Source organism: Calonectris borealis, chromosome 3, assembly GCF_964195595.1.
Source record: "Calonectris borealis chromosome 3, bCalBor7.hap1.2, whole genome shotgun sequence".
Taxonomy (NCBI): domain Eukaryota; kingdom Metazoa; phylum Chordata; class Aves; order Procellariiformes; family Procellariidae; genus Calonectris; species Calonectris borealis.
In genome coordinates this window covers 75,225,301-75,369,479 of record NC_134314.1, presented here as the reverse complement: position 1 = coordinate 75,369,479, position 144,179 = coordinate 75,225,301, and the positions used below count along the sequence as shown (strand labels likewise).

The window sequence follows — 144,179 nt, the reverse complement described above, 5'->3', positions numbered from 1 at the left end:
TGCATTTCTAAATTGGTTGCTGATTACTAAAATGGATGATAGCTGTAAATATGACCCTAGTTAAATCTTGCTTAGACATGAAAATTAATTCAATTAATAGAATCCATTATGAAAACAATTTAGCTGCACTCCAAATGCAGACATCTTGCTGCTCTTGATGATTGACTAAGCTCCATTAATACAGGTTTCTTATCTCACTTGTACTAATGTTGAATAAGTTCCCTCAATGGAGTTCCTCTGATGTAAAATCAAGTAAAAACATGTCAGACCAAGACATGCCTCATGCTAGTTCATCTGGAATTGCTGGTGTCTGCTGTCAAGTGCACAGTGCAAGCAATTTCCAAAACTGGGTTTGCTAAACTGAAATTAAAAATGTTTCCTTGCACTTTGTTTTCCATGGAAAACAAAATACTCTCTCTCTATCTTCCACGGTGAGAGGACAGCATTATAAAAGCACTTAGAAAATTGGGAGAAATGCAATATTCATTAAAATTCACAATGTATTTACCAATAGTGTGATTTGTTGGAAACTGGGAAAGTATTGCTCTGATCTCTTCTTAACCTCATGCCTGTCAGCTATTTGATAGATTGAGATTAGAGAAGGTTTCATTTATATCTGTTAGTTTTATTAGGTTCAAAACTGAGTAGGGGTACTAAGGTTATTCCAAGAAGTCACATGCTTACTTAAGCAGAAATCAAGAGCCAGAGTTAATGTTCTTGGTTAATTCAAAGAAGTGTTTGTAAAAAGAAAAAATTGCCAGCAACTTGTTATCCTTTTCATGTTTGTACTTTATTTGTCTTGGCAGAAGATGGCCAACAGATGTAAAATGCTCCTTGAGAGAGGATGCATGACAGTAGCCATGAATCCTTCAGGAACTTTATTGCTGATGCACAGAAGCATAAACAGAAGATCAAAGAAGGGAAAAACTTTTAAGTTATACCTGGGTTGATAAGCTCCAACTCTGTCTCCTCTCTGAGTGAAATATTAATTTTAAACAGTAGGAGAGGAACTCTGATTGTTCCCTGGCCTGTTCTTTTTTAGAGGTGTGAGGGTTTTTTCTTCTCCATTTTGAAAGTTTGTCAGTTATTTCCCAGTGAAAAAGAGGGATTTTGAGAGCTGTGAGTGGCATGATCCCGTCACAAGGCAGGTAAGTAGGGCATGAAGGTTGCCACTGCATATGCCAGTCACAGTAGTATGCTACGAACTTGCAAGCATCTGCTTTTTCAGTGCTTCAGCTCACTGGAGTGTCATTACCTACAAATGCTATTTACAAAATGGGAAAATCCAACACATTCTCCCCTGTACTTTTGCAAACAAATGACTTGAGTCTTGGGAGAAGTTGATGTCTGATCTTCTCCTGTGTACAGTTTGCTTTTTCAGCTTTTTTTTTAGCTAGTCTCAATTCTCTTACATTTCAGTCCTTCAAAATATGTGATCCATAAATAAAACCAAACAAGTAAGAGTTTTTAAAGCTTCACATATTAAGCATTTATGCCTACCTAGAATCTGCTAATGAGGGACAGATTACTGGGGCTTCTTGGAACCAAGTAGAAGGACACAATCTGCAAAAATACAAGCATCCTATTCCAACTTTTCCAAAGATTGCAGTGTTCTAATTTCAGCAACTCCAGTGAGGAGTCAGTGACAGAGTCACCCAGAAAAAAATCCCATTTTTATGTGATATTCAACTCTGGAGCTTTTGGGACTGATTCTAATTTTGAATTATAGATAAAGTATTTCTTTGGTAAATGCATAAAAAGTCATAAAGGCATAAAAAAGGAAGTATAGTGAACTCCAGGTCTCCTTAAATACTTCCTCCAGAAGTATATTCACTTCTGTGCATGAATATATATGAGTGTTTGTTTTGGATAAAATTGATAACATGGTGAGAGCAATGAAGGAGAAAATTGAATACAATGACCGATCAGTTCAAAGACAGTGTTTTCTGATGTCTTCATTTTTCCATAAGAGGATGAGCTTGAGGCAGGCTTGCGCGTGGGAGCTGTATATTTCAGAGAACGTACTGCAGTCACCTCCGTGCTGTGGAAGCAGATCCCAGTAGCTTGTTCAGAATCTTCTCCTCTCTGGAAGCTCTTCAGAGCTCTTCAGAGCTTCTCCTCTCTGGAAGACCATCTGAGAAGGGAACCAGTGTAAAAACAAACTGTCAGCAAACAAAAGCCAGTAACCATCCATAAGAATGACAGGAAACACTTTATTCAATGATTAGAAGATTAAAGCAAACTCATGGTGGTAACTTACTACTTAAAATGCTGAAAAGCAACTCAAGACTTTATTCAATGCTCAGGCTCTTAAGAGAGAACTAATTTTAACTCTTAGACAACCAGCTTCTTCTGGAGATTTGGGCCCTGTTACCCAGATCTGCAAGGTGTGAATTCCTCTGAGGGTGAGACTGGGGCCAGGTCAGGACTTTAAAAGAGAGCAAAGACTGGTTTCTGCCTGGAACTACTTTTTGGACCAATGGTTAAGAGACAACATGTTTTGCCCAGCAGAGCCTTCCAGATGTGTAACTGCTTGAATATGTATGCCTGAAAAAACAGCATGAAAGGCACATCCGATGCAATACTATTGATGCACAACCCCAACTAGCAGAAGCTGCTGGGCAGCCATGAAACACATTCTGTATATATAATTTTTGAAGCCCTCTTCTTAATTTTCTATATTGTCTGTGCTTCTTAATTGTCAGTGTAGTCTACAAAACAAACCGGGCTGGTCAGAGTGGTCTCAGTGTCTGTAGAGTGTTACGAATGTACAACTGGACCTTACAGATGGCTATTTTTAAAACACAAAAGAAATAAACAAAAGGTAACTTTTGAAATGACTGCAGAATGTCATTCAAGCTTTATAAAAAGAAAAATGCATTCCACTGACCAGAGACTAAGCTTGACCAGAGTAAATCCTGAAGCATTTGAAAATATTGAAAGGGGAAAACCTGTGTTAACTTTGGCTGCTACTAATATTCGTGTTGCAATGGAAACACAGCCACGTACGGGAGCATATGTTGTTGTGAACTCCAGCTAGCACAGTTAAAACATTGATTGTGTTCTGTAGAAACAATAATAAAAAGCAGACTAAGTAGCTTATTTAATGTAAGTAGTGTCTGTGAGTTCATATGCTCTCGTATAGAGTTTGTTGTTAGTTTCTGTGTTGCCTTTAACAAAAAGAATCAATAAAGAAAAGCAAGTGGGAATGAAAGTTTCTAACACTATTCCTGCAAAAAGACTTTGTGCAATGCATTGAGGGAGTAACTTCAGGTGTTAAAGGTGTAGGCTAAGTAGCTGAAGCTTTCAATGGAAAATACTGTGATAACTTTGATCTGTGGCCGTGCCGATGGTGGCAGCTCCAACCAGAGCAGCCTCTGGTGGGAAGTTACAGATTCCTGTGTGAGAGCTTAGAAACTGATATCTCAGTTACTTTTGGTCAAGAGGCTTAAGTAGCTGCTTAACATTTCCTTGAATTACTCTAGTAAATTGAAGTTCTAAATTCTGAAGAGTGAAATAAACCTGAAGACACACAGATCCACTGGACAAAAAGGCAAGGGACACACACGTGTTTTTCATAGGGAATGATGGGATGCATGTGCAAACAACCTGTTCCCAGAGTCTGTTGCACCAATCTCGTTTTTGCTTGGAACTGGAATCAGGAACAGCTGAGTGCTCTGGGGCATTGCCTAGAGAGAAGAAATTTAGGCATTTTAATTACTGCAACTTTGGCTGAAGCTGCTGAAAAAAATTTCATTGATTACGGTGATTTTTTTAAGGCTTTTAGGAGCTACAGAGCTTAATACTTCTGCACAGGACTGTTTGCAACGCACCCAAAAATGACTTTTTAATGGATTGCAATCTCAATGTTACCTTTTCTTTATGGCCATTTTGCTCACCCCTCCCCCAGCATAAATATTGGATCTGTGTGTGAAAGCAGTTGCAAACAAACTGGTGCAATTCACAAAGTTATGACTTACTTTCCCAGTGTCTGTCTGTCTTTCGCTCACTCGCTTGCTCACTTTTTTGCTGTCTCACCCTTTCCTTCTTCATGGCTGCCTTGTTAATGTGGCCTTTTGTTGCTCAGTAAACTTGAACACAAAATGAGAAATGGCATCAAAAGCATCTATAATGTTCTGCATGTTAATAATGGTGAGCTTTTTCAGGCACTTCAGAAACAGCAGTTTGTTAGTCTTGATTGTTAATGGCTTAAAGGCAAATAAATCAGCTTACTGGGGAAAAAACCAAAAGCTACAGAAACATTAATTTTGCAGCTAAGTATACTTGTATTTTTTTATGTTAATCCTCTTGCCAGAGGCAGTAAGTCTGAACATCAACAGACAGATATGTCAAACACAGAAATTGTATTGCAGTCTGAGTCTCAATATTTTCCCAATAGAATATTCAATTCCTTTTTCTTATGTTCTGACATTCAATGTTGTTTTCATAGTCATCTTTGCTTCTGTAAAGTACAGGGGTGGATAATAGCAGAGGGAGGAGACCCCCTTTTCCTCCCACCCTAAGTAGCAGCATCCAAAATGGCAGATCTTCCCAGATGTTTGACAGGGCAGTGCCACAGCCCCTTTCTTCCCTCTCCTCCACGAGCTACAACAGGTACAAAGGTGGGCAAAAAACTGCCAAATTATAATCCTACATTCATTCATGGTGTTTTTAGTATTTTCTAGCCAGACTGCACAGACATAAATGGGTATTAAAGTGCAAGGCAGCAGTGAATTAGACAGTAGCTGTTTGGTGGAAGAGAGTAGCACAGCAGAAGCCACCCAAGAATGTCTGCCCAGGGATGCAGGTGTTGCCTATCATGACAGCAGTTTTGCTCTAGTGTGGAAAATAGACAATGGAGAAAAACTGGAAAAACATTTCTTAGCAGAACTGTGGGCTTTCTGTCTTCTCAGATCTTTTTTTTTTTCCTTTAACAGTGCTCTGAATTCACCTAATTTCAAGGAAACACACATCTGACCTTATCTGCAGATTAGAAGTTTCAGATGTACAACAAAGTTAATGTAGTTAGTACATTCTATACCATAACAGATGACCTATGCCTCAAGCAGTTATTCTTTTCCTGTCTTTGATTTCTTATCCTCTAACCATTTTATGCTAAAAGAGACTGTGTTATCACCTTGCAATTTCCAATAATTGTATTATGCTGCAGAGGAAAAAAATCAATTAGTCACTCAACTCAATGAGGAATATATCTTCACTGGAAAATGAACTTTCTTTTCATATTTTTCCCATATTTTAGCATGCAGCTATTTCTATGCACAGATAGATAAAGCAGAGTTCATGAATGCAAATGTCATTTCCTCCTTTCAATCAAGTACGCTTATATTTATCTGATTATGTTTATACCAGACCCATGAGAGAAACCGAGATATATTTTCTGCATCTTACACTACAAGCAAGAACAAAGTGGTGTAAGTCGTATTTGCCCTCCTGGGTTCTTGATTTAGCCTGTGGTCATCTGGAAGCACGCTGGGGTTGCTTTACATTACAGTTGGCTCTACCATCTTCTGTTGGGGCACTCATCAGCTGTGAATGGCCCATACAGTGAAGTTCCCTTTCCTCAGTGGCACTGCTGCCTCTGCAGCCAGTGATGGGACTGTGTAGGAGATAGTGAAGAGCTATTGCTGACTCTGTCCACCAGTTACAGCATATTCTTCGTTATTACTGTAAATTACTGCTAGCAATTTCTGTTAGTGACTGACACATAAAAGATCATTCGGCAACCGTTTCACACATCTTCTAATAGCAACTTTCTTTAGATCATACATTGTTTTAAACTGAACTTCATTTACTTCTGTGGGTATTAGAAAGACAGGATAATAGGAGGCGGCACTAGACATAATAATTTACAAACAATTTGAGGGAAATCATATTAAATTCTAGCAGTTATTTACAGATATGCATGAAACTCCAAATTTAGAAAGATGACTACTTCCTTATATATTTATTTTTAGGGTGGCACTTTCAAGCAACATCACCCATTTCCTGGGAATGAACTCTTAATGTTGCCTCACAAGGCAACTATGTTTCTCTTCAGCTTTTCTTGACAGTTTTTATTTTCTTCTTCTAAGACAATTATTTAATGGGGAAGAGCCTCAAGCCAACAGGAAAAAGTTTAGATGAACTTGCTAAAAGAAAAGACATGATTGATGCTCTTTTAGTCCTACCATTGACTAAAGTACTTGGCCACCCCTAAGTATTTGCTCTTCTCTCTCTCCACTTTCAAGCTTCCTAGGGTGCAAGCGTGGAGTCCCCCAGCGGGGCTGTTAAGAAAACCCTGCACTGGAAGCTTTCTGTCATTTGCTTTGAGAAGCAACGTGTTACATTTTACTTTGGATGAAGAAGGTTTGCAAGGCATCACTTTTGACTGCTTGCAGCCTGCTCCAGATGTGAAGGGGCAGTTCCTGCTGTGGGGTGGTTCCCAGGATCTGGGCATCGTTATGGGGTTGGTAGCTGTCAAAGAGGACGTTGCCTGTGAGCAGTCTGCAGAGTGCACATCAGGCTCCACTCAAGTGGGAACTGGGGTTTTGTGTAACTGACTTTAGAGGCTACAAAACCTCTAAATTCTGCCACTAGTAAAAGGGGCAACATTTGTGTGTGGAGCAATGAAGGACCACAGTCTGTTTAGAAAGCCTCAACTTGCAGAATTGGATGTGGAGAGCTATCTATGCAAGTATGAATGATCACAAGTGATCTCAGAGCTGACCTTGAAAATCTGTCAAGTGAGTGTTCATAAATGTTCATAAATCAGCCTTTCTGTGTACTGTTTTGCCATGGCAACACCATATAAATATTTTCCCTAGAAAGTCTCCCTAATGTTATGCTTGTTTTCCCCACCTGGGGTGTTTCTGAGTTGGCAGGGACCATGAAGACAGTATCCTGCATTTTGGACCCATTCATGTTGATTTCCACCAAATCCAAGGCTGCCATCTGAAGAATGATGGCTGACCAATACAGTGTTTACTTGAATTTTTATTTCTTATTCAGGACCTGAAAACAACACAAATATTGACACTCAGTGGGAGGGATTTCATGTATCAGCTTTCATTGCTGATGGTTTTTAGGGCTATTAGTGCTTATTTTCAGCCAGTTTTAAAAAGCATTATTTTCGTAATAATATTGAGTAGCAGTTTTGTCCTTTAACTGTTCCTTTTCTCCTCTCTTCTCAGTTTTTTATGGTCACTGATAAATGTATTGGGAAAAATGGCATTTGCTTTAAAAAGCAGACATTAGTCTAAGAACATTAACTTGAAAACAGGAAGTTTTGGAGCTCTTAATGGAAATTTCACTTTAAAATTTTCATATTCATTTTTAAGTCAGCCTTTTAAAACAAAATCCATGGAGCTTGAATGATCTTACAGAAACTGAATGAAACAATTTGATGGTAAAACTGTAAAGGCATAGTATTCAGAGTAATTTGTTCTTGAAGTGAAGGTGAAAATTTCTTTCTTAACAGTAGTATATTCATCCTGCATAGCCAACTGAAAATGCTGATGAAGACACAAACCAAGACGATAGCTAGTATCCAAATTAGACAAAACCCAAGAAGGTATGTCCTCCATTTGAGACACTTTTCTGAAAGAGAAGTTTTTAAAGAGATTCCTTTTTCTGAGATGTGATGAAAGAAGTTGCTTTTTTATGATTGCCTTTCAGAAGGAAAATTGTGAAGCTGTGGTATCTCATGGCCTTGGAGGTTTACTAGATTCTCATTCTCCATTGTCTTTCATTTTTTAAAAGACATCCACACCTATAAATGCTGCCAGTTCAGGAGGATTGTGTCTTATATTGCTTGTGCATAGGGGTAAGCATCTTCCCAAAGTTCAGTGGGTGGAGATCCAAACCACCCTAAAAACAAATGCAGGAACATCACTTTGGCAAGTAATGGTCTACCTGATACTATTGCACAAGAAGGATGACATCAGTCATCTGGATGAAATCAGAAGCCATGGAAGAGCTGGAAGAGCTAAGATCACTCCTAGTGATATGGGTTTTAAAAGGAAATATGCAGATATAATTTTCCTTTGTTTACGAGTTTTCATGTTAATACTTGAAACCCTGCACATCCCATCCCTGAAGACAGGGCCCAAGGCATGGAACAGTTCTCTTTTCTTTTCACTTGGGTGCTCATGCTTTTGTAGATTTTGTAACTTTTTTACCCAATTCATGTGAGTCTCAGATTATGGAAAATGGATGTAGGTAAAAATTCCTGATTTCTTTATATGTCCTGGTGTGGTACACTGAGTGGTCAAGCTGAGAAGTTTCTGTTTCAAAAAGAACAGAAGTATTGTGCTGGTTTTAAATCGAATTTGACTCCCAATTTCTGCTGATCAACCTCTCGCATACTAAACTTTAAGCAATTGTATGGGTTCAAGATATTGATTGCATAACATGTGGTTATTATTATGTGAATATGTGAATATTAAGCTTTCCCCTTAATAAGACTGAAGTCCTTTTTCATTCATATGATACATTCATACTAATATGAATGGTATGATAACTGGAAATCACATGGGTGTGATATGTTATCTGAATTGTGCAAGGTGAGACCACGACCTGGCTGATTATCGACACTACAGAATGAAGCATAAACGTAAAGGATGATCCTCATATAAGGGCAATGTGTTGCCTGTGAGACCTTCTAATTCTGCTTGCAGCCAACAAAAGTTAAAACTGGTGATGCGCCAGTAGGCCAAGTCAATGGAGGGTTTCTTTTTTCCGCGTGTCTGAACCAATACTTCTTAAACTGTGACCTGTTTCCTGTACATAAAGGTGTCATAGCTCTTCAGGTCATGGGTCAAAGATTATTCCAAGCAAAATAAAAAGCAACATTATACACAATCCCCTGCTTGCAAATATGCTAACAAAATGGGGGGAAATAAAATTAGTAAACAGATATGAAAATTTCACTGAACTGTTACTAGATTGTAACTGAAAACTGTTATGACAATTCCCTACAGGATGGCCTTTGGTATTTTCTAAAAAGTTTTGGAGGTTCCTGGATCGTTTAGAAAAATGCAAGGGAACCAGGCGTTAAAAAGGCTGAGCAGGGCAGACTTAGAAAGTGATTTATGCTTTCATAGAAAAAGTAACTCCTCTTGCAGTTCTCTGCTAGAGAGACAGCGTTTGTAATTAGAGTGAATTACCATCCTAGTTGTTTTTTTTTGTTCTAATTCATTCTTTTTTGTTGCCCATTGACATTTCTTGATCTAGTTGTGGAGTAAAAATACTTCCGCATGCAGATAAGCATGCTGGAATCCAGACCCCAAGTCACTAGTTTGCCTTCTGAGTCATAGGATTTCTTGAGTTAAGCAGCACCCTTTTGTGACAGAGCACCGAATGTAAACCACAGGAAACAACTCTTAGTACTATGGCTTACAGAGACCTTTATTCCTTCATGCATCTTATTTAGTCACTTAAAGATAACATTATGTGGCATTTCAAAACCTTTCTGTATTTATAGCCTTCCTCTTTCCCTTTGTGTCTCTGTGTGTTAATTAAATGTACATTAACTCAAAGAGAATTTTTTTTCACATTGCTATTGCAACGTATTTGCTTGAACCAGCTCCAACCAGTAAAATAATAAGAACTTGAAAATCTTTTTCTGAGGTCTAAATTGATTTCTGGTTTTAATTGTCTATGCTGCTAAAGCTGAGCAGAAAAATTCCAAAGGGAAAATCAGGAAGATGACACACTATAGAAGGAGAAGCAAGTCTCTGTTAGGGTAGGTAAAATCTGTTATCCTCCTCATCTGCTTTCCAAGTGCTGAAAACCTTGTCCACCTTCCCAAATTATTCCATCTGTTTCTATAAAAGATACTTCCTACTACTTCTCCGTACAAGCCTGACTTGTTTTATACATAGGAAGAGCACTGTTACAATTGTAAAATTCAAAGGACAATTTGGCATCATTAGCTAAAATGATCATTTACTTTTACTTGGGATATACTGGAGGAGAAAGTAAAGATATTTTGCAGCAAGTTTGCAGGTTACTACAAATATTTCCATGTTATGACTCCTTTCTAGTTTCAATTGAGAGATTACCTTTGTGAGAAATAGCTTCTTCCTTTCCTTTGCCTCTATTTCTTTTGAAAGATTTTTTGTGCAATTCTCATCTAATAGGTAGGATATACTGTATAATAGAAAGCAAGCTTCAGGTTTTACTGCAATGAAACCAAAGACTTCTAAGTGCTCTGTCATTGAGGAAAGAAAAGAATTTGTTGGAAAAGAGATATCCTCTGGTTAAATACCTAAACATAATAAAACATTTTTAAGGTCCTCTAGTGACTCCAGAAACACAGAAGACAGAATAACGGACAGATTTTTTTTTTAAATTAGAAAAAACTCTCTCCTGAAAAAAAGTACCTACATGTATTTGATTTTCTGTAGAAGCCCATAAGGAGAATGACATACTGGCAAATTGCAAGACTAGTCTTGATGGTCAGATTGCACTAAATTATATAAATTCTAAAAAATAGCACAATGATAGAGACAGGAAATTTCCTGTACTCTGTATATGAAAATATATACTCTATGATGTTATGATAAGTCATCCCAAATTTCTATAAATCAGAGTATCTTAAATGATGTGTGCCTTGTGAATGCCAAATTAAATGGTATTATCTTCTACCAACTGGGGCTGGCGGAATTCCCTTTTTTCTGTTTGCAAATGGTTTGTGTAGCATTTTGCATTCTGCAAGTGTTTTTATTTCTAGGTATCCATTGGGCAGCGTGGGTACGTTACTCATAGGCTGTTTATTTTAACTGTTTAGTAAGCATTACATACAACAGGCATCTGGTCATGAAAATCATATGATGTATTTTCTCTCCCATCATTTGATGACTGAAACCTTAAAATAAAATAAATCAAAATAAACAAAAAAAAGGCATTAAAAATATGACAAGAATTTTATGTTTTTCTTTGTTGAAATTGGTTTGGATTTTTGGAAAATATTCATTCATTTTTTTAATAAAATTCAGTGTCAGCATTAAACAAGTGTATTAGTGAGAACTTAAGTCAGATTGTGGTGCGGAAATTTAACAAAGGTTTTACTAAATGTAAAGATGTACAATTAAGGAATAAAGATAAGAACACATCTCTTTGGTTGCCTTTGTTCTGCTGGACTTCTGTATTATGTTATCAAGTTGCAATGTGACAACCTGCTGGGAAGAACTAGAAGAAAATAGGAGAATTATGTAAATACATAGTAAACTGATTTAAATTTAGGTGCTCTCTTAACATGTTCACCTAGATTACTAGAATATAAGCCCAAATATTTCTGTGTCCATTGGCTCAAGGATGCCAAGTGCAATGTTCCATGTTACTGAATAACTTGAGTATTTTTCCTTTCACCAGTCAGGTCAAATTTGGGGGAAGAAATAGCAACAAACATAACCATGAAACAGACCAGTTCTTCCTTTCCTCCGGTTCTTTAAACTTCAGGAAGCGTTCTGTTTACCTAAAACTTGACCACAGTGTGTCTTTTTAAATTAGTGCTCATTTAATAAGTGACTACAGTGCCACTCGTGGTATGAGAAGTATTAGTATCAAACTGCTGACATCTATTATCATAACAATAATGGTGGAAACCATTACATCTTCAACTTGTCCCAAACAGTTGATCATCACTAAGACAACATGGTAATTAACCACAGCCCTTATCTGAAATGGAAAAAAATGAAGTAACTGTAATCTTTTGTTAGTAAGGCCCTTTACCACAACCTGAAGGGAAAAATAACTAATGGAAGGCATTTAAAGTACACACCAATAAATTACTTGGGACTTGCCACTCTTTGTGTGTGGAAATATAGAGAAATGTTTAGATGTATTATGTGAATTATACTAATTCCAGGCCTGTTTCTTAATGCATTCTGTTCTATTGGTGGATTTCCAAAGGTAAGCCCTGTGCTTTACTTTTTCATTTTTTTGGTTGGTGTGTACAAGAAGAACTTTGCTCAAATGGTAACTCTGTTACTAGATATTTTTTCCCTTCCCTGAATATGTGGTATAGAGGGAGAAGAACTAAAGGTTTTTGAAATGCAGCTGATATAGAAGTAATTTTATCCTGAGAGAAATAAGAGAAATACAAAGATAGTGAAAATGCTGGAGAAGGAAAGAAGGGTTTATAGGAAGAAGCTAAACACTTGCTAGCAATATTGTGTTTTCCTAAGGCGGGGGAGAGACTAGCTGAGGAACTGATTCAGATCACTGGTATCCTGTGGCTACCCTATGTACTAGACATGTGGTTGTTATACCATCATCTCAGTCTTAATGGTGCTCCATCTGTTAAATCCTTGATTGTGTGCTTCTGGAATGATTAGCCCAACATCAAGCAGAACTGAGCAGCAGGCTATGAGTTCCAAACCATCCTAAATTGCAATTTGAAGTGGATTGAGTAGGACAGCATTGGTGACTGTAAGAGTAGAAGAGTCATGTGGAGGGTTATGGTACTGTTCTCGGACAAAAGTCAGTGATGCTAAAGAACAGCAATGCTATAAGAAGGCATTAACCAAGCAGAAAGCACATGCGTAGGTAAAAGCACGTGACTGGTCTCTATTGCTTTGTTCAGTATGTACAGCTGTGGTATGCTAAGAGTAAATAAATAAGAACAGTTTCTAAAATATTTGTGTAAAAAAAGATAAAGTGCAAACAGGAAGGCTTACATTCTTATCGCTCTATGAATTCTGTATTTGATGCTATTTTACTTTCTTTACATATAGTATTCACACCAGTTTCAATTAACTTTCTTTTGCAGTTCTTCCTTCCTTTTTTAACTGTTTATTATCCATGAGCAATAAACTGTCCCCCTTCTTGATCTCTCTTTTTATGACTTTATGTTTTTTTCACTCTGCTCTTTCATTTCTAGCCATGATACTGAGGCTCTGGTAGCTCTGCAATTTAAACAGCAACGTATGCCCCCACTATGTTTCAAGTATTGTTTTACTTCACTTCCGTTAATGAGATCAAGTCAAAGAAAATGTCCCTGGCTCTCGAATGAATAAAATTGCAGCTTATGGGAAGTCTTGAAAAAGGCTAAACTTGTAGCAGGCCACGTAGTACTGAAGCTTTTAGAATTGCTTGTATTCTATCATTCTGCTTAGTAAAACTAAACTCAATTCAAATTTCCAAAACCCTCATTAAACAGGTTTGAGTTCCAAATGAAGCTCAAAAATTCACCTCTTCATCTGCCACTGATAATTAATGACAGCCCTTTAGGAACAGAATCAGATACGTCCCACCTCTCCTAGATATATCCCAACTAGCTTGAAGAAGTAGCATAAACATCAGAGATAGAATTAGTGACAGACAAGGCATCTGCACACTGAGCATTGATACAGTATCATTCATATTGCTAAAAACTTGTTTGTCTCCCTGTTATTCAAGCAACAAATTTTAGCCAGGAAGGGTGAGAACTCCACAAAGCAAAACCCCTGTAATGTGCTTGAAGCCTTGACATTTCCGCTGAATGGTATTCAGCACTGAGAGAGCAGGTCAGGTGGATCCTCACTGTAAAAAGCTGCAGTGGCAGGCACTGGATAAGAATTAATAGCTCTCAGGGTACTTTACTGAAGCTTCTGCTAACAACCATCTTAGACAAGAGACTGACAGATCTCCTTAGCTCTGCCGTTGTGCACAGGTAGTGGTTCTGAGTATCAGCATGTGCTTCACAATCTGCACTAGAATGGATTACCAAGAAGCTCTCAGAACCTGTCCTCAGGCATTTATGTTATCATTTATTGCTGGATATAAGATTTTTTTGTGCAGTTGTCTTGTTAATGCCATGGTTGATGTTAGTGCTGTGAGAGCCAGCATTATTGCCTGAGGTATGCTCTGTGACCTTCACACTGTGAGCTCTATCCCCACCAATGTCAACATTTTTCAGCGGATTTACAATGTTCCTATTTGTCATTGTTTGAACATTTCCAGTCACTTAACAGGAAGAGGTCAAAGAACAGAGTGAGTGAGGCTGTTGCTTGGACACAAATGGCTGTTGCTTGGACACTGATAGCTCCCCTAAGGACAGCTTTTCTTACTGCAGAAGAGTACCAACCCTATGACTCTCACCTTTTCTGATCTGTTAAAGAAAAAAAACCCAACAGTTAAAGTCCAGAAATCATCCAAAGACTAAGTTTGAGAGAAACCAGGCAAATAGTACTGCCATTTCTTATATCTCCAGTTTGGATAAGTCGGCAATGAATAGGACCACTTTTGAGGTTAACTGAAAAATAGTCCTGAGAATGCCACTTATCAACTCTCTTGTCTTCAGGACAACAAAGCAAGAGGAAATCAAATTGGAGCAAAGTGTGATCACACCAACAGGAGCCTGCATTTTGGATTTATGCGAATTAAGGATTTTTCCACCCACAGCTACAAAAGATGGGGAACCATTTGACTATGACCCCTAAAAACGTCTCTACATATTGGGGGTCTACATAGCAAGGTAGCTATCTAAGCTCCCACTATAGTCAATGGAGATCTTGCACTCAAGATAGTTGCTCTGACAGAGGTGCTTTGTGCCTTTAGAGTTATCCTTGAGTTTCTGAGACATTCACACAGTCAGAAATGAAGTGGGACCTATGAAAGACCAGAGCCCCTCTGCATAGGTGACTGAAGGACAACAGGGGTAACCTAGGTCTTCTTAAATGGCACTTTGTGTCTTTGTTTAAACAACTAACCTAGTCCTAGGTGTATCCTTTAGAGAAAGCCAAATTGCTTGCTAGACTCCATTGACTATATTCATATCTGCAACCCTTGAGTGGGTGTTTTAGATATCCTAAGGTAACTGAAAGAGCATTAGAGGTCCACATTTAGGCATCTGAACTGACCCCTAGATCTCTATTAATTGTAATGGGAGCTTGAATGTGAGCATGAATTTCGGTGTCTTATTCTTGAAACAAATGCCATCCAAGGGCCCAGCCATTTTCAGTTGCTGAGCTTTAATTGTTGAGAACCAGATGTTTTTCTATAAAAGACAAAAAGAAAAAAACCTACTTCAGCAACCTCAATTCTTCATGAAAAATATCAAGCAAATAAAATGCAAAACCAAAGGACATATTTTGGCACTAGTTGCAGACCTATTTGGCCAAGTTTTAAAAGTGATAGTGCTGCAGTGGTCAAGGCCTTCCAGATCCTTTTGTTAAAAAGTTCCAATACTAAGAAAATACCCTCAAAGTATACACACCATAATTGTACTCAACAGCTTTTACTGAGATGGGGGTAAATATCCCGTCCCACAATTATATTAGGAAAGGGAATTTCTCCAGAGTGGTTTGGCAGTAGCTGCTTTGCTTGTATCTCAAAGTGGTTTGGCAGTACCTCACAAAACAAATAGTGACTTTTGGATATGTTTCATCCTTTTCCTTCAGCACAGCCATTGCCAATGATTTTCAAGATACTTAATCGATCGCTTATACTTCACTACCTCTTTTCTCTGAGACTTTGTCTTTCTCCATCATCTTTTGCTACTGCTAATTGCCTGAACTGAATGGTGGGCAACTTGAAGTGGAAAAATTTTAAGAAATCAGCAAGACTAATTGTTTTCTCATTGACAGGTTGCCCTGCTGTTATTGTATGTTCTGGTGGTTATGGGGATCCATCACTTGGGCATCTCATTTTATCTCCATCTTGAACTTGAAATAGCAAAAAATAGGCAATTTCTTTGTTCCCATCCACAGGATTTTTGCTTAATTCTAACTTCATGTCAGAGCAAGTCAGGTATTTGTGGTACTTGTGTTTTTAAAGGCCCACAAGTGATGCCCTTGTGCTTCGTGCTGTCTTTACATGCATGCCAGCAGTTTTGCCTGCTGAAGGGCCTTTTGGGGAGACAAAATGATATTTCATATGTAGAGGTAGCACGCAACCACATACACAGCTGCATGTCAAACAGTTGTGTGAGTCTAAAAAGGAACAGCAAAACATAAAATTCTTTAGCTCTATTGATTATTTTACTCTTCAGTGTATTACTTCATTACCTCTTAATGTTTCAAATGATTTAGCAGCTTTGTCTGTGACCTTCACTGGAATTTGATCTTTCGTCTTACGTATTCTTAGCCAATAGCTCATCAGTATTACAGACCTGAAGGATTAGGCTTGGTGAAAAGGATGATTTAAAAAATCTTTTTTTGGAAAACACAAAGCTCCAAACTATTTCTTTCACCTTGATATAGTGCCGAAGTAATTTGCTGAAAGTTATATGTACATAATGGCCTGAGATATTGGGTGCCATGCTGGACTGAGAAGATCAGGCGACATTTTTATGGCAGATGGCTCCAGTACCATTAACAAAGGAAGTGCGTCATTACTGACGTAACTGTTCCATACTTGAACAGAAAGGGTCAATATGTTGTTTCCCCCAGTCTGCAGAATAATTATAATACTCTGAATTGTTTTTTACTGTTTTAGTACACAGCTGGAAGAGAGAAAAGTGACAGGAATCCAAGCTCTTTCTTTCTTTCTCATTCTCTATTGGAGTAAATATCATGAGAAAAAATTCTGCATACGACTGGCATAAATCTGAAAGAATTTTACTAAAGAGACTGGATTGTACAATCAAAATAGCTGTTTCAGAAACCTCTCTGGTTTTGTACTTCACATTGTAGGATAATGGAGTATATAGTGTAGCCAGCTCTAAAATAACCTATATAATATAGGAGGATATATGCAATATAGTTCTTGTTAGCCTGGGATGTTATATACTTTATAACAGCAAATAGAAAAAAGGCCACATATAAGAGTAACTCAGGTGCTTCACATAACACTGTAATGGTACACAGTAATCATGCAGCATTGCCTGTGTTACTTTATGTAAATAAACACGTATTACCCTAGTTACTTCCATACCATAGGCAACTTTAGCAACAGGCATTTTCTGAGGATTTAAAAAAGCAATCTTTATGAAGACACATAATTCCATACTCTCTTCAGTTTGTCTCTATCTTCACTACATGGTGGCCATCTGAGAGTGCTGTATTCCAAGCAAGCGATTGTGTTTAAACAGAAGCTTTCCTTCATGTTAACATTTAATTTCCTTCCCCTCCACCAAGCCTCAGGCAAGGCAGTAGCTGCTCTCTCTGTACCATGGTGAAGTATAGTCATTCATGTGACACAATATAGTAATCAGAAGAAAATTATACCCTTTAAAATTACCATCCCCAATCACAATACATAAAACAATGTGATTAATTGCTGTCATAGGAACGTGGGAAAAAATAGAAGATTAGTCATTAAACAAATACTATAATCATTAATAACAAGTGCCATGTGAAATAACAATTTTCTACTAATCACTATCCTAGAGCTGTAGTGCAAACTGCAGATTCTCTTTCATAAAGTAAGCTGGCCGCATACAGCTAGAAAAAAGCATAAACTTGCCAAAATATTTTGTCCATTAACGGGTTTTGTGTTGTCTTTTGTACACTGTACGTTTCCCCACCTAAATGTGGTTTTCTATATGCAGCAGTTATAAAACCATGCTTGAATTTCTCCTTTGGCTTCTGGCCTCAAGTAAACTCAAGCTGCTGGGCTTTATAATACCATTCCTCCTACATCTCTGTTTGTTTGTGGCAAGTTTTGGACTTCACCTCTTACCACCTCTCATGACCTCCTTACCACTTGCATCACTCCTTGCTTTGTTTTACCCTGTGGAGTAAGTGTCTTCAAAGCTGATATCCTTTCCCCTGCTAGCAGTTTCTCCTTTTTCTCATCATGTAAGCCCACATGTTCTTCTCCAAAGGCAATAATCACCGCATTGTCTCTCTGTAGAAACCTTCTTTTCTGTCCTTGAGTTTTTCGGTAAGTTGTTTGGGCTGGAGAATACATCTCAGCTCATTTATATTTCCCTTCTGTGAGAGGGCCAAAGAGCATCCATGAGTAAGGAAAACTGCATGAATGTGTGGGTTCATTGGACCTTGGTAGATGGTGTACTTTCTTTTCTGAATGTTCAGCATTGCAATTAGTCATTCACTTAGCATTTCATATGAACTGTCTTTTTTTTTAAAAAAAAGGTGGTTTTTTCAATTTTATAATATATTACTTAGCTATTAGCACAGAGCTCTATTTAAACTAGTCTTTAAATTCATCTATTTTTATGAGAATCCAATATGATTCTCATATCTAAGTTGATTCTCCTACAATAAATTGTCACTTTTGTGTGCGTTCATTTTACAGAAGTAGAATAACCACAGGCCAAGAATTAATTCAATCCCATCACAGTGAATCCCTTCCAAATTTTGAGGAAAAAACCCACATTCAGATGTTAGTCACGTGCATTGTCAAGCCTTTCATTTTGAAAAAGGAAATTCACACAGGGAAACAGTATCATATTAGAAACCAAAGATGTTAGAGCCACCTTTTTTCATATTGCTCACACATTGTTTAGGCAGAGAGGAGGAGGTGAAGGAGGGCAGTGGACAGAGAAGGGAAAAAAAGAGGACATACTGGTTAATTTGGCTTGAGCTTAGAAGGGCTTTCTCTGCTGGATAAGGCTGGGCTATAAAGAAACATGGGAGCTTTGGTGCCTACTTCTTCTGTGTTAGAGATGCTCAGCCAGAACTTCAGGAAGCTGAATATCTGAAGTCTTGTCATCAGCGCAGATAAGGAGAGAGCAAGGCAGCCGAGTGCATCTTCTAGATGTCAACAGATGTTTAGAGCCTTAAATCCCACAGTTACCAGAAAATGATACTTCCTTGCATAGGTAGTGAGGAGACTTTTCCTGTCTGTCTAGCTGTCTACGTTTTCTGAAGTAAGGGGATGTGGTTCTTCATTCATATTAGAGCACAAGCTTAAAAATAAAAGACACCTCTCCTCCCCCTAACAAATAACCAAGTCAACTAGTTAAGGTAACAAATATAAATGTCCAACTATAAATCTCTCCTGCTCAGGAGAAGGTGAACTAGATACTTTGTAGCATTCATGAGAAGCATTGCTGTGACTTCTAATTCTACATGGACTACGAGCCTAAGTATCACTTTGTGCCTCTAAAAAATAGAAAATAGCCTTCAGATATTTCCTTTGTGTTTGTTTCCTCATTGAGAAAGAAGGTTTACACCAGAAAAGTAGTCAGCAATGTGTTTTAGACATTGCCAGAGTATTCTTTGAAGGAGGGTAGTAGGGCCACTACAGTGTAATTAAACTGGGAAATGAGTATTTTTATTTTTGGGAGCCTATGCCAACGGTGTTTTTTAAATAGAAGAGGCTGGAGCTTTCTCACCACGGCCTCTTCATAGGCGTGAGCTCACATGAAACTGTGGGAAAAAGGGTTAAAAAGTCAGAAAGTGGGGTTTGTCATCCAGCCCACTATTTGCAGCTTGGTTATTATCTTCAAATGTGTAAAGAAACAAAATTAACTATCTGCACTTTAATTTCCATCTGAGGGTAAGCAGTGGGGATGAATTTTACCCCCTTATTTGTCTCTCTACAGCTCTTTGCATTTTTCTGACAAGATTTGTTTCCTTGGAAAACAATCCAGTTGCAAACCAAGCAAAAATTTTCCTCCTTGCCTCTGCTCCAACACATATGGATCTTGCTCTCTGTGTCAGTGCTGCCTAGGCAGCAAACCCACTCAAAAGCAGTAGGTCTGCTGGGCAGGTAAGGTGCATCTCCCACAGCTACCTGCCCAGTTCGGGCTGTAGGGTCAGGTTGTGGGAGGCTGTGATGCCTCTGCCGGGAGGACCAGTGCCTCCTGCAGATTCCTGACCTGCTCTTACCTGTGCCTTGATTGAGAGGAAGATGAAGGAGGCAGCGATGCCTTTTTTTTGGTGCTTTTTCCAAGCTTCTACAAGCAGGTGATGCTCACTAGTCAAAGCTGTCCCAAGGAGGGCTGAAGCAATTCAGCTCTCCAGAATTTTTTGGAGATGGATACCATTAGCTTGTTGGGAACTCATCCAGGTGGGCAGGCTTGGGCAGGTGAACAACCATGGGAAGGTTTATGACTTGCGTGAATATTTCTGTTATTTTCACAAGTTAATTATGACACTGTGCGGAATAAAGCTGTGACCGAGGTACCTACCTCCCAGTCTTCCTCATTGATTGACTTCACCAGGACAAATGGATTTTTGTTCAAGTATGCCAAAAAGTAACTCCTCTTGTTTTCCATTTATATCTATCAAAAAAACCCAAATAAAAAAGCAAGTAAAAAAAAGCATACAAAATGTTTATTAACCTGTTATACAAACGACCCGTGTAAGTTATATGCCTCCGACTAATCTTTCATGCACTATAAACAAGTCCTCATTTGCTTCCAGTTATTTCTATTTCTTTTTTTTAATGGTGATTTCCTAAGTTAAAAACAAGCCTGACAGATACCTCTAATCTTTATAGCAATGGCTTTTAAAATATTCAAACCGAGTAATTTATTTTTAATGATCTGTAGCTCTGAAACAGTTCAGGCAATGTGCTTTATACTCTGCAGAAAAATTCTTCTTGTTGCTAAGGGCAAACATGCATTTTTTTTCAGGCCAAGCCAATCTTGACAACCAAAATGTTTATTAAAAAAAGAGAGAGAGAGAGAGAGAGAGAGAGCACAGGGGAACTAGTGTTAAAAGCAGTGACTGAAAAGGTCCCTGGTGACATTTTAAAACAAATACTATTGAGACTGATTTTTAATTGCTTTGAAACCTCTCTGATCATTTGTACTTGGGAAAGGTTGGTATGAAATGTTCTTAAACAAGAATTTCCTTCATCTTTTACACAAACGGGAACTTAACACGCTGTGTTCACATATAAATGAAGTACTCAAAATGAAAGGTGTTTGAGAACTAGACCTCTAAGATAGAGACTATTGTCAAGTGCACTTTCTGCCATACAGAAACTCCTGTTCTAAAATGTTACATCCCACGACACCTTTGATAAAGATTTTGCAGTGAGAGGTAAGTTAAATGAAAGACTCAAGTGTTAAAACAATTTTTGAAGGCTCAATAAGATGTAAGTAACACCACCCAGGAAAGGCATTTATTGATTATTGAGCTCCTGAGTGGAGGCCTGTTTAGCTCGTCCCCAAAAGATGCCCCAAACTCCCCTTCAGTTTTCCAGTTTATGTTGCTTATCTATCATTTACTTTACCCACTGAGATGAATCATTGGACTTCAGCCTTGGTACCTCTACCTAGTTTCAATTAAGTGCAAGCACTGCCTTATACACTTATGGTTTGCATACCGGACCAGCATGTTTTTCACACTGTTTCTGTGCTTGAACATCGTCAAGCTCTCCCTTAGCTGCTTGATTACAGATCTTTGACCTCATCATGGTTTTGGGAGCAGAGACACTCTGCAGCTGGGGGCTGGTACACAGCACTGCTCTGTTCCTGTCTTTGCAGAAGGATTATACTTGCTGATGCTAAAAATGTCCCTCCTTACCTGCAGCCTAGGTTTATTAAGACTTTTTCAATATTCCCAACATTAATTAGATAATCTGAGTTGATTGTGAGATGAGAGGTCACATTTAACTCGGTACATTACTAACTCTAGATCCTTCTTTTTCCTGCTCGCCACTGATTCAAACCTCGGAAGGGATTGCTAAACTGGCCTTCTGTAGCAGGCAAATTTAATTCCATGCAGCCGTTTGTGGTGAACTTCCCTTCTTTCTTTAGTCTGGAAGAGGTTTTCAAAAGAAAGAACCTATATTTCTGCACTCTTTGGAAAATGAGGGCTATTTTTTTCAGTCAGACTGAGAAACACCTAACTGCCTGTGGCACAGAAACTTCAAACTGGACTCAGGGAAGCTGTGTCCCCCTTTTTGCTTTACAGCAGGCTTCTGTGCCAGAGCAAACGTCCAAGATTACCAAGCCCAGGCACAGGGGTGACAGGGTAGGATTACACAGGCAAATGCACTTTCCAACCATTCCAAACAATCCAGACTTGCAGTGCAAGATTTCTGAAGGATATACGCAGAAATCTTCAAAATATAAAACTCTGGAAGCCATCTCAGAAGCATGACAAATAATAAAGTTTTTTTCATTCTATTCCTCTCCTACCAGGTTCTTATGCAACCCTCATCACTTTACTGTCTCTAGCAGTTTTGGTACGTACATCCTGTACATTATGAATAGAAATGCTGTGTTGTGAGATTATATTTTCTTGAAGTTATAAGAAGTGAATCATGCCAATTTCTTACACAGAAAATAAAACAGGGCTTGGGATATTTAGATAAATTCAAATAGAATAAAAGAGTTACAGTATCTCACCACCTGTTTGGCTTTTCAAAATCTTTTCATTTCAAGATTGACAGAGATAGTAATGGATACCATTCATCAACTGAATAAAGAATTAAGCACCAGCGGTGCAAAACGTATTTACATAAATATTATAAAAAGTAAGCTGATTATTTTAATGTTGAGATCACAGTAATAATAGATGTGAAAAACAAGTGGGAAGTGACTCAGGAAATCTCCATATAAGTTTTTATTTGGGATGATGTTAATATTTTCACTAAATGGATAGAAAAAAACCACAGTAAGAATCCAAACATTAAAAAAAAAATTTCTAAATTCCTATTAATTTATTTAAACAATATTATAATTAAAATTGCTCAACAATTTCAAGACAAAGCATTTTTCTTTAGGAGAAAAAAAAATTCTATGAAAATTGGAATTTTAAAACTTTAAATTTCTAAAAACGAATCTTCTCAAATTTCTTTTTTATTTTTTTCTGTTGAAGACAGGATTTCACTTTCAGGACAATTTTATGCACACCAAAAAATCAGTTAATATTATTTTCAGTTTGTTACAGTTTATGGCTTTTTAGAGTTTATTTTTGACTAAAGCAAATGCATAATTGCCCTCCCCTCCCTTGCTACTTCTCTCCAACTTGTCTAAAACTAATTTTGAACATCATTGTTTATAGAGGTATAAATTTCTTATCTTAAAATAAAAGTTTACAGTTGTCAATGGCTGCTCCCTGATGACAACTGCAAAATGCCATAGAGCACCTGATGTTCTTAAATTAGCTAGTCAGACCATTTTAAGCTCACAAAGAATTGTTTGTTCCTTGGCTGAAGAACATAGAGAATTTTTGAATTATTAGAATGAAAAACATGCAACTGTGGTCTCTTGGGTGTGAGAGAATGTTTTTATTTTCTTGGAGCAGAGGGAAAACAATGAATTGATCATCTGGCTTTGTGTCATGCAAACCTAGGGGGAATAGGGAAAACATGAATAGCCCATCAGAACTGTCAAAACATGAATGGCATTAGTTACAATCAAGAACCAGCAACAGATAAATTTTACCAACAGTAAGGCATAGAATGGGATATGTAAAAATAGCATAATTATACACTGAGAGAGAAAGCTGGCATAAATGGATAGACATCCCTCTCCACTGTAGGAGACACGTTGACTCTTTCCTCTTTACAGTGTGTGTTCATGTGTTCCACTGATTATGTTCTCTGCTTTGGCTTCTGTCATTTTGCCCAGCAGCAACATCAAACTTACTGGTCTGTAATCCTGGGCCCCTTTTTAAAGACTGGTGTCAAATTTGTCACATTCCATTCTTCCAGCACCGAGGTTAGCTGAAGTGATATATTGCAAACAGCAATTGGTTTAGCAATCATATATTCCAATTTCTTCAGACTTTTGGTAAAAAAAAGTCTAGTTAGATGTTAGCACAGATGCAAGCCATTTTCCCTGTATTAATGTCGCTTTACATTTACCTTACTTTTTCTACAAACTGGTTATCTATCACCCCATCATTTTTTTGGTAGACCTCTGGCCACTGCCTTTAGTTTTCTTTTTTTCAGCTTCAATAAGCTGGTCTTCAAAATATTTCAGTCAGCCAAATCGTGGGACATATGACTGACTTTCAGCTTTCCCTGTTTGGACATTGCTTTTTTTTTCCTCTAGTAAGTCTCACTGATTCTTCTGTTTAACCACACTGATGTAGGGGAACAGAGGAAGGGAATCCTTTCTGTAGTCGTCTTTTTTATAGTTGGAATATGTTTGTTGTAAAACTCAACATAAAATAAAATGCCTTGTGGGTATTTTACCCATTTAGCTACTCCTTTTTAATATCCTTCTAACCAGTTTCCTCAACTTTCTCTAGCTCCAGTTTCTGAAGTTGAGCATTTCCATGGTGGATATTTTTGGTGTAGCTGTTCTTGTCAGGACACTGACTGTGGATCCCTTATGGTCACTTCTGTGTCACTGCAAGCAGGTGTTGGAAAAGATTGATCTCCAACATCACGTCAGTACTTTTTGCACAAAAATGTGATGTTGCCGAGGGCAGAAGACCAACAGTAGTATGATCTTCTCTGTGATAAAGGGGACAGTCAGAGCATAGAGCTAAGTAAATATACTTCCAGATTGCTTTAGCAGTGGAGGAAAAACATATTGTATGACAGCAGCATAACGGGACACTTGCTGATCATATGCCAGTGTCCCATAGTTGTATATGAAAAATGTGCTTTTTTGCAGATAGTTATGTGTTGCAGTACACAGATGTTGTACGTAGACATAAACTGCAGTTCCATTTTACATCAGTATGTTAATGTTTTACCAAACATAATAATACAGTACATACTTTTATCATAATAATTAATCACTGAATAATTATACAAATTTAAAAGCTTATAGTACTAAAATGGACATTGTTTTAAATGGGATAGTTGCTCTGAGAAATTACAAAATTTAGCACATAATATTTACCCAGGCAAAGAGGAGTCAAGTGGTAAAAAAATTTTTATCAGTGAATAAAAAATCACGGGAGTGAAAGTAACGGGAGCCTCAGATGACCACTTCAGATGTTTGTATCCACATGGCAGACACCTAATATTGTGTGATATGAGGGTTTACTATAGGCAAACTGATCCAGCTGGCATCAAGCTACGGTCCTGAGCAGTTATGAGGACTTGTGTGCATGCCAGTGACAGCAGGTTAATGATAAAATAATTTTATGGGTTTAATCTTCAATAGTGCTTACAGGTGAAATTTTTTATTATTATCAAATTTCCTCTCTGGGGTTAATTCTCAGAACACTCTAGTGCTACATGTGATAGCAGTCTGTATATGAGTTTTTAGGTTATGTTAGAACTAATGTAAAAATTCCATTAATTTCAAACTTTGACATAAAGTGGTTTCCTTTGATTGAGAAAAATCATAGAAAAAAGTATCTCTTCACAGCAGCCTTTATTTCATAAAAACGACTTCAGATTGCGTTTTCCCAGGAGCCAGTATAATCTTCACCTTATAAACATAAGCAATCCCTCCTGGGAAAAATATAGTGAGGAGGCAACTCACTCTGTAAAGGAAAATGATGGCTTTGAGGACCCAGAGTAGATGTCTTCAGGGGACCACAATCATATTTCAGGCTTTTACTCATATATTTTGTCATTCCCATTTTTTTGAGATTTCCCTCATATCCGAGTTTTTTGTTGGACACTGGAAAGCAAAAATACAAATGTAGTTCATGTATTTTATGATGTCTCTGTAGAAAGCTGTATCATATTCCTGGTTCAGTTCTTGGCATATTTTCACCTGAGTTGAAGAACTGGGGCCCTCTGTTCACCAGCTAAGACTTACTATACTAAGATGAGTGAGCCACCTCTTATTTACCTGTGTAAACAAGAACATACTTGTGTTGCCATCCACTTGGTCTGGCTGAACACCAACCAAGTGCTTTAATGCATTTGAAAAAGTGTGATCAATTTTTGTTCCTTCTAGTTATTTTCTTTCTGCAAAGTTCTCTGGTTCTACTGAGGTCATGGGACAAAAATGAGTGACCATCAGGAGGGTAGCTATTTCTATGTATGTGAGAAGGATGTGATAGAAATTATCCGAAAAAATATTTTCATCTGAGTCTCCTAGGCCAGTTTTGCAGACCTAGAAGATTTGGAAAAGAGATGCGTTCAAACCTTGTATGTTAAACAAAATTTTTCATTGAGATTTCCTAAGGTGTTAGTGTGAGAATATTTCAGATATTCTGTGCTTAATTGAGAGTGATATTACCACTCATGGTGATAAAATGTGATTAAATAATTTTGAAGCCAGGTACTCATGTTAGTTAAAATATGCAGAATACAAAGAATGATAAATGCTATTTGCTAGACAGGATTAAAGGAATAGCTAAGTTTGTAAAAATGATCCCTAAGGGCTTGAGATGTGTCTAACCTATTTATAACCCTTTCTTCTCCTCTTAAAAAGCAAATCTTTACTGGAAAAATAATATAATGAAATTCACCCTGCTGTGGAGAGGTCAGTTTCAGGGACTCAGATGCCAGTCCCTACTGGCAAGTGACTCAGATAATAAACTGCCAGTACAAATCATCAGACTGATGCCTGGCAAGAACTGGAGCTGGCCTTTTTAATTAAAAGAACAAATAAATATTTTTTTTATTTCTAATGGAAGAGTGCTGCAAAAGGAAGTAGGCAGAGGGCACAAGGAAAAGGGGAAAATGCTCTAAAAAGCTCCTCTGCATCTCAGCCAAAACCAGGAGTCTTAATGGTAATGAGGCTGGGGATGGGAGGGGAGGGAAGAGAATGACCCTGCTCAGTCACCAGCCTGATCATTTTAACGCAAGCTTCCAGGTAGCTTTCATACGGCATTTCCCAGATCTTTGTGCAGTTGTTGTAACAACGATAAGGATAGACTGCACTGCCTCCTATTAGAGAAGGGTGAGGGGCACAATCTGAGGTAACTTGAAAAAGGCACATGTTTAGTTCAGAGATATGAATTTAATTCAGGCTAGTAAGTGCACAAACTTCTTGGGACTGAGCCAAGGGTTTAGATCCAGCAAAATGGCATCCATATCAAAGGAAACTGGAAACCCTCCAGAGCTACAGGGAAATTCTACAGTCTGTTAAAACACAAATGTTTTGTAAACATCTCGGCTTTGAGAAACTCTGGTGATGACACAGCCAAAGATCTCTGCCGGCTTTTCTAGAGGGCTGCTCTGCTGAGGGGGCCTCTAGAGTCTACAGCCACAGGTCCTCCTGCACAGAGGCACAAGCTTGAAGATCCCAGGGACTCCAGGCAGGAAAAGTAAAAAAAAAAAAAAGGACACAACACAAACAATAGTGTTCCCTGTAGCTATGAAAAATTTCAGGTTGCACTTTTGAGAATATCTTCTGCTTGTAAGGGGAGCAAAATGTCCGATTCCCCAAATCAGCATTTAGACAGAACTAGTCCTGTCCTAGTCAATAACAGAGAAGCAAAAGAGGTTTAACTGGGCAAAATAATTGCAAGAAGGGTCCTGACTTTTGCCCCTAATAAATAAAGAATATCCTAAACAGTTCCACCAATAAAGGAAAGTGGTCTTACCTAGGCTCTGTAAAACTGAAGAAAACAAACTATCTAGGTGAAATAAGAAATTCAGGCAGCTCTCTTGAGACAAGCAAATCAATAAATATTCAAGAAGGTTAAAGTCCCAGTAAAGTGCATATTTAATTCCACTGCTTCCCTGTTTATGCAGACCGTCTTATGTGCTGGAGTACATAACCCATTACATAGCAAGCCAAACCATTAATGTTTGAAGCTACAATAGCCTGTCAGTCGCTCATTAGAATGATAAAAATGAAAATAAAAATGCAAATCTTTGATAGTGTTTTGGCCAATTTCTTCAGGCAGTGGGTGATTAAAGAGCAGTGCTGGGTGGGATGGTTGCTTATTTCTGCTGCTGTTTTTGTTCTCTGTCCGATGGCTGCTGTTGTGGGCAGAGATGAACAGGAAGAGCTATGATGAATGTTGGCTGGTTGAGGGAGTGAGCTGCGTATGCTTTTGCTTTCTCTAATTAGGCTGAGGCAACTCATTTTTTCATGACTTCATTGTTTGATGGTGTGGTTAGATTCAAATCTATTTAGTATCATTAATTTTATTTTTATTTACTTATTTTAATGAATTATTTTATTATATGCTATTCATTCAAGCTTATACACAGGAAGATAGTCTTTCTCTCTCTTTTTGGTGACTATATTACTTAACTTTTTTTGCTGGAAGATCTCAGAAGATCTTCAATGTTAAATTTCTAACTTTTTCTTTTGTTCTGTCCTTTTCCCAGTACGTCCTTTGAGCTCCATCAGTATTTAAAAAGAGTGAGAAGTCTGCCTCAAATGTGTCCATTAAGAAAGTCTTTCAGATTTAATATGATTTATTTAAAATATATAATTAATCCTTAAAGAGAAATTTCAACCCTGATTTGTCATTGTTCTTTTTAAAATATTGTGAAAATCAATCTTGCATCCTTTCAAAGTCAGAACTGAAAAGTTATACCAAAGATTATATTATATTTTTAAAGTAAAAGATTCTATCCACACCAAACTGCTACTTCATCCTATAATGAACTTTTAAACTTTTGTCAAAAGCAGGATGTGAGATATTTGTAAATGGGGAAGATATACCTGGTCTAAATGCTGGGAGGGGGGGAGAGGTGGGAGGGAGAGACTGAAAGAAGAAACATCTTCAGGACAGCCTGCTACTGCTAGCAAGCAGAATATGTCTGATAACAGAAATCATCTGAGAGTCCTTTGGGAGATGTCAGGAGCTAGAGTGCTTGACTTCATGGCTTGACCATGAAGACTGCAACATGACCAAGTGCTAGCTGATGCTGGATAGAGATTCACAGCTACTGTCTTCTTTGAGGATCTTCAAAACTACGAAGTGTTCCCTCTTACAGAATCTCTGTGGTAAATAGTATTTCAGCACTGGCTGGCAACTTCTATCAGCTTTCACTGTTTAATAATATCCAAGGGAAGATCAGTGACTGACACCACACACTAAAGAACATGAAGAAATATGTTTGAAATGAGTAGATAAAAATTCCTGCAGTGCCAAAGGAATATAAACCCTCCATGAGTGAACTGAATAATTAAATTGTCTCTCTGTATGTATGCCTATGCAAATGTGCCTTTTGCACCTGCCCTTCTGAAAGGTTTCAAAGGTTTCATCCAATCTCCACTGGCTGTTGGAGGAAAGAAGACACTATTCCCATAGTATTTACTTGCAATGTAATGATATTGTATTGCATGATATTACTTTATATGGTATTAATATTACTTTATATGGTATTAAATGCCAGTAAAACTATAGTGAGGCTCCTCTTCACAATTCCTCCTACTTCTGCTCCCAGCAGCCCTAGCATGTTCATGGTAGGTCCATGCTGGGCCACTTCTGCTTATATCCAACCCCACCCAGGGACTACCAGGATAAAAGGCAGCATCTTGCTGCAGCCTAACATCAGGCATCCAACTTGGGTGTGTCTGTGAGGAGACTGGAGTTTGTGGGTTCTCCATAATCTCCGTAACCTTCCGCCAGGGCTAATGCTGTCTCTGCCTAGCCTGAGAGGGAGAGCGTGGGATCCTCTTTTCCGGGCAGGGGTCCTGGCTGGGATGTACTGTGGCTCACTTTTGTCTTGTAAAAGGAAGCTGCAATAGACAGTAGGCAGTGGGTGCTGGTACAGGTGCATCTCTCCTCCAGCTAGCGTCCACTTGAACACTAACACTAGTGTTGGCTTGAACACTAATGTTCAGAAGCACAGAAGTGCTCCCAGACCAGCAATTTCACATTATTCTCAGAGCATCCAAGCTAGATTCCTATTGTCACTGGCTGGTGTAGCAGGTGAAACAAATATCTATGGTGGGGGCAAAGGTTTCTGAAAAAAAAGATACAGCCTCATGACCAAAGTAGTCAAATATCACACCAGAGAGTTGCTTTCTTTCCCATCCTTGGCCATGGAATTCCTATGTGACATAGGTGGTTTCTGATGATGTACCACTCAATTTTTCAAGTGCCCTATGGGAGATCTCTGAGACCAGATTAAGTGGAAGTGCTGATGGCTCACAAACACAATTGACTTCAGTGGGAGTGTCTTTCATACCTAGAAAGAATGAAAAAAAAAAAAAGAAAAATGTTAAATGCTCTGGAAAAATTAAGACTGGGCTTGCAAACTTAAAGGGCACTTTCAATAATTTGGAGAGTTTAAAAGCCGTCTCTCTTCATTTCAGTTCCCTGGCTATGGAATGAGGTGATTCATATGGCCGAGTTTCACAAGACAAACTCATTCATATTTATGAAGCACTTCAGATATCTTCATGAGAGCACCACCTTGCTACCATCAGCAAATATATTACCATCAGTGGAAAGCCCCCATGGTGAAGTTTGCCAGCTGCCTCTAATGTAGGTGCATGCAGAGAAAGATTACTTGCTGTGATTATAAGGTGCTCTGTTAACTCAAGAGGCACAGGTCTGTGAGGCAGATACGAGTCCAACCTTGCTGATGACGTATGCAGGTGTTGGTATGATGCCATGTGATAACAGTTCTGATTTTTTTCTCACAGTTCTTTTATCTGGAAAATTATGCCCAAGAAACATATTGCTAATAGAATTTTAACACTCCAAAAAGAAATATTTGCAAGCTATGAAGAACTAGAATTAAAGTTTCTAATACAAGTAGAGAAAATAATTTGAAGCTGTGATTTGGATGGATTAATATTAAATATGCCGGTAAAGAAAGATGTAGTTGGGCACTAAAAATCAATGGGCACATTGAATCATTTGAGTGTTAATTTCTTTATGGCTCCTTTACCTACCTGTAAAATGGATATGTTGCCTGCTCTTACAAACACAATATTTATTGATGATTGTGATACATTTTAAACAGCCCGTTTAAACTGCAAGAGGCATCCCTACAGAAATTAATCATTTTTCTAGTCAGTCTAGACTTAGCTGATGTGTGGAGAATAAGACCCGAGGCTATACCATGAATAGCAAGGTTACGTACAGATTGAGTAACTCCTTATTCATTGAATGAGACAGGAAACAATAAAATATGATAATTTAATTAAAGCTACATCGCCGTGCAAATGCACAAGGGATGAAAAGTTCTGCATAGCCTTAACTTCTAAAACTTCTCGCTTTTGATTTTGCAAGCTGAATATTCTTCTAACATTATGAGGACTTTTATTGTGCCTTTTTTTGCTCATGTAATTGCTACTTATTGACCCCCAGTTCATGTCTTGTGCTTATCAGATTGTTCTCAACAGCAATCCCTGTGGCTTGCAGCTCCAGGAATTTCACAGCTAAAATAGTGACTCCCGAGAAAGAACCGGTGTGACACTGCCGACAGCATCCCAGCTCTTCATGGGCAGGAGCAAGGTGGTAAATACTTCTGTAGACAATTCAAGACAGTGAGATACAAGATAGTCAATGCAACTGTACTCTAAAAAAGCACTGTAGCAACAGAATCGGGGCACTGTCAATTGTGTGAGTCTACCTTACTTGACAGTAGGTTTCTTTTTAAAAGAAGCTATCAACACTAGCCAGTGATTATGCTCTCCAGTGCTATTTAGTCTTGCCTACTTTGGTGAATTGATGGGCATGATCACTCACAGTAAAAAAGCAAGCAGATGAAAAAACCCCACAAAACCCAAGAACAAGAGTTAGATCACAGCCACAGTTGATGGTAAAACGGAAGACAGGAGTAGCCTCTGTGTCTTTTCATTGGGTCATAAATTTATCCAAACCATGGAAATTACATAATCAGGCCTTATGGGAATTCTTGTTTTCACTAAAGCTTAAATTTATAAAAACAAACTCTTTGAGGATAGTACCTTAATATTTCTTGCCCTGAACAAAAACAGGTTGAGCCAGATTGTATATCTGCCTTAAATATATCAAACGGCTTAATGGGAAGGGGAAACATAGTCCAGTTTATTTGGGGAATAATAAGAAGTGGAACAGTATGAAAGAACTGAAACCATAGGAACTGGAAATAATGTGACAAGAAAACAGTGGCTAGGTAGGCAAAGAATAAGGAAGAGAGCAAGAAAGAGACCAAGCCATCTCCTCTCTATGTTCCTTAGAGATTGCTCTGAGATGTTGGCTTCAGAAAAAGCAGAGAAGGTAGGCGTACGAATGAGCTAACTACACAGCTGAGCTTTTCCTCCATTTTGTAAACAAGTTACTGAGAAACTCTGGTCTGAGGTTCCCAGCTGTTAGAGTCATCTGCTGTAGGGGCAGACTGGCAGAAACTGCCTGCATTCTGCTCTCCGCTCCTGGAGTGACCACTGTGTAAGAAATTATGTCAGTTTGCTCGTGTGTCATCATGCTGATGGCAGAACAACAGCCACTTGACCTTCTTGTCAAAAAAGTATAGCCCTCCCTGATTGCCTTTTCTTTACTTCTTACCGACACTTGAAGTGGGCAATCCTGGAGCATCCCTTAGGCATTAGCTTTTGTTCACAATAGTAATACTCTTGTGGATCAAGGATCTAAGGTTGAAGAGGTTTGCTGAGAAACTTAATCTCTGAGCCTTTAGGTAACGTATTTATTTGTGTTAAAAGGCTATTTCTGTAAGAGGCAGCATTTACGGTCATGGAGATATTTGACATATTATAGGACTCACTGGACTCCATAGGTCTCCCTGCCACCTGCTTTAAATCGAAAACCATACTGTTTTAGAACTTAAGATCAAGAATTTCTGTTTATTTGCAGAGAATCTGTAGTATATTATTTTTGTCACTGGTTAATCACCTGTCACTTTAAATCCTAGTGAAAATAAAAAAATTGACTGCTTGTGATTGAATAGGATTTATCCACAGTGATTAATTATTTTTAACACCTAAAGATGTGAAAGATTAATTTACGTTCGAAACAGAAATTGAAACTTTAAAAATCCCAATAGGTCTTGTAAAAACATGATAGGAATTGAGGCAAGGTTACCAGTACTAACACTGTAGGAAGATGATGTTCTCAAATACCTTAAGGGGACAGACAGAGACAAAAATACATGAATATTAAAATATGTGTATCTCTCAGAAAGCATAGCTCCCTATGAGTAGCACACCGCTGTCCATCCTGGCAACCCGCCAAATACGGAATTCAATTGCAAGTTTTGGTACTCCTACTCCTCAGTGGGACATGCTCTAGCAACCCAGGGAATCAGGCTAGCACAGTGGAAAAGAAATGTGGTTTAGCATCACTGCCACAGCCTCCCCTAAGCTCCTACCTACCTCAGGGACTCAAGCTCAGCTCAATGGTTCTTGTTGAGAAAGTTGCTCATTTTAGCAGTTGTGTCTAACTCATTACCTATAGATTCCACCTCTTGTTTTCTGGTGAGACCACCCAGAGGTGTCTATTTGTTTCTTGTCAGATGCTTGTAGGCAGCTGAGGGACTGTTGTAGCAGCAAAGGATGTCTCATTTGGCAAGTTCTTGGTTATTGGAAACTGCCTCATCCCAAGGTGACAGCTTTTTGTCTTCATTCTCTTTTTACTTGAAATCTAATCCCTGTTCATATTCTGCCCGTGGTTTATCACATCAGAGCCGTGTGAGAGTGAACAGCAGTCCGAATTATTTTTTATACAGTAATCATTCACAGGCGCAAAACTGCCATTAAATTCCCCAAGCATAACAATTCTGACAGCAGTCCTATCAGACTTACACTGGTTCCTAGGTCTGATAGGCAACTGATTATGTTATTTCTAACTTTTTTCTGTTTAGCCATCCTACTGTAAGCAGCCTTTGCAATCCTGCTGGCAGGAATCATGTCTGTCTTGAATTCATTTCTCACTTTGTCATGCTGTTTATCCATATCAACATCCTGTAAGATTGAAGACAGCTTGAGATGCTATTTCAATATTTAATCTTTAGATTTTGGAAAACTTCAGCCCAACACTATCTGAAATGAATCCTCATAGGCATTCAAACTTCTCAGTGTGCTTTTGGTTGATATGAAGTGGGAAAAAATGTCTACTCATGCAGAATATTTGTAGGTTATGAATTCTCCAGAATGTCTTTTCCCTTATGTGTACTCTCCAGGCAGATCCAGGCTTCATCTGGTGTTGGCAAAGAATGTCTACAACTGGATTCCCTTATAATGAAAAACATAACTATTTTTTTTGTTCTTCTTGGAAATATAAATGTTCTTCAAATCTATTTTTTTCCGTGAGTACTGAAGAGAAAGAAATAACCACAGGAAATTTCCTTTAAGGTCACATTCAAAACAATTTAAGAGAGGCTCATTTTCAGAAAACCGTGTCACCTTCAGTTTCATCTCGCACAAAAAACTGAAATGAAATGTAAGGTCTTTTTGCATCACTACCTCAACCTGGCAATTCACTGCTCACTGCTGAATGTTTTAGAATTCATCCCTTTTATCTGTTCCCATACACAGTCCTTTGTACCCGAGTGCCAAGACCATGTGTCAGGACGTTACTGCCCAAAGGGAGCTGTGGAGCTCTGTTGGGAGGGCTGCAGTACCTGCAGGTACAGTCTTTAATGAGTTACAAAGTCGAGCTACTTTATGGAAGCTCACGGCTTAGACAGGTGCACTCTTCGCTGGGTAAAAAACTGGCTGGACGGCCGAGCCCAGAGAGTTGTGGTGAACAGAGTTAAATCCAGCTGGCGGCTGGTCATGGGCAGTGTTCCCCAGGGCTCAGTTTTGGGGAACTCAGTTCAATATCTTTATCAATGACCTGGACGAGGGGATCGAGTGCTCCCTCAGTAAGTTTGCAGACGACACCAAGCTGGGCGGGAGTGTTGATCTGCTGGAGGGTAGGAAGGCTCTGCAGAGGGACCTGGACAGGCTGGATCGATGGGCCGAGGCCAACTGTATGAGGTTCAACAAGACCAAGTGCCGGGTCCTGCACTTCAGCCACAACAACCCTATGCAACGCTACAGGCTTGGGGAAAAGTGGCTGGAAAGCTGCCCAGAGGAAAAGGACCTGGGGGTGCTGGCTGACAGCCGGCTGAACATGAGCCAACAGTGTGCCCAGGTGGCCAAGAAGGCCAATGGCATCCTGGTTTGTATCAGAAATAGTGTGGCCAGCAGGAGCAGGGAGGTGATCATGCCCCTGTACTCGGCACTTGTGAGGCCGCACCTCGAATCCTGTGTTCAGTTTTGGGCCCCTCACTACAAGAAGGACATGGAGGTGCTGGAGCGTGTCCAGAGAAGGGCAACGAAGCTGGTGAAGGGTCTGGAGCACAAGTCTTATGAGGGAACTGGGACTGTTTAGTCTGGAGAAGAGAAGGCTGAGGGGAGACCTTATCACGCTCTACAACTCCCTGAAAGGAGGTTGTAGCGAGGTGGGTGTTGGTCTTTTCTCCCAAGTAACTGGCGATAGGACAAGAGGAAATGGCTTCAAGTTGCACCGAAGGAGGTTTAGATTGGACATTAGGAGAAATTTCTTCACTGAAAGAGTGGTCAGGCCTTGGAACAGGCTGCCCAGGGAAGTGGTTGAGTCACCATCCCTGGAAGTATTTAAAAGACGTGTAGATGAGACGCTTAGGGACATGGTGTAGTGGGCATGGTGATGTGGGGTTGACAGGTGGACTCGATGATCTTAGAGGTCTTTTCCAACCTTAGTGATTCTATGATTCTATGATTAGGTTCTGGAGAAAAGTTTTGCAATGGAGCAGAGAGAGGCAAGGTGTGTAGACTCTTTTAAGAAAACCTTTCTGTGATGCTTTTCCTGTTTTTAAAGATTTTAATTTATGTATATGGGGTCCAACAGTCTTCAGCACTTGCAAGGAGGGCAAATACCTCTAGCTCCAAATGGCTAAAGTATATAAAGTATATAAAGTATATACCTTAGTGAAGGGAGAATTTGCAATAGCAAAAATTTCGATAGCAACTGAAAAATATGTATGTCACTACAGTAACAATGAAGCGGCTGTAAGCACGAATAAATGGCAGTCACACTCTCAAGAAATTATATGCCATTAGCAAGTAAATACATAATTTTTACACTATTGAACAGAGTATTAAGGAAGTAATATGTAAACAGGTATTTAAAATTACAGCAGCGTGTACATATGGGACACAGGGATCCGCTTCTGAATTCAGTCTCTGAATTTTTGTCTTTAACTGTGCAACTGAGAAACTCAAACTCTTCAGTTACAATGTCACTCCCGTGGCATCAGCTAGCACTTTACTCCATGTAATGCCACTCACTGACTGAAACGCTTGTGTACATATTATTAACCCTACTCAAGCTTGTGGAAGGATTCGTGTGCATTAATAGAAATATGATTCATGTGTTGTTTGCATTATAGCATATATATTTTTTCTTTTTCTCTGAAATTAATCTCCCTATCACAAAACCTCCTGTGTGTCCCAGTTTCTTCAGGATGACTTGCCAGAATTTTATCCACATCTGTCTCTGCCAGTGACATTATTCAGCTCTGTGCACACAGGAGGCCATGCTTCCAACCTTGTTTAAGCACACAAGTTATTAGAGCATTCCTTATCATATAAAATAAGTCACTTGAAAAGAGCACTTATTTTCACAAGTGCTGCTGAAGAAGTCCAATGTTCTCATAGTATATATTGTAATGTTCAGTGCAACACAGTTTCCCATGGAGCTTCCCCTTTCACTGGCTTTTAGGTATCACTTTCCATTCTCATTTGCCCTATGGCAACATTTAACAGGTTGTTTCATAACATGTAAGCTGTGCTAATGGGACACCTTCCATGGATTTTTATCCTCCTGTACTGAAAAGAGTAGAAGGCAGAAGCTGAGAGCATAAACAGTCATTGAGACAAAATTTAGGAATTCTGTGTTTATTTGTACCAGACAGGTAGTTATTAGTTCTGTAGGAGTCATCTTTATGAAGGCTGAATAATTACTTCCTCTAGCTGTTTTTTTATTATTTTGCAGTTAATATATTTTCATCCTCATTCCCTCTTTTGTAATACGCAAAGTTTCTTTTCTTACGATATAATTTGTGATTACAGGCTAGCTGACAAATTTTTGATAGATTTTAGATGACTGATGTCTTTCATATTCCATTTCAGAGCTTCCTAATTGACACTCAGGTTTTCATTTCCATCTATGCAACCATAACTTTTTTTTCTACAGATGCGCTGTTTATCACCCAGTAGTTCACTGTGGCTTTGAAAAAGGCCATAACATTTATTTTTATGTGACCAGAGTTGTGTTGTGTCAAAAATACTTTAACAATCCTAAATATATATATAGGTATGAAAAAGGGAAATGTGTTATTCAGGAAGGGCTGTAATGACATCTGATCTAGTATTTCAATACAATGATTGTCTTAAAAAGAAATCTATAGCCTGAGATGCATGCTATATCTTACAGTAGGTTGGGATCATGTACAATGTATAAAATCTAATATGTATGTAAAATGTTTGCAGAATTATCCATCTAATCCAAGCCAAAGCTATTCCAATATTAAACTTCCATTGAAAAGACATTATTAGTCTAACATATTCATTTTCAAAGCATTCCTTACAGTGGCAATTAGAATGGTGGATTTTAGTACTCCCAGTAATTAATCTTTGGTCTAAACACCTTCTCTTGGAAGATGTCTTGTCTCACCTCCCAAATGAGCAGAATTGTGTAAGAGTATGGTAACATCTATCCCAGGCTGCAAACTGCCGAGCATGCCAGGAGGTGATGCACATGATATTGATGTATATGCAGTCTGGGAGACTAACACAGTTGGTTCACCTAGAAGCAGGCTTAGTTTTCATGATGTTTTGAAAGTGCATGGCTATACTTAAAGTATTATGGGCATTTGCTTTCATATAATGATGGTTAACGAAGAGGGCATGCCCCACTGTGCACAGATAAATTTCAACTTTTAGGGCTAGTCATTATTTGCTCCATTTAGTATACAACTCTCTTTTATTACAATTATTTCTTAATTTCAACTTAGGCTACAGCTATAATCCATGAGAAAACAACTCAACCCAATTTTTTGCTGTCTCTCCTGTTGTTGTGTGAGAAGGAGCAATGCAAAGCTATTTTTACAGAGTGCTGCAAAGCCTTTGGAAGCCTTTCCACCACAACAGGATATTTATCTGCCCCTCTACTCTTAAGCCAACGAGCCACAAAATGTTAATCCCTGAGAACTTTGGCTTTGACAGTGTGTAAATATGAGAGACTTCAGTAGGTCCACTAGAGATTTCACCATTACTTTTGAGTGTCTGTGGAAATTGCTTCCATGATATGTGGATGGGATGTTGGAGTTTTTGGGAAAAAAAAAGAAAACAAGACAAGGTTTGTAGAGAGGCAATATCTCTTATTACACCAGATTAGTCTTTAGATCAGAAAGACCTCATTTTTATCTGCCTTTTTCCCTGCTTATTATAAATTTGCCTAATAAAAACTTATTTTTTCTCTATAAATCCCATCTCATTACTTTAGTAGGGGGCAAGACAAAATCATCACATAGCTGGAACAGTGCTTCTCATCTGTTTTTGTCTTAAATCCAGTACTGGTAAAATTTCTTCATAGCCCTGAAGAGTGAAATATCTTTCTTATCAAGGAGAAGCAGTTTATACTCCTATGTACCTCTTCTGGCTAACACATCACAGTACGGAACAGAAGAGTTTGCTTAGTTGGACAGAATGAGAAGACAGGTCTGAGGTTAGTTCCAAGAAAAGCCATTTCTGTTGGTGTGGACACCTGTGCGCTAGGAACTGAATAGGAGAAATAGTTCAGTTCTTACCAGTTCCATGGCAGCATTTTTCTTTTGCTCGGACAACCCTGGTCCTTTGATTGAACTTTTCCTGCCCAGGCTTCGTTCATGGTTTCTGTCAAAATATGGTTGCAGGTAGCCCCAGCAGACATCAACTTTTCACGTAAATTGTGCATAACATTTGATTGCCTCCCTGAGCTTTATTATAAGACTAACAAAATCACTGCAAACCCCCATACAAATGTTACTTTCAGTGACTTGTACCAGATTATTTTACATGATCTTTAGGCACAGGTTTGCCTTTTAAAAAGCTTCCATGCATAGAAATTAAGACCACCAAAAGAGCTTTTAATGAGAGAATGTCTAGATAGAAGGAGTTCTGTAGACTTGACTAATAATTAGTAAACCAGACAATTAAGAGATTGCAGTTGTAATAGAGTGGGGTGGGAAAAAAACCCCACAAAACACAAAACCAACAAAAATCCAACCCATAAACTCTAGGGGAAGACAATCCCCTTGATTTAAAGGTATTCTAACATAAATCACAAGAGGCACAGTTGTCATTGGTTATGCAATACAAAACTACTCTTTTTGTTTCCTTTCACTCACTGTGGAAGTGGAGCGTGAAGCAGTCACTTTGGTTTCTTCATCAGCATTTTGAAATGTCTGATCGAACTGAAGAGATATGGGACACTGTCTTTTATCTACTTGCTGGCACTTGTGGTAGTGCTGTGCTGGTCTATAAGCCTTCTTAGCAATTTCTTTCCAAGTCTGTCTACAAAAATTGTACTCTGCATTTCCAACACTGCAGTATGTACAATTTCAAGGATGGTATGAATATTTGCTGTGAATGTATTATCTACAGACTGCTTTCTGCATGCAGTAGGGAAAATTCATCATTCAAGTACATAAGAAACAATTTTCAAACAGGAGAAGGGGAGAAGGCAAAAAAATGTGAGAGGAAACAAATATTTTTCCTATTCATGTATGATGCAACATAAGAAAAGAAAAACAAAAGAAAAACAGCTTTCTTTGACACCTAATTTTCCATTTCTGCCTTCAATATAACATGAAAATGATTAAAAGCAAGACAAAATATTTCAAAAATGTATATCCAGGCAAGAAATAATTCCCTGTCTCAAATGTATTAAACAACATCTGGGAGAGCGGGACTAATTTTTATACAGGTACACAGGCACAACCATGCTATATGGGAAAGGTAAGCGTGCATCTCTCTTTATAGGAGAAATGCTCATGTTTTCTAAGAAATTTAGGATGCCATCAGTAGAGGAGACCATATCTTGGAAGACAGTTAACCTTGAAAAGGATTTATGCATTATAATGGGGAAGCAATCCAACCTGAGTACTTGTCCAGTGCCATGGAAAAGGTGAATGAGAACCTTGGCCATGTAAAGAGGAGAATAATGAATAGCAGGAGGCAGGCGTTTTTACTTTGGCAAGTATCATTAGCAGGAGTGATACTCTTACACTACCTTCACCTCCTGAGCCCGTACTGGAAGGGGGATTTTGAAAAATCTGAGATGGTAAATATGAAGAAAAAATGAATGATGAGCTGAACAGAGTGCCTTATCTCACAATTGCACAAGCACATGAAGTTGGCATGAAACAGAGCTCTGGCTGAAAAGGGCAAGCCTACCCATTCCAGACCTGTAGTTTCTGATTGTTTCCTCCCTTGATTCTTCTCTGTCTTTTGGACCAGGCTATTTTCAGACTGATTCACCACCCAGCTGTGTACATACCATGTAGACAGAAAAGAGAAGATAGCCAAGGGACAAGAGGTGGCCCAAACAGTCGGTCTGGTTGCTTGTGCTGGCTTTTCACTCTCAGGGGGCTAAGGCAGGAGAGGGAAAGGGCTGGATACTTCAATTTTCTTAGTTGATTAATAAAGCTGAAGTAATTTGACTAAGTATCACCAAGTAGACACTGAGCATCAAAAGGTTCTTCAGTGTCTACAAAGAAACAGCATAACTAAGAGCTGGTCCTTGGCTCCTCTTCAGAAATGAAGAAGGGAATAAAGAATTTAACGGTGAGGATGCTTAGGAATTAGAAAAAAAAGATCAAGAAATTGCTGGATGGTCTCTTTTATGTTTTCAAATCAACAGTAATTTCTTTTCTGGAATACATAAAATACACATTCAATGACACAAAGTGCCAGGCTCAATAGAGGGAGAAATGGGTGAATTGTAGTGGCCTGAGATATATAAGAGGCAATACTAGGTGATCTGAGACCTCCTTCTGGCCTTAAGCTCAGTGAAATAAGACTGTGGCAAGCTATGCAACTCTGTTTAAAAACATATGCAGAGTAGCAAAAATCTTTTACTTTCTTAGTTTACCAATGGCTGAGCATTGGTGCAAAAATAATTCGATTCTTAAAATTGTTTTCAAGCTTTTCTGAGCAAAACTGAAATTAAAAGAATATGAGTAGAGCTGCTGTAAAGATACTGAAGAGATGGTGGATACTGGAGAGTGATGGGAAGGCTTTTCTGTGGATACCACAGTAACTGTGGATGGCATGTTTCAGACTATTTGAAGAAGTTTGATTGGTTAGTGCTCAATGCTCTGGTGATAATTCCCTGGTCTGCTCTTCCTTGAATTCACCCATATTTTTAACATTTATTTTGTTATGTCTTGGGCAGGTAGGTAGTAGAAGACTACACTAGCTCAGCCCTGAAATAGAAGTCATCTATTTGTGGAAAGGAGCAAAGGCCTTGCCACAAATGTCTCCACCTGCTTAATTTTTGTTAATCAGTGTCAATATTGGTGATTTTGTGGCAAAAATACAATATGACTTGTGTACTACTATTTCCCACAGCACAGCAAATTGTGGGTTGTACTCAGTGTCTGATGTTACGATCGTTAAGCCCAGGGCCAGAAGGTCGTTACTATTATGTGAGGCTTTAAGCTACTGCTTTTGCAGCACTGTCTAATGCAGTGGGGTTTGATTTACAGCTGTCAATATATTTCCATTAGACTTGTGGAGAGCATATGGGTCTTGTAAAAGAAGCTCATGGAGCTCCCAGGGGTCCCAAGAACATAGGTTGAAAAACACCAGTCTATGTGATGCTGCAGCCAAGTCAATAAAACTAACTTTGTTACAGTTTTCCTCTCTGCAATGTGAGTACGTAGGCATTTTATTATTTGACATGTAGGAAGTCTTACTAATAAAAGGATTGTCTTAAAATCATTCTCAGTTTTATCTTCTCTTTAATAAAAATAAAGCACTAACAATTTGCCAATGGCAATGATAAAAGTGTTATTAACTACTGCAGTAGTAGGAAAAATAATGGCACCAGATTTAAAGTGTGAGTCAATTACATGAGCTTTATAGCCATTTTACAAAATAAGCTGAGCAATTTTGAAAGGGCAGACTTTATAATCCACTTTAAAAATCCCTCTGTACTTTTAGTGAGGGTCTGCTCTCTGAGCCTGCAGTAAACTGTGGGGCAGCTGTGAGGAGTGCATCAGTCAGCCCCTACCACTGGCATCCACCTGAAAAAGTGTCTGTGTCTGTATCTACATCTGCCATTTGTCCATAAACTGAGGGTGAAGGTCTTTCTCTTAAACATTATATCTTTCTGTTTTCTTGAGTGGCTAGAGAGTTTTGCAACAGGGAGATGGGCATTTTCAAAATGGGCGAACCTGTCTTTTCTGTTATTAAACATTTGTTCCTCAAAAGTAAAAGGTTATCTCTTTTATCACTCAGGTTCGATGGATTTTTGCCACTGACTCAGGTGGAGGCAACATGTAATATAAATGAGAACCATTTATCCACCTGTACGATGTAGAGATACATCATAATAACCCCTTGGGTTTTGCACTGTCATCTGAAGTCCTGGCAGCAGAAAAGAAGGTGAATGCAAGTGTCCACTAAGACTACAATGATGTGACAATGCTCATTCATTCATATACCCTCTCTACCAGCTACAGGCTGTAATGCTGTCTGTGGTTGTACTTGCTTTTCCAACAAGAAGAAATATCTTTGCTATCTAGACTCCATCCCCAATACTAGGCTCTTGTTAATGAAAACACTTTTATTAATGGGAAATAGGAGTAGATGAAATAAAAATTGATTTTTAACTGAGACTGTATGTTAGAATTTCACAACTGGTTTTTATTTGTTAGTAATCAATTTTTCCAATTATTTTTCCATTTCTCTGCATTCTGGTTTTTGTACCTACCTCCAACTTTGCTTCAGTGAGTTTATCTTGAATTCATATTATCAAAACTGGATGAGAATAAGGCTCATATTCTAAGTGAGAACAAAGCTTTGTAAATTACCAGCATAGAGACTGGAAATTAACAAATCAGATTAGCCAATGCAGAAGGAATGCCTACACTTGGAGAAATCTGGTAAAATCCTAGATCAGTGCCCAAACTTTTGGGCTTATTCAAAAGAAATTACAGACATTTTTTAAACCGACTATCCACATAACTTACAAGTCTTGATATTACATGCTCTTCTGAACTGCAGAGTGGATTTGAGTCACAAACCCCAGAGCTAGCACAGGGAGCTTGTGGGACGTGCTCAATACTGCCATGCACAGCATGCTGTTATATTTCCAGGCATTATCACTCCTGTTGGATCTTGACCATTCCTGTGTATCAAAATAGATGAAGATAGCTGGTGGCTGTGCCACCAACCCTACTGCACATGCTCCAGCTGTGAGTAGACATGCAAAAAATCTACCCGTAGGTGGGAGCTGCTGTTGGAGCATTGGAAAGGAAGGTCACACGATGAATGGACCCGCCTCTGATGGAACAGCCTGGACATCAGCTCAAATCTCAGCATGCTAATGAAGCATCTATATATACCACTTACCTAATCCATAGCGATCACGTAACTGCATGCTGTCACTTACACAGGATCGGGGTGCTTTTGAGATAGGCCTTTTGTCTCAGCTGAGCTAAATGCAATGATAGATGGATGCTTGTCTGTGATGTCTGGGATGCACATTTTAAGTTGGTGGAGTCTAAAGTTAATATAAATTATTTGGTTGCCATCTGATTTCCTGCTTCAGTAACTTGATTTATTGTAATAAAGAGTACAAGTATTCAAGCAGTCAGAAGCTGGTAGAGCAGGGATATGAGCCAAGTGGGGGATTTGTATCTGAAGACCATGGTACTATGCATCAGAGGGTTTGCCCATGCATAGAGAATTACCCTTGGGCAAATAAAACTTCATTGAGCCTTGTAGCAGTAGTACAAAATAAGCAAAGTCTCAGTCCAAAATAACCTCTCACTGCTTTCTGTGGGTTCAGCTACTTCTTGTGCTCACTGCTGTGGGCATTCAAGGAAAAAGGTGGTCTTCTGATTTTTTTTCTTTTTCTCAATTTTCAACTAGGAAAAAATCCCTCTTTTTCTCTTTCTCTGTGCTAGACGAGCATTTGGCAAGAAAAAATACTGGAGTTTAGCATACGTAGTTAATGAGAGAGGAAAGTCCCAGCCCAAGAGGACAGGAACACAGCCAGCAGAGAGTCTCTGGTACCTGTTCATTCAAAGAATCCTGACTGTGGCCATACTCCACTGCTATAGTGAGCGAAGGGAACCAAGAAGGGCTGCTTAACGATACACAGCCAGTGACAGATGTGCCCTTCAAGATTAACGTTAAAAACACTATAAATCAAAATGTTTTAGTTCCCCCTTCATTGATTTTGTAATCTTTCTGTGAAATCGCTGGTTCCTCTAATTGGCTGATGAAATAATTAGTTGACTCTGACATTCATTTGGACTTCTTCTAATTAGAAACTCTGTTCCATTAGACGTCATGTCAAAACAGGTTTCTGTCTGAGAATTTTCGGGAGTCATTTTTTCCTGTGTGAACTTTTGGAGTATTGTCTTTCTCTATTCAGAAAGGATTATCTAACTTCTTCTTTTTTAACTTTCTAATGAGCTATTAACTGCTGAAGGTTTGGATTTTGTTGAATACAATTCAATATTATTTTATTTAGAATTGTGCCTAAAATATTGTAAATCAACACTTAAAACATGTTAATCTTGTCCCAAAATAGGCAAAACAACATTTTAAATTAACATCTAAATCACTTTCTGTCATGTTTTAACCTGGCAGGCAGCCAAATACCACGCAGCCGCTCACTCATTGCCCCCCCCCAACGGGACGGGGAGAGAATCGGAAGGGTAAGAGTGAGAAAAACTCGTGGGTTGAGATAAAGACAGTTTAATAAAAGAGAAAAGGGAAAATAATAATAATGATAGAATATACAAAATGAGTGATGCACAATGCAATTGCTCACCACCCGCGCTGACCGATAACCAAGTAGCGATCGCTACTTCCTGGATCACGCCTACCGTTCATATACTGAGCATGATGTCACATGGTATGGAATACCCCGTTGGCCAGCTGGGCTGGCTGTCCTGATTATGTTCCCTCCCATTTTGTGCACCTAGCTTGGTCGGTAGGGCACGGGAGCTGTCCTTGACTAGCAGGGTACTTAGCAACAACTGAAAACACCAGTGTGTTATCAACATTCTTCCCATACTAAATCCAAAACACAGCACTAGGAAGAAATTTAACTCTATCCCAGCCAAAACCAGGACACTTTCAAAGAGCTAAGATTAATCTGTCATAAAACTATTATTTCCTTATTAAAAATATCTCAAAAAAAAAAATCTTAAAATTTCCTCCTATTAACAATAATTTAAAAATCACCTTGGCAATGCAAAAGCCAATAACACCTTTCAGAAATATTCCTCCAAAAGAGAAACAACCTTTTGGTGCTAAACTCTTTAAAGAACATTACCATTAGTATCTGTAAAACTTGTAATACATGTCTAGTAATACTTTTGCACACGAGCACTGAAATGTACTTCACAAAACCCAATTTATTGATGTAAATGGGCTACATTCATTTTAGTTCTGCATAAATGTTTATCCTTCTGCCTATGGGACAGCAGAAAAGTGTCACCAAAAAAGTTATTTTTAGTTATTTTTAGGTAGTTTATGTGAATGAAGTTGCATGCACATGAGTGAGAAGTGAAATGTCCCTGAAATAATTCTTATGTGAGTGATCTACTTCCCAACTGGAGCCCAGAAAGAGTAATGCATTTTACTGTTTTACTGCTCATGGGAAGTTGTTCCTCAGAAGGACTCTGAAGGCAATACTGGTTGCTCATGAACCATAGAGAGTGATAAGTTCATTGTATTACTACAAATATAGGAGTCTAGGCTTTTCAGAGCTTTGTCAACTTCGTATCTGGCTGAAGTTATGCTCCTAAACTAATTTTATCACGCAATATAACACTGATGTTTTTTTTTTAATAATGCATCAGCGAAAGAAAATTACTTCAGGTAGCCTGCCTAACACATTTGGTTAATGGTCATAACAGCAGGAAAAGATGCCTGCTATATTTTAGCACATTTTGCCAAGATGTGTGGCGTGGGTAAATATACCTTGAACAGTATGAACAATATTAGAAAAAATACAGGAAGTCTATATATGTAATTTTCTATATTTTACTGTTTGGAGCTACTAAGAAATAAAAATATGATAACATAGGATGATCCTCTCAAGGGGACAGAGGCTCTCAAACAGCTACTCTTGTGATACCATTTCTTTGAAAACCCATTTCATGCAAGGGAAAATCCCTCATGGAGATTGTTTTTGTCCCCTAGGAAACAGAACTGTATTATAGTGGGGAGAAATAAAAATCCTATATTTTTCACAGGCTTCTGTTCCTACCTGATGTGTGTGTATGCGAGAAGGATAGAGAGAAAGAAATACTACTTGAAATGAAGCTACTGTGGAAAGACTGAAAGATACTTTATGATACTACTTCACTTATTTTTCTAGCCTCCATTTCTAGTTCTTTTGCATTCAGCTCTCCTCCTCCACTTCTGCCCTAATCTGTCTTTTATATCCTGACATTTTAAGGCATTGGTTATATCTTTACTGTGGGCTTACGACCCACGAGTGGTATGAGCCATTACCTGCTTTGTTTGCGTATATTTTGGCTTTGTCTGTCCATGAAAGAGAGCCAGATCTCACCGCTGTGGTGGAGGTTTGCTCTGCAGAATGGCTTTTCTGCTCTTCTGAAGCTCTGGGATGAAGCACTATGAGCCGGGGGGTTCCGTTCTGGGCAGAATGTGAATCTGTAGCTGATCTATTGTTAGTTTTTAGCCCTGGTTATTTTGATACCTGGTGCCAACAGCTGCTGAGTTGGGGCTTTGGGAGGGGGAAATGTTTGTTTGTTTGTTTGTTTGTTGGTTGGTTGGTTGGTTGGTTGTATTAATCTAGTCTGTCAGTACACCCAAGGAATTTTTCCAACTATTACTTTTTTTTTCCAGCCCTCCAGTAGGTACTTGTATAAGTTTGCACTGTAGACCTTGCATGTGCTGGAAAAAAGCTCAAGCTGTTTTTGCTTGATTAAAAGCTTGTGTGGAGCACTGCTGCCTCTTTCTCTCTCTCAGGATACACTTAATACGTGATTTCATCTTTTCTGTTTGTGCATTTATCTTTCTTCATTAACTTTCCTCCCCCCTGGCTGAATCATGCAGTTGTTTGGTGTGTAAGACTGGTACTTAGATTCCTCCTACAATTCGTGTCCTTACTTCAGGTACCTGCAATCATTACATGATTTTTCTTCATTAGAGAGGACTGTGTGTGTATACCTCTCTCTCTCACTTGAGCAGGTATGGTAAGCACACTTGATCTATTTTCATTAATGTCTCTGTCTCAAGGATGACTGTGAAGCAGTTGATCTTTCTTTATTGCTGTCTCTCTTCTCAGTGCCTAGCACCTGAATACTTTAACTTCACTGGACTGCACTTTTTTCTTTTAATTCATCTTCGGTACAAGAGTAATCTCCTGGGCACAGCTGGATTGAACCAGAACAGCTGGAGACGTGACAATTTCAAGCTGTCCAACCTGACCTCCTGGAGGCTGCATCGTATAATATGCAGGTTCTGTACCATTGCTGTCTGCAGCCTGACATATGAAGGTGGCTCCAGATGAGGGCTGGATTGCCTTGGACATGCTGACAAATGTGCTGTAACGATTCCAGAATTGCCCTCTGTGTTGTTCGGCTCTCCTTGTTGTAAGGACAGAAATTGGAAGTCCACATAGAGGGTTGGAAGTCATTGCCATTCCTTCTGTTTAATGCCCCAGTATTCGTGTGCACTGGTGTGCTCTTGGTTTGCTTTTGAACATTGCTTATTTGAAATTCTTTTTTTAAACTGATGATACCTTCGTCTACACTAGCATTTCCTTGATGATACAGCTGAGCCAACAGCAGTACTACTAATAAATTTTAAGAATAAATGTACTATGGACAAAGCCTTATGGGGCCAGATGTCACATTTTGCTTTTAGGGGCTTACTTAGAAGTGTATATATATATAATTCTTTATTTTTCTAAGTTGGAAAGAATGGAGCGTGCTAATAGCACATGCAATGTACTAATAACACATGCATTGACTGTATTCTTTTAGAATTGGATGAGACAAGCATAGGTTAATTAAATCTGACCAGAAAATCAACCATATAATGGCTGTGTATAAATCCTCTTAATGCAATAGTCACCTCTTTGCACAAAAGTGCTAACTCTATAAAATTTGTCATAGGAGGCTTGAATTGGTAGTTTAAGATGTCTATAGTAGTCTTTGATGAAGAACTCACTAGTTACACAAGATGCCCTTCTAGGAGAGCACCAATTAACACCAACACTTTTCAGGGACCTGAAGGATTTGTTTTGTCAGGATTGTAGCTTGACTCATTATGGCACCTGTTCTGAGACATCATTGAGAGCGGTGACTTAGAGAGCACACCGGCAGGTACAACTTAATGAGAAGGTATGGTTATTGGGAGTCATTAATGAACTATATCTTCAAAGTCTTCTTCTGGTTTTAGGGTTCACTTTAATAGTCCCAGATCATCATAGAGAGTTTAAAACATTCCCCCTTTCAAAATAAAGGTTTCTGTTATCAGTGGATTTACATAGTTTAAAAATGCAGATTGCAACCTACTGCTTGTGGATTTGATATTTCATTCTCTGGGTCTCCAGATGTGTTCTTCAACAGTAATGTTAATTATTTACCTTTTAACGGACAGTCACATGCAACACTGTAGCGTAATTACATAGTACCCGACAGGAGATTAAAAAATTATCTAGGGGAATATTAAAAAAACAATAACTGGGGGAATTCAGGTTACCTGAATTCCCAGTCTGGGATGCAAGCATGACATGTAGCTAAACTAGTTGAAATACAACGGCTCTTTGTGATCAGCTGCAGGATAGTTCATAGCTCTCCAACCTGAAATACACCACTCCAAGGTGACTTTGCCAAGCTGCCATCCTGGAACGTTGTATCTGAGCCGATTGGGAGGGAAAGACGGACAGCCACAGGCATCACAGCCTGAAGCATCCCTGCCTACCTGCCTACCATCTCAAGGCAAGCACGGCACTTGATGGATTAGATCCTATAAAAGACAGGCATAGTGGGAAGTGCAAAGCATAGCAAGATTTGAAATTTTAATTTGAAAAAATTGTCCTGCTGTTACCCATCTTCATTGGGAATGAATGAGATTGAAGAATGAGAGTGAGATGTAACAATTTATGTAATATTCTGTAGGAATATCAGTTTATTATATTATCATTTAATTACTTTAAAAATTTTTTTAGCACATCCTCTCTGAAATCTGAGATACTGAACATTTTCAGAGGTTTTTTCCTCTCTTCTTGAGTTGGAGTCATGTTATTGCAGCATGGTACCTATGGCAGTATCAACAGAGTATTTTTTTTAAATTAATAAGTGTAGAAGGGGACAGAGGAGAGAAAGTGAAAGAAGGAGTAAAGTACGTCGTTGATGAACCGGGTAGAATTCCCTTGCTTTTCAGATTGATTCTTAGGAGATTGGTCATAATTATTTGTTTCTTCGTCTCTGTATGTATTGCTCAAATATTTGCAATCTTGCCACAATTCATCTGAAAACCAAGAGAGTTTCAGTCTCTCTGGAGAGGACTGAATAACAACTCGTGGTAGCTGCTTCGTAGGTAATTGCATGAGAAATCACTCAAGCAAAGCCCTGCAGCCATGCTTCCCAAGTTGCACTCAAACTGCTTCATTAGCAAACAAAATGAAAGCTGATGCTTTATGAAATTTGAGTGGGTGACTGTGTTCCCAAAGCAGCTTTGAAACTCCTGGGAGGACTTTAGGCAAACCTTCCACCTTGTTCCAAAAGGGTCCTTGGCGGGGAGGCGAAACAGCCCCCCTTCCCCTTCTAGAGAGCTGGGGCCAGGTGTTTGAATTAGAAACATATGTAGGATGAGTAAAGAAAGCAGCATCTTTTCACAGCTGGCTAGCCTGCGTGTGCGTCCAGGCAAACAAGACCCACAGAGGATCCAGGAAGATTTCCCCAGGAACGGCATATTTTGGGAGGTGCGGATAACAGGAACAGCCAGGCCTGAACATCTTTTCTTGCTTTACTGTAGAAGGATTCCAGTTTCCTCTGCACGTTACCTGTGATTCATGGTCTTACCGAAGAGTGACAAGAAGGTGCAGAGATACTCTTCTCATTCCTTCCCTGCAGTCTTTAGGTTCAGGCGTAGAGCAATTCCCACCAATATGAAAATATCTGACAAAACAAAAGCATTAAAATGAAACTGGTGCAGGGCAATGTGTTAGCCCCATGTACAGGCTTTGATATACGAAAATGTGTGCTTTCTCTCACAGAAGGGATGGCTGGGGCATTTCTCTCACACTGGAAAAGATGTTCTAATTCAGGTTTTCACCAGGGTAAATAATTTTAACCAACTTCAGGCAGAAAAAGTAGGATTCTCATAGAAAGCTAAGCCCAGAATATTTTCTTGCCTGTTAAATTATAAACATAACCGTAACAGTTCGCATTCCGAAATATTTTGACTGCTTTACCATACATTGCTGGCTTACTTAGAATCATAGAATCATTAAAGTTGGAAAAGACCTCTAAGCTCATCGAGTCCAGCTGACGATCCAACTGATGATACTTCCTTGTCCCTGAATAGAAATTACATTATGTAATTAAACGGAAAGAGTCTGCCAGAGAGGGTCTGTGATGTGTCTTGGCGTGCTTTAAATGGTGAACTACCTTTGGGTGAGCAAGCATAGCTTTTCCATTTTCTCACTTTGGATGGGCAAACCCAAAGGCCCCCCTTGTTTAAAACACACTGAAATTACTACCCAAATGTTTGTTTCACTTACAAAGGATCTTATTAATCTGTGAAGGTAGTATACTATTTATTTCTTTGATGGCATTACAGGTGCTAGAAAAATAAATGCAATTTTTGGAAAAAAAGGAAAATTTTCCTGTTAGAATTCCAAGTTTTTCTACATCTAATACTTTACAATGTTATGTTACCATAAAATCTGCTATTTTATGGTATGGTAATACAAGTGCAGCCTGAAAGCAGTTGATGGAAATTAATGAAAAAGTGCTGTAGAATTATTAATGAAAACTTTTATGCAGTATTAATCATATTCTGATTATATACAAGTGAAAAATACTGGAGTCCTGGAGCTGGGAGTGTAGCAGCAGCATTTTTTTACTAATGGTCCTTTCTGAATTATAAAAAGCTGTCACTATTTCACTATTCTTTTCATTAGTCATTGTTACTTAGATAATATGTTTTTCCCACATGCCCTTCTGATCATCTTTTTGGGAAGAAAGCGAGCTAATTATGGTGTCAAAGCTGCAGTGGAGAGGAATTCTCATTTTCATTACCCTTTTTCTCTCAAAAAGGGTTTTTTTCACTATCTTTAAAATAGTTAGTAGATACACAATAGATATCTAAATGAGACAAAAGGCTTTTTTTTGGTCATTAATCATAATTTGTCACATATTCTAATAATTAGCTCTTGGATTATGCAATTTTTTATTTATTTAAATGAGGATTAAAATCATTAAATTCTACAAAACAAACAACATAACTGAAATGGACTAATAAAATCACTGCTATAAAAGTCACTAGTTTTATATGTGTGTGTAACCAATGATAATAGACAGAGAGGGAAATGATGCATTGGAAAATCAGATTAGGGTGACTGCCAGAAAGTAATGGTTTAAAATCACTAAGCATTATAGGAGAAGTTGCTATTGCAACTTGCATTCTTTGCATGGAGTAGTTTTTATAAATTTAAATTGAAGATTTTTCTTCTTAGTCCAGTGATATGTTTCCTTCAGGTTAAACAAAAATACATTTTTTCAATTTGTTTATAATTTTGGTCTTTTACTCTGTTCTTCTTGCAGACATCCTTTTGCTCCTCCATTCCATGTCATCTTTTATTCTGGGTCGAAGGTTGAACATCTTATGGACTTATGGTTATGCAGCTATACAGATTTTTTCTGATACATCTTTCTTTCTAGATACATGTTTCCAGATAACATAAAATATTAAAAAAGAAAAACACCAGATCTGGCATAAGTAGCACACAGTTGATGGTTAGGTTTTTGATTAGAGGTTTCTTTCTCAGCCTGAATAATCCAGTTTCCTTGGTCACTAACTTCTGATCAGAAGTGCATACATGCACACAATAATGATTCCAAGAAGGGTTGTTTTCTGAAGCTGATTTTTTTACTCATCTTAATTCACTGGGATGTGGGTTTCCGGGGTTTTGGGTGCTTGGTGTTTTTTCTTGATTGTATCTGTATCTCAAACTTACATAGGTTGCTTTATTTATTTTCTTATTTCAATAGCATTCTATAATCAAAATGTCCAGGGAATTCCTCCCTCTCACCCCAATAGTGGATAACTAGAGATGACATGGAATGTATTTATTTCACAATGTGTCTCTTTTTCTCCTACCAACTCTGTTCCCTTTTTATTTTTGGGATTATCATAAAGCATGTCTAGTGCTGCACAACTGCTTCTAGTTGTTTCACTTCTGGAGAAAAGCCAGTTCCTGATCTGAGTGTTTGCCTCGGAGATGTTCATCAGTGGATGCTGCAAGATGACTAAAGTCATTCTAGAATTTGGATCCCAGCAGCAGAGAAACAGATGAGCATAAATCACATGGTCAAATATTATATCAGCTTCTTATCATTTACTGGGAAAAACACCGTCACCCCCAATAAACAATGGATGAATAAAAACAAAAAGAAACCCTCCATTATTTTTCACATTTCTAATATGAATTTGCCTCACCCGTGTTTTGGTGTTTCACTTGCTGTCAATATTCTACCAAACAAATTCACTGAGCAGCAGGTCTATGGATTTTAGAAGACTGCAGGCTATCTAGAGGGAATAAAACCCACAGCAACTTGATTAAGGATCTGAAATAACCCACTGTGTTCAATATACATAGCTCATATTTCAGACATTAAATATTCAAAGTGTTGCCAGCTCAAATGTTCGAAACTTAGCACCTCAAAATATATGAAATCTAAAAAAAATGGAACACTGAGTTACTTCTAAATTGTCAAAATGTTCATCTTAGTTTGCAGCCGGAAGGAGCAGAGATACTATGGCTAACCTCCTGGTTTTAGGCACTTACAGCAAATGTTACACTGCTTAATAATGTGGCACTGTCTCTGTGTGATGATCTAGAGCATCCAGGTCAGGCACTTGGATTTCTGCAGAGGAGTGTTGTATGCAGCAGCGTGGTGTTGGGTGCTTCTTGACAGAAACCTAGGCAGTGACATACTGAACAGCTTACCACTGAGAAAGGCTACGTGCCAAGTTATGTCTGAACTCCTTCCCTTTCTGGCATTTAAGGACCTGAAAGAAGATGAAATTCTGGTGCTACGCACCTAGTCATCATTGAAAAGACCTTAATATTTTTCTAGGGGGAAAATTCAGCCCCCCCGGAAGGGGCTGAATGACCGATCACCTGTTGTCCCAACTGGGTGTGCTGACAGAGGGTGGGTACCAGCTACTCCTGCTGCTGAAGTTTGAGCCATTCTGCATGGTGGGCTTCGGGTACCCTAAACCAGAAGGAGAGCTTCCTTTGGTCATCACAATGCAGTGAGACATTAAGACATGCAGGACAATTACATAAAATTGTACAAAACTTCAAAAAATGAAAGAAGATCAGCATAATGGTTGGGTCAGATATTCAGGTTTTGGAAATTGCTGTGGCTCTGTCTGTCTGAGCAGAAAGACAAATGTATTATTACACCTGCTGAAGTTCTGTCCCATAAAGAAGAAAAAGGTTCTTCCATGTAGGAGGCAACATGTCCAGATACATCAGAATGTCACTTTGTCTCACAGTGTGCTACCCCAGCATGGGTGTTAGAGTAACACATACGTTAAATGACACTGACATAACGCTCCAGACAGTACAGACCTACTCGTCTTTTATCCCTGTGTCTTTCACAGCCTTCCAGGAATGCCAATGTGTATGTTTGTCTATAAGAATAAGTCACTGATTCAATTAGAGTGATAAGTAGTGTGTCTGCACTAGGGCAGAGAAAGTACATAGCACCATTTCAAACAAAGTGCCCTTGAAGACTTTCATCACTCATCACCTACTGTTCCCACTGCCCTGTAAAAGGAGCTGCCTTTGTGTATGTCATTATTTTGGCAGGAAGGTCATGCTTTTGTTGGTATGCTACTCAGGCTTTCTGCAAGCAGTAAAACATTTTGGTAATACAAAAGCTGTTGGAATTTTTTCCTTTTTTTTCTTTTAGCTATCTCACAATGAACATGATCAGCTTTCTCTGCCCCTGGGTTAGTAAGAGAGATAGAGAGATTAGCAATAGTGGCTGGCTGCAAAGTTAGTTTTAGGGATGAGCAATCAGGGCAATTGCTTGAGATAACAGGGCCTGGTGGGGATCCCTGAGATAGTTATGCAGTTGTGCAAGTCACGGTAAAGTTGGACAGAAAAAGTGAAGGCTTTTTGCTTTAGCCCATGTATGGGTCCAAAAAGCCTAGTGCCAGCTCTGACTGACAGTGAAGTTTGGGAAAGTGCTTAGCATCTCTTGGCAGTGATTTCCACATTTATGAGCATACAGTTACAGGTAGTCCCAAAATAGTAACCTAGACTCTGTCCTCAAGACACTCAGGTGTAACTGGATTGGCTGAATTTGACCTTGTTCTACTAGAGGTTTATCGTTCCTCAGAAAGTTATGCATCTAATACCCATCACCCCCATGTTTCCATGAATATCTCAGTGGGATGGGACTTCAGGATTAGGAACCTGTTGTTGGCTGTTTGTTGTCAGTGGGGTCATCTCCACTCACACAGAAAAGAAGCTTTAAATATTGTCTTGCTCAGAACGGATCCACGAGATCCATTTTGCACAGCTGTAAGGAACAACAAAAGGTGAATATCAAAGGAGGAGCAGTATGATACTGCTGCTGGGCTGTGTAAGCTCTCAACTAGATATTAGCAGCAAAATAAAGAAAAAGCTAATATAAATGCAGGGAATGTGCTATTCAGTACTTGATGATCAGCTGTAATGGAAGAGAAATTACGCAGTTTTTCCAGGCCTCAGGCCCACCTTTTATGGTGATTATACTAAAAGTCTGAGCTCAAACATAAGCAGACAGACTCAATAATTGGAAAGGACAGACCTACAATAGTTTCTCATATCCCATCACACTTGCCTATAAAAACAAAGTATGTACTCAGATCGCCTTGTAAACCTACTGCATTCGTGAAGGCAATGCAGCTGTGATTTTACCATTAAAACAGACCTCTGTGTCATTCTTGCTCCAGAATTCACAGACCATGCTGTTCTTGGTCTGTCCTCTAGTCTCTGATATAAATGCTTTAGGTAAAGGCGGATTTTTTTGTATTCCCTCCAGATTGTCAGCATTAACAAAATCAAGAATGGTGAGATAATCCCATTATGATCAGAAGAAAAGAAAACTTTATTCTTTTTATGGTCTTCTGACTAGCCTCTGAATACAGACCATCAGTGCAAAGGGTTGCTCTCTCTGTAACTTACTGTTGGCTTTTATTGCAGCTAAGTACTAGGTCATGGTCCAAATAGTTGGCAACAGTAATATGTGTAGAACTGCACTCACAAAGATGCTTTTGTTGCATGCTTCAGGGAGCATGGAGACCTTTTTTTCTTATTAATTTTATATAATTACCCCCTTTAGCTCTACATCTATAGTATTTATATTCCACCCTCTACTGACATCAATGCAGTATATTCTCTGTTCTAAAGGCCTGGAGACCCTGACAGTGTGTGTTGCCCAATGTTGACATTTACATAGTTCATAAAAAACATCAAATAAATGTGCAATCACCTATTGTGGTTGCTCAGCTGTGCAGTAAATCAAATGATGTAACCATAATCTTTCCTTGACCCAGTTTAAAGGAATAACCTATAAAACTGATTTTCATACTTATTTAAAATTGTCACACTGTACACAGAAAGTCTAAATGCACAATCCTGCCAATTCTTTGTTTTGGTAAATTCTAGGATGGGACAGTTTTTCACCAGAGAATTCTCTTACTGCTAACAGTAATCAATCAAACTTGGGGAATCAACAGCCAGAATTACCCAAAGACAACAAATCAGGGTCCCCGACAATAACAGATGATGGAAGAGCGGAAGTACCATTTGTAATAGTAATGTCAAGCCAAGCAAATGTGGATATTTTAAACTATAATTCTAAAATTATTCTTTGGGTTCATAATCTATTAAGTTCTCATTAGCATTTGCTTTTCCTCCCCTCTATTATCTGTTCCCTATGACAGGTGAGTTTTGACTAAAGATGTATTCTTTGTATCATTCTCCAGGGGAAGCTTTCTCAGCAACAGTGCATTAAGCAGGCTCTTAGCGTGGTCAAAGTTTGTCTCTGGCACTGAGGAGCTAATTCTTTGCATTTCCTTAAACAGCCTCAGTCATTTGGCTCAGCAAAGACCCCTTTGAGGCTCTCTTTCCGTTCCTGCCTCTTTCAGGTTGCCAGTAATCACTGCGGGAACTTGGGCACTGGGTTTCTCCGGTATAATTGTATTTAGCTGAATATGAGGAAATATCATGTGGTGCTTTTGGCGGTGCCAGGCCTGTTACCTTTAAATCTTTAGTGAATCAGCAGACTAATGTAGTGAAGTAAAGCAATTTGAGAGCAATGGGAGCCATCTATGATACAAAATGGCATCTTCTGGCAGTTGGGAATTTAACTTAATGGGGATGAATAGTTGTTGATGGAGATCTTAATTGTTATCAGACAAATTTCACTGTATTTCCTTTGTTGGTATTTTTAACCAAGGGGAAAAAAAGATTTAATGGAAGTTCTAGTTCTCATTGATCAGCGCAATGCTGAGAAATAAGTCTCAAACTTCCTTGCAGCGTGGCTCACTTTGTTAGGGAAATTGCTTTGTTGACATTCATCTTTTCTCATTTGCAATACATGGGCCGCTTTTTAAGCTGTTCACAGTTGTGAGGTCAGCTCACTCTACCCTTTGGGACATCCCACGGCAACCGTAGTAGCTGCCTATCTAGAAAAGTAACAAATACTGATATATATTTTGCATGTCTTTTATTAATAACATCCAAACCCAAGAGAAGCTAATCTGTGTGAGGAATAATTTCTTCCTTGTCCCCTAGGAAAACATTTTGTGAAATTACTGTTGTAAAGAGAACTACTGTAGCAATGTCACTGCAGTAAAGGCCATCTCTCTAGACCATCCCACTGAACTGCCTTATAGTCTTTCTTCAGATAGGTAAATACCCACCAGGGCTGGAAGAGTGACCTTGCTCAGTTCCACAGTGACTTTAAATGCATCCGACCTGAAGGGTACGTTCATGCTGTAGTTCCCTAAACAGCCCCTCTCCTTCTCTTGGTATGCTTTTGTTATAGTGTTTGTTGTTCAACTTAATTTGATTAATCTTCCATCTTGCCTTCTTTATATTCTTCAAATGATGACTTATTTCTTCACCTTATTTGCGTTCCTCTATGTCCTCATATATTTCTAACTGACTGCCTCTCTGCTTTATAGACCTTCATAATTTAACTCTATTATACAATTCCTTCTGAGCTGGATGTTTAATTTTTCCTGTATCAAGTTATTTTTAACCTTTCTGCAAGTCTCTGTAATACCTTTGTTTTGATATTTCTCTGGTTTAAATCATAGTACAAAATATTCAAGTCTTTGGCAAACCTTTTAAATTGACTGTAGTTATTTCTGTTCTGTTGATGTTTCATTCCACTGCTAATGCTTTGTTAGAAACAGGAGCGTTGCTGCCACTTCCAAACAGCATACTTTAAAGAGCATGCACTAATTTTGCTCACAAATAAATCCAATTATATTAAATATTTCAGCAATTTTTTGTTTTGCTTTCCAGTATTATTTAATCAGCTCTATTTATAACAGCACATTTTCCTTCTAACCAGGCTGTTCATGACAATGCTTATTTCATCAACACTATTCCAAACTAGAAAAACCAGCCCAACCTTTACAACCTTTTTTTTTCAGTGCATTTATTGTCATCTTTCCACATGTTTCATTACCCTCATTCCTACCATGAAAGAACAGAAAGCAGAGTAAACCTCTAGAAATTAAATCTTTGCCCGTTTTTATCAACAAGAATTTTGCTGTGACCTCTGTAAAGCCAACTTTCGGTGCCGGTGTATGATATGTTAATAAGGCCTACTGTTCAGAGGACACCGAGCCTAAATTCTCTATTACTTTATATAGTTGTCTATGCCTATGTATACAGTGAAACAGAGGCAAGCTTCAGGGTTGGCTCCTCTGGGTAAGAGTAAGCAGAAAACCAGGCCCACATTGCATTGTTATTCCCGAATCATCTTTATCTTGGCTTTTACAAGGTCCAGTTCTGGATCAATATATAAAAATTTCTGAGTGTGAAATTGACCTAAGCCCTATGCCAGGCAAGTATGATTAAAACAAAAGTTAAACAATGGTGGTTGTGACCACTCCGTTTATGATCTCAATGTTCTTACCTCTGGTGAAGCTTAGAAGAGTTGCAGAATTGAAATATGCATATCACAAAGCTCCACGGGGCATGAAATATTTTCGTTGCTTTGGTCTTTAGCAAATCTCTAGTGAGTCTTGCATTGCCTCACCCCTAATGAACAGGTTTTATGACATTATAGAATTACGTAGTTCACATACTGACGTGCCCATAATCAATAATATAGAATAATGCTGGCCACATATCCCTGTCAGTAAATAATTTGTAATCTACAGGCATTTCTGTGTCATTAATAAGTTAGGTGTACCTAGACACCCAGACACATATTGTAATCCACCACTTTCAAACCTGTACAGTTGTCTTACAGGATGCTGAACACCCCTAAACAAATGAGATTATATTATTATTATCTTCCCAGTGTCTTTGGATTATGTCTTTTCTTTCAAAAGTCATGCAGTCTTTTCTGAATGTGAGCAATGTTTGTTGAATGGTTACCCTCTTGTATAACCTGTCAGAGTATCCAAGAAGTCACTCTGATAGTAATGATGGAAACTTAGCAGGACTTCATTTCTACTACTGCATCTTAAGCTGCTGAGTGGATTGATTATTTAATACATTAGGCAGTTTTCATAGACTTGTAGCAACAACATGGAAATAAATGACTTAGTTAACGAATTCGCTTGTATCAGCTCAATCAGCTGATAGTGACTCAGCGTGGGTTTTGACATTGACAGCAAAAGCACTAAGTGGCCAAATTCTATGGCAGCTAATTTGATACTGCTTACACCATCCTTCCATAAGGACTATTTATGTGAAGATGTTGTGGTTTTCCAGCAGAACACTTATGAGAAAGGTTAGAGGACACAGGAAAATCTATTCTAAAAAGAGAAAAGTTACAGATTATGCATTTTCATGGCAATCTTCAGCAGAGGTTTAGATATACTTGCTTCTCTGCATTTACCATTTTAAAACAAGATACATTATGGATTACACAAACACACACTTTTGCTTGAACCAGCTATGAAGTTATGACTTCAATTAAATGTGGGAACGGAGAGTAATTTACTTAACTAGAGGCACAATAATGTAAACACATAGTTGAAAGGTCTTTTGCCTTAAGTAGCCTGTTAGAGCTAAATTTCAAAATATATTTAGGTACCTAAAAGTGACATAGACAGTCATGAAAGAATTCAAAGTACTTATATACCTAAATCACATTGTAATTAACAGGGATTAGACACTGAGGCATCTTTGAATATCACTGCAAGATATCTACCTAAAAAGCCACCTTTACATTTCCTCCCTAATATCCTGACTATATTTTGGAGAACTTGTACTGCACACCCATCAAACACAACCTGTGAGACTATCTTTACTGTTAGCATGGACATTCTGATGAAAAAGAGTAGATTAGCTGACCTCACAGTGCCTTCCTACACTGAAACCCCACACGTGGTCTGAAAACAGCAGCGCTCTAGTGTAAAGAACAAGGGTACAGATTCACCAGGAACATTTCCCAAAGAAAGAAAATGTCTTTTTGTTTCCTTCCTATCCTAGCAAGGTGAGCAGCTACACCAGAGTTCTTCCACAAGTTTGTCTGCTACACTTTCCCTAACTCTGTTTGCCGTAGCATCATACAGTTGAGCAGGATGTGTATTCTCTAAGTTTAGAATAAAAGAAAGGTTGGGTTTTTTTTTCCAAGTAGGCAGCCTTGGATGAAGTCTCAAAGAACGGGATTAAAATGATCTGAGTGCAGAACAAACTTCCTGCACAGATTTCCCTAAGCAACAGTCTTCATCCTTTTTGTACACCTTTGACACGGAATGTTTTATCTTCCCTTTTTACATGCTCCAGCCTGCTTTTTGTGAGCTTGTTTCACAGGAGAGCACCTACCATGCTGAATCATGGACAGGGAAAAGATTGTGGATATAGCTGTTCCTGACCCGTTGATGCCTTCTTATCAATGCCCAGCTGGCAGTACAAAGGGTCTTCAAACGGTGACCCTGTTGAGGAGAGAGATGGGTGGTGAATATCCAGGCAAGCTGAAAAGCCAGCAATTCTACAACAGTCATCTGCAGTCAGAATGGGTTACAGCAAGGGCAAAGGAGGTATTAATAGCCATCTAACAGGTTTCAACTACAACCCTTGGAGCTCAGTTATCAGAAACCTCTGCAACTTATCATTAATCATTGTGTGATGCTTCCTGACCTTCCTGACAAAGATTAATAATCCTGTATGAGCATACAGGATGCCAAAGACTATAGGAATAGGCAGATATTTCAGACCTGTATCTCTGCTGCCTTGCATCTGAAGCGATCATTTATAGCTGTAAAGCATTACCAAATTAGCAGTCAGTAAATGTTTAATCAAGGAGCAATGTAAGGACCCAGCCTTTCTTCCATTTATTTACTTCTCTGAAAACAATTGATGGGCAATGCTTATAAAAGACAGATACAGAAGATTGCAGGAAGCTTTTAAAATTCTCCCTCAGCTTGCTTACGCAAGCGAAGGAAAAGCAGGACCCTGAAAAGGCCAGCTTTCCAGGTAACAAAATGCTTCTTCGTTTACTCAGGAACTTGAAAGAACTTCTTGTGAAGCTGAAAGTTTCTTTTATTTTCACTTACTCATCCTGACAGCTGAAATGAATGATGTCCATCTACCTGGGTTAGTCTCTTCCCCCTCTCCACTTTGCAGTGACATGTTTTATATTATCCACTCTGATTACAGAGGTCCTGCTTTGCTCCACTGAATACCCGATTTCTTGGCTTCATCTATTGACAATAAGTGGTGCAACTTACGATTCATCCTCAGTGTTTTCATTAACATACTCTCTCAGCAAGTGTTGCCTGCTCCTGTCCGGTTTTCTTTTCATATTTGGATATTTTCTTTTACTGCATTTCATGTCTGGTACTGACTGGCATCCTGGCTTAGTTTCTTTACCCTTTGGTTCCCCTACGTGGGACATCTGAAGTACCAAAGGACTATTTTAATCTCTCTTCTAAGGAGATAATACTTGTGCCATCATGCTATCCATCTACATAATATGCCTCTACCCAAAAACTTATAAATCCGTCGGCCAGTTGTACTCAAATTTGTGTGGCAGTTGTCTCAAAAATAACTCTTACAAATTTCATGATACCAGAGAGTGAAAGAGAGGGAGAAGGATCCCAGTGTGCCTTCACTGCTAGAAGGTACCAGCGAATCCAAAGAGGTGATGTGGCTGTAGGAAACCAGGCTTCATTGCTTCAGCTGCTCGGGGACCATGTTTTAAATGTGTCAGCGGGCATTAAACCACTAAACAATAAAGTATTTGCTGAGCTACTATAAGTGACATGGGAGTTTGGCTATAAATATGCTATGTTTCCCTCACTCTCTTCTGTACTGTACAGGGTCCAAGCCAGTGTTTTGCAAATGGAGAGAAAGGACTCAGAAAGGGCCGTGACACCCGTAACCAGCACCAGCCCAAGTACTGCAAAGCTGGAGTAACACAGAGCCTCAGTCAGGGAGGAGGGGAGGGAGCCCGCACGCCTGCAGCCAGCTCCTGAGTCTGCAGCTGTCAGCTCAGGGTGTCCCATGCGTCCCATGAAGAATGGTGAATCAGATGAGGGTAAGACTTTCAGAATTTCTTTAAAGATTGGCCTTGGTATTTCTTTTACATTGTGACAGTCAAAAAGCAAGAGTAGGAAGGTTTAATTTAGCTGAAAATGAGCCTGCAGGAAAGTCATAAGGAAAAGGAAGACAGGCTGCTGAGAATGGTTCGTTAGTGATGCTGTTGCAGAGATGGAAAACTCTTTGAGAGCTTTGTTCTGGATAATCGTTGTTTTGTCTTTTTTTTCTGGAACCAGATGGGGATTTAAAGGTTAGTGTGAAACTGCTGCTGTTTGTTCTTTTGAAACAAAGCTCTGGTATGAAGACTTTGGTTTCCTTCCTTTCGGAACAGAGAATGGATTGGGTTTTCTCTTTGAACTGGCCTGGTTGTTTGCTCTCCGTCTTCTTGGAGGGGGAGGTCTAAAGCTATGGCTGGTCTGAAACTGCAAGGCACACAAAAGTTGTGGGGGAAGAAGAAATAACCTCTTAAGAACTAGATCAGTGAACCAAAGCTGATGTTTGATGCAAGAAAACCTCTGTTTTTCAAGCTCAAAGGAAGACACAAATCTTGCTATCTTCTACTTAAAGCAAGGCAGAACAAGGGAGTATGACTATCAATAAAGAGTACAGATAAGGTGAAGAGAAGACAAGAACAACTTTATTGAGAGTATTCTGACACATCGACTGGCCATGTGCAGAACAAAGAAATTTCAAATGATGAATGATGATTTCTGGGCACTCCCACCTTAAACAGTCAGCTGATTGTCCTGTTTTGGGGTTTGTTTGTTTAGGTTTTTTTTGTATGTAAGGTCAAAGACTAACTGGGATATACATATTGACTTATTCTTTGGATGACTCCCGCAAGTCAAGGTCTGGCACACATGTAATACTCTCATGCAAGGAGTAAGTGAGACACTTCCTACCTATAGTAAACAGACCAACTGACACCCTTAAAAAGAAATATAATAACCAAGGTCCATATCTCATTCTACATGTAAGCTCGTCTGTGGGTAAACTCCACTCTGCTCTGGAGTTTGTGGACGGTGCGTACCCATTAGTACAGTGTCCTGCCTGTAATTCTTCTTGGTAATATCAGCTATGACTGCTGACACTGCCCAGTCTCAGTGGCCAGTTCCTTCATGTTGTCTGTCATCTAAAGTGCAAAGGATGTCAGAAGCCATGGTTCAGGATCCTTTCTGTTTGCTCGTACACACATCATAAAGGAGCTGTTTTCTACTGAAACCACAGTGTCAGAATTCCTTGAAAGATGCTGGATACTGTTGTGCCCTCTGTGGCCTCAAGGATGTTGGTTTCCAAAGTCTCCCATCTCCTTTTAGGAAGATTCAGTTATCAGTCTCCCAAATAAACTGTCTGTTGAGGGTGGGGAATACAAATGAGCTAAGATTTCTTAGCACTGATTCAGAAACTGGTGGTTTTTGTCATGTTTGTTCCCCTATACTTCTCAATCATTCACATTTGGTTTTTGGTCAGATCATATCTAAGGGGGACAATGAAGGAAGTCACGGTACAAATTTTTTATTGCAAGGCCTTGCCAGATAGACCAATGTAGCTGAAAGTTTAGACATAATAAGTAAAGGATAGCAAGAACTATGTGAAATTGGGGTAGTTTGCAAATTGAAGTTATAGTTCATTTTTCAGGCAACACAGCTTGTCGTACACAGTGTGAAAATGCAAATACCAAGGACTCGTGTTACCGAAAGAGGAACGTTTAAAGCTGCCTGTGCTTTGGCCCCCCTCTCTGAAATGGAGAAAACAGTATCTTATCTGGATGGCTAATCCATTACTGTTGGTAAATGCCTGGAGGTTAGTTCATGGAAAAGAGTATCAGAAGTTTTACTGTGTTTACAGTAGCAGTCATTTTCTCACTAGTCATTCAGATGGCTCCCACTCTACAGCAATTTCTCATGGCTGTACATCAATGAATTTCATATATTTACATTCTGTATCCTGCTCAATATAAACTATAAGAGCAGTCATGCTGTGGCAGCACAAAGGCAGTGTTCTGGTAAGCTATGTTGCATGAGTTTGTCCTGTAAATTCTTGATTTGATTTATATTTCTCAAATTCTGTATGCCCAGGCTCCCAATGGCAACATATATATAGCATGCAAGTTTCAACACCTATGCTCAGCAAACAGACAGGTTTATTAATAATGACTTATTTAAAGAGAATGGAGGCATGAATTTGCATGCTTTGATGTCTGAGCCTCGTTCATCTTGTGTGTGTGATTTGTGTTCTGTGAGAGTCAAGGGTAAAATGCCTGTTGTCCCTTTGCTCTTTTTTACTAGCATAAATCACTGATTCCACATATAATACCGGGTATATTTCTCAGAGGAAAAGAGTGTAACTAGCTTTTTTTACTGTTATTTTCTGCCTCTACTGGTAAGTTTCCCATATCATGCCGAGTTGTCAGAAAATGAACAAAACAATCAGAGGTGAATATTTAAAATTCTACTTTGCCCTGAGGTTTGTAAAGTGCCCTGTTTATAAGGAGCAAAAATGCAACAAAAATAACTAGGAAGGTCATCACATATGGAAATTTACAGTTTGGGTTTCTTTTTTATATTTGAATGAAGAACCACAGCAATGAGACACCCCTCCTTTTACAAAGCCCATGAGAAGTACTAATCAATACAGCCTTCTTTTCAGCTCCTTTCTCTGACAAAAATGGCCTGTGTGATCTCTTGGTCTGTGACACTCGGACTAATCTATGTGATTATATGTGCCAAAGTCCCCATGCATATCACTAGTGCACACGGCAGGTCAGCTTGCACATAAACCTTTCAGATCTCCAGGCAAGCTTGTCCCAAGGACTTGTGCATGTTTGCTACACATCATTTATCTTTCTGAATTGCATTTGGTTTATTTTTTTCCATAAAATATTGAGGAACTACTTTGATCTGGAAAAGAAAAACAGCAACCTCAGTAGGTAATATGGTAAAAGATGTGCATTAAAGGTGTTTTGATAGTGTACTGTTCAGATAAAAAAATAAAAGAGAGATTGAAATGAGATAATTGTTGAATTGGGGTGAATGAGAAGTTTTGTACTTATGAAAAGATGTGTTTATTCACTAATAAAGGAGCACCAGGCTGTGGTTTGTAACCAAATACTACATGTTGGCTGTTTATTGCCAAAAGATCTGCTGATAATCTTCCTTGGGCTTCCTAGGGAAAATGGTCACACTTCAAGGAATGAATTAATCTCACATCTATTAATAGTTATGTTACTGATCACTTCTTGCTGAAAGAAGAACAGCCTTAAATCAGTTTAAAAAAAAGGGGGAAAGGTTTTAAAGAAAATATTAATGCACCACTTAGTCTTCTAGAAAAACAAGGAACAAACAGGTCTCTGATTAGTTCATATTTGGTGTATATATTTGCATATTTTTTCTGTGAAAACATTACAACACAGAACAAAACAACACACTTGTCTAGTTTGACTGAATATCACACATACATCCGTCACGCTTCAAATCAGTCATTTCAATCAGTTCGACAACCACTCTAAACAAAACGTCTCTGAAGGAGCTGTAGAGATGCAAACTGAATTATATAATGTCCTAGGAAATAGATTCATTTACTATATTAATGAAGATTACTGTTTGAAAGAAAAAGGTAAGTTCAGTGTTTTAATTAAGTTTTATTTGTGTAATTTAGATGATGGCATTGGCTAAAACTGTTTAAGCTTCCAAAATAGGTACTAGATAGCTATTAGGACAAAAAAAAAAAAAAAGAAAAGAAAAAAGGAAAAATGAATGAAAGCATTAATAAATTGTAATATTGTGTTACAGTAGCACAGCTCACTATAGATTGTGTTTACAGCATTCACACCTATTTTATGCTTTTGGTTTCCCTCAGGAACATTTGGTTTTTCCTAGACATAGCTGAGAAATGGGATATTCCAGGCAGATGGAGTGAAAGACTCCCTCTCTCCTTTTGTATCATCTGGGCCAGTTTGTCACTTCATCTCATGCCTTTCTTTTAAATGAGAAGAGCAAATCATTATAGCATTTTATACAAAGAGTTAATTTACATGAGGAATTCTTCAAATTATTTGACAAAATAATGAATTTTATAGGTTTTCTATCAATGTCTTCCTTTTGGGAAGAAGGTGCAATATCTGATTATCATTTATCAGAGGGATGTCTTTATTGCAGAGACCCACAAACTTACCCCAGTTTTGGGATTTGAACTCTGGATTTGAATTTTCATAGACATAGAGATCACATTGGAGAGTCCCATAGGAGAATGGGATTCATAGAATTGGAAGTTAATGAAATTATTTGCTGCTTAGTCCTGAATATATTTGCAGGATTAGTTTGTTTGGTTCCTTCTTTTTACATTCTGATACTCAGCAATGGCTTGACCATGATTTGTTTTGCATTTCTTGTATTATTGAAAACATTAGTAAAATATTCATGAAAGGAATTAAAAAAAACATCAAAAAGAAGTATGAAATTTTTCCATCTTAGTATTCAGTTATCTTTATTTCTCTCTTTAAAGAAATCTTTCTGAATATATCTAGGCTGTTAACTCTTGTTATCGGTGTGAATTTCATTACTGGTTATCAATATACATTGCTAAATATTATGGGAGATCAATATCCTGTTACACCAAAGTACTTTATTTTTTACAGTCCTATAGTTGATTTCCCACTGACTCCAGCAGAAGCTTTTTATCTTCACCAAGTGCTAGAGATCACCAATGTCCTTTGCAGTTCCTTTTTTTTGTCCTTATAAGTGAATTCCAGTTCATAGGGGAGCCTTAAAAGAAGTTTAAATATTGTAGTTTACCATATAAAATTTGCAAGGACTAGAATGACTTCACTGACAAATAAAAAAAGGTGTGGGGGGCGGTCAGGGAGAAGATTGAATTTCTATTTTATGTCTTGAATAAAGCACTAGAAAACAAAGAGTATACTCTTATAAGCGTAATTCAATACTCCAGAGAGTAGTGGCAATTGCATTTGAATCAAGTAATTTGCAAGACATTAAACGAAACTAGATGTATACAAAAGTGTATAAGATAAGAGGGCCATACTGGATCAGACCAGCCAAGACTTATTTTACGAGGTGTTCACAGGGGAGAGAAAGCTAAGCTAACTACTGCACAAATGGTACCCCAGTTCCTGGGGCTGACGCCGTTTCCCCGCGTCCTGAGCAATTACAGTTGGTAAATGCTGTCTCCCTCTGTCAGGGAATGCAAGGTCACAGGAGCACTTTGGCTACTCCCGATTTTCTGCCATCTCCCCCTAATCCCTGTGCATAAGACACCTTTGCTGTGCCTGGGCTTAAACACGCTAGGCAGGAGAGGCAACAAATACAGCGTTGGTGACTAAACCAGGAAGAGGAGCTGGAACCTAGATTCTCCCAACTTCTCAAATTAGCTGTGAGACAGAGGAAAACCTCTAGACAAAACACTTTCTGCTGTTCCAAATTATGATCCACACTGGTATGAGCTATAGAAGCAAAAAAGCAATAATGTTTTTTCTATTCTTAATTATTAATGCTATACACCCAAGGCTTTATATCACTGTCTTTAGTATTTTGGTGATCCATGGGGTCAGATGGCGCTTAATCCGTACTTTAGGCTGCTTCAAAGCTCTGGATTGCAAAGAAATATCTAGAAGCTCATACGTGACAGCTGGGAATAATTCTAGTTGTTTCTGCCCTTCTTACAAAGGAAGAGGAGGACAAACAGGATCAGTGCTTTGAAAAGGAATGTCAAGGGAAAAAGGAGTAAAGTCCTTTTACTCCTTACAAGGAGTAAAGTCTCCACAGCATCATGCCTTAAGGCACAAGAAGAAGAAAAGGAGCAACATGCTGCAGGAATTGTTCAGGGAGACAGAGCAAGGAGGGCATGAGTTAGAAGACAGGAGTAAAGGGAACATGAAAGACAAACTGACTGATAGAGAAAATTGAAAAGGATGCAGCTATTTTCACAAAAATAAACAGTCTTAAAGACAGCTGCAAATGAAACCCTTCTTTTTCAAGCTATTGATGGAGTTATTATTGTTATTGAATGAAAAAGCCCTACGACAATCCTAGGTAAACATGTGCAATGTGCTATGTAAAGTACTTTGAACTTTTTATGCCTAGAATTCAGATGTCCAAATGGGAGATGTTGGATATAATGCCTTTATTTAACAGCTAACACATCTTGTGAATATGGTGTGATTTCAGTTTCCTGCTGTTAGCTCACAGTACTCCCTCTACAGACTTGGCTTGAACACGTTCTGCTATCACATCGTTTTGTGTTGCAACATCAGCACAGGCTTTGAATAGTTCCGTACTTGGCATTCTCAAAAGTTATCTCTTAATACATTTTATCGAGTACCTCTCCATCAAAATCAGACATAATTAGTTACTGGCATCCTTAGTTTGAGTATAAAAATAAATCTGCCATTTTAAGCAATTGTTTGAATATATAATCTCCACATAGAGCTTCAAGAAAAACATGCAGTGGAAGGTCCCTGCACATATGGTCCAAGCCATGATTTAGGGCAAGAGATTTGTCCTTAGTGGAACCTACCAAAGGCAGCTTTTGAACAAAGGCAAAAAAACCCCCTTAATTCAGAAAGTCTATTTCTAACATTTAAGACTGACCCCTGTAACAAGGGCAGGAATACAATGTTAGCAAGTGCAGAGTGAAGTCTTCTCTCCCCACCATAACTCTTTCTCCAGGTCTTTCCACTGGTAATGTCTAGTTTGAGACAAATTGAGAAGTCTGTAAATGTTGAACTGCAAAGGTAGGAAACTCTATGAGAAATTTAGTGGTGATAAAACAAACAGGATATTTTATCGGATTGCTTACTCATATAAGGACAAAAATGTTTAGCTCATAAAAAGAAGTTGAATAGTATCTGCTAGAGGAAGGAACTTTAAAGTTAAAGCAAAATTCTGTTTCTCTCTGCAACAATGTCTCTGAGAAAAGTTTTCTTCAGTATTTTAAACCTCTAACCTTCAAAGCCTTGCAATATGTACCTATTCCAAACTAAAATAAGAATGGAGTTTCAGAATTTGCTTGGAATTTGTGGGTTGTTTGGGACATGGCTAAATGTTCAAAAATGATTTACATTATTTATTTGGTGGAAAATGGAAGTAGAGAATTGACCAGTAGCTCCTAAATTCAAATTTCACCTCTATTAAAAACTCGTGCTCTGACCTTGTGTGATTCTCTTGCCTTTCACCCGTCTCAGTTCCCCTATAAACAGGAAGAAATGAGATGCTGCATCTCAAATGATAATCACTTGTATACATACTATAGAAGTGTCATGACATGGAGTTAGTTTTTCAATAGAAGTCTATGATTTTTTTTTAAACCGAATGCTTACTTCCTGCATACTGCATACCAGATGTTGCCAAATAAGATGTCACCAAAAGAAACAGTAACTGGTATTTCTGCAAGAAAACCTCCTCGGTTTGTCTGTGCAATAAATAAAAGCAAAGTAGTTATTCTACATTCAACAAATCATTTGTATGATTTTTTCCCCAGGAAAGTTTTCCCGTTTTTTCATTTCCTAATGTTTATGACCTTATTTCATGTAGTACATTTTTATGATTAGATTATAATTTATTCTAATATTAAAGGCCAAATTTCTGCATAGTTTAGGGCTAATACTCAATTAGCATACTGTAATTAATAATGACCTCTGTTACCTTACTGTGAGGTCAACGTTTTTATTTAGCTCATTTTATGTGAGCTTTTCTTGCTAAGGAAATGTGTGTGCATTATTAATCTGTTCAGATAATATCTCTTGTAGTATAGTAATACATGCCAGGAAGTGTCTGTCAAAGAGAGTCAAAAGCTGTTCTTGGATACAAACCAGTATTTAAATATACAGTATATTAATAGCTACATCTGACAACAATTCGCTTGGAATTAGTGTCGCTGTCAGCTGGGTGAGAACAAAATATGAGTGAAGAGAGTGGTTCTGCTTCATCCAAACTGCAACCTGATAATGTTCCAGCAGGACGAGAGGTATCATCAAAGTCAAACTTCACCCTTTTTTGGGAAGTGACCTTCCTTTGGACCTCAGGATTTTACTTCATACACCTTCAGGATTGCAACTGAAGCTGTGCTTGTTGAAATGCAACAGCAGCTCCAGAAGCCTGCTGATAGTGTCTCTGATGAAAGTCTAAGCTCTGCTGAGAGATGTCTATGCTTTACAAATGTGTTAGACTTCACAGATGGTCCAACTACCTGGAATGGTTTCAATCCCAAAGTGAGAGAGGAATGAATCGGAGCAGGCACAATACATCAGGTTCCCCATCTAGCTTAAGCTGGTATTGGGCTACAACGTCATAGGCAAAAGTGTGAGACCCTCAGGTATGCTGCATCTGGAAAAAGACGTTAGTCCCACTATCTGATCAAGGTTTTCATTTCACAATGAAGCAACTCTTCACGTGCCCTACTAAGTGACTGAAATCCAGGTGGTTTTGAGGTGTGTTCTCATCCAGTGCCTGGGGATATTTAGTTACCTGTGTATTTCTACATGTTTACATTTTTTCCAAGCTGGAATGAAACAGGACAACTATGTTTATGTGATTTCATGTATTGCTGGAACATTTTCACAGATTTAATGAGGACCACCTTTCTCTGAGGGCTACATCTTCAGTTGCTTTGTGAGGGGATCTCGGAGGTAAATACAATTTTTATTAAAGGGATGTAGAACACGAAGCGTTTTTATTTCCTGATCACAAAACTGATAGGAATTTGGTATTGAATGTAATAATTTGTAACAATGCCACAGTATGCACAGTTAGATGCCTGAAGGTGAGATAAAAAAAACTTGTGGAGTTCTTTTTGGAAAATAATGGACAATGGAGCAACTTGGGACAAAAAAAATTGGTTAAAACCCTTGGAGAAAGAAAAGACTCCAAAAGGGGTGTTCTGTAAGATCGACTTGAGTGCTTCTCTAATGGGGTATATGTAAAGAGTCATAAGGAACCACCTGCTTCCTATATTTGTCAGTTTGTTGGGGGAAGAAGGTACCATGACAGCTTACCTGCTGAAGCCTTCCTCTTGCCACAAAGGCTAGGGTTTTTTTTGTGGGTGGATCTCCTGGCTGGATTTTGTTCTTTTGTAAAAATGACTGAGCTCCAGATCATATTTCACTTTTGCACTGTTTTCTAAAATGTTAAGGGAAGGATACTATCATTTATTTGTAAAAGAGCAGGAGTTGCATATATGGTCCACCATGGCAAATCTTTCAGAAAATGGTCTTATAAACAAACCTATTGTTTATTCATAGAATCATAGAATCATTAAGGTTGGAAAAGTCCTCTAAGATCATCAAGTCCAACCGTCAACTCAACACCATGACCACTAAACTATGTCACTAAGCACCTCATCTACACGTCTTTTAAATACTTCCAGGGATGGTGACTCAACCACTTCCCTGGGCAGCCTGTTCTAAGGCCTGACCACTCTTTCAGTAAAGAAATTTCTCCTAATATGCAGTCTAAACCTCTCTTGGTGCAACTTGAGGCCATTTCCCCTTGTCCTATTGCTTGTTACTTGGGAGAAGAGACCGACCCCTACCTCTCTACAACCTCCTTTCAGGTAGTTGTAGAGCGTGATAAAGCCTCCCCTCAGCCTCCTCTTCTCCAGACTAAACAATCCCAGTTCCCTCAGCCGCTCCTCCTAAGACTTGTGCTCCAGGCCCTTCACCAGCTTCGTTGCCCTTCTCTGGACACGCTCCAACACCTCCATGTCCTTCTTGTAGTGAGGGGCCCAAAACTGAACACAGTATTCGAGGTGCGGCCTCACCAGTGCCGAGTACAGGGGCACGATCACCTCCCTCCTCCTGCTGGCCACACTGTTTCTGATACAGGCCAGGATGCTGTTGGCCTTCTTGGCCACCTGAGCACACTGCTGGCTCATGTTCAGCCGGCTGTCAGCCAGCACCCCCAGGTCCTTTTCTGACTGGCAACTTTCCAGCCACTCTTCCCCAAGCCTGTAGCGTTCTCAGTTCTCTGTGCAGTAGCGCTGCCTGTGGTCTCACACTGGCAGAATGGTTGCTGTCCTTAAACCATCTTGTGCTGACTTTCATTCCAATACTGAAGCATTATCTGTGAGACCATACTTTGAGCATTACGTGTTTAGGAAAAATTGTCAGCAGCTTGTCCTGCTATAAGACCATGAGTTCTTCCGCAGACTTTTTCAAGGTGACTTTTCTCCTATTAATATACTTACTTCATCAGACCTATGGACTCTTGCCTATCCTATTTCTGAAAGTAGTACATAGCTTGCTGAGTCAGGGAATGGAAAGAGGAGCTTTGCCTCCCTAGAATATTGGCCGCAAATTATGGAACACGAGGCTCTGGTGTAGTCAACCAGCCATGGCATTTGACAATCCTTTTATTTTAAAGCTGTGAGTAGTTTTAAAGCACACTTTTTGCGTGTATCTATGGCCCTGTGTTCCCTGTGCATGTACAGAATATTTGGCTGTGCATATAACTATTGCATTAATGATCAAATGATGGATGTATACCAGATACTAATGTGTATATTTGTAAATGTACAAAGGAAACTTTGAAAACTTAGTTTCTGTTCATTAGATATCTAGACAGTGATGCAGTGAGCAAAGTAGGTTCAGAAACATAGGAACTAACTTGAATCACACACACACCTTATTTTGCAGCCAGATAATACTAACTGCTTTTCATTTTCCATTTTCAGATTCCTGTTACCAGACAGACTCAAAAAAAGTCATGTCAAAATACGGTGTGAAAGGGCTATTCTTGTGGTATTTCTAATCAGGATGGCACCAGACAACATCAGAAATATAAAAATAAAGCTTATATTAATGACATTGACAGCCCTTATGTCAAAGATAAAGCTGTTTGGATAAATTTCAAATAAGCATTTGTGAGTTTCAGTTTTGTTTGAGCTATTAAGTCTAACAAGGTTCATGGACTGCTTTATGATAATTATTGTTTTGTTGTGGCTCTGTATAGTCTTATCAGATATAAGACATAATTGGCCAGTGCAGTTTGTAGCAGCAAAGCTATTAGCTTCTAAACTAAAATTAATATTATGATACTTCCCATATGTTTTAGATTTCATCTTCATCTTTTGTTTTCCTCACCATTGTTTTATTTGCAAATCAATACAGGCAAAAAAAGAGAAGAATCCAGACACCTCACTGCTTAAGGTACGTAGAAGTTACAGGTTTGTGATAAAAGAAGGTCATCTGACATGTATGCTTTTATACATTTAATTTTGTTCTGCAGGTGTTTACTCTTGTAACAGATTCACAATAGTTTTCAAAGTAATGTGTGAATCTTGGAAACTGCTGACTTGACTAGTGTTTTGTCTCCAGTCCACTTAAATCCCTCTTTTAATTGTCTGGACAGAGTTTAGAAATCACTTTGAAGTTTTTCAGCCCTCACAATTCACATTTTCAGTTGCTAACAAACATTTATGCAGCTACAGCTTGGCTCTGAGACTCTTCGGTTTCTTTTAAGCGAGCTGTTTTTCCTCCTCTGCTGTTTCAGCATTTAAATGCTGTGATAGCTCCATGGCGTAGCAAGGGGCTCTGAGTCTGTGGCAGAGCCTAGAAGTGAGTCCTCGTGTAGAGTCTCACACCAGAGTCACGTCCACTCGTCCATCTATGCTTTCACAGCTTTCTGAAAAGTTTGTTTCCTAGGAGTTTTCTCATCAGTTTTAGAGAAACAAGTAAGACCCTGCTGAATAATGTGTTACTGTTTGGAATCAAGTGAAAGATCTATTATTTATAGGCTTGGGGTATTTTTATAAAAACTTCAGAGATGTGCCCAAGATAATTATTTGAAAATACAGTCAATAAAACCAGACTAGAACCAACAACCATCCCTCAAAATATGACTAATTAAATAGATGAAACTATACAGATGAAGAATCTACCAAACACACTGAACAGCCCCTTTCAAGCTGTGGGTCTAACACAAAAAGCTTCCTAAAATGTGTATACATATACATATACATATTTATATATGTATATACACATAAGCAGATAATAATGAAGACATCAGCCATTAGCATTTAATCCCAAGTCAGTAAGAAGAGCCTATCTGCTACTACTCCGTTTCATAGCCTTGATAGGTTTTTGCTGTCCTGTGATCCTTTGTCAACCTGACACCTTGTGAAACAATCCTTTACACCAATTCTAAACTGATGTAAGATGTTGCTAGTTCATTTTCCTTTCATGGAAATGAGTACATGAGGACAAGAACAAGGGCAAAGTTGTCCTAACAACAGGCAGCATTCAAGAATAAAAGCCACTCAGAAGCATTCCAGCATTATTTCTGCCTGTTTCCTCTTTAAGCAGCCACCATGGAAACAGCTAGATGGCATTTAGAAAGAGAATTTAAAATAAATCTTTTATTTCCCCTGGAATTACTGAAGAAATATTAAATTACATTTCAAACGACTTTAACGTGTTTAGGTTGTTTTACTTTTTTAAATATGCAGGGCTGTTTCTGCTTGGAATATAACATCTCTTTCAAGCTAACGTGTTGTTCAATTTCCTGGCTGTGATGCTGCAAAAATATGCTGCCTCTCTTTCTAACTCTCTGCAGACATTTATCTCAGTAATACTAGCTGGGGGGGTTATTTATTTCACCATGTCAAGAAACTTCTTCTTCTCCTCTATTAGAGTATTCATTTTAAGGTGATTATTTTCCATTTGAATGATCTTGAAGCTCATCCTTTTGGGAAACATAGCATGAAACCATAGGTCTCACTTAAACTTATTTTGAGAAAGTAAATGGTACATTGACTTTGCACTGGCCTTTGGCAGATGGGTAAATTTTACCTTCTGCTTCAACTCTTGATTTATAGAATGCATTTTTCAAATGTTGTAAGGCAGTCAGGCCTAATAATGGATGTCTCATATTTTCTTTAAAACCCAGGAAGATCACTGAAGAATTACTAAATGATTCACCAGTGGGTTGTATTTTCTTTACAAGGCAGTGAACGGGCACGTTTCAGCAACCAGGTGTGGCTGCAGCCATCCCTACGCACGGGCACGCACTTGGTCCCAGGGCATTTGGTGGAAGGAACCCTTTTCACATCCCTTCCTTCCTCCTCCTGTCACTGTGCCCCAGGGCAGGGAGGACAGCTTCGCTCCCCCGGGGAACCTGAGGCAGACATCCAGGTCAGCTTCTTTTCGCATGGTGGTTTCACCTTATTCTAGATCGTCCTTTTTAAATTGGTAATTGATAGTCATGGATCCTTCTGATTTTCTTCATGGAATCAATGGAGCTCCAGAATGACTCTCTGACTTCCTAAGGTTGCTCTGGATTTAACAAGCTGTGTAACTGCTCTATCAGGTTTGACATTAGAGTGAGAAATTACCTGCAACCTCCTAAATGCAGCTCCCAAGGACCTCATTACAAGCCAGCTCCCTCTAGCTGTGAAGATGGTGTCATCTTGAACACTGAGGAGGAAGAAAGGGAATAAAAATAAAAAGACTTGAAAAAGAAACATTCAGTGTGTTTTAATCCTCTCAGAGCTTAGTCTGTAACGCAGTGCATGGGGACTTCTGTTCACAAATCCTGTTAGCAAACAACAGGATTTATGTATGTAGTTCCCAAGGCACCACTTTTAAAATTGTTCTCCTTATGATTTCACTCCAGCAAAATCAGTTCATAGTTTATAAAAATTACTCATGAAATAAATCTTTTGGGAATATCAGTAGTGCTTTGCACTTTATGGTCTTTTTCAGATAGCTGTCTCAGAAAAGAGTTCTCCGACTTCGAAGACTCTCTGTCACTTGCATCCTTTTTCTGAGTAAGCATTTTCTATTACATTTCTCTGTGTTCACATGTTGGTTTCTGAAACCCTCCATTGTCCCCCTCCATTCCCTCGAATAAAAGATTTTTTTCTGTTTATACAAATATTTTTTCAAATTCTAAATCCAGTTTTCTTTTGTATTTATGAGAACTGGTCAAAAACAAGTTTTACCAAAAAAAGTAACTCAGTGAGGATAATGGGAATGTTTTGGAAAAGAATGCCTATCTTTACAGATTTCACCATGTCAAGAAACTTCTCCTTTTCCTCTATTTGAGTATTCGTTTTTGAGGTGATTTTGACATCACAAAGATAAATTTCATTTTTAATTGCCAATAAATCAATCTTGATTTGGCATTTCTGCTTTCTTCAGTAAGAACCACTCCCTTTAAAATTTCAGCAGTGTAAACAATTCTAGTTTCTTTGAAATTTGTTTATAGAATGCTCTGCAGTAATTCTGTAAGTCAGTGCTTTCCTATCAACTTAAAATATGCAGATAACTTTGTTTTTCTGACAAAGCCTCTTTTTCATTTTATTTATTCTTCTTTTATACACATATCACTGTTTAATCCATTCTGGTTCCACTCGTTCTGAAGAGAGAGAGTACTGATACCAAAAAATTGCATTAAAAAGTGCTGCCTCTTATAGGTCATGAGTTTGCACTAAGCCAAGAAGGCAGGATCTCTGAAGCTATAAATAGCACAGGAATAATGGAATTATTCCCCCATATCATACTAATATGGTCCACTGGGGTCAACATTCACCAACAGCTACTAACTGTCAGGGAATACTTAAGTGGTGAAAGACGTGAAGGGCTGTTGTGTTAAGAGACGGGAGATCTTAGTCTCAGGTCTCTGTTACCTTTACTTCTGACTTATAAGTAGTCATGTTAACACACCATTACTGACATCAGAGGTGGCAATAAACCAGGAATAATGAATCAACATCATCCAGAACTTTCTTCCTCTGAGTCATCATCCAGGGACCTGTGTGGCTATTCCAGTATTGAGTGTCAAGTGCTGAAACTGCCCATGGCCAGCTTCCTCCTTCTTGCAAGGGCACGTTGTAATCCTGGCTACAAATCCAGACTGAGCGAGAAAACCGGGTAACTTTGGTTACGGTGGTGACTTGATGCAGCTTTTGATGAATAGGGCCAGATAAGGGATTGTACACGTATGGGTTTTATAGCTGCGTTGAGATGGCTCTAAGTCATGACTATAACTTGAGTTTTGCTATGGGGTACCCACTTTTGTACTTGAATAGTCACAGAGCAAGGGCACCTTAAACAAATTAATGTTATAAGTATTATAGTATATTTTAGCTGAAACATACCCAAGGCATCTTTAGGAAAACATGCAGTAAATCGCAGAGGATCTCATAAATGTAAATGTAATGCCCAAGGCTTAACATTTACTTATTCTCTCTCCTCTTTCTTTTTTTTTTTTTCTTTCTTTTTTTTTTTCTTCTCCAAGCAACACTTCATGTGAAGCTTCACAGCATACCATAAATTTTCTTCCAACTAATAATTAATTTACCTCTGGCTGATACATCTTGCAGAATGACAGCATGGAACTGCTAACAGTACCTTAGGAGGACATAGTAATGGCATGGTGCTTGAGGTTGGGGATAAAGTTTATGAGTTTGACTATCCCTTCAAATTAAACATAGTAAAGCTTGCTTGTAGGGGAACAGGTATGAATATTTAAACAACTAAATGCATTGCTGAATCTATTTAGAGACCTATTACGAAAACCAGGACATATATCAGATGTTCTACCATTGATCACAGTCTCTGAGCTCACAGCTACCTGAGCCTGATTGATCATGAGCCCTTAAAAAAAAATTTTTAAGGCAGATGCAGAATACTTTTTTGTTATCAAAAATCCATAAAATATTTAACAGTTTTTGTTGGCTGGATTTACAGAGGCTTTCGTGGGGTAAGGAAAAGTCTCTAATAAAGAGAGGCAGCATTGAAGGTGGCAGGATTTGACAGACAGATTATTTGATTCATATTGGAGCTGATGGTCTTCAATGATAGAGAGAGTTATTTTAAGACATAGAACACTTCCACTGTTCATTGTTTCCATGGACCAGAAAAAACCAACTCATTCATGAGTGGCAGTTTGTCACAGAAAGTGTATATAATAAGGCTGAAAAGGAAGAACTTTGGAGTTACTATTTCCCTTCCAAGCACTGGAGCAGCATTAATCACCTCTTCACCTTATTCTCTTGGCTTCTTATATTTCTGATTCCTTCTCTATCTTCTTCAGAAGATCCCTTTCCTTGAAAGATGAGAAGTGGGAAGAAAGTCTGATATGCCAAAAAAATGCCTTAGAAAAATTCCTCATCTCTACAGCCCTTCTCATTATCCTTCCGTTCCCAGGCAATTAATTTCCAGTGTTGATTTTATTTTCCCTTCAGGAATGTATTGTGAAGACAGATAGTTTCCTTAAACCTTCCTCTAAGTTTTCAGGAGCAAATACCAACACATTTTCCCATTTGAGGATATTTTGGGCTGGTTAATGGTCCTCTGAGAGGGCTCCTGAAAGACAGTCCATGCCTTCCATTCCCACCCCTGGGCTGAAATGTGAGGACCTTTATCCATCCTCTAGAGAGAGAGCAGAATTATCTATCACTGGATGCACTGAAACTGGGGCCAGACTCTGCAAGCTCTTATTAATAGTGAGAAGACTGGAAACAAACCCCTGGACTCCTAATGCCAAGTCTTTCCTTGCTAGTTGCTTGACCTATTACCTTGGCATGAACCTATGCTGCAGTATATCTGAAAATCTTTGTTTAAGAAAGGACATAGGTTACACTTTAAAAAAACAACCTGTGGGTCAGTGACTCCAATTTCAGTAGGCTCCTTAATGATTTGGGCACATCTGCAAATTTTAGAACTTCATTATTAAAAGTACCTAGTCCTCTCTGTTACCTCTTATTTGCTGGGCACACTGAAAAGACCTCACCCTTTGAAAACCAGGTTCCTTGTGAATGGCTCAATCTAAGCACTCCAAATGCCAGATCATGTTGGAAAACTCAGGCCATGAATTCTCCATTGAAAAAGCTATTGTTAACAAAACCTTTTTGGGGGAAAATATTTTACACTTTTGCTTTGTACCACCTCTTTTTTATCTGCAATAAGAATTAGGACTTTTGACATAATTTCCTAATTATGAGTTTCACAAATGGCAATTACTTTAAAAATAATTTAAGTCATAGATAATATTTTTTTTTTGGCCAAAGAGAAAGTAATTTCTTTGAAAGTGGGGACAAGCTGGAACTGGGTGTTGAATTGGACCGTCCAAGGTGTGCGAGTGTGTATCTAGAGGAATGGTGTTGAGTGCTAGGGCCAGGAGGTGTGAAGATTTGAGCAACATAACTGGATAGAGAGGAGGAAGATTAAACTTCAGGCCTTTTTTGTTTGATAACTAGTTGTTATTATAAACCAAAATTTAAAACTCCACTAGGGATTGAACGCTTTTTGTTTTATGCATTGGTTCATAGGATAATTCATGTCACAGAGGATCTCAGGAGGTCTTTAGTCCAATCTTCTGCACAAAGTAGGATCAGCACATGGCTCAGACTGGATTACTCAGGGCTTTATCCAGCTGAGCCTTGAAAATCCAAGAATGAAGACTAGGATGGAGATGAGGCTTTGTGGTTAAAATAACAGTCATCCTCAGACCTTCTTGGTCTGAACAGAGATTTAATTTAGTTTTTCTTGTGTATATGTGTCTGTTAGGCAGACATTGCTTTGTTGCTTTATTTCTAGCCTTTGGGTCCTGTCAGTCATAGGTCAAATACTTATTTGAGTGTGCTTTTTGTCCTCTGAAGAATGTTAGCAACCTATCTATCTGCTGAAAATGGGAGCTAGTCTTGGCTTGATGGCAAGTAGTTCCTGAGTGAAAGGAACACTTGGAATGTTAATGACAGAAAATGACACTCCAAGTAATATGCCTGGAGTGGAAGGTTCATGGGAATAGAAAAAGCATACATGTAATGGAGTGGTATCATTTGCAGTGTCTCAGAAACATCCATAGATGGATGAATCTGGGACGCTTCAGGAATCTGAAAAAAGGACTTCTTAGTTCATTGGTGATTATTCTGTTTTACTAATAATCTGATTAAACACAAGAAGAAGCAAAGAATCTCAGTCTATTTTTATGTCCTAATTTGTCCTACAGATTACCTAGTGTACTGTGGGAATACCCACCCTGGTCAGCCCTAGGATTGTGGTTATGAGATTCCACTTGCATTCTGGATCAGCAATCACTCTATCCCACCATGTCCAGAGGCATCACCAAGTCAAAAAATCTAACAGTGGGGGATAATCCTTTGGAAAAAATGTTGAGCTCCTAGCTAACCTAACTAACTTATACTCATAGGACTCCTGCCTGACAGGGTGCATGCTGGAGAAATTTTAATCTCAGTGGGCCCCTCGGAGAAGCTTGCATATGTAAGTCAAATAGGCTCACAGACTACCACAGTCTTCCCTAAAGGCAAATTGCAAGATGAAGGGCTTACAGAAGAACTAGATTCCCAAGGAAAAAGTTGAGAAATCTCCTTGACAGATTGATAGCTGAGAGATGCTGAGTGAGAAATCACTTAGAGCACATTCAGAGTAATAGTAGTTAAACATCAGTTTTTTATATTTTTCTCCATGAGCCACTGAAAAATTCTTTGTGAAGTTTGTGTGTGTCTGGATTGTGTTAATAAATTATTCATTTTTACCTTTATCTGTGCTTGTGCTAATGGTAATTTTAGGACATCTGGCAAAACCTACAACATTCTGCTGCAGGTAAATAGGTACTGGAGTACTCTCACAGTATGTACTGCTGTAATACAGTACCACCAAATTGCTTGGACCAGTTGGTAGCTGGCAATGCAGATTGTATGTGTAATGTTTTCCAATGAGTTTTATGGTCCTTGGCAAGCAGCAGGACAGTGGAGATATTGTCTGAGCCCAAGCATCTCCTGGCAAAATTGTAACACCTTGTTATGTCCTCCATTCTTTGCAAAGATAGTATCTTTTTTAGGCTGCAGCAAAGATCAGCCTTAAAAATATATATCGAAATATACCATCAGAATAAATGGTAGGACATCAGCCTTTGCCCTTAACAAAACATCTGAAAAGCCATGTCCATTATTTCACTGTGAACTCCAGCACCACAAATAAAGATGCACAATTTTCGTGCATACTGCAGTTTGTATAGCTGCTATTAGTATTGTTACGACAATTTTTGATTCCAAAGTCAAGAGAATGTTTTCAGTTTCATGAAATGGTAATTAATAATCCATGTATTGTTCCCTAGGGTAAATCAGATGGGCTTTTAAAAAAGCCTTTCATATATAGAAAGCTATAGGTTTTCTACTGAGGTTCAGAGTTATTTAAAATTACATCCAATGCAGAAGGAGATATGCAGCTCCTGCAGGATTCTGGCAGAGATATAAGCTGTCCACAAGATTTTCTTGAGTCTGTTACATTAAGAGCTGGAGTTTTATGGAGACAGGAAATCTAGACCAGGTCATTGCTGTTGGAACTCAAATGAGAGAAACAAATTTCAGTCCTTTCCCAGGTCACTTGGTACCATTTGCTGTTATATGATGGTGTTGTCTTTATTCAGGGCAGCCACCTGCACAGGAGACTGTATGACCAAGAACACTACATGCTCAAAAGGGAGCAAGAGGATTTTACCCTAGTACCTACACTGATCTGTGATCTTGGTCACATCAAAATTTTTTTCCTTTCGATCCTGGAAAAAACATGTCCTTGCCTTGCACTGAGATGCTGGGTATTTGTAAAGTGTTACCTATGAATATTTCAGAAAGAGATGGGGTTGTGACGGGGCTGAAGAACAGTGAGACATAGGTGAAACTGAAGAAACAGAGTCAGATAATGCAGAAATAAAGAGGATGGAAAGAAAAGAGAGGAAGGCAAGAGCTGGAAAGAACAAAAGGGTAAGCCAGTAGCAGATGACAAAGAAAAAGAGAGGTATTATTTAAAACAGAATACAGTTTAACTTCTTAAATGTAAATTAAGAAATTAAGAAGGGAAGTGGAAAAATAAAATGAGATAGAAATAGCCAATAAGAAAATAATCCAGAAATGGAAAAATGGAACTAGAAAAGAAAGAAAATGTATAGTTTAGTGTAATGAAACACACATCATATTTCTTTATTTTACATGACTGCTACTGATGCTAGGGAAGAAGGAGTAGCTATTTTATACAAGGATATAATAGCAATATAGTAGGCATCTCTTGAGTATTATTAAATGAGTTTAGATGTGCTGTAGAATGAACTCCAAATCCCTGTCTGGATTGGAAAATTGTGGGTTTTTTTTTGTTTTGTTTTATTTTGTTTTTAAATAATGTTGGTGACTGTGTGTAGATCCAAACATAAGACGACTGTGCCAGAGAAAACTGGCATAGTGCCAAGAGATCTCCATATTCTATTTAAAACAAGTCATCCATGTTTTGGAAGGAAAAAGAATAAGCATCTTACCAATGCTTCTTAAATCCCTCAAGTAATACTTAATCTTATTGTGTTGTTTCTTTCTTACATTATCTTTTCATCACTTTCTCTGTATGGATATCTGGTAGGATCTGATGGATGTCAGCCAAGTCAGTGCCAAGTTGCAGAAGACCTGTTTTTAAAGGTGTTCTGAAGTGTCAGCCACATTCAAACCAAAGAATATGACTCTTACCCTTTCCTTCTCCTTCTCTTGCTACTGTGCAAATGAAACTGGGAAGCATAGAAGTTACCTGGAATTAGCTTTAATATTTCACCAGGTTTTGGGGAGCATTTTTGGTGCTTGCTTCTCTTGCTTCAGCAAAACAACTCTTAACCTTAATAATGTAATCTTCTTACCCTTGAATGGTTCAAAGTACTTAAAGTGTTGTCTTGCAACACTGTCTAATTACTGCAAGAGGTAACTGTAGATGGTAACTGCTCCAGCTTCATCCAGTTTATGTTCTTCATCCTAACCCTTCATCCTCTTTGCTTCAGTGATCCTTTATGGGAATGCAATGACCTCTATGTCAGTGCCAGGCTCAGGAGGAGTCAGTAAGAAATTCGTGGTTGCTGCTCTGTGAAAGCCAGCAACATTAGTCATGGGCCACTTACTAATCATGTTTTTTCAAAATTTGCAATACTCTTTCCCTTGTTTTCTTTCATTGTGCTACATGCCTAATATTGTATCATTTCCTGTAACATTGTGAACGAAGGACCAAAAGTATGTTTTTTGTTTTGTTTCATTTTTTCTCCAATGCACCATGGACCCACCACTGCAGATCTGACCCCCCCATGCAATATTTCTAGTAGGAGAACCTTTATCCTCAGTAAGATGAGTCATCCTGCCGTTTGCTTTGCTTTTCTCTTTTTTTCATATTTATGCTGAATCCAAACCCAAAAGATTCACTTCACTCCCAATTACCATCTTGGAAAGATAGTAGAAATGATAAATTTCTGGTATTGAAGGAACTCAGGGGATTAACGGATACAATAACATTAAAATTGGAAATGAAAAAAAATAGTTTTTTTTTTCTCTAGGTGAATATGGTGAGAGGAAATGACAATGAAAACCAATGGAAATCTAACCCTGCATCCGTACACTAATTTTAAAAATCTTAGTTGACTACAAAATTTATATACCTATTAAAACGTCCATACTATGGAGATAAAGGTACACAAAAGCAAATTACTGCCATACCCTATTTTCATAAGATTTTTTATGGGTTTTGGTGAGGCAGAGAATTCTGAATATAATATATTCAGTATCTCCTGTTTCATACATGGAGATAATAAGACTAGGAATTTCAGGTTGCAGTTATTAAAAATAATGACTAGCAGTAATAATAATAATAATCAGTGACTTACTGTTAATAATTAGTAGTGTTATTGAATTAATTTTGTGGGGTGTGTGTTATTCCCTTCAGAGTATCCGTTATTTATCAAAGTGTTTGTGTGTCTACCTTCTACATGATGGCCAAACTCAGAAATCCTTGCTTCTTCCTCACAAACTCACCTTAGTCTCCTCTGCACTTAAGCTCAGCAAGTTGTTTCTCATCAGTTCACTGTGTTCCCAGAGCTTGGAGGGCAGTTGGCAGGCAGTGCTTTTGGTGGCTTTTGCGTTTTGTTCACAGCTGGATGTTTTCTCCATGCTACCGGTACCACAGCGGATGTTTCCTCATCAGTTGGTTCGACCATTTCCCATGGGGGTTTGCCAGTACGAAGGACCTGTGGAGCACTGGGAGACCCTACAGATGAGAGCCCTGAGGGTGGAGGAATGATAAACACCAGTGTTTTACCTGGAAAACTGAGTAGTGGACTTAACTGATACTTAGCCACTTTTTTTCGCCTTATGAATGGCTCAAAGGAGCTATATAGTTTTTCTGATAGGGAAGAAAAAGGCACATTCGTCTACTTAGGTCAACAAGAGTTTTAAAACTAATGTACTGTGGCTCTGCAAGGGTGAAAAAATGGGCATTTTAAGCTTAATGGTAACAAAAATTCCTCTACATTAGATACTTGTTCTCACATCTTATACTGAGATTTCTGATCTTACATTTATTCCACAATTGTATAGAAAACAGCAATTTAGAGAATGTTTTATCGGTTTTCAAACTTTAATAGTTATAATTATTCTTTCTTTCTCTTTAAGGCTGTTTCTATTATGCTTGCAAACATTTATCTTCCTGTCTTTTAATCTGCCTTTTGTTTTGAAATTACACTTTATCCTTTTATTTCTGAGAATGCAAGAAGCATCATATGCAGACAGCAGAAACTTAACTGAAGTCGAGACCATATATAGAAATACAAAATGTGAGAAACGGACAGAACACTGGCAAAGTGCCCTGTAAATCTGTGTAGAATATCTGCCACAGACCTGGAAAACTGCCGAAGCCATAAGACATATATCTTGGCTTGTAACTTGATTAAAACACGATGGCAAAATTCTGCTCTCAGAGCTGAACAATAAATTGCTTTGTGTTGGTGTTGTGTGTTCACTGCACATTCAACCCTTCCACTGACATCAGTGCAAGACCCTGGCTTTGAGGGTTGTACATCTAACTTGAGGGTTGTCATGGCTTTGTGATGAAGATGAAGATGAAGACGAAGACGAAGACGAAGACGAAGATGAAGATGAAGATGAAGATGAAGATGAAGATGAAGATGAAGATGAAGATTCATCTGTAAAATAATGATGACTTCTTTGGAAGCACACACACACACAAAGCCTCTTCCTGAAATGTAGCACTTTGTCAGAGCTGCCTGTTTTCCCTTCTGTTTACTCTGGTTCTGGGATCTTTCTTTCAACACACTGGATATGCTGAAAGTATGTCTAATGAGCAGGGTGTGCTGCATTCAATTCCTGCTAAAGCATCACTGCTTGGAAGGGCAGAGACATGCTCTGGCATCCATGGCACTATAACAGAGTAACTCACTCATGGTTTAACCTTGAAAACATGTCCCTGTGCCTTCCTTTCCCTTTCTGCAGCATGAGTGTAACAATACAGGCCATTTTTCAAATCAATGGCTGAAAAGTTTTATAAAAGAGCTCTTCTCTTTCCAGGTGGAGAATCCCTTGCTATAAAGGATCCCTTGCTATTCTAAGTGCTCTAACATGCCCTGACTCTGTCTTGAAGTTGGCTGTGCCATTCAGTGTGAAGGGTTCATTTTTTTTAATTACTAGCTGAAAGATATTGGGAAATAATTGCTGACCCTTGGGATGAGTTTCCGTTCTTTTACAGCCTAATCCTTCAATCTTAAGCATGGAAAAAGTCATTCCTCAAACTCACCTATGTGACTGACAGCATTTCTGTGAGTGAGAGCCAAAGGATCTAGTCTAAAGCCCTTTGAAACTGTTGATCTGACTTGGCACTCAGCTATTGTATCCTTGTCTTAGCAGAAAGCGTAATTGCAAGCAAAGCCTTTCTGGGACCATCTGACTTCCTTGAGTGAGGAAAACAGCCAAATCCATCTTACTGAAAGCAGAATGATATCCTTTAGAGATTACCAAATAATATCATCTTTCTGATGTCTAGCTCTTCTCTTTTTCATGTAGGAAAGTAGCAACAACAGCAAACGTATCCAAAAGCCAGGAAAGGATTTTTCATGAGGGATTGCAGAGGTTTTTTGCTGCTCACATCTCTTGTTTTTGCATACTAATCTCCATGACAAATTGTGCTTCATTCTTCTCCTGTTGATGTCAGTGACAAAACTCCCACAGATTTTAGCTGGAACAGCATCCAACACTGTTTTGCTGATGGTTTGAAAGAAAAATCATATTTTCTCATAAGTTTAATTTCTTGGCCCTTTTCCTTCACAGCCTCTGTCTAGAGGCATGGAGACCTTGTGGGAGCTTAATTTATAATATCCCTGTTACTGTCATGGCAACAAATTACAACGTCAAAGTCCCAAGGACTGTATTGTTACAACTCACAAACAGCTCTCAGGAAAGAATACTACTACTAAATTTCACTGAAGGCATATGACAGGCCATGAGGAATGGCATGAAGAACGAACATGTCTGAATCTCTGCTTTTGCGTGTGTTTTCTACTCCTCCCTTATATGTTTGAGCAACCTTTGGTCTTTAGAAACCATTAAATCATTGTCCTGTTCCTAATATTTCCTTTGGGAAAATGTGCCAGAATGTGGCACAGCTCAAATCTCCCTTTTACCTAAATGTCAAATTGCACCTCCTATTATTACACTTTTTTTTTTTCCATTCATCATGGTTCCTGTAGGGAATCTGGCTTCAACCTTAAGTACCGTAAGGAACAGCTGTAAGTACTCCATCATAGAAAAAGCCACTAGTCTGTAATTCACATTTGCAATGCAGGCAGTGTGCAGAAAGATCCCTGTACCCATTGCTGTGCTGACTGTACTTCAAAAATTCTTATGTAGCTAAAAAGAAAGACATAAATTAATATATGCACTATATGTGTGAGTTATCGTAGCTTCATGTTTCTTCTGCAGAAACAGTTCCAAAGGAACATCAAAACAATACCTTTAATTTTAAAACTAGATTCCCAAGCAAAATCCTTATTATGTTATGAGGCCTATTGGCCTAACAATTGTGAATTCTATGTTCAAGTTTTTCTATATAGAAAAATTCTTGTAAGGGGTTTAGTGTAAGGAGAATAGGTTTTTCTCACTAACATGAACTGGGAAAACTGACAATACTTGCCTTTATTTTACAGAACAGCTACAGCAATAAAGTTGAACAGTGATCACAGTCATTCTCTGAGCAGCACTTGAAGACAGATGATTGCTAACTCCATGTTTCAATATTTTTGTGCTAGAATAAAAGTACCTTATAAAAATTAGATTGATCTAGTCTAATTAATGTAATCTATATTAATTTAACCTAATTTAATTTAAAATTAGATTAAATATATAGACAATCTTTACAAAGATGTTAATGCAGAAAGTCAATTAGAAACATCTGCTCCAGAAAAAAATTGAGTGTCGGTAAGCCAGTTGATACAGACAACTGACCACAGAGCGACTGAGTGGCTGCAGCAAGTTACCTCTGCAGTCACAGACATGCACACATGTTTATACTGCGAGATGAAAAGTGTTATCTTAGCTCATGGTAAAGGTGGTGTAAGGTCATGCATTTTAGCTGCAGTCAGGGTAGCGGGGAGATTGTGAGATGCATATACTGTCTAGTAGTGTGATTTGACTGAAGATCAGCTCAGTCCTAGTAACAATTGCTAGAGATTGTCTGGCCACCACCCTGGCATCTGTGCTATTACATCTTCTCTGTTTGCCTTCATTTTCCCTCTGAACTGAAAGGAACTGTAAAGGGTCTGCAGCTCAGAAAATGGCCTCTGAAATGAAGTACATGGAAATTAAACTGGGTTCCTCTGGACTTTCCAGCAAAGAAGTCTTTTCTGGGGATTTTTGTAACTATCCTTTTCCTCCCATTGTCTAAGTAAGACTCAAAGTTTACATAGCTGGTGTCTTGGATGAAGTTATCAGAATAGACATGCTCCCAGCTATGTGGGCAGAAATTTCCTACTGCTGTTTTGATTGACATGTGAAGACATAAGTTAAAGCATTTATCAGATGTTTTCTCCACCCTCCAGAAAAAAGAAAAAAAGAACCACCACAATATTTTTTATTTCAAGATTAACTTTTTCACAACAGATAAAAAGAAATTCTCTCAACCTTATAGTCTGAGTGAGAATTGTAGCAGCTAGGCTGAAGGGCTTAGCAAAACAAACAAAAGCACAACAGACCAGTATTTAGCAAGAGATTTCAAATAATAGGAACGATCGCCAGCAGCTCATCTTTTATTTAGTTAGAGATGGTTTCCACCCTAGCTGGTTACAAAACCATTCTACTTTTTGAATCTATCTTGTCCAAGTGTTCTGAATGATGTGCCAAGGAGATTTAAGTGCTGTCAACACTAGTCTTGTTTCAGGGTTGACTATGCAAGAATTAGAATGGGGTTTTATAAAGAAAGGTGTTCATGTAAAGTGAAAGGAGTCAAGGCGAAAAGGGACGCATTGCCTTACTGAGGGGGTATTGAGAAAGGCTAGATTTTAGTCTAATGAGGCCAGTTTCCTAAGGGTCCTGGTACGTTCAGTGCACAGAAAACGGCTACAATGGTAGGTGATTTGGAGCAGTTAAATTACGCTTTGTCTGGCGTCTGCCTTCTTGAAGCATCTCCACCGACTGCGTTCATCCCACACTGCCTCGTCATGGCTTCCTTATTCCGTGCCTGAATGTTTTTCAAGCCATGACAGTGTGCTTTGTACACAAAGTAAGCACAGCCCTAGCCATGCGGAGTTCAGTAAATGAAGAGAAATGGAGAAGGTGGAGACACATGAAAAGAAACCCATAGAGTCATTTTTGTACTGGGTGGGGGAAAAGTTGGGAGGGAAGGAAAAAGGGATTCTCTATGCGTCTTATTAGGCAGCAGAATTGCAGAAGGACTTAGGATCTGTTTACACTCTGCAGTCCAGTAATGTTGAAAGACAGCCAAGTTAATCATGGAGCTAAAAGCAGAGGAGTCAAAGCAGAGTGGTGCTGTGCCCAGGCTAAATTAAACTGTTAAGAAAATAACAAGCCCTGGTGGGGCTATCCTTTCCCCGGACCAGAGCTCGTATGTCTGTGCAGCACTTCACTGAACATGCTCTTATTAATCTCTAGGAGATCCTTAAATGTGGAGTTTGCTCAGTGAACTGGAATAATTAGGAGAGCCGATAACAAGAAAATGAATCTCTTTTGCTCTACAAAACAGAATTATTATCTGGCTGATGCTGCAGTTAAGTCCACCTTAAAGCTTTTTATGTGTGTCCTACATGAGCCAGCCACCCAGCAGATCCCATTCCTCAGAGTGCTGTCTGATGTCCCCATGCTGATCCTTCTTCTGATGTGGCTCCCAAATTCATATTTCTTTTCTGCAATCTGATTAAATCATTTGGTATCACTGTTATGGATAGGCATCTAGTATTATTTAGGTAAGGTGAGCTGGAAAGTGTGAAATGGAGGAGGTTAAATGGAATAAAGTGCAGGTAGGAAACAGGTGTTTTAAACCAGCCTCGTGCTTACGTTGCAAAGGAATTGTGTAAATAGTGGGATCAGTAAATACAAGCCTTGGAATAGTAGGATGATGTTAGAAGACTACAGAACACTGAATTATTCTGCTCAGATTTTAGCTTGGTTTAAAGTTCACTGGTATAATTATAGGTAATGAGAAGATAAGGCTTTTGTATCAGGATGTTAGGAGACATTGCTTGAAAAAAAGGGGTAATCCTGCAATGAAGATTTACCTTAGAATTTGGGACAGACTCTGTGTGAATGCAGAGTTAGAATTTGCATTAGGATTTATCTCTCCCTGCAGAACGTGTCACCCTTGTAATTATTCATTCCTCCAAAGCCCCATTAAATTAAACAGTTCATATGAATTGTCTCCTATGCAATACAAAAAGTGCTTGAAATTTGAAGGAAATTAGTGTGCAAACATAGGGAAACTGAAAGCTAACTGGATTATCCCAAAAGATGGTTTTTAATTAAAAGTAAATTGCTACCTGAAAAAATAAGTTCCTACACCTGCCACCAACATAAGAAACACAGAGTAACTCTCTGTCGGTGAAAGAGTTGGAGCATTGGCAACGCTGCTTCCCACTCTAAAGGGAAGAGTCAAAGGGCTGCTTGACTTACCAGAGAGAAAGGAAAATGCTTTTAAAAAACTTATTGGCATGCATAACTCCTTCCTCTTGCTTTATCTGCACTACAAGTTTTCAGAAAGCAAAAAACATATTTGCATGTAACTCAGTACTGTGATGAACATTTTTTTTTTGCTTTTATTGTTTCCTTTCTTCTAAGCAGATCATCTATCTCTGGAGTCTACTATATGATTATCTGGCTATATTTGAGAAATATGTTCTAGTTTTGGAGGACTCTCATGTTCACACATCTGAGGAATATGTGATGTACTATAATATTATCCATCTGTGAGGACACAGGGGAAATGCGTCAGTTAGGGTTCAATGAACCTACGCTTCTGTAAAATCAAAAAAGTTGACAGGGAAAACCCAGCACTTGGCAAAAAATTTTCTTGAGACACACTGGTCACCAAGAATACGACTGTGGCAAAAGGCAGTTTTGTGCATCTGCCAGCTGTGCATCCCAGCTGTGAAATGGTGGAGTTCTAGCTTCAGAGTTGCACTGCGGTTTCCATAACACATTCCATTTTCCTTATAATCCTGACCCGGCTTAAATTGTAATGCTAACTGTGAGCTGTAAAGCAGCTGTGACATTCTGTCCACAGGAAAGGCTGAGCCATTCTGGTGGAAAAAAGTGATTCCTGGATATCTAAAACACCTTTGGAACTCAGGAGTCAAATCCTCAGCTGATGTAAAGAAGGATTGTTGCATTACTGTATCTGGAGCTCTTGTTCCCAAAGTGAGCTTTGGTTTTTATGATAGCGATGGGAAGCTTTTTGTTCCTTTTGTTTTTTGAAAATAGGCTGCTGTTCTGTGTGAACTCTGAATTGTATTTCTAACGTGCAGCATTGCTCGCCTCTAAAATCACCCCTGGAGAGTATAATTGGAGTCCCTTTGGCTGAAGCGTTTGACTTGGCTATATTTTCTTCTGCTGTTCAGCTCAGTGATGTATTTCACAGTGAAAGTCTTGCAGTCACTTATTCCCTTCTCAGGTGACCATCCTTAAAGCAGCCTGTACAGCACGTAGGAAGACGAGAACACTCAGAATTGAAGTGAAGCCTTCGCTGGATATTGTACACATCAAGTTAACATTAAGAGTACATACATATTTTATGAGACAGATTTTTACATGAGCAGAATGAATTCGATTTTTCAGAAGCAATGAACACCTGGTGCTAGATTTTAAGTTGTGTTAAGCTGTGATATTTGAACACAATAAATAGTAGTTATCACAAATGACCTGGAACCTGTTTAATTGTAAACTGGGATCCCAATTCGTCATCCTAGGCATTTCTTCATTAGAACTTTTCAGCAAGTTTTGTTTATTATATTCCATTATTCTCTAGGATAATGTGCAACTTCCTCCTCTGCTCCCCAAATATGGTCCATAATTTCTGGGCTTCTATCAAGCTTATATCAATATGTAGCAGATACCTCAGCAACAGGTTAGATGTACCTGGATTACACAGATTAAGGATCATCTGCAATGGGGAATAAAGAAGAATTAAACTGGTATAAAAGAGAGAAGCACATACAAAACACAGTGACGTTCTTATGCATTTTTTCTGGTTCATTTGTAGAAAAAATGAAATAAAACCAGAAGCTCTGTTTCAGAATCTTAATAAGCCTCAGAAGGTATCCCTGGCCCTGAATTTTGCCAAAAGGTGGGAAAACACTGAACTTTTCCATTATGGTTTTCCTGCAACGACAAGAAACTAATGGAAATGGAAGCGGTCATTTTATTTATAAATGATGGACAGATTATTTCTTCACGATCACTGTCTGGCCTCAACAACTACCTATATGGATAAGACTATTAAAAAGGAAGTGGGATTTCAGTTTATGGGTTTTAGGACACAACTGTTTGACTGTTGATCAGAATGAGAAACGCAAGAATAGGAAGGAGGAATGAGTTGAAGCAAGATTTGAGGTCGTACCTCATTTGAAGAAAAATGTAGCAACCCTACAAAAGAGCTGATCTCCTATCATTCTCACCTCTGGACCATTGGTGTTATGCTGCTAAACACTGAGTTGAGATTATTGCAGGAAGAAAACAGGTGGGGATTAAGGTCAGAAATCTATTGGAAAGGAGGTTTCTTTACTTCTGCTGCTCATGAAAAAATTTACAGGGTTTTTTGTTTGCTTATTTGTTTGTTTTCCCCTGTAGCATCCAATTTTATTCTTAAAACAGTCTTTCTCCAGCATTGATATAGTATGATATTTAAGTGCCAAGGCACCGTTCTGAATCTTTCATGGTTTCTTCATCTGTCCCAGCTGGTGAATTAAATCAAATTAGTAATACTAGTATAGTCACAGCAATAGAAAATTAACCCCATTGGTAATATTAAAGCTTTAAAGAGTGCATGCTACCATTTACATATTCTTATACAAACTGTTAGATGCTTGTCCCTTCTGAAATATAGGTTCAGCACTGGAGTGTGCGAGTCATATGTTATTGCGGGTGAACAAAAGAATTTCATCAGCAAGCTGGAAGGCCAGCCTGAAGATATGACCAGAAATCTTCATGTCCAGCTGTAACTAGCTTGGAACCGATAAGGAACTGTTTTTTGCTTTGCCTTCCTATGACAGGGAGCTGGGAATAAACATCAAAACAAAATCTTCGATATGGTCAAGTATGCTTTGGCAGTCAGCAATATCACATGTGATGCTGGTAGGAGAAAGACATAAGAAAAACAGGTTCTTCTGCTTTCTGCATATACAGCTTGGATACAGGACTGTGGATTCTCCAGGGTTTCCAGTACAGTTTCTTTCATTGATTGGAAGAAGTCAAAGTCTTCAAAACTGAAGATAGAAAAGTGATATGATAAGAGATATTTTCTAAAATAAGATGCCTCCCAATGAAATTAATTCCTAAATAAGAGATGTCTCTCTCTACTGCTGCAAGAGATATTTTCCTTCTGATTAGACAGGAAAATGAGAAGCTGCTGGACAACACTTAAGATTAACTATTCAACTTTTATTATTATTGTTATTTATTTTATTTTGAACTATTAAGATTAACTCTTCAAACTCCTATCCTTTGACAACATTATTCAAAATTCCATAATGTGCAGGCAAAGTATTTATCTCATCTTGTTTACAGCAGCATTAGTTATTATGCATAATTTTTCAGGAATGATCAGTCAACATCCTTTTAATCACCTCTGTTCTCTGTTTTATTCCTTCAACATAAGAAATTTTAACTATGCTTCTGCTCATTTCTCTTTGTGATTATTCTCGTTTCAGTTTGGCACATACGGTGTTTCACTTCTCTGATTAGCTTTGTTTACACTCCTGTGTTTCTTTTTAGATTAGACTTTTTAGATAAAAACCAGCTCTTCCAATTGGATTTAACTAAAACTTCTCCTGGCTTCAGCAGAGAGGCAGTTCCTTTCTAAGATGTACCTTAGGAAGCATGCGTGGTGTGGATTTCCGCTGTCTGCAGCTTACTCCTTTATCTTCTTCAGTGTAATGGCAGTAGACTATTTTTTCTTATTAACGGTATTTAAGTCAAATTTTAAGTTCTCTTTACAGTTACAGAAGCCTTTGAGAAGGATCTTCATGCAGGTATATTACTGAGATGCATGCAGATCAACCTCAAAGCTTTGGCTGCTTCTGGAACTTGATGTGAATCCGATGCCTCACACCTCTGCATCAAAAATCTATTATTCACTAGAGTTATTTAAAAATGCTCTTTTTCAGAAGCACTTATGGTTTTTAGGGCATGTGTCCCATTGACCTTTAATGTGCTTTCACTGTTTCAGCATTCTGGGCAAAGTAATTTCCAGATCCCTACACTAAATTGGTAGCTACAATGATCAGTTAGTATTTAGTGCCTAATTCACTTTAGAAATGCTCTTTCTGGTTCTGCCAGCTAGGTACAGCTTATTCAGAAGTTAGGTCAGCCTGTCTCTTATTCCTAAACCTCACAGATTTAAAAAAAAAAAGTTCTTCCACTTTAGAGGCTCACTAATATTATTTATTAAGTATTTTTGAGCACTAGGTGCTTCTTAGCATGGTGCTAGAAAGAGGTGATTAAAATATGCAGAGTTTTTCCAGACAATGCATTATAGCTCAATGAGAAACTGTATGTTTGAGACAGGCATTTCTGGTTGAAATTCTGTGGTCTGTACAGTGTGGGATGTCAGACTAGTTATTTGCTAAGACCTTTTAAAATTTTGACTGTATGAACAATGCAATATTCACTGACCGAAATTTCAGCAGCAACAATGATCTCATTATACCTAGAGGAGAGGCTGTGTTATTTTGTCGTAGTTGTTAATTTTACAGGAAGCCTATGTAAAAGGAATAAAACATTTTATCATGAAAATTCTATTTTTGATCCAGTTTTCAGGCTACTTTTTGTGCTGTGTAAACATAAGCTAATCTTCATAGTGCAAGAGAGGACAAAAAATTGCATAGGAATAGTGTTAACTCTGCTATATGAATTTTAATACTACTGTGATATAAAGCACCTCTTCACTTTATTCTTCCATCTTGCAGTAGTGACATCATGAACCATAAATCAGACTTATTTGCTCATGAATTAGCAGGTCTCCAAGCATATACTGACAGGACAATTAAATGGTCCCGAGAAAACTGCTTTCAGTCCTACACCAGCAGGGAAGGAGAGGAACACAAAGAATTTATGATTCCTGTGAAGAGCATCTAGTTGACTCAAAGCGCCTTCTGTCAATACCTAATAATATCTCTGGATGGACACCATCACTTTTTGCTTTTAGAGATATGAATCTTGTTTAACATACCCTGGATATGTGAAGTTAGTCACATAGTAGGCTCAGAACCAGGACTTAGAAACTGCAATATTCGAAGTGAGCCAGTGCTTGTGCTGGATTTCAGCTTAGTTATGTATGCCATATTTGTACTTTCTGGATTTCCTGTGATTAATTACAGTCACTGATGTAGGCTGTACTCTTTACCCCCAGTTTCCCTTTCCACAAAGCATCTCTTTCCAGGATTTTTTCTTTTGCCATTATTGCTCATATTTTGAAGAGTATTACAGTGACAAAAGCAATCAAAGCCATGGAGAGAGCTAAGAATGTTATTTAAATTGTGTTTGACTTTTTGGGTTTCGATAACGATTCTGCTGAAACTGGGTTGTGAATAACTGCAGTACTAGCAAACGTGAGAGGTTTTAAAATGGGATCTTATAAAGGATTTTCATGTAACAAACTGATTGCTAACTCCCCTCCATTACTGTCACCCAAAATATGAATTAAGCCCTAAACATGCATAGCAGACCCATGTTTAAAAATTCCAAAAAAGAGAACATGAGTGAAGAGTAAATATTAAAAGACAGCAGCATAAAAGGATAGAAAGGGCAAAATGAGAGCCACACCACTGCCTTATTGCTGACAGCTGCACTGGCTAAGCATTCATGCAATTGCTTGTATGTGGTCGCCTTTATTGAAATCTCTCTCTTTTATATACTAATTATTTCTACAGGAAACACAGAATTATAAAAGTGGATCTCTTAGTTACTGGATGAAAAGCAGAGGAAACACTGTGGCTATTTATCTATGGACAAAATTTAAGTCAAGTCAGATGCAAGTGATCACCAAGTGAATATTTTTAAAAATGGCCAAGGTCCCTGTTTTTCAAAATCCCTAGGTAGCTACTCCCACCAAAAGTCGAAGATGTTCTGATTAATAGTTTCACTTCATTGTTTAATTATTTCACGGGTTAAAATGACCTTCTATCCATGTTGAGGCTCCTACTCAGAGCAAAGCTCCCTGGTAATTAAATCCTCGCTAAAGCACATTAACTTATGGCATCTATGCTTCTCCTACGCTGTTCTCGTCCCTGCTGCCCCTGCTCTGGCCTGCAGCCAGGTCGCTCTCTCTGGCTTGGGGCACACACTCTCGCTTCGCCCTGGGGGCTTCCTGGCAAGAGCACGGGCACATTTGCCATCCAGCGCCACAGAGAGATGGGGGGGGGAAGTCTGCCCAGGACAGTATTGCTTTTTTGCCCACCCTCCCCATCCCACCTGAGTCCTGCCTACTAAACTGCTGAAAATGGTCAGCCACCAGCAGAGTGACCCTAAAAAAATTCCTATTGGTTGCGATCACAAAGATGGAATTTAAGTCCAATATCTGTTGTATTTTGTGAGACGGAAAGGTAGATGTCCCCAGCAAACTTAAGCTGTGCCTGGAAAAGACATTGAAAAAAATTATAGATCTGCGGTGTCACTTCATAAGTCAGACAAAGGATGTGGTATAATAAATACCTGCGCTCATCCTCCTTCACTGAAGTTGTTTTTCATTTTGATTAGTGATTTTCAAAGGCTTATTTCTTAGTTTTCTATTTTACCTCTAGGAAGGTTTTCCATTATACTGTTCCTATAAGTACATGAAAATGGAGATCACAATAAAACAATACATTTACTGAGACTAAAACTTACTTTCTTCTCAAATGAAATGATGCTGATGCAATAAACAGCTGAAAATATTTTACCAAGGTATTAACAGCCTCAGGATCTGTATTAATGACAGGCTTGTTAGAGTGTGAAATGCCTCCTAGCTTTTCTCCAGGGTGTTTAAACTAATCAACTGCTAAGAATAAGGGAATAATTTTCCTTTCACTGTCACTTTGAGACTTTCAAGTTTTCATTGACTTTACTGATATCTGTCCTGGTTTACACTGGTGCAAGTGAGAGAAGCATCAAGCCAAAGCCCACATGAGGCAGCTCTAGAGGATGAGCTGGAAGTAGTATTACTGACTAAACCCAATTTTTGAATGAAGGATAAGCCAACCTGTAACACAATGACAAAAAAATGCATCCTAAGTATAAGTCTTTTCCCTTCATTTTTGACACCCAAGTAAAATTAGTTCTTTCAGACTGACATTTGGCAATTCTGCATCAATTAAAATAAACAAAAAGCAAACCAAAAGAAAAACACTAACAAGTCACAAAATTTATATATGTCTTTCCTTTTGTCCTGAGCTTGGTAAAAATGATTGACGTATCGCTCCAAATGCTGATTGGTTTTGTGAGGGGAGGGGAGGGGAAATCTGCCCAAATATATTTTTTATATTGTAGACAAATTAAGGGACGGAAGATACCCACACAGTTTTGAAAAGGAATGTGCTGTTCAAAAGATAAAACAAGGAAAAAAGGATAATGCATTTGAGCCAAGAAATAAATTTTTTAAAAAATCACTCCATCAGAAGTTCAGATGGAGTGTCTAAAGGAGCCTACAAAACTTACACATGCCAATTCTCTAAACCTAATCCAGAATCTTAAACGGAAACCTTAAAAATTTGTTTTGGTATATGCATGATTGTGCATCTCAGGTGACCAAAGATTGTTGTACAGCCAAATACACTGAGGGCTTCTGGGCACACGGTGCTTTTGGAAAGTGAAGTTATCTAGCTGCCAAAGTGCAGGACCATAGAATAAATAATAATGAAATTAGTAATGAAAATAAGTTGGTCATCTAGTTTAACCTCTCATTCAAATCAGGGTGAAGTTCAAATCAGGGCTAGGTTTTCTGTTGCTTTTTTAAAGAACTTGGCTCAGCATTTTGTGACTGGCTTTGCAATGTATTTGCTGTTTGCCATTTCTATCAAGTCACTCTGTAACACAGTTTGCACATTTTTGAAATGGATGCTAGCTGTATCTGTGAGGGAAAAGCATAAGTACTCTTCATGTGGAACTTACTGGTGTCCCTCCCTGCCTGAAGAAGGAAGCCCATCAGAGATTTCTACTGACAGATCACAGATGTGAAAGATTGCAGAAGAAGGATGCTGGGTTTTGTGAAACTCGGGACTGAGCTGGGAATCAGCACCCTGCCCTGTGGCATCCCAGCCAAGATAATACTCTGAGGATCAACAGTGCCTTCAGAAGCAATGCACTGCAATCGCTGCCGAGCTTTGTGAGCCAAGTACAACATTATAGAAAAAGAAGGGGTCTTAACTGCTCTCACCAGCAAGAACTAAAAATGCACTGAAAGACTAAGAAGGATAAACAAGGAAAGGAGAAGCCCCAAATGGTGTCACTGAGCACTTGAACAGACTTGCCAATAATGGAAAAACATTAGAAATTAATGCTACCAGTATATCAAACCTTTTAAGCTTTCATCTTCCCATTCACTTGGCATTTTCAATGACATTTCCCCAGCTAAAGGGTGAAGCATATTGTAAATGCTCTGGAGTCATAGGTCATTTGAGTAACTCCAGTTTGGGCAATGTTTGTTTGTGATTAGTTTTAGAAGAGTGTGTGGAATGAAATAATTTAAAATTGACTACATAAAGCATACTTTTGATAATAACATGTTCTCTCTAGTCATGCTTGAATTTATCTTCCCAATTCCTTTTATCAACAAACATTTCTGGATTGCTTCTGACTTGTCTATTAAAATATACTTCGTGCTAATCAAAACTGTGCATCACCTACTAATCATGCTGTCAGCTGCTACTAGCTCTATGGAGATGGCAAGATTCAGGGAAAAATAAAATTTCAATTATATGGTTATCTAACCTGGTATTTGTTGATGGGTTTATTATGTACATTCTAAAAGGGCAGGGAAAAGGAATACACTTAGGAGACTTGGACAGAGGTTACCAAATGGTCCAAAACTGTAGTCAGGTTTCTAAATACTTGCACACGAGAAAGGGTAGGGAAAGGCCCTTAGCAAGACATGTTCCCGTGTGCTTTTCTAAGTAGGACTTAAGCAATTAATTTCAATTCACACACAGTGAACAATTGCATGCAAATCAGAAAGCAGCAAACACAGAACTGGTTTGCAAGTGCAATAAATGAAAAAATGCAGACTTTTTGTTTCACTTTAAAACATTTCCTACCATTCTGAACTTGCTGTTTTGTCGTACTGAATTATTTCGTTATTATTGACTTCCATGCCAGTAGCACCCACATGCTTAGAGAAGTCTCAAGCGGTGATTTGTATACATGATCATGCACGCTCTCCAACACGTAATCTTGCCTGAAATGTTCCAGTAACAGTCAACAGGGCAAGAAATATCATTACTGTTTTTACTCCTCAGCCTGGAAATTAAGACCTGGAGAGATCAGGGCTCTTAGGAGTTCTGCAATTCATCTTGCGCAGGTAAATTGTTACAAGCACACAGAAGTCTCCTGCTTTCAGAGGGACTTGTGTGAACATAGCACAGGTCTGCATGGAACAGGCTGCGAGGCCAGATCCTAGTTTATCATTTAATGGCACTCAGAGACCTAGCTATGTGCACACAGGAGAAGTCCAGCAATTCTATCTGATTAAAGTTGCTGAGAAAGAAACTACAGACATTTTCAATGTTGGGTTTTTTTCATTTAGCAATGCATGGCTCACTAGTTAAAATACTAGCATTCTGCAAAAATTGCATAGTGCTTGTTAAATGCGTGACAAATTGGGAAAGTGATAGCTTTCAAGAAGTAGTCATCAATCAGCAGGAAAACAGCAGGGTAAGGGGGTGTAATAGAGTTTCTCAATAAATCTTCATGCCCAGGCACAGCTTGTGTTGGAATCAAAGATCGAATACCTTATTCTTATAATAATCACCAACTGCAGTGGAATCACAGAACAGAGGAATTTGTTCCTTAGATCTTTCTAAAGGCTCCTAAGCTGTTTCATAACTGCTGCTGACCATTGGTGCACTCAGACTTTGGTTTTGCTGCTGTTCACAGGGTGAATGGGAAACATCTAGAGGCAAGAACCTGCTTCAAACCAATTTACTGCCTCATTAACGGGTGAGAAGGTGGGATCCTAGCAATGGTTAAAATTCGTAGCTCTCAGATACTAGCTAAGGCCACATGAAGTGAATCCCTCTGTCCTTGCCCTATAGTCAATGAAGAGGGAGACCTTTAGAATATCAGGTACCTCTTCCCCACACATGCTGGCAGACAGCTTCCTAGCTCTTGTGGATACACTCTTATGTGTTGTTAAGGAAACAGAGTTAGCAATATAAGATCTCTAGTTAGATCTGTTCACTTGCAGCAATTTTGTTCAAGAAAATAATATGCACATCCAGTTTCCAGGAGTGCCAGTGCCATGCCTACAGCTGATCATGGTAAAAGACATTTACACTAAAAAGGTTCTGTTAGGTGCGTATTGAGTGTACCCTAATAATGCTAGTAAGAGAACTACAGAGCCCATAGAGCCCTGAAGCTCGCCAGAAGCACGCTACTTTACAAACTGATGGAAGTCATAGTCTCCGTATCCAAAATATGGGCATATGCCTCAGCAGGACACATCTGTCAGGCTTAAATTAAGCCAAATCATAACACATGTGGGATTGTGAACAAGTACTGAAGGAAGAGGAGAAACAGCGCTAAGGTTTATGAAAGATCTAGATACACCCCTATTAAAGATTAACTTTATTTCTGCCATCCTTCATATATTAAATGCAAATATATGCAAACACAGTGGTACTAATGACATTTGCTATTCTACAAAGCTATTTTACAAATGGCTTTGTAGAATGAAAATATAGACTTTAAATTATATGAGAAGAGTAAAATAAATGATGTATGAGTGGCTTAGGAAGAAAACTGAGATGTCTCCAAGTGATTAGGAAGTTAAAGATGGCATCTGCTGAGACATAGAATTTAACTGGAGATATTAGACAGAATCAGGTAAGAGAAGTCTTATTTGTACTATTGGAAATCTCATTAGACTATAATATATTACAGGAAGAAAAGAGGAATAAGAATGGCAAATTAACAGTTTTGCTTAAAAGCAGGGGCAATGGGCTTGTAAACAAAAAATTGAAGAGGAACCAGGGGAATGGAAGAAGAACTTGGACAACATAGTGCCTTTAAAGTCTGAGGAGGAAAGATGTTTTAGAGGCACTGGAGCTAAAGGGTGAGAATGGAGATTCAACCTCACAGCTTGGAAAAAAATTTGGGGTTATTTTTGTGCCAGGTAGGCAGGAAAACACAGAAAATGGGTTTGGGTTGTCCCAGGTCCATGTGCAACAGTGACTGGAAGGGCTGGCCAAGGTCAGCTGCAGCACCTGTGCTCACAGGAAAAGGCAAAGATCATTGCAGATTTGCATGTGTGTTTTCCATGTGTCATATAGGGGGAATCAGTATGCTCCATTCTAGAAGCTTATCTCAGCGGTACTCTTCACAGGCTGGAGAGAGGTGCTTGTGAGGAAGAGACATCTGTCCCTCTCCCAGGATTTTTTGCATTCACTCCTGCCTCACTCTGGAAGACCCCTTCATCCACCCAACCTCTTACCATCAAAGAAGTTTTCAATGTCAACTTCCCCTTCTCCCATCATACTCAGTGGGGGCTCTTCTGTCCATTAATAGCTGGACTTAGCCCAGTTTTTTGTCTGCTTTCTTACTTAGGGTTCCTGTTCTTTGTGATCTTTCCCTGCTCCTGGCAGAAGGCTCTTCTTGCCGTCTCAAGGGTTTCCTCTGCACTGAACCATTTCTCTGCTGCTTCGTACCGTCTGCTGCTTTGTCCCTAGCTATTCTGGCTTTCAACCTTCCTATTATTTGTCTGTTTGTTCCCAATTTTGCTTAGAACTCAAGTCCTCCAGCCTTTCACTCACATTCACACTTCTGTATTTGAGCCTCAATCCTTTGCACCCTATCTGCTCCCGCCACCCTTCCAGCTGTGTTTGGAAACAATGAGGGCTGATTGATCGCTTTGTACAGATGGCTTGGTCACATAAGTTGCAAAACAAGAGATGGATGGTATTTTTGCCAGTGCTAGTAGGCAATCCCAAAGGCTGCACAAGGTCCCAAAAATCTTCAAGAAGCCTTGAGAATTTATGAAGAATCCAATACCTCAATTTCATTGGTATGTTCCCCATGTAAGGTCCTCTTTCTGTGCTTATATTGTATTATAGCATTACTGGCTGGAAAAAGAAGTGTATTTTTCTTGATAAGGGGGGAAAGATGGGAAAGCAGTTAGGCTGCTGACCTGGGATTTGGATAACTCAGTTCAGATCTTTTTGAGGCACAAGGTCCTCATGTGATTCTGAGTGAATAATGGTGTTTCTCTGTCCTTCCACACAGCATGAAAAGAGTGAGGGGGTGTCCTTTCCTTGCTGAAGTGTTGTAAGGATGAACACATTGAAGGTTTTGAAATGCTCTGTCACTGCATCAGTGGAGCACTGTAAGTACCTAAGAAACAAAGGCAATGTATTACTTTTATCCCAAATGCCTAACAGCTTTCTGGTGGCATTAAACAGACATGTTTTCAGTAGCTTTGTTTAGCATATATTCTCTTTTCTTTCACACAATAGTTGTATTTACATATTCCCCATGCATAATTACAGAAATATGTTACAATATCTGATGGGATGGAAAAGGGCCAGGTTCCTGCAGCCCAGGAAAGGTCATAAGAGTGATTTACATTTCTTTTGGCTTTAAATAGGGCTGTCGATTCTATAGCTAAGAAGAACATTTTGTAAACATAATTCATATTCTGAATGAATATACCTATCACACTTTTGAGTCTCCTGATTTTCTTTCCTCTCAAAAAAAAATGTGGAGGATGTGAAATCCAGAAAAACACCTTGGGCATCCCTCCAAGTCCTTGTATACTTTACATGGATATTCATTTTTGCAACTGCTATTGGGACTTCATATAGGTAAAGGGGTTTCAGGGCACCGATGGAGGTCACATTTTGGTGATAACTTCTTGTAAATGTTCCTAAGAGGCTACTGGCATTAGTCCAATACCTTGATTAAGAGACTTCTCATTTAGGCTTCACAATATTATGAGGAATAAATTACTCTCACAGAGAGGAGCAGACCAAGTTATGAACAAGCTGGGTTCTCTTTGCCTTATTTCTGAGGGCTTAAAAAACAACACAAATACTGTTTAAAGCCTTGCTCTAACCTGCAGAACTATGTATATTTTCCCTTCAAGGAAGAAATGGAAGGGCTTCTGCATTTTCCTAAATTAAGTTAATGAATACTTTGATTGTGATTTAATTCACTGTGGGAGATTGCTATAAATTGCTACAGATTTGATTGCTCAAGGTGCCAGGCACTCATTTAATGTACAGAAGTTGTTAGATGTTAGTTGTCCAAAACCAGGACATGCAGGTGGTCAGAACCACTAAAAATCTGTTTTGCATATCATACCCAACAACAAAAAACCTGTATACACACCTTTGAACAAAAAACCCTCGCATATCCACATTTCTCACTGTAGGGATGTTGGTAAGTGCAGTTGAATTCCTTTTAAAAACTAAGGAAAATGAAAGAGGACAAGTTCTATACTTTTCCAGAACTTTATGGTAGTTTGTGTTTATGCTATTTTTCCCTGATGATCATGTGGAAGACTGGTAATAAAATACAATTTCTTCATAAAACAGTTCCCCTCTCATCACGCACAGATTGCTTGCTTTTCAGAAGGACGGATGAAATAAAAAAGAATTGACTGTTCTTGATAAAAATCAATCAGTATAGCATGTTACAAGGACTTTGAAGTGCATTCAACACAGAAAATACATCATACTTTGAATCTGCCAGCCTTGAGAATGTCTCTCTACTTTTTAGCCACAGACATTTTAGCACAATGGATAAAAACAGACATTTAAGTAACCTGAAAAATTAGCTTTGTAGAGAACAACTTTAGGCCATTTATAATCACAAAAAATAAAGACAGTGACAGCTTCCCCAAAGACTTTGTTGATACTGGGGACTTGCACCATTTTGTGCATTTTAATCATTGTGTTTCATATCGCAAATCCTCTGTCAGATTTTTGGGAAGCCCTCCCTACAGCCTGGCACTTGTCCCACAGCAGCAGAAGAGGCTGCGATGACTATGGTGTGGGGGACGCGCTGTCGGTCAGGGCTGCCAGTGGGAAAGTGGGATGTTCTGGAGCATCCAAAGCATCCGAAGCCGGAGTTTTTTGATTGGAGGGGTTGTCCCTGGAGGTGCAATTTACTATTTAAATCTGTCACAAGCTCTTAATAAGAAAGTTTAATTGCATCATTTGGAAAGACTTTTATGAAGAAAGATGACTCTTTATAATGGCTTAGCTCAAAGATGTCCAGTTCATACGGTATTTTGTGTAGCTACAGTTTCATAATATAAACGGCATTGAAAATGAGTCAGGGACATCTTTCTGTCTTTCTCCCTTCCCTTTTCTTTTATTTGACAATTAAGTGTAGGGACAGGAAGTTTTGCTCCAGGCTTTATTCCCTTTAAGTTCTGCTCAGCTCCTGGCAGAAGCTGCTACATTTGGACATCCCCCTGCTGATCTCCCAGCTGCCCTTTGCTGCCTTTGATAGGACTCAGGCACCCAGCCATGGCAGCAGCTGGAAGGTGGGCAGGAGAGATATAAGGGACAGGTTTGGAAAACTTTTTGGGAAAAAAGCAAATCTCCCTGGCTACCATTGCTCTGATGACCTGTGCAGCTACTCCAGCTCTCCCAGATGCCCCAGCACCACCCAGAAGAGCAGGTGACAGTTACAGCACTCTCCTCTACTCCCTGATGCCCGTCAGCTATGCACACAAACCATAACACTCCTGCACACCCTGCTGCTGTCACAAAACAATCAAGTTCAGACACAGCCCCATGCGCACCTTTCCTAGCCCCCCCAGACCCCCCACCCCCCAGCAGCCCTAGGCACCCTCTCTGACGTACAGAACTGGTAAAGTTTGTGCTTATCTTTGTCTTTCCCTAATGCTGTTTGTGGAAGGGCAGATTAACCATAAACTGAAATTAACTGGCATGTAAAATTATTTGAAAAATGCAAATGAGTCCATTAAATCATTTAAAATGTCATGCATAGTGCAGCACAAAATTTGGCAGGGAGAAGGGGTGATTATCACAGGTAGGCAGGCCAGCAGGTGGCTGAGTGCTTGGGAATACTGGCTGTGAGGAAAGGATGCTGTTCATAGCCCCTGAACTGCCTCTTTCATGTCAATAAACAACTACTAGTACAGTAATGGAAATGCGTATCAGCTCTTTTTGCTATACTGTGGAGCCCATTAACATAACACTGATATTTGCATAGCCACAATGCTACCACATGCTTATCTCTGCAGGGTCAATTTAAACTTTAATGTTTCCAAAGCTGGTGAATGGAAGCTGGTAAAGTGAGCGGTGTTTTTAGTGGGAGAGTAATGATGCCCACGTTTAAACTCCTATGGAGGGTTTTCATAAATGTTAGGTTTAGCTAGATATCATAGTGAAAACTGGTTCTGTACAGATGCAATTGCTCCTCCATGTTGCACAGTAGTTCAGGTGGACTGTGAGGTGTGGTTATATTTCACCAGTCTTTTTGTTGGTACTGTTTGCTGTTCCTTGGTGATCCAATGAATTGGGAAACGTTTTAACTGCAATGAACATTACAGTTCCTAAGGGGCTGGACGGTGCCTGTGTGGAAATGTGCACAGTGTCTGGTTAGAGAGCTGCGCAGCTCCTACAGTGCGGGAAAAGGAACCATAAGCTATAACCAGATGGGATCAACCTCAGAAAAGAAATTGGGGCATCAAGCAGGTGGCAGATGGAAACTGCCTGTGTAAGAAAGTCCAGATGGTCAGAGCTGCAAATATGCTGTGCTGGGAAGGCTGGACCTTCATTCCAGGACCCTTGGCATCTGTATTTCTTCTTACAGTCAAAAACTGTCTGGTTCTATTCTGTCCTACCAGGAGGACAGGGAGATCATCAAAGGAGAACCATGGGTCCTTGTGACTGCTTGAGAGGGTGATCTCAAAAATGGGGGTGAGAAAGCCTTCTTGAGAGGAGAACTAGGAAGGAAGACTGTTGCAGTATTGGCCCTCATAACACTCTTTCGGCTAGGAGTGCCGGCAGGCAGCAGTCTCAGGTTTGAAGGTGTCCTGTGGGTCAGACCACACTCAGAGCAGGGACTAGCAGTTGCCCCTGAAGGAAAAAACAGTCGTGTTTGGAGGCAGGAGGATAAGGTGGAGAAAGTCTAAAATGAGGCTTTTGTCTGAACGGGACAGTGTTTGTATTTCCTGTGATCAATAGAGCACATCCCACAAGCCAGACACCCAGTGTGACGGTTACCACAATACTTGGGGTAACTTTCCCTGGAATAGATGCAATATGTAAAGTACCTTCAGGCATTTATATCCATTGATATCTGTGGAGATACTCAAAACCTGCCTGGACATGGTCCTGGGCAACCTGCTTGAGGTGATCCTGCTTTAGCAGGGGGTTTGGACTAGATGGTATCTAAAGAGTCCTCCAACCTCAACCCTTCTAATTCTTAGTTTAGAAGCAGACATAAGGTATAGTGACAAAACACCATCTGCAACTTTTAAAAGGTTTATAAAAAGCTTTGAAAAACAAAATAGATGAAGTGCCAGGTGGTCAGCATGATATTCCCACAGACTGGATTTATGGTATCATATATTTGAAATCAGACTTCTCCATGTCTGCCTACTGAAAGTACCAGTTCTGCCATGAAGTGCTCTCCAAAAAGACAAATTACTTTCTACGGCAGAGAGCACATAAGCTTCAGGTTCATTTCTAAAACTGGAATCTTGGATTGAAGTGAATATAAACCTATGATTTCATCTCTTTCTCAATCGAACAGGAAAATATTGTCTAACAGATACTACCACATGAAAACTTTGAGAAGTCAGGATTGTACTAATCAGTACCTCTTTAAAAAAAAAGATATTGTGAAAAGAGTAACAGATTATGGAGCTAACAAAAGATATGTCAATATAAAATTAATGTTCAATATTACTTATAACTATACTTAGGATTTATGCTTTCACTGTGGAATATGCAATTAATATTTCTCTTTCTCCCACTAACTTGCTGTGTGATACTCATCATGTAACACTGAGGTGAAAGCAACCTAAGAGACCCTGTACATATTTCAAGTCAGCTTCTGCATTGTCATACTATTATTTTTTTACTGATGTCTAATTTAGAAGTTTATATAGCTTCATAGGCCTTCTGTAAGTGTGCTTAGTTTTAATTATCGGTACAAACAAAAGGTGACGTCAGAGTCCTGGTGTTTTTGTAGTAATCCATTCATAACAAATATGTAAGTGGCGTTACATAAGAAAAATGTCAGTCTGATCACTGACAGTTTCTAAGTTTTCTGCATGAAGTTAATCTTAGAAATCTTTGCACAACCTATCTGCACGTTATAAACTATTTAATATTCTTTAGTTCTTTTTTAAAAATTTCCTACAGACCCATCAGAGGATTGTTTTTCAGATAATCAGAATTTTCTCTCCCTGTGACAATTTCCATTGAAACTTTAAAAAAATATAGATAAGCAGTAAATACAAATGGAAAAGACAGGAATCTGAGGTAGCTCTCAAATCTCATGACACAACAGGTTTCTTTCTTATATGTGACAACATTAATTATCCTGACTGCTTAACCCTGCAACTCAATTAAGGCTTTCAAAGTGCTTTTAAATTATTGGTTGAAAAGCAGCAAGGAGCAACCAATGGTTGAATATGACTTTAGACTGCAAAAATAACAGTAATTTAAACTGCAAGCCACAAATGAATGCTTAAAAAGAGTGTTTTACTGAGCAAGGGCTTGCCAAATAAGGAGGCAGCCCCCAGTCCTGCAAATCATTGATTTTTCTCTCATTTTAAACATTATTTGTCCCCATTGCTCAGAATGACATACACGATCATTGCTGTCAGGCAGTAGTGAAGTTTCTGTTCAACACATACCCTGACATGAGAAAGTCGATGGAATAGCATTTGTCAAAGGAAAATGAGATGCTACTAAATCCTTCGAGCCAGTATTTGGCCTCTTTTCTACCCAAGGAAAGTGAACAAAGGAACCGGGTCTAAGGAAACTGGAGGCGGGCTGGTGTTGGTAAGGTCTAATATATACATAATTTTTAAAAACAGCACTTTCTACTCTGCGTATGATTACAGTTAATGTTACTTTGGGATTAAGGTTAGGAAATTCAGATCATTTGGTGCTCTGTTTATTTCTGAATCCTGTAAGACCTCTGATGATAATAAGAAGGCCTGTGCATATCCAGGACATTCAATTATACTCTCTTTTAAAATGTGATTTCCCTCATTGCTTGGTTGTCCATTGTCCTTTTAGACAGGAGTAGGGTTTGTGACCAGTAACCAATATCTGCTGTTAATTCTTATTGTAGGATTAGAGCCAACATATAATTAAGATTAGGAGCGTAGCCTAAGGCCTTGTGTTCTCTTTTATCATCAATATCGATGCATTGCCTATAACTAAGCTTAGGTCTATGGGCTACAGTTAAGCAATCTAAAGTCTAAAAATCCTATTTTATTCTTATATACGTTCCCAGCCCACAGAGTGAGGAGAAGTGCTCATTCTGATAAGGACTTTTACTGTATTTTCATTTTAGTGATCCTCTGGCTATGATAGGGCAAAGATTATGGTGGGGAATATGGTCAATATAGGAAAAATCTAAATATACAAAAGTTGATTTTATTTTAAGATTCTTGAGAGTTTCCAGAGACAAATAGAAAAATTCTCACTGTTATTGCTACTGTCTTCTAGTAGAAGATTTTTACTCAAGGATACAAGTTAGAGTTAGGATTGTGATTACACTTCAGCAATTTAAGAATCCCATAAAGGTCCAAAAATCAGAAAAAGAACAAATTGGGATTGGGCATTACATTCTGTTTTACAATAGGCTTTGATACCCTGAGGGTAGTAATGTTAGTGCCAGGGATGTAATTAGGGTTAGGGATTGTAAAATAGAAAATATCAACCATCCAATTTACTGATGGTTCTGCACATCCTGAAAAGATAGAAAGAAAATAGGTATAAGATTAAGGCCAAGTCCTTAATCATATCTATTTACATGGAGTGTCTGTAGCTTAAATTCAGAGCTAGAGTCAGGGTTCAGGCTTTGCAGCATATAGCATAAAAAGCTGTACTTGTTGCTGGATTAGTTAAAGCCTTTGGCAGTGGAAAGAAAGCTCATAAGCACCAGTAGTATTTTTATATTACTGTATTATTTGGTTTCCTAGGCATTTTGGCTGACTACTAAATAAACGATGACAAGAGAGTGAACTCAAGCGTTGGTCCCTGAATCATCCCTATGGCTTATTAGCAGCTTGCTGACTCTTTCCTCACCTGTTCCAAATAACACTCTTCAAGACAAATTTCATGTGTGATTCTAGAGAGTTTACTTTGGGGCAATTCTCCACAGGGCAGGACGGGCAGGACTGCAGAGAACAGCAAGTCTGTCTCTTTATGCCCCACACAGTCCTCCAAAACCATCTCCTTAGCCTTTGCACCCACACCTGCTTTCATTCCTGGGCACACATGACTTGCATTGCTGTTATAAAAACACCAGCTCTAAACTTTTCTATTGCTCGGCTAGTTCTTGAATGGAAAGCACATAGCTACATGTAATCTCCTACTGATGAAACTTTGCCACTAAAATCAGGTCCGCCACTTTAAATCTCATCTGAGTCATTGGAACCATCAAACATTTTGAAGGAAGAATCTTGGGGGAAAGTTCCTGAAAAGACTGTCAAATTAATATGATGGCAAAAGCTATGTGAAGATATGATAGCTTAAAGTAATTCGATGGAAAGCATGCCCTTAGAACAAGGATGTGACTGCTTAAATTACTCTGTTGGTTTAATAGCCTAGAGCACCTCAGAAATGCCCCAAAACTCAATTTCAGCAAAATCCCTCCTTGCCCCAACAAGTTTATTTTGAAATGTCCTGAGGGGCTGAGACAGCGGGGAGAGCTCCGCACTGAACAAATGTAAAGGGAAAAAGAATAAAACCTGGACTCATGCCTCTAATGCTTAATATAGATGGAACACCCTGAGGTTACTTAGAAAAAGTCTAACCCACAACGTGACCTTCATGAGTGCCCTAAATGCTTCCACCTGAGGAAAAAAATCCTGGCATTTGCCATACTAAGGTCATTAAAAAACCAAAGAAATTTAGATGGATGCCTGAGGTATTTTTCAGTATGTGAACCCCTTTCTGCTTTTCATAGCTGAATGAGATATTGAAATCACAGAGGTACAGCCGCAGCAAAGCTACCCCAGTAGCACTAGCTACAAAACCAGCACAACTGATAAATGCATTGTACCTGTTATTGAAATCCTCCACATTTAAGGCAAAACTTAAGTATTTCAGAGTAACTAGTCCAAGAAATCTGTCCTCAAATTCTGTTTCACCTGATTACAAATTGTCTTCATTGTGCTATACGTGGAAATTGAGCAGAGTTGTTCTTAGTCTGTGTGCCTGAAGAAAAATGAGCCAGAAGCATCTTCCAGACAGTCACCTGTTTCAGCCCTTTCTTATTGAAAACTCTCTTTCTGAGCCACAAGTCCAGGCTGTATATCTAGTACCATACACCAAGACACCCTACAGTGGGAGAAACCTCTAATTTTGCTATGATGCCCAGACAGCATCTCTAACATGATTTAGTGGTGGCAGTAGCAGTTGCTCAGGGGGTTGATAAAGGGAATGCATTTTTCAACCTCTTGGAAGTTAGTCTCAAAACACTGCATTTGCATAGTGACAGAAATTCATTATCATCGGGTGACCATAGGCTGCTGGTAACATATGTGACAAAGGTTGGGTTTAGTCAGTTTCTGTCACACGGGCTCTTCCACTATGGTTAACACAGCAGCAGAAATGCCAAGGGCTGAAGGATTATTGAGGACGAAGTACCCTCATGCCTACAACCCAGGCTGTGGCTCTTCAGTATCAAAGCTGAGCTTCTTTGACAGAGCAAAATGAAAGCTCTTCCATTGTCAAGTCCTGCAGGACAAGAGGTTCTGCAACTCAGTAGAGTATTATGATGGCATAAGGCATTAATTTTAGCTCTTTGGATTTCACAATGCATTTGCAGGCATCCATGTTCACAAATATGAATAGTTATCCTAGTTCTGTGAATATGCTACCAGAGCGGTACCCTTTAAGCCTTCATTGCCCATATATGTGGCAAGATGGCTACCTAGCTTTGTGGATAAGCAGGATGGAAAAAAATCTGTGCATATGTAGTCCATACTGAACAAGCAAAATAAGCACATTTCTATGGTTTAGTAATAGGATGAACAGTCAGTTTTGTACTCATCTGAAACCTTCAGAAATGCTGAGCAAGGTGTCTAGCTCTCTAGACCATTTTATGCATTATGAAAACAGCAAAACACCCACCTGCTTGCAGCTGTCTGCATGTCACTGTGGCAAGTTCACTTCTGTTGCAGAATCAATAAAGGCTTCAAGCACCTATCTCAGGATTTTTGAGATACACTGAGAAGATTAAATAAGCAACGCATATTTTTACTTCTCTTGTCTAAACTGAGGAGGTATTTTACAGCCTTCATTACTGCAGCTGCACCACCACCCACATATGGGGGCTGTAGTCACCCAGCAGAGGATTCTCCAGGGAAACATTTCCATTGCCCTTGTGGGCAGCTCCCCTTTCATTCTGCATCGCAGAGGAGGTACGTATCCGTGGGGCTCCCCCTGCATCTCTCCCCAGTGTGCCATTTACCTGAGGCAATAGCTGCCTGGCACAGAGAGGAATTCTGAACAATGTTACAGCAATTCTGAAATGGCTGGTAAATACCATAACGTCTCAAAGTTAATGCATTTTCATATGCAGACCCACAGAGTCTACTACATGTATCCATATTTACCTACTTATCTACTTAGGGCTTTTTTTTCCTCAGCTCTGCTTGCCCCTTCTTTTTCCTGCTTTTCCTCTTGCATTCGTCCCTGTTGCCTTCCTTCCCTTTTCCACCTCTTCTTCCCACCCTGTGAAGCACTTCTTTCTGCTCCCCCCACCACACTCTCCATTGTGAATGTCTCTGACTTCTTAAGTCATTGTTGCAGACAACAATTCATAAATTAAATTCTGTATTGACTGCCCTGAAAATTAAGTCAGTTCTCAAACTCTGTGCATAATTTCCAACTTTGCTGTAATTAAATGTAATCACAATGTAAATGTTATTCCCACTGTGATACTTATTTAACATTTTTCCTTCCACCTTAAACCTTAAATTTTAAGAGGCGGAATACATACAACCTTAATATAATTTATTCAAAAGCTAGCTTAATCTGACCTATTTCACTCATGAAAGCCCTCAATTTTCAGGTAAATTAATTATTGGCTATGAAGTTCTCTCTTAAATATTTTCCTTAATAACGCTAAGATAGCTCTCTTGAAGCTATTTCATTTCTGTCTCTATTCTCACTTTTTGTAGTTCAACTTTCTACTCTACTTACAAACTATTATTTCTGTAATTGATATAGAATCATAGAATCATAGAATCATTAAGGTTGGAAAAGACCTCTAAGATCATCGAGTCCAACCTATTTCCTAGTGTGAGACAAAAGAGACACTGACCTTCTAAATACTACCCCTTGAATTACCTTTCCATAAATTAACCGTATTTTGTCAAGGTTCAGCCAATGCCTTTGTTTCCCACATTCCTTCTGGTCACAGGGAAAGGGCAGAGAGCAAAACCTGTGTCTCCTTCTTCATATGAGAGACATAGCCGTTAGGTTAGCAGGAAATCCTATCCTGCAGACGTCTCCTCCCAGCTCCTGGCCCCAAAGTTCCCAGCCTAGCCACAACAGTGACCCATCTTCAACCAGTTCAGTTAGTCCTACTCCAGGGGAAGAGCAGAGGTGGCCATGAGAACCTCCAGGCAGACACGGGAAATGAATGTCAGACTCCTGTTTCCCACAGAAAAGATTACTATCCTGTTACATGCCAGTGGGGAGTTGAAAGTGGCTGTTTCTCTTCTTTCCAGCTGTGTTTTGTAAGACAGCCTTGGCTGCTACTGATTGCAGAGGGACTGCAGTCCTATCAGTATGTTTCACAGACTTTGAAGATACCTTGTGAGAACGTGTTTCTCAGGGGACTCAATTTTGTTTTTACTCCAGTCAGATGTAACTGGAACCTTATGAGATCGAAAGAGACCATAATCAACAGTGGTCTACGTGAGACTTAAAAGCACAATGCAGTTAAGCTGAGTTTTGGGAATCACCTAGGATGTTTTAAAAAATTGTTCTTCAATGTTTATTTGCATGCAGTAAAGGAAAAAATAAACCAACAGCAAATCCAAACCTCAGCTCTTTCCTGGTTATCAGCCTATCTTACCATTCTAGGGTGCCTGCTTGCAGGAAATTGCCTTCTGTCCTTGTTCAAGCTCTCTTCTCCTCAATACAACGGGCCATTGGTTTTGAACATTATTGTGCAAAGCAAGAAGAGTTTACAGATATTTTTATAGTAGTTAAAACAAACAAAAGAAAATCCCTTTGTGAGTTGTACCTTAAATCAAGGAGATACCCAGAAGTTTCTAACTTCTTCCTTTATTAAGGAAGAATGGTATTTTACCATGTGGGACAATGAGGAATGATGTAATTAATCTTATTTATTTCAAATTAAAAGGAAACTAGTTCCGTAATCATAGAGCAGGAAATAATTTGTAATTATAATAATTATAAAAGAAATAGACATAAAATTATACACAAGTTTCCAGCAGTGCATAAACCCAGTAGGCTGGGAATTTACTAGCGCTATGGGAGACATTTGTTAAAACTTTCATATATTGGTATGATATACCATAATTACTTTGAGAAGAACAGTATCTCATTACAGATAATTACTCCCATTTCAAGTAGCTTTAGGCTATTGAAACTCGCAAGGAGAACTCTGTGTGTAACCTGGTGCTGGGTGTAACCTGCTGATGCACAGGTTTCATTACTAGCCATGAGGAACTCCATGGCACAAATGACCTTATGGCCTTGGGTACTCACTACTCAAAGGAAACCGATGGCAGGGAGTTTGGTGAGCATCACTCACATACACCAGTTTCCAGCACGTGCTTTGCTGGTGTGCAAACGTCTGAGAAATCTGAACAGTCAGCTTTTTTAACTATGTGTTTTTCACAACAACGTTGAATTATACGCATTTTGTTCAACTAATTGTGTTCATAGGGAAAAATAGTCTCCAGAAGCTGTTTTCCATCCATGTGCCATTAATAAGCTATGTCTGTGTCCTAGTTTTGGCTGGGATAGGGTTAAATTTCTTCTTAGTGCTGTGTTTTGGATTTAGTATGAGGAGAATGTTGATAACACACTGGTGTTTTTAGTTGTTGCTAAGTGCCCTCCTAGTCCAAGGACAGCTCCCGTGCCTACTGACTGAGCTAGGTACACAAGATGGGAGGGAACATAATCAGGACAGCCAGCCCAGCTGGCCAATGGGGTATTCCATACCATGTGACATCATGCTCAGTGTATGAACGGTAGGCGTGATCCAGGAAGTACCGATTGCTACTTGGTTATCGGTCAGCGCGGGTGGTGGGCAATTGCATTGTGCATCACTCATTTTGTATATTCTATCATTATTATCATCATTATTTTCCCTTTTTCTGTTCTATTAAACTGTCTTTATCTCAATCCACGAGTTTTTCTCACTCTTACCCTTCCGATTCTCTCCCCGTCCCACTGGGGGCAGGGGGAGTGAGCAAGCAGCTGCGTGGTATTTGGCTGCCTGCCAGATTAAACCACAACAGTCTGGAAGTGCATTATTGGGTTTCATGCCACGCAGTCGTTCTAAGACATGCTCCACCAGCATACTGATGCTAGCAATTTGGGCCTTAATGTTTAATTACATCACAGGCACGGGACAGTGGCTGAAGTAACTGAATAGAGCTGTGGTCAAAATCTTGACTCAGCAATGTGAGGTTAATTAGGTAGGACTATAAAAGAAATAGTCTGATAAAGAAGTATTGTAATTTAAATGCATACTACTTTTTTTAAGTGGCAGTTCAACAAGGTTGGCTGCAATCACTTCTCTTGCCTCATTTCTGGAAAGGAAAAGGCTCAAGAGATCTAGACATTGTATTGTATCAGTTGAATACCTGGATCCCGCTTCAAACTGTTTGACCACAGAAAGCAAACACAAGCATACAGTGCCAAATTTAACCATTTGTGAAACTGTTACCGCAGACAAGCAGGTAATGCACTGCCAAATACACGCTTGCTGTCACCCTCGGGAGCCCAACATCCCCCGCCACCGGTGTGGACTAGGAGGGCTGCTACCTACAAGAGCGCTTTCCAGGGATCAGTTTCCATGGGACTTGTTACAGCATATGTAAAGAAAACATTTATATTATATGTATGGCTACAGAACAGAGAGCTATTCCCTTACGAGTTTTGATTTGTCTGTGTTTGTAAAGTATCTGGAAATCCTCGGAGAAAAGTTGTAAGAAGCAGTGCAAGATAATCCTTGTAAGCATCAACAGGGAGAAGGGGAGTTGCATTGCCCTGGTTTCTGTTAGAGCCCAATAGCTTCAGCTCACAGGTCAGAACATTCTGATTACTTCCACTTAGTTCTTTGTTGTATTATAACAACATAACACTTGATTATTTCAGCTGTTTTCCCTCAGTGTACACCTAGACACATTTCAGCAGACTTAAATTCAATGCTTAGTTTCCTGTCTCTTAAAGGAAAGCTTGTTGTATCTTTTAACACATTTGCTACGCTTACCTCAGTAATATGTCTAAGAAAGTCATCAAAGGACAGAGAGGTGTCAGATTTATCAATACAGAAGGCACTGGATTCAAGGACTCTTGCTTTAATAAAATTATATTAAGAGTATGGAATAAATCACCTAGTGCAGCAGCCGTCTTATACTGAGCTACGGGAGGCTGAATAGGGTGTTGGTATGTAGTGATAAATTGGAACTTGATTTTGTGCTAGTATTACCTACAGAAAAAACCATCAGAAAAGTGAATCATTGAAACTTCTGAGTCTTGTTGCACTCATTCACTAATCCTGGCCGCCTACTTACCTGCAGTGAGAAATGTAGTCCCTGGGGGACAGGATCTGATCATAGTTCAAATGCATTACTATATATTCACTGCCTCTAAAATGAGAAGCAGAAGTAATATGATTACCCCAAAATGTGCTGAAAGTGCTTCTGCAACAGGATAATCACTAAGCGTAGTTTAATTCTACTTCCTGTCCGTTTTTACTTGCCATCCAATTTAGACCGTGTTTCCTGAGAAAAAAAGTGGTTTCCCTGGCAGATCTATTAGAATGGGATACCATTAGGGACCACTTCTTCCTCTACAGCTGACCAAAACTTGTTCATTTCTCTGGTGCCACAGAGCATATCCTGCCCACCCCTCCCAAAGGATAGGAAAATACATACAGAAAACCATAAAAGCACACTATCACCTGAAATCTGGTGTGTTTTAGAGAATTCTACAGAACGTACGTGTTTGACAAACACATACCAAATTGACAAGTTTAACAAAAAAGCAAACTAAAAAACAGCAGGAAGCAAACAAACCGTGAAGGAAGGAGAGACCCACCTTCACTTCTCTTTCTGAAGTACAAACAACTGAAGTTGTTTGTGGTTGCAGACAGGAGAACATATTTGTTTCTTTTCCTAATACAATTAAAATTATCAAATTGTAAATAAGGCAAAAGTACTACTAAACAAATGGAAACCAATATATTATCTTTTGATAGTCTAGTCAGTCAGTGTGCTTAATATTTCTCTAGAACAACTATATCACACTGATATTGGCGATGGAAGGATATCTTTCTAAGGAGCCTACAATTATTGTTTCTTAAGGTAACCTTGGGTGAACCCATTGTATTCCAAAGAGAAAACTTCACTCTTCAGGATTAATCAATGAGTTCAGAGAAAAAACCACAGTCTTTGGCAAAGGAAACAAAAAAAACCCCTGCACACAGGAGAATCAAATCAGATGAAGAGAAAAATCACCTTTGATTTCTCCTTTAATTTGACTGCAGAATTCTGACAGGAAGTTCCTGAGAGCTGCCAAAAATATAGTTCACAGAGGTAATGAAAATACCTTCCTGTCTTCTAACCTAAGCTCATTGAAACAGCTTAAAAAAATAAAAAGAAAAGAAAACAAAACATTTCCATTAAGATCAATTCAGGCAGAAAGCAACAATTTTCTGCTTTGCTAGCAAAATACTTGTGGATGGTTCAGCTGAAATGACACACTCCCATGGAAAATTATTGTAGCAACTACAGTTTCTGCCCAAAAAAACCCAAAGAAGTGGCAGTGCTTGGGCTTTGGTCCTAAAGCTTATCAGGTACAATTGTAACAATTTTATAGCACAGATGATTGAATTACAGCCTCTAGGAATCTTCCTTTTTCAATTACTGGTATAGATATAGGCAAAATGTCCAAGGGTTGTTCTCATCTAAGCTCAATGTTCTGGAAAGGCAGGCTACGCTTATTACAAGGCTGACTTGCTGTGCTAGGATATTACAGTGAACTAATTCATTTGAGTTAAGCACATCTCTGTTTCTCTTAGTAAACAGTCTCATTGAACTACTAATTCCATATAATCCCATTCATGACAAAAACTTCGACTTGCTCAAAATTGAAGACTCCCTCCCTTTCAGAGATACATATGTAGCTTTAAAAAGTCATGTTTTTTTCCCAATCCTCTTTTAAATAATGAGATGAGACTTGTTCTGGGTGATTTTTCTGCAGTAACAGATTCTGACATTCTAATATCCTGAAAATGTAAAATAGTACATTCTAACATTCATCTGAGTCTCTGTTGAGTTTCATCCCATTCATTTTAGATGGGCGCTGTTTGAATGACTTGACTTGTTCTTCCTGTTACACAGTGTTTATACTCTTCAAACACTTATTCCCTTCTAGTAACCGACTTCTTGGTGTGTGATTATATTAAAGTCTCCTATCATGCCACTATAAAAGAACTATTTTGTTGATCCTCTCCAAAACTGGAATTCCTCCAACTTATTGAAATCTTTCTGGTCTTGATTTAATTAATATTGTTGTTTAGGTGGGAACTAGACTTACATGAGTGAAAGAAAAAAGTACATTTTATGGGCAATGAAAAAACGTTTCTGGGAATTCTGTCTGAAGTCATCAATTTCTCCTTGGCTGCAATTCTGATACACTATTTGACATCTTTCCTGGATCACCAAAGATGCCAAATATTTCCATTCTACTGAATTTTGAATTTTTCATAGTGACTTCACTTATAGTATTCAGTAGAGGTGTTTTTCTAATTTTGTCACAGAAAAAGGTGTGACTTCTTGTCACACTGAGATTAGTAATGTAAAGAGTTTCCACATGTTCCTTGGAAGATGTTATCTTACAGTAAGACAATGTATACATTGGCAACGTATACACTGATATTATAGAATTGTGGTTTGGATGAAGTTTAGTGAAGTAGTTTTTTCTTATCTAGGTTTATGTTTTCCTTCATTCTATTTTACAAAACTGTTATCTAAGCTTTAAAATAAAACCACAACCATCTGTAAAAGATGAAAAAAAGGTAATAGTACCCTTTTAGAACACTTTTTTTTTCTCCTCCTTCTATTTATGTGTGGGGTTTAGTGACAGGTTCCTTTTTCATTCCTGACTATCCCACAAGAAGGAACAGCTCTGAGAACAGCAAAGTAATTTTGCAGTGCCCTAAGGTAAGAACTTCCCTCCACATCTCATCTGACCTCTAGAAATAGCAGACTATTTCTATCAGAGATTGCAATTCAGCCTTCCCTAATTTTAATGCGCAGCAACCAGAACGCTGCTGGTCAATGGGAAGGTACAGCCATCCCATCGTGTCTATGAAATGGAAGAGACTGGACTGACTTGTGCAATTAGACAAAAAAACTGGTGTGAAGGACAGAGAGAACAAGAACAGCAAAAGATGGTGCCATTCCCCCTTGTTGCAATTCCCCAACCCCTTCAAAGTTTCTCAGGATGTTTTGAAGAAGCAGCTAAGGGGTAGCTGGCAACCCAGCTGCAACACATCAAGTGGGGAGCCAGAAGACAGAAGAGCTATCAGATATGTAAACAGTGTGTTTATATTGCTTGAGATGTAAATATCATCTATAAAACTTGTTGTTCAGAAGTTCAAGACCTAGCAAAGGACAGTAATGAACATCTTCAACACCAAACCACTAAATTAAATATGACATTAATGGGAACCATTTAACGCAGTTCAGCTCTGCTTTGATGGCCATTTTAATTAGATTGCTGCTGTGCTGAACTGAAAAGCTGCTGACAGCATCAGAAAACCATGGCTTGCAATACAGAACCTCATAAGATGTTGCTGGATCCCAATTTGCATGTATAATTAATGAGATATGTCTCTCTCTGGGCACCTCTTACAGGACTGTAATTTGATTCAGGTGTCGGGCAAACACATGGGTATTCACCAGCAACTCTCTGGCCTATGATCTGAGTACAAGGCCTTTTTCTCTGATGGGCTCCAGTGGTGGGATGCTGTGACTGCTGTGATAGTCTCTCCCTGATTACGGGGCTAATAGATAACTGGTCTGTTTATTTAAAAGTCGGATGTTTGTCACTGCATGTGTGGACAAGAAGGTTAAATGAATTTTAATGGCAAGAAGGGGAAGTGTTACAAATACCTCTCAAAAGCAATCAAAATTCCAGCAGAACTAAAGCCTTCCGCAAGAAACAGTATCCCACCCAATGTGTTTGATCTCATATGTAGGACACCATTCATTCTCTAGCTTTCTAGAGAACTAAGAAAGTTAAAGTCCAGCCTCCTTTGAACTCGAAAAGTAAAAAGGAAGGAGAGTACTTCTTCTATGACTGCATTACATGGATACTTTTGAATGGCTTTGAAACAGTGGGAAAAACAAAACTTAAAAGGCTTAATACCTCAAAAGGGAAACAGCACCATAACTTCATCATTTCAAGTATATGTCTAGTCACTAACCCTTTAGAAATATTGCAATACAATACATATTGCAATTTACCATGTAATATTTGACTGTCAAAATGTTTTGAAGTCAGTCTGGCTCCAAAAGTTGAGGAATTAAACAGAATTTGCTCCACCATCCTCTGTTACCCATAAGTTCTAGTATTGGCAGTCCACAGGCAATGGCTTTTACTGTAAAGCCCCTCTACTGCAATAAATGGTTTAAGGAACTTCATCTTCCTCCACACACGCATAGGAAAGCAAAGATCAACTCAGTAATAAATAAGAACGAGACTGAAAATAAAATGAGTAATTTCAGAGGGTCATTTATACCTCCAGTGCTGTGCCTTGTACTTGTCATCCAGCCTCAGGAAGGGCTCAGAAGGAATTATGAGCAAAGACTTTTGGAGAATAAAGCTGGCCATGCAGTGGAAGTGTTCAAAAAATATCCTGAATGCTATTTCATTAAAAAGAAAGTTGGAAACGATGGCACAATCTCTTCATTTAAATGAGAATCAAGTCCGTTTCAAATGCAGTATAAATAGCAAGAGCTTCAAACTTCCCTTCAATATTGTCTTATGGAAGGTACTGGATAAAATGTCCAAAGTAAGTAACAACATAGAGTAGTTCGTGTGGGAAATTTTGTTAAAGCTGTCTCATAAAACAGAAACAAAGGAAAGTGTCATGAAATTGAAAAGCTGCAGATGAGACACAATGCAAGTTGTTGACTTGCTTTTTAAATACACTGCTTAAGTTGTGGAACTCCTTGTCATAAGATACAAAGAGCTAGTTAGGATTCAAATAAAAGAATTCGGCTTTTGTAGTTAACTAAGTCCCTTAAGTCTCATGAGATAAATCAGAATATCATGCCATACGTAAGGAAAGAGGAAAAAATAGAATAACTACCCAATATGTATAATCAAATGTGGTCTGTACTATTTACTGGTCTGAGCGACTTATTAGGAGCATTAATGATGTGTTAGTCCTTGCCCCTCAGTAAGGTCCACAGCCTGTAACAGTCTCTTTCTTCTACAACCCTGCATTCAGTTGGTGTTTTTATGTTGTTTAGTATTTCATTTCAGGCCTGAAGTGCACTTCTGAAGCAAATGTCCCCATCATCTCTAGAACCCCACTACAAACCTCCTTCTCTGACTAGTGACACCAAGACCCTCTCCATTTTTATGGAGTACACTTGACAGCACTTAACTGTGGCTGTACACCTATCATCCCAAGTTCCCCTATCATGTGAACAGGCTCAGATGATAGGAAAAGACATGATGAGGGGGGGTCTTCAGGGCAGATGGCAATGGGGGCCAGTGAGATGAACTGCTTGGCATGCTACGGGCAGCAGGTTAAACACGTCCATAGTTAGTTAAGAAAAATAGCAATCTTTTGGAGATGTATTGGGGCAGGAGCTCCATCTTTTGCATATCCCACATCAAAGATCCTGTTTATAAAAGGCAACACTGTCAGCTAGCAACTTGCCAGGTACCACAAGTCTGGTTATTTAGTCTCTTGACCCCTCTCATCTACTCTTCTTTTTTCTCTTTCACCATTCATTGCCTTTCTTCTTGTTCATTTGCATGTGCCTCTTCCAGAAGCCTCCCTGCTTTCTGATATTCTGGCCCCTTTTCCACTCACCGTGCTTCTGCAGAGGATGCAGAGATGAAGGAAATGTGTGACCTGTACACAGGTCACTATAATGTGACCCTCAGAAAGAAAGGGAAGTAAGTAGTTGTTCATTTCAAGAAGGGAGCAGTGATTATTGTGCTGTGAATAAAACTGAAGTAAGGGCTTGAATTGCCTTGTAATCTTTAAGAGAAAAGAATTTGTGTACAGCAATTGATATTTTCCTTAGATAAAACCCTAGATCCTCCATTTATATGTTTTTGCCTTATCTCTTCATCTTTCCAAATCCCTCCCATTTGAGTTCTCCTGACTTCAGGTCTGTTGAATAAATAAGGCACATGAAGAGCATTGTAAAGCCAACTAAATATCACCTGAATTACTGAAAGGAGTAGGATGTGTGTGATCATCAGACTAGCAGGTGAAACCACCATTCAGTTAAAAGCTGTGTACATTATACCATTGATGTAATTTATTTGAACACTTAGATCCATATTTTGACCTGCATCTCAGCTTGGAGGAGGGATTGCTAAAAAAGATGAACCGGCATGGGAGCATAAATCCTTACATTATTGCAAAAAAAATTTTAGATTTGAAATAAACTGTCAGCATCATTTGAAAAAAAGGCAGAGGAAAATGCAAATGTCAGGCTGCCATACTTCAGATTTTGTCAGTTCATAGCTTGGCTATCTGAACTAAAACTTTGCTATTGTTTAATTTGCTTTCTTTGGTTTAAATGACAGTCTTTGCATGTAGGGGATAACTTAGATCAGTGTTTCAGGAGAAGATTTTTGCTCCCCTTGCACCTCCTTTTTCCAAGAAGGATTTCCCTCTGTGTGCTGTCTTAGCTGGAGAAGCTGTGTTAATCCTAACCTTATCAGCAACTGAAGGGACAGGTGGCAACAAGGCAAATAATGAGGCAAGTGCACTTGACCGATGCTGAAGAAGGTCGGACAATGTTAATCCCAATAAGTAAAATGATTGACAGTCTGGGGGACTGGAACAGGAGCATTAATCCCAAAGAAAAGACTTTACCAACCCTGTATGAGCATGTAGTTAGAAAACAGGGATAAGTGCACTTTCCTTTTCTGGAGGAAAATGGAGGCTGACAGTGTGAATAACTGGAAGAGGTTTTTGTGGCCTGCAGTTGCAAAACAAGAATTTCAGAGGAAGCAGGCTGTAAAACAGCACAGGTATGATCTGGGAGACCCCCTGCAAAAAGCTCAGCAATCATTCCTGTCAGTGCCACTCATGTTTGCAGGCAGACACTTTGGTAAAGAGGATCGAAAATTCACCTACATCAGAAGGTGACCTCCACCTCACAGCTATCTTTCCTGGCAAGTGCTGACATGTTGTAAACTATACTCCAATAATGTTTTCTGAAGAAATACAGCAGTAGGTGGCAGTAGTTTGTGGGGTTTAGCACTTGTACATTTAGTTTAATTGGGTCAATTTTGGAGCCTTTGCAATAAATGAGGAAAAGCATCTAGCATAGGATTTAATCATGTAACTACAAACTTCTGCCAGGAGACGGATACTTGTTGATCAACATATACATATTCTATATACTTCAAGGCATGTTTCAGTAAGCTGTTTTGTCACATTGACATAATTAGAGGAAGCTATGAAAGCTCTGAGCTAGGAAATGTCTATTTTCTGTAAATGCTGCAAACCTATGCAAAATTCAACAAAATCATAGGCTTTCCAGTTAATTATGGTGAATTATAAGCATTCCACATCTGGAAAATGCCCTTCAAGCTAAACTGTTTTCTAACAATATTATCCATACTGAATGTTTTCCTCTGACCAGTGTTAGCATATTGGTAAATTTAATGTCCAAGGTTGGAAGAAACAGATAAATATAAACACAGACGTAAACATGTCTCTGTGTGTGGCCCCAAATAGACATATTTTTTCAAGTAACAGCATTGTCCTGTGAAGTTTAATGATAAACAACTATATCCTTTTAATGTGTGTTTAACACCAGTACCAATGGAAGGTCATCTTTAAAGGCTTAAAAAATTCCATTAATGATGAGTATCTAGAAACTATTGCATATATGAGTATTGAGAGGTTTAGCAAAGGAGAAAGATTGAATAATGCCTGTCTTTGGCCACCCCACTGGCCTAGGTAGTGACTGGTTCGTTATGGCTGATAAAGCACTCATGGCATAAAACGTCCTTCAGTTGGATGGCTTTCTGCTCCTTCTTTATCTCTCCTTTACACCTCGCACTCCCAATGGGCTCATAGCGAGGGCATCCTAGTTTGAAGTTTCTTTTACCTCACACTGCTGTTTTGTACAAAACCAGTAAGAGAGAAGACAAATCTCTATATTGGGTTGACGGCAGCTCAGCAAACAACCAGCAAATCCCAGCTTTGGCAAAGTGGGCAGCCCAGTGGAGCCTCATGGTTAATGTTAGACCATGCTTTCTTCACTGTTTGCATTTGCTTACAGAAGCACATGAATGGGAAAAATTGGGCAGTGATTGTCTCTACTCATGCATGCACTCAGTAGTAGGCAGAGGACAGTAAATTAAACAAAATGTGTAGCCTATGAGCTCTACTCCTTGCCCCAGGATAGGGCTTACAGAAGGTTTTTGCTGATAGGGTTATATGTACGCTGGGAGAAACTGTCCATTTTGGTAACACATTTCCTTTGAGCATCTCGGAGAAGTCTACAGATATTGATTAAACTTCATAATGCCCCTAAAGTATCTCAGATTTCTGTTCTTATATAACAGATGAGTAGCCTGAAGGGCAGAGGGAAGTTTTGCCCAAGGTCATAAAATGAGACATTGACAGGATTAGAAATAGGTCTCAGGAATCATGGTATGAGTCTAAATAGATTGCCTCTCAAGAGCAAGAGTGCATATACTGCAATCATGGTTTACATTTCCCAAAGCTTTCCTATATGAAATATGCTATAACAACCAACAGGATGCAGAAGAAAATGTGCAATATAATGCAGAGGCATTTTATGAGATTGTGAGAGGGTTTCCAGCCCAATTGTTTTTATTCCCTTTAAATAAGAGGGAAAGATCAGCAAAAAAAAAGAATGAAAAACAATCAAGCAGTTCTGTTCCAGCTAATAAATGACAATAAGAATTGGGAAAGGACATGTCACTTTCATCTGCCACAATTTTTCTTTTATTTGCCAAACAGCATACCTGGGGAAACATGAATGATATGAGGATATCTATCTTCCTGTTCATGACAGAATTACCTTAGGCAATTTCCAGCTAAATTGCTAGAGTTGGTTGAAATATTTTCGATAAAGAAATTGAAAATGTTTGCAGAATATTTTTATACCTGTATAGAGAATTAAAGTGGATGTACTGTTTTTTCTTTGTCCCTTATACCCTTTCCCCCTCCTCCCTCCCCTTTCTACTTGCAAGTTGGATGAGAGAAGATAAAAGGGATGAAGAAAGTGAGGAAAAAGAAAAAGATGAGGATTTGGATAAAAAAGGAGCACAGGATTTTGAACATAATAACAAACAGTCAAAAAAACCCCTCCAGAAATGAAATATTTCAGAAATTAATGTCTTGAAGTCATGTTTTTCAATTGTATTCATACCTAAACCTGGCAAAAAGTGTCAGGCTATCTTAATCTCAAGCCAAAAATGTAAATCAATAATGTTATAAGTTTTCTTTTTCTTGCTATACAACATTTCCAGAAAGTGATTATTTTGATAATACAATAATAGCACAGTGAAAATTTTGCTATTACACCCTTCATTATGATTATTGGATGTTATTCCCTTCTGGAATTTAAATGTAGATTCTTATCTTAAAGCTTACAAAATGTGTATTATAAAGCTTATGAATTGAGAGAAGTTCTACCAATGCCTCCAAGTTTTTGAAAGTGATGAATGTGATTCACCACTCTATTAAACCTCTGTAACAGCGTGATGAATCAGGCCCAGTGTTTTAAATAAGACACTGTTTCTGGAAACTGCAAGCAACTTGTGCAGATCTGACTTAGGGTAAGTAAGTCCAGCAAGTGATTTCCATTAGTTTTAGGACAGCCCAGCCTGCAGCCTCCTGTGGGGCTGGACACTGCCTTTATGAGGGACTGAATCCCACCAGCATCATGTTGGAGGTTCTCTCACCAAGCAGCAGCTAGAGTCACTGCTCCACATCCTCCTCAGCTATGTTTGGGGTATTCCAAAAAAGCAAGCTGCAATGAATCTGCCGTATAAGGTTCATGGCTTCTCAGGGATAGTGCAGGGGAGCAGGACTTAAAGGCTATTGGGACACAGTGACACTCCTGCTCCCTCCTGCCCTTGTATTTCCATGCCCAATTTCATTATTTGTGTTATTTTCTATTCAAGTTTGCATAAAAGCACTACAAAAACAATTGCCTTTTTATTTTAATCCAACTGGAATAAGGAAATTCTTCTTCGTATTACCCAGGCCACTTGCAAAAAAATTTGGTTTGCATTACTTATTTATTATATCACTTGTGATAAAGTTGTGAGGACCACCAAGAGGACTAGAGGTTGGAGCACATGACATAGGATGAAAGACTGGGGCAGCTGGGTTTGCTTAGTTTGAAGAAGAGAAGGCTAAGGGAGATCTAATTGCTATCCTCAGCTCCCTAAGTGGAAGGATATGGAGAGTCAGACTCTTCCCAGACGTGCACAATGAAAAGACAAGAGGTGACAGTCACAAGTTGCAGGGAAATTTCAATTGGATGCAAGGAAAAAATTCACAGTGAGAGTGGTTCAGTGTGGGAACAGATTGCGCAGAGAGTCTGCCTATCTCCATCCTTGGAGGTTTTCAAAGCTCAGCTGGGAATGGCTCTGTGGAACCTGCTCTGACATTGAAGTTAGCCCTGCTTTGAGCAGGGGCTGGACAAGATGACCTCCAAAGAGTTCCTTCAATGTAGATTATGCTATAGTTATTCTATGGGAATGCACTTGAGCATCATTCTGAACCTGAAAATAAGTAAAGGTAAATACTCTTTTAAAGTCCCCTATGTCTCCTACTTATACCATGAATATAATTACTTGCAAAGAGCACAGTAGTAGGAGAAGTTATTCTGTAAAGTGTTAGAAGGAGCAATGAAGGTTTTATAGCTTCTGCATTTACTAAGCCCAGGCATTACCTACATGGCTTTCAAAATAGAGATTCACAAAACAAAAACATTACCACTTTGAAACTTCCCTTGACTACCGTCACCTTTTATTTCTAATCAACATAAACAGCTTATCAAAACTTATCAGTAAAACAGGTAATGAATCCCCATGCAAAGTACAATGCAAGCAGGGGTTAATTAGAAAAGGAAAAGGTGAACTTGCAAAGCTGTCCTTATAGAAATCCACATCCCTGACTCTGTAAATGAGGGCTTCGGAAGCATCACCTGCAGTTTTGACTATCAGCTAAGCTGTACACTGCTTTTCAATTATTGCAAGATCTGTAGTCAGAAAGGTTTGGAAGGCAGTGCTCAGCAAGACTTTCTGAAGAAAGAATATTCTGGAACTATGCAGGGTAGGAGGAAAATTGGGATTTGGATAACCATCTGTCCCAGGCTTTTAAAAAACACACCCCAAGGGGCATCCACCACAGCTTTTATCTGGATATTTGTTGCAGCATACATGCACAGCCTTTATCATAACAGGGCAGCCCTACCACCTCTCTCCATTCATTGCACCTCTCTCCTCTGTCTCTCTCCGTTGCCTCTCTTATATCTTCCTTCCGGCAACGATCACATGTCTGCTCACAATTCCCTTCACCTGTTTCTGTTCTTGAATCAGCTGGTACTCATTAGGCCACCTCTTAATTCTTCGCCACATCTCCCCCTTTTTTGTTTATGATTTTGTAGCATTGCCAAAGTCCTATCCGAAACTCCCGATTCCAGAATTCTTCTCCACAGATATTATTGCAAGGGCTCATAGGGAAGAATTTATTCTGCTCAAGGATTTTTATTGCCATTGCTAGTATCATTCCTGTAGCCAGGAGGTGGCAGGAGATACAGGATATTGACAGGGAATAATTGGAATATGAGGAAACTCAAGAAATTATGACATGAGCTGCAGGTGGGTAATGAGAATGAGATAAGCCAAAATCTTTGGCAGGGAACTCTGGCAGAATTATTACTTTATATTATTCCTAATCTTAAATAACTTCCAAATGACAGCCACTGTAGTACAAAATATCCTTCCCTCATGTGACACGCTCCTAGACTCTAAATGCATGAGAAAGTAAGATTTAGTAAGTCATTTTCTTGCTCTGATTGGAGGATTCAGACACTCCTTTCCTTCATCATACATTAAGCTCTTCTGTTGTACTAGCTAGGACATAAACAGAAATGTCAAGCCTAGCTCAGGGTTTTATGTAAAATGAAATATAGGGTGGAACTGGTTGGGACTATTATCAGAAGAAATCCCAGAGACCTGCTCAGTCCCACTAGAAATACATAAATTGGGTAGCCCTGAGGGTACACATAACCTTAAGTGACCTAGAGTCTGTGATGTCTCTCACTGACATTATCCTACATTGATGCAAATCCATAAACATGGATTCATGATGTGAATTCATTGGTGACATTACTGCTGATTTACTGCTGCTTTGTGAAAAGAGGAAGGTCCCCAGCTAGATTTAAATGGCCTCTAGGAGCTCCTCCTTATGCCCTCTGCTATGGGGCAAGGAGGGGAAGAGTTCACGGCATCTGTCAGCAAAAGTTGGAGGAATATACGAACCCACTTTGTTGTCCAAATGCTTGTTCTTCTGTATTAAGGACAGTAAACTATGGCCAGTAACTCTTTTAATCCCCTCTTGGGTTGCTTAGGGCTCTCCATACCCATTCTAGCTGGAGGCAAGATTTCAACATGGGGGACATTTCAATGGAATGTTTCTTTACTTGCAGCAGCCCATACAAACTGGAATTAAATTGTGAGTCTTGCCAGCAATTCTACTTGCTCAGGTGTATTATCAATGGCTATTGTTGGCCTTGTTCCACACATAGCACACCAATGAGGTGGGCTGTTGGCAAAAAAGTAGAAAAATTACAGTTTGAGGAAGACCTCTGTCTCAGAGATATCACAATCTAAGGAATTATGATTGAAAATTAGTATTCTTATGCCATATAAACTGTTCTATTGCATATATTTGCATGTAAGTACATGAATGTGCAGACATAATGCGTGTTCGTTAAAATCACCCTCACCTAAAGTCCTAAATCCCTGTATAGCCCTTCCTCCATGCAGCTTTACTCCTTTTCAGTTCCTCCAGGTGAGAAAATAAATAGGATTTTGCTAGGCTGATGTGTGTCACTTCTCAATCACCTGCACACAACCAGTTGTCTCTATTTTCATGGGAGATAAATAAAGGACTTTGGACTTGCCTTAAGTACCCTCAATCACAGCTCTATTTGATTTAGTGCTTTACACATTGCGGTCCTCACTCTTTCTGCCCCGGACTGTAAAGTGTTTGCTTCCGAAGGAGAAGCCAATGTTGCCTCAATATGGGTGGACATAATGGAAAGATTTTGCAGAGAGTTTACAGCTTGCACTTTAGATAAGTTTTCCCAGAGGATTTATTCTCTTTTCACGTACTTCAGACTGCCTTTTTCTGCAGTAAACACCTGCTCATTTTAACAATTTCCCATTGTTCTGATTTTAGGTGATTTCAAAGCAAACGTGTCTTGGTAAGCCTCTGTATTCAATACACATAGCTACCACCTATGGTTAAAAAATTACAGCTGTCATTGGAAGTCCACCTCTCAATCAATGTTTGTCAGTATAATGTGATAGAACAATTCTGCAGACATTTATCATTCTAATTATTGATCAGTAGTACATAATTCTCTGCTCAGTCCTTTTGTACAAGGAAAAATGAGCATTATATAGTGTGCCTTTCCTTGGGAACTTTAATGCTATTGTTGATGGAATATTATTAAAATACATTAATGTTGTTTTTTTTTTCATACAAGTCTTGGTTTTGAATGCAGATTTCCATAATGAGTTTTTCTGAAATCACATAGAGAGTGTCAGACAATTAATAAGAGTAACATTCCTGCTACCATTTTCTATCCTATTGTTGCGACAAAACTATGAGGTTCCTTAGACTTTCTAGGCTAAACTTATGGTAGCTTTCCTGAAACTGACTTTGTCCAGGTTCTGGGCTGATTTTAATCTAACATTTAACCATTCGGTTCTGGTGTCTCCAGTGGAGCTGCATAATTTTATATGGAGGATAGAAGATAGATCTTTGGTCCAATAAGGGTTTGCATTTAAAAATATGGACATGTTAAACAACTATTAATAGGAGAAAAAAAGAGAGAGTTTAAAAAAAACCAAACAAACTCAAAGATATAAATCATTGTGCCTGCATGGAGTTTTTGCTTGGACTCTCTTCCCCTTCAAGCCTTCAGTCTCTGCAGGACAAAGACCTTCCAGAGTAGTCTGTGTTTCTTTCTGTATTGAGCGCACTTAGGGAAGCAATGCAATGCCTGTAATAACCATAACAAAGGTTTGTGTTTGATTCTGCAGAGTTTGATTCAGCAACGCCAAGACAATAAGGGTTTTGTTTCCTTAAGTCTTCCCCCGCTCCAAGGACCTTTGTATGGGATTTGCAGCACTTTCTTGTACTTTCATTTTAATAGCTATCAACAAAATCTATTATGAAGAAAGCTCACATTAAGTAATTTTTTTCAATTTAGTACTTCATAGTTTAAAAGGTTCAACTTTTCATGAAGATTTTTGGATCTTTATGGATGGAGGGGCTCTTGGCTTATTCCAGCGGGGACTGGATCTGTTTGCTTAATTTGCTGTTTGGAGAGGAATCTTGTATAATCCCTTTTTCATATTCCAGGAAAGGTTTTGACTGTCTATCAAGGTATTCGCATCAGTCAAAAGGTCTCCTTTTTTTCTCCTTTTGAATTAACATAACTAATGGCAGGAAACGGCAAAGCTTTGAAGACAGAAGTCACTTCAGTCCTTTGCAGTTAGCAATACTGTTCCCTTCATACGCTCATGCAGGAAGTTCAAAGAAACTCACAGTGCAAAAAATGTTGACATCGAGGGGGTGTGATTCACTCCTGGCTCCTGCACTGATCGGCTGTCAGGCTCAGAAGATGTTTGCAGCTGCGACTTTCAAGACACAAATTAGCTGCAAACTCTTTACCAAAGACTCCCAGCTAAGAGGCCAGAGAGGCAGAGGGGCTGGGGAGCATGGAGCAGAGGATCTGGAGAGGCAGGGGAAACCCGGCAAGAGACTGGCAGCTTTTAAATATCACAGCTGGTTGGGGGAAATAGTAGATAACAAATCACTTTTAGACAATTCCACTGTTCTCGCCAACAAGCTTTTGCTATAACTTTCTCATAGTTTGAAAGGGTCAAAAAATGTTCTTAAAACTTTATATCTGCTGATGAACAACATAATGTATGTGTCTGAAGTTTGAAGAGTTGTGCCAGATAGTCTCAACAGGATATGTTTCTTAGTGCCTGGTTTGAAATAAACATGAGTTATTGACACAATCCAATACGGGAAGAGCTGCATAAATTGTCCCTTACAAAAAAAGGAACCTCATCTAAGAGATTTGAACGAATGGTTTGGAGAAGAACTCTGTAAGAGAGCGAATACCTAGATGATGTCTGCATTCTCTTTTGCCAAGGTCTGTGGTAAGATGGGTGTGTGGGCAAACCTCTGTGACTTGCTGCAGAAATGTCACAACACTCCCTGGGACCCACCTTGCTGTGAGAAACTGTCATGCTGCAGCACAGTGCAGCACCCGGGTAGGCAAGGCTGAGAGATGCTTCGGCTGAGCAGGAGTGCTCTGGCACTAGCTTCCTCATAGTGCATTTACCAGTATTTCTCAATGCCCTCAGACACCCACCCCAAGAAGGGACCTTACGCTTCTCGTCCGTGTCAGCTGTTAATCTGTAACAAAATGCATGCCTAAACAAGCAAAATAAATTCTTTCATCTTTTTCTTTTTCCTCCTTTGTCCCTCTCCAACTCATTTCTCTCTTACTTACCCTCCAAGTCTTTCTTTACCTCTCATTATTTCCCCCCAAAATTCGCATTAAGCAAGTATTCAGCACATGGCAAGTGTTACCCTGGAAATCCCAAACACACACACACCAGCAACCAGGTGAAATTAAATCAGGGCAGGCAAAAGAAATGATGAAAATTTCAGACAGTGAATGCTTATGGGGAAGTTGCAGAAACCTGGATACATTCAGACTGAAGAAAAGATGAAAGAGAAAGCACAGAGTTTACAAACAAGTAAAGGGATGTTGTGAAAGGAAGAGAAATCTCTTAATCTGCCAAACCAGCAGAACTGAAGCTGCAACCTACATCATCACAAAGAAAATGCATGTTAAGTATTTCCTCAAAGGGCAAAAAATATTCAGGAAAATCATATTCAGAGCAAATAACTTGTCAGAAGCTGCCTCATGAACTCCTTTTAAGGTTGCAATAGATTACAATCTTAAGTGGACAGAGTATGTATTTGTATCTCAGACAGGCAGGTACTGGTGACAATGGTAGGAAAGCATCAGCCTTTTCTGCAGCAGGAGGTGCCGCCAATTTTTTAGAATCATTTTGAGCATTTCCACTTAAAACAGTTCCTTGCTACTGAAGGGAACTAAGACATTGCCAACACACCCTTGAACTGTCCTGCTTTTTTCCTACGTGACACAGAAGCTTTTTATGGCTGAATTGAGGTTTATGGTAGAGTGTAAAAAGTACTGGCTGGCTGGATTTCTGAGAGTGAGTATGGACTCAATATTCTGTGGACTTGTCTGGATTAAGCAGCTACCTACCCCATGGTCATTTATAGTTGTGAGGGACAGGACTGGACAATCCTTCCTGTCTGAAATCCACAGGAGACAATCATGCATTGGTTCGGGACTGGAGTTTTCACCATCCTCTCCAAGACTCCTAAATATACCACTACTGAATATATCAAAATTTTATGGACTTTGTAAAGAGGGTCTCTCACCAGAGAGGGAAAAAAGACAAAGAACTAACACAATACACAACTCTAAAAGCTGTTGCAATGGTTTTTGATGAAGGTTAGAGTTGAGATCCGTTGTACTCCCATGGATTAGCTCACAGGCACACTGGGAAGCACAGAACTGGGGGCTGCAACTTGTGGCATCATTAAACATCTATGCTTGTCCTCACAAGCAGCTGTAAGAAAGCAAGACTTCTAAAAGGTTAGCAGCAAGTATTCACTGCTATTCCAATATCTGATGAACAACTCACAGAAGCTTTTATTAAGAGTAGTATACCATAGTTAAACAGACAGATATGGCAGTCTTGCTGCTTTCAGGATCTGGAAGTCACCACCAAACCACTTGGGTCTCTACATGTTTTAATTTATAAAAAGGGATATAATCCCCAAGACTGACTGGTAATCAAACATTTTGAGCCTGCTATACTATTGTTGAGAAGAAGAGTCCCATGGCTACATCTCAACACATAAAGGACAGAACACTAATTTCTTTGTATTTTTACACTATAGATGTGAATCATCTGTAGAATTCTTCTTACACAGAGAATGAAAACATAAAGGATTCAATATTCACTCTAGTTTAGGTTTCATTCCATGCGTGTTCAAAAACTGAAGGAGGCCACTAGAGGAATACAAGCTTTCATTGATAGATGGGGAAACAGATCAGGGACTCCCTGAACTTTAATATCAGCACATATGAAACTTCAGTTACTTGTCATTCTTTGGACTCTTTCCATTTTTTCACGAGCTGTGTGAAGAACTAATTTGATTTCTCTTTCATTGTTCTGGTGCAGACACTGAGGCTTCTGAAAATCATGGCATAAAGCACTTTCTTTTAAATTCTACCAGTTCAAATCACCATGGATGTGTGCAGACAAAGGACGAGAGGCACAGAAGAGCAAGCACGCTGCACATTATGAAACTTATTGTTAGGCAGTATCAACCTGTGGAAAGTGCCATTTTGTTCCACAGAGATAGTTTAAAAATTGTTTTCATTCTCTCTCTCTCTTTTTTTTTAATAGACTTCATTTCCAATGCACTACTTATGATACACTCTTTCAAATTTATTCTCTCCCTTTTCTTTTTCACAACCCTAATGTGGTAGTTGTTTTCTTCATAAAACTTTTTCCATTGGATTAAGTCATCCTCTTTCTTATCTGTCAGCGTTCATTGTAACAGGTTATTGAAATATTTAGTCTGCTAAAAAAATGGGTGTACAGCCGGAGCTGATCTGTGCTGCCCTTTTAGTGCAACAATTCTTCGGTCCTGGGGTGAAAGGAAAGTTGTCATGGACTGGCAAAGTTTTCCTGATATAATCCTGGAAGCTTGTAATGAGCTAGCATCCTGGGTACCACACTATTAAACTTCTGAAAGTCCTCTCTCTGCACTGTTGTCATGTAATATGGCACTTGTCAGAGCATCTTACAGAAGACAGAGTTGTGTCTTGGTTTGTTGTTTCCCTTTATCTAAAATAAGGGAGTGCAAGCTGAAATTACGTAATTGGTCTGCCTTCAAGAGAAGAAGCTGCAAGGAAGAGAGAAGAGGTTGTTGGGCATACAAATTCACAAAGTGGAACTGATGGAAACAGATGAGGGCAAGAGGTTTTAGGAAAAGAAAAAAAAAAGGGGGGTTGTTGGGTCTCTAGGCAGGGCAACCAGCTGCAAAACTTGCCCTGGCTGAGGCAACCACCCACCATCCCATGCTACAGGACCAAAACTTGGGGTTGGGAATCCAAACAGTGCTTTCCCCTTCCCTGCCACATGGACTTGTACAAACAGTTTATCCATGAAAATTGCAGAGGTAAATGAGCCACTAAACTCTGACACGGAACTTTGGGGTGCGTGTGGGATGTGTGAGTGAACCTGGAATGCACCCATGTGGCCAAATTTCTAGAAGGGGAGGAAAAGGTTAGAAATATCTACACATCCACATTCTGTGTTTTAGGATAAAAGGGTTGGGTTGTGGTTTTTTTTTCCACTCCAATTTATAAATCATGGCAAAGAAAGGCTGAGAAAATTAGATTCAGCCTGAAAAGTAAAGAATCTGTTACCCAGTAGCCGATCAGACAGGCTGAGAAGTGACAGTTCTCAAACTCGAGGATCAAGGAATCCAGCAGCATGTCACACTGAAGGCAGCAGCTCCACTGGAGGAAAAGATTGGCCAGAGAGAAGAATGAAAAATGGGAAGAGTTGATAGAAAGCATTTAAAGGCTTCTACAGATCACTGTATTCAGGAAAAGAAAATAAAAATAAAAACTTAGAGGTTTTCTGAAAGCTCCAGAATTAAAGACACTGCCTCAAGTGTTTGACTTATTGTTATAATGGCGTAAGACACAGAAACTCATTTTAATCACTTAAGAAAAAGCAGCTCTCAGGGATCCAGTGAAGAATTTGTGTATATATCTAAATGTGCGTGTATGAGAGAGAAAGAAAGAGAGAAAGAGACTATTTTTAAATCCTTTGAAGATCTACAAAGCCACTTTGGTTTTAAGAGGAATTTCTCCCAATGGGCCTGACATTTCAGCTTACAGGTCTGACATCTCCTGACAACAGGTAGACCTGGGAACATAGTTAAAGGGGGGTAGAAGAAGTACCCAGCACACAGAACAAAAGAACTTCTAAAGTTAAATACCAGCTAAGCACAATGTCGGGGGAGAAAAATTCATGCCAGGGGATGTAAAAGTGTGTTTGTGTAAGAAAGCACCAGTAAGCTTCCTAATGGAAGTTTGTCCATGGTTTTCATGTTACAGGGATGCAGCATGTACATGTTCCATCTGCATTGGCCCTTGGCACCAGGCTCAGTCAAAACTCTCACCCCTATGGGGTCAATGGCTAATTCAATCTACATTACAACAGTTTTGTTACAATGCTGCTCTTGGGAACCACTGTGGTCCTGGTCTGGCTGGCGAGGGGAGGAGAGGGAAGGAGGGACTGCACAGCTGCATGGGCATGCATGCCTGCTTTGCCTCACCAGGACCCCATGCACAGCAGCAAGCAGCCCTGGAGGGGAGGGGACTGCAGCCTTCTGGGACCCACTTATACGTATCGTGATTGATGGTTTCATGGTGTCCTCTCAAAAGTGTTGGCTGAGTGGCAGCTGCACCAACACCAGTAGTAATAGCAGCCCCAGGACCTCAGCACAGACGTGGCTGGCAGGGGCCATGTTGGTGGCCCGCAGCATGGTCCCTCTGCTCTTTGGTGGTGGAGCTCTGGTCGCTTGTATTCTGCATTGCTTGACTCCTAAAGGGTTCCCACATGCAGATCATGTGATAAAGGACAGAGATTTCCACCAACACCAGTACCCTCATGCTTAAGGTATGCTAGCTTGGACATCTCAGCAGAGCTGTCCTCTGAAGTAATATGTCTTGAAAAAGAGTCTTGAAAAGATCTCCCACTCAGGGGTGATTGAATTTAATTCAATTCAGCTGTAGTATTACAGCTACAATTATTTAGTGTGCAAGGATGCATGCCAGGGTGTGAGAAAGACCTCCAAGTGCAGGTGTTAGGGGGAGCACAGCAGGGTCAGGGCAGGGAGGGCTGAAGCCAAGAACCAGAGAGCTGGAAGGATGCACCGTGCTGAGGACCTTGGCAAGAGCATGCTTGGGACCACAGACGAGGGTTCACAGTGCCAGTGTGGCAGGTCTTGGCATGAAAGGGCAAGGTGAGAGCATGGGCACGGGCAGGGGTGTGAGGCCAGGGGGACCAATTCTGCCCAGGGGTAACTGGGCCCCGGGGCGGGTGGCATCCAGTCCTGAGTGCATCCAGGGCCCCAACCCTCCTGGGGATGCAGCCAGCAGCCATGGGCAAGCTGCCTTCCATTCCTATACCACTGTTGGGGGAAAAGGGGAAAAGGGCTCAAGGTACCAGCTGAAGGGCAGTAACCATCATCTGAATTTTATTGTGCTGTCTTCAGAAAGCCACCTCGTTCCTCAGTATCCTGACCTGCAGACCTGCAATGATGCCGCTTACCTTCCTCACTGGAGCGCTGCAAAGCTCGATTCATTAGCGTTTGTAGCCTATTTTAAAACCCTTAACTGAAATGTGCTAAAGAAGTGAAACACATTAGGTACAAAGCATGCGGATAATATTGATGCTCATACAAAATATGCTTCAATAAAAGCTTAATAACTTACCTTACCAAGAGGCAATAAACCCGAGTGTGACCTCAAATGCACTACACATGGCTAATTTACTATTCCTGGCATGTTGCTACCTTGGAGAGACAATCAGCACACACTATTTCAGAAAAGGCTTTTACAGATAAGCAAAATGAATATAATAGCCTCCTTAGCCAGCATCAATCAGCATCACTCCTGTGACCGCCGAGCCAGTTTACACTAGCTGCGTAGCTGGGCCAGTTTTGCTTGGTGTGACCAAAACGACCAAAATGAATGATTTAGCTCACCTGCTGGAACCTTTCGGCATTGGGGCTCAGAGAGAAAGCTGTTGGAGGACTGCGGTTCCCCAGACGAATGTACATACTCAATTTCAGTCAGAAAGATTATGCCACGTTTGTAATCTTTTTCTGAATTAAAAGAAACTCTTTGAGAGAGCCCTTGGGAATTGAGGGCACGGTGGTATCATGATCATTTGGAACACTGCCATAATTACTTTTTCTATAAAAAGAATCTCCATATCATACATTCTGGAGCAGAGAATTTTTAAAGAAATGAGAAAAACTGACCCGAGTGGATTAAAGCTGAGGGGTAAATTTTTAATGGGATGAGGTAGAACTGGATAAAGTGCGTTTACTCTTGTTGCACTGAAATATTCATTACAGGCAGCCCTTGATCATGCAGTAAGTTGAAAACTCTGGGTCCTGCTTGTAGAGGTAGTTTCCTGGTCTCTAACTGCCTCTTAACAGGCATAAATGACGGAAATACTTTTGGCATGTTGAGATGTCATAAATAATTACAAGCGTATTTTGTGAGGTATATTCAACTACTTGGCAGAAAGACATCCTGAAAGTTTTTTAGCCTGTTTGAGCTAAAAAAAACCCAAACAAACAAACAAAGAGAATTGTGCCAATTGCCTCTAACGGCTTTTTATATTCTCTGAGGAAATGTAGAAAAATGTTATTTTCTAGGTTGTTTTTTTTTATATATTTTACTTTTTTATTTACTTTATTTCTTTTACTTTATATTGTTTTAATTATTTTTAAACTGCAATTGAAATAGAGTTAAGCAAAAACAGTTCAGAAAATTGTTCATCTGTCCTACACAGACTTTCATATATGTTCTTAACTTTCTGTGCTCTGAGCAAGCCTCATGACCTGGCTGAAAGTTAAGCAATAGGTGTGCGAAGCCTAAGAACTGCCATCCCCCTTGTCTTTCTCTCACCCCAGCAAGCATTCTTTCCCATAACTTTATAGGCCCTCTTTTGGATAGCTGCTTTTCTATACACACACCCCCTGCAAATTCCTCTTACCACATGAACTTGCTTCAACGTCCTTGTTTTTTGGAAGTTGTTCAATGAGCACATCCTGGAGTCTCCCGTCCCAGTGTCCTGCTCACTTCCCATTCCCAGCAGCTCATTCTCATGCACAGACTACCCACTCCTTGCAGTAATTTGCAGTCACACTGTGAACTGGCTCAGAAAACAAACCTGCCTGAGAGCAAACCATTTCCTGAGTTATTTTTCAGCCAGTTCAGTCCCATAGCTATTTCACTGAATGATGGCACAAATGATTTGCCAGCCCCAAAGGAAAGATGATTGGGAAGGGATCAAGTGGTACAACCTCTTTGGTAGCAGCACTAAGTTATGCCACCCTAAGGTGGTTTTCCAGCTACCCATGATACAAATGAGATACCAGTATCAAGCTATTTTCATCCTGTCAGAGTGTCAGGTTTTCAAGAAGGTGTCATGGTTTAACCCCAGCCGGCGACCAAGAACCACACCGCTGCTCCCTCACTCCCCCACAGTGGGATGGGGGAGAGAATAGGAAGAGTAAAAGTGACAAAATTTGTCGGTTGAGATAAAGACAGTTTAATAGGAAAAGCAAAAGCCATGCACGCAAGTAAAGCAAAACAAGGAATTCATTCACTGCTTCCCACCGGCAGGCAGGCGTTCAACCATCTCCAGGAAAGCAGGGCTCCATCACGCGTAACAGTTACTTGGGAAGACAAACGCCATCACTCTGAACTTCCCCCCCTTCTTTCTTCTTCCCCCAGCTTTAGATGCTGAGCAATGAGTTTTCTCACATCCAAGCTGAAACCAGGACATCCCTGAAGGCTGATTTTCTGCCCTTTCCCAAATGGAGGAGGGAAGAGGGAAGAAAAGTTAATTCAAAGGATAAAGAAAATTTGTGGAAAGTCAGCACCACCAAATTAAAAAAGCAATTTAACTCAGTGTCCTAATGAATGAATAAATACAAATACCAGCAGCAGATGCTGGAAAGCAGCAGCAAACTATTGTATGGCAAGTTGTGTCCATTACAAAATAGACAAGGAAAAATAATGGGGATATCTTTACTTTTCACATTGCTATAATTTTATTCAAGTCGTTTATGCCAATTCATAGACAAGAAAGACTATAGGTAATATGACTGGTGACGTTATCCAGCATTTTCCAGGTAAGAGGAGTTTTATTACTATTCTTATTACTATTACTATTAATTACTATTACTATTAATATTTATTACTGGCCACAGATGTGCCAGGAGAACAAGGGCAGTAATTGTGTGTGTGTATATGTGTGTGTGTCCTCCTAAAAATCAAATCTTACGCATTTTGGGTCATTTAGTAACACCAATAACTTCATACATAGTAACTAAGCATGTAAAAAAGAATAAAAAGCAATTTTATGTGTTTTGTTACTGGTAGATGCCCCATCCCTGGAAACATTCAAAGTCAGGTTGGATGGGGCTCTGAGCAACCTGATCTAGTTGAAGATGTCCCTGTGCACGGCAGGGGGGTTGGACTGGATGACCTTTAAAGGTCCCTTCCAACCCAAACTATTCTGTGATTCTATGATTTTTATTGTAGTTGTTATTATTTAGAAGGTTTCACTTGATCTTTGCAGTTCTCCACACAACTTTCACATCACTCAATCTTTGAACCCTTTTTGGCAGGGAAATTACAGTTGCTGCTTTGTTTTGTTTTTCTTCTTGAGCGAATGAGCTCTGCTCTATTTTTTTACTGATCAGGATATTCCACATATCACTGGTGATACAGGCCTGAAGCCCAGATCCAGCGCAGAGAAATGGCTCCAATCCTTCATACAAGATGAGGCTTTGGGTTAATGAACACTCCACCAAATCACAGTCACACCAGTAAAATTCCTTTTTCTGTGATTTTGCTGCAGTGAAATAATTTTCTCCTGTTAAGAAAATACATGATGAATGATCAGGTTATTTTTATTCTAAATGGTATTTTATACGAGGCAGTCATCAGCAAAGTGAGGATCCAAGAGTTTCGGTGTTTAAAGCCGGAAGGAATCATCAGATCATCTAGTCAGGCTTCTGAAATACCATAGGCCATTAAGTTCCATGCCGGTATCTTACATTAAATCCAAAGGCTTTAGAAAAACTAAAGAATTTCAGGCGCTCACATCTTTTGAGGAGATTAAACTGCATGTTGCAGGCAGAATATCAGAGAGACCAAGTCAGTGCCAGAGGAGTTGGCAGCGGCAGAGAATTGATTAGGTGCAGGATGTTCCCGGAAAGCAATGTTCCTCATCACTGAGGAAAGTAAAAAACATCTTTGTCAATCTTCCCTGGGAGTTAAGCTACATTTCTGACCCCCCAGCCTGAACCTGTTGTGGGCCAAGTAAGCAATCTGTATCAGCAAAACAAGGGTTAACAGGGCAACCCGGTCCCACTGACTTGGGAATCAACGGCGACCCCCAGTACGGTCAGCATAACTCTCCCACAGAGTCCATAGCATTTTGTTAAGACACGGCATTAAAGCCTCCCTTTTAAGAAAGGTTTCTAGATGATTGTTTTTCTGATGGGAAATTAAGTCTGCATGAAGAAAGTCGATGGAAAGACTTGACTGCACTTCCTCAGTGGCATTGTCTGGTGGGGTGGGCCAGCTCCGGAGACACCTGGTGCACCTGGATGAGCGCACAGTCCCACTGGCTGGGTCCTCCTCCAGCTACAGCTCTCCAAGAATGGTGAACTTAAAGTTCAGATCACACTTTATAGAAAATCCTGTTAATATTCACAGCTTTTATCATCTCTGGACTTTTTAAAGTTTAAGTAAGAGATCTGAATATATTTAACAGTCAGCAACCACGGGGTATGGAATAGCATAAAGTGAGTAGGAAAATGTACAGGAGAATTATTCCCTAGGGAAGGTGGAAGAGGAATGAGCATCTTGTTGAAGCGCCCAAAACAGCTACCAATTAGGTTACACATTTATCAAATATTCATTGACTCCATCGTGCTATAGGCTTCAAATATTTAGCATGCAACTGTGCCCTACCTTTTAGTGATTCCAAAGGGGTTGAAAGATCCACAAAATCCAGAAGACAGATCTAAGACATCAGAAAGGCAAATGCTAGCCAGATGGATATGGGCAAACCTTCATTATAATCATCTCATAGTGAGGTAGCTGCATTCGAGAGAATTGCTCAAGGGAAGAACTGTGAAGAGCTACTTTGTCATCTCACTGCATCAAGACCCTATTTTCTTTGATTACAGCTAAAATCTACATGCTCTGCTGATTCAGGAACTCTCAATGTATTTCTTAAATGTTATTTTTTGATTATTGAGCAAGGATAAAGTAAACAGTGAATGTTCTTGGAGTACCAAAGACATCCTTCTGGATTATAAGTGAGCAGGAATCACCAAAGTCTGGCAGGCACCCATGGGGTGCATAAAATTGAATATTCAGTATTCTATTGAACAACCCCTTGTCTTCAAGGGATCGTCCTGCACATTTGCAAAGTAGACAGCAGCTACTTTGCTTGCTGTCTGGAAGTACAGTGGCAACCCATACAAAAGCAAACCACAGCAGGATTCAAGTTCCTGAAAGAGCAGAGGAGCAAAGTTTCTACCTGATATATTGAACATTGTGAGTCTTTACTCAATTAATTTCTCAGAGCTGGCAGGGCATAGTTTATGCTAGCGGGAAAGTGACCTAACACCTCTTATCAATGTCTCTGCAGAGATCAGCCCCGATTTGAACCTTTGGCTCATTTGTCAGCTTTGTGCACGGTAGAGGAAATTACTCTGGGCAGCTACACCAGTGGGCTGTGGTATCGTGTGAATTCAGTCTCCGGGCTCCCCGAGCAACATGGTGAACTGAAACAAGGATGTGACTGGTATTTGGTTCAGCCCATAAATGAATAAAAGCAAAATGTCATCCAGTGCTTCAGAATGAAAGAAAATAATTCCTTCGGACAGATTGATCTAATTTTATCAGCATTGACTTAAGTGGCAGGTCAGGGTGAAAGTCTTCTGAAATTTCTGTATTAGAGCAGGAGAGATTCAGAGCAGTCAATACAGAAATAAACTCTACCCAAGATTTATCTTCTCTGACAGATTATTAGGCAGTGGAATCCGCAGGTAAAATTTCATGGCTTGTGGTACCCAGGAGGTCAGACTAGACGATGATAATGGTCTATTCTGAACCAAAAAAATATCCATGGCTGTTATCACAGAGAACATGCTATTTTAAAATTGATTAAAAATTTGGTGAATTTAGTGAAGGAAAGAATATTGTGGTAAGAGTGGAACAGATAATTTAATCTTTTTTAGTATTTCTCTGCTCTTACCAGATTTTGTCTCTGCTTTGCAAGAGAAGAGAACACCACAATCCTTTCCTTTCTTCCACACATGTTCTGTTTCAACATGAAACAAAGAAGAGTGACTTCAGCTCTGCACAGCTGGAGCCAAAGGCTGGGATTGCAGGCTGAAAACTCATAAACCAGTAAAGCTATTTTAGTTGTAACATATACGAAAAAAAAGAAGAGATTTGAATGCTGTTTAAACTGTAAAACTTCTTAAAACCTTGTTGGTTTTTTTTTTCAAGACCTTTGGTTAAATAGATAATGTATTTGATAAATTTTCATGAATACTATTCATAATTTTTCTGCACACAATGCAATAAAATATTCTGCTTCATTTATTACTTGATATTGTTTAGAAATATCTGTAATGTGTCATTCTTTATATTTATGTGCATATAATTCATTGCAGGCCACACTCAGTAATATATATAAATTATGAGGATTATTTCCCTTTCATATGTGACCAGGGAGTGACTGAACTCTTCATACCCTGCTATTGAGAAACAGAGTAAGCACTTGCCTCTGTTACACAGGCAGTGAAGAATCCCAGTAGAGGAATGCAGGGTCATTTTAGAGCTGTTCTTCCATATCCTCCCCCTATGCACCAAAAAACGAGTCCCATGCTACAGATCTGGCTTGCCATGAATGAAACTCTCCATCCTCACTTACTGGCTCCAGCCACTCTCAAACACAATTGGGGAACCCCTTAGCCTGGAGCATCGACAAAGTAGACTGCTACCTTAATAACAGAGCTGGTGTAAATTGTAGTTTTCTGCAAATAAACTATTTTCATCCTAACTTTTAGAGTTTCTATGTTGTTAGCAAGCTACCTGAAACTTGAACACTAGCATTTTTTCGTGTCAAGAAAAAAAAAAATCATTATTTTCAGAGATCCATCCTTCATGTTCCCAGATAGCAGTAAAAACCATGCCTATAACAACATAGCTTGGACTCACAAACTACCATCACTACATTCTACGGGTGATGAGTGAAAAAATGATTATTAAAACAGCAAGTGTAAAGCAATAGTGTATTTTCACCCCGTTCAAAGAGAGGCATTAATAACATAAGACCAACTCTTTGTCATTCCAGGCAACTGCATAAGAGAGCTTACGATGGTCCACGGCATCCCTGTCCCTCATTTATCACCCTAGGCACCGAGACAAACCTCACCAAACTCTGGATCCGTAAGCTACAGATCAGAAGCTACTAGGAGAGTGGGTCACAGAAAATCAAACCATCTTCCTCACTTTTATCTGCAAAAACAAGCTATGCATCAAAGCACTCCTCCTCACTCCCTCCAGGTGACCAGCAGAAGCCTTGAAGCGATGGGAAAGCAATGGCAGTTGTAACAGGACAGACGCTCCCAGAGCAGGGTTTGATCCAGCTACAGACTGAGGACCTCAAAGCTAATTCTGTGAGCACAGCTCAGAAATGCTCGCGGTAAACTTAATGAGGGGCTTTTCTTGATGAAAATTGACAGCTGGTGACAAGTTCAGTGATTTTGAAGGGATGCGTTGTGCGGGAATATGCAAACAGCATTAACAAGGGCCTACTCAGTTTTCATGTGTGTCTGTCTATGCAACAACCCTGATTAGGTAAAGATAATAATAGCTGTTTCTCTTGGAAGGTACACATCTCAGCTGGGAGCTTTAAATCTTCACAACAGCACAGAATAATTTCTTTTAAGAGGGTTAAGCATCAGTGCTTCCAAAACTGGAGGAGATAGCTATCTATTTACCCTCATGCCACTAAAATCCTTGTGAAAATTTGATGACAGGTTCTTCTTTTAAAAAAGGCAGTAAGATATAGCACTGATATCACAACCTTGGGCTCCCACTCATTTCAAAAGATCCATCGACTTCATAAAATTTGATAGAGACAAAAGTATCTTAACACACTTCATTTTAGCTAAACTGGACAAGCAGCTAAAAAAGTGACAAATATTATGCTCCTAAAATTGGAAATTGAGTCATTTGGACAAACTGTGAGACTCTTGTCTCTCTCCCTGGCAATCAGAAGACAAAGTGTCAGCTATTTTCTCTAAAAGAGGTACAACAGGCTAGATGTTAATTCTTACCCCTATGGCTCACCAGGGATTGTCTTACTGCAGATGACTCACATGACAGACAACTTTTATCAGTGCAGACTCTAAGTTGTCTTTTAGCAGCATGATGTCAAGGACCATGATCAAAATCATACCCTTACTTCTTTTTTTCCCAAAGTTGTTATGCACTTGCGATGTCCTTGGAATAGCCTGCCCATGCTCCAGAGCAAGGTTTCAAAACCACCCAAGCAGAGCTCCCAGACAGTTCATTTCATTTTTGCTGAACACAAGGCAAACTGGGCTTGTTGCTCTCCTCTTCTAGTACAAAATGAGCAATAAGGATTAGATAGATTTGATTATGCTGTGCCATTTTTTCCTAATGACCAGGAC

The 144,179-nt window shown here is 39.1% G+C and overlaps 1 long non-coding RNA gene across 1 annotated transcript; it reads right to left on the bottom strand.

Moving 5' to 3' along the window:
- Positions 1–27,831: 27,831 nt before the first annotated feature.
- LOC142081400 (uncharacterized) lies at positions 27,832–137,552 on the bottom strand. The gene is made up of 6 exons (XR_012673315.1): positions 137,438–137,552; positions 83,631–83,877; positions 75,168–75,249; positions 60,111–60,220; positions 49,888–49,983; positions 27,832–29,811 (listed from the first exon to the last, which is right to left on the bottom strand). It is a non-coding gene; the product is annotated as an uncharacterized LOC142081400 (long non-coding RNA).
- Positions 137,553–144,179: the final 6,627 nt, after the last annotated feature.